Source organism: Hemibagrus wyckioides, linkage group LG08 (genome assembly GCF_019097595.1).
Source record: "Hemibagrus wyckioides isolate EC202008001 linkage group LG08, SWU_Hwy_1.0, whole genome shotgun sequence".
NCBI classification, from domain to species: Eukaryota; Metazoa; Chordata; class Actinopteri; order Siluriformes; family Bagridae; genus Hemibagrus; species Hemibagrus wyckioides.
The window spans coordinates 22,530,535-22,651,875 of record NC_080717.1 but is presented as its reverse complement, the minus strand read 5'-3'; the positions used below and the strand labels follow the sequence as shown (position 1 = coordinate 22,651,875).

General features: G+C 39.5%; 11 protein-coding genes and 1 long non-coding RNA gene across 22 annotated transcripts in view; 3 read left to right on the top strand and 9 right to left on the bottom strand.

Moving 5' to 3' along the window:
- The window catches only part of tnnt2d (troponin T2d, cardiac), a 6,000-nt gene extending 4,510 nt beyond the window's left edge, over positions 1-1,490 (bottom strand). Inside the window, exons 1-3 of the mRNA XM_058396664.1 lie at positions 1,332-1,490; positions 1,194-1,251; positions 990-1,106 (exon numbers count right to left, since the gene is read on the bottom strand). Of these exons, the coding sequence (XP_058252647.1) occupies positions 990-1,106; positions 1,194-1,247 (171 nt within the window). The 5' untranslated portion in view covers positions 1,248-1,251; positions 1,332-1,490. The remainder of the gene's footprint in view (positions 1-989; positions 1,107-1,193; positions 1,252-1,331) is intronic.
- Positions 1,491-3,425: 1,935 nt separating this feature from the next.
- On the bottom strand, positions 3,426-35,369 carry cald1b (caldesmon 1b). 2 transcript variants are annotated; one of them, XR_009205295.1, is made up of 17 exons: positions 35,214-35,369; positions 22,637-22,748; positions 15,227-15,364; positions 14,378-14,834; positions 13,539-14,207; positions 12,166-12,207; positions 11,947-12,014; positions 11,514-11,772; positions 11,289-11,426; positions 10,634-10,677; positions 10,440-10,515; positions 10,200-10,346; positions 9,710-10,117; positions 7,607-7,675; positions 7,450-7,483; positions 6,758-6,791; positions 3,426-5,112 (listed from the first exon to the last, which is right to left on the bottom strand). XR_009205295.1 is itself a non-coding variant. In XM_058396656.1 (16 exons), the coding sequence occupies exons 2-16, from the start codon at positions 22,708-22,710 to the stop codon at positions 5,099-5,101; spliced, it is 2,637 nt and encodes an 878-aa protein (XP_058252639.1). In that variant the 5' UTR covers positions 22,711-22,748; positions 35,214-35,369; the 3' UTR covers positions 3,426-5,098. The 2 variants fall into 2 exon arrangements, 1 of the variants encoding a protein (XP_058252639.1); XM_058396656.1 differs by lacking the exon at positions 7,450-7,483.
- Positions 35,370-40,221: 4,852 nt separating this feature from the next.
- bpgm (2,3-bisphosphoglycerate mutase) lies at positions 40,222-47,840 on the bottom strand. 3 transcript variants are annotated; one of them, XM_058397171.1, is made up of 3 exons: positions 47,694-47,840; positions 44,668-45,290; positions 40,222-42,721 (listed from the first exon to the last, which is right to left on the bottom strand). In XM_058397171.1, exons 2-3 carry the CDS (start codon positions 45,266-45,268, stop codon positions 42,543-42,545), a joined length of 780 nt encoding a protein of 259 aa, XP_058253154.1. In that variant the 5' UTR covers positions 45,269-45,290; positions 47,694-47,840; the 3' UTR covers positions 40,222-42,542. The 3 variants fall into 3 exon arrangements, with proteins under 3 accessions (XP_058253154.1, XP_058253153.1, XP_058253155.1); XM_058397170.1 differs by having other exon boundaries at positions 47,673-47,793; XM_058397172.1 differs by lacking the exon at positions 47,694-47,840 and having other exon boundaries at positions 44,668-46,683.
- An 841-nt stretch (positions 47,841-48,681) lies between these two features.
- On the bottom strand, positions 48,682-52,927 carry LOC131357456 (troponin I, slow skeletal muscle-like). Its single transcript, XM_058396430.1, has 6 exons — positions 52,875-52,927; positions 52,085-52,136; positions 50,229-50,360; positions 50,024-50,113; positions 49,185-49,358; positions 48,682-49,018 (listed from the first exon to the last, which is right to left on the bottom strand). Exons 1-6 carry the CDS (start codon positions 52,925-52,927, stop codon positions 48,929-48,931), a joined length of 591 nt encoding a protein of 196 aa, XP_058252413.1. The 3' UTR covers positions 48,682-48,928.
- Positions 52,397-56,217, bottom strand: LOC131357428 (troponin I, slow skeletal muscle-like). Its single transcript, XM_058396402.1, has 7 exons — positions 56,091-56,217; positions 55,888-56,019; positions 55,693-55,782; positions 55,260-55,433; positions 53,911-54,000; positions 52,875-53,745; positions 52,397-52,566 (listed from the first exon to the last, which is right to left on the bottom strand). The coding sequence occupies exons 2-5, from the start codon at positions 56,011-56,013 to the stop codon at positions 53,914-53,916; spliced, it is 477 nt and encodes a 158-aa protein (XP_058252385.1). The 5' UTR covers positions 56,014-56,019; positions 56,091-56,217; the 3' UTR covers positions 52,397-52,566; positions 52,875-53,745; positions 53,911-53,913.
- Positions 56,218-59,558: 3,341 nt separating this feature from the next.
- On the bottom strand, positions 59,559-64,262 carry LOC131357455 (troponin I, slow skeletal muscle-like). Its single transcript, XM_058396429.1, has 6 exons — positions 64,248-64,262; positions 63,933-63,977; positions 63,681-63,812; positions 61,998-62,087; positions 61,694-61,867; positions 59,559-59,885 (listed from the first exon to the last, which is right to left on the bottom strand). The coding sequence occupies exons 1-6, from the start codon at positions 64,260-64,262 to the stop codon at positions 59,799-59,801; spliced, it is 543 nt and encodes a 180-aa protein (XP_058252412.1). The 3' UTR covers positions 59,559-59,798.
- A 203-nt stretch (positions 64,263-64,465) lies between these two features.
- LOC131357429 (uncharacterized) lies at positions 64,466-65,156 on the bottom strand. Its single transcript, XR_009205266.1, has 3 exons — positions 64,931-65,156; positions 64,563-64,668; positions 64,466-64,486 (listed from the first exon to the last, which is right to left on the bottom strand). It is a non-coding gene; the product is annotated as an uncharacterized LOC131357429 (long non-coding RNA).
- Positions 65,157-65,303: 147 nt separating this feature from the next.
- On the bottom strand, positions 65,304-68,611 carry LOC131357488 (troponin I, fast skeletal muscle-like). The gene is made up of 5 exons (XM_058396469.1): positions 68,570-68,611; positions 67,856-67,987; positions 67,686-67,775; positions 65,994-66,167; positions 65,304-65,899 (listed from the first exon to the last, which is right to left on the bottom strand). The coding sequence occupies exons 2-5, from the start codon at positions 67,958-67,960 to the stop codon at positions 65,813-65,815; spliced, it is 456 nt and encodes a 151-aa protein (XP_058252452.1). The 5' UTR covers positions 67,961-67,987; positions 68,570-68,611; the 3' UTR covers positions 65,304-65,812.
- A 4,698-nt stretch (positions 68,612-73,309) lies between these two features.
- LOC131357487 (interleukin-17 receptor A) lies at positions 73,310-79,227 on the top strand. The gene is made up of 11 exons (XM_058396468.1): positions 73,310-73,450; positions 73,541-73,565; positions 73,961-74,113; positions 74,247-74,371; positions 74,475-74,595; positions 75,151-75,198; positions 75,295-75,455; positions 75,556-75,630; positions 75,727-75,796; positions 75,897-76,019; positions 77,845-79,227. The coding sequence occupies exons 1-11, from the start codon at positions 73,358-73,360 to the stop codon at positions 78,570-78,572; spliced, it is 1,722 nt and encodes a 573-aa protein (XP_058252451.1). The 5' UTR covers positions 73,310-73,357; the 3' UTR covers positions 78,573-79,227.
- Positions 79,228-79,599: 372 nt separating this feature from the next.
- On the top strand, positions 79,600-91,658 carry zgc:136858 (uncharacterized protein LOC678543 homolog). 6 transcript variants are annotated; one of them, XM_058396335.1, is made up of 19 exons: positions 79,602-79,974; positions 80,255-80,332; positions 82,194-82,308; positions 82,483-82,657; positions 82,745-82,856; positions 83,865-83,971; positions 84,228-84,354; positions 84,490-84,610; positions 84,762-84,847; positions 84,955-85,085; positions 85,534-85,593; positions 85,687-85,750; positions 85,873-85,967; positions 88,011-88,217; positions 88,365-88,479; positions 88,603-88,740; positions 89,648-89,814; positions 90,819-90,901; positions 91,448-91,658. In XM_058396335.1, the coding sequence occupies exons 2-19, from the start codon at positions 80,272-80,274 to the stop codon at positions 91,644-91,646; spliced, it is 2,163 nt and encodes a 720-aa protein (XP_058252318.1). In that variant the 5' UTR covers positions 79,602-79,974; positions 80,255-80,271; the 3' UTR covers positions 91,647-91,658. The 6 variants fall into 6 exon arrangements, with proteins under 6 accessions (XP_058252323.1, XP_058252324.1, XP_058252321.1 ...); XM_058396336.1 differs by having other exon boundaries at positions 79,606-79,974; positions 88,089-88,217; XM_058396340.1 differs by lacking the exon at positions 89,648-89,814 and having other exon boundaries at positions 79,600-79,974.
- Positions 91,659-93,263: 1,605 nt separating this feature from the next.
- cnot4a (CCR4-NOT transcription complex, subunit 4a) lies at positions 93,264-109,301 on the top strand. 3 transcript variants are annotated; one of them, XM_058396935.1, is made up of 13 exons: positions 93,264-93,472; positions 95,935-96,167; positions 97,173-97,370; positions 100,126-100,212; positions 100,301-100,402; positions 100,746-100,871; positions 101,038-101,162; positions 101,978-102,187; positions 102,884-102,941; positions 104,416-104,671; positions 106,188-106,598; positions 106,844-107,086; positions 107,908-109,301. In XM_058396935.1, the coding sequence occupies exons 2-13, from the start codon at positions 95,994-95,996 to the stop codon at positions 108,222-108,224; spliced, it is 2,307 nt and encodes a 768-aa protein (XP_058252918.1). In that variant the 5' UTR covers positions 93,264-93,472; positions 95,935-95,993; the 3' UTR covers positions 108,225-109,301. The 3 variants fall into 3 exon arrangements, with proteins under 3 accessions (XP_058252918.1, XP_058252917.1, XP_058252919.1); XM_058396934.1 differs by having other exon boundaries at positions 106,841-107,086; XM_058396936.1 differs by lacking the exons at positions 100,126-100,212; positions 100,301-100,402 and having other exon boundaries at positions 106,841-107,086.
- A 68-nt stretch (positions 109,302-109,369) lies between these two features.
- tmem178ba (transmembrane protein 178Ba) lies at positions 109,370-115,601 on the bottom strand. The gene is made up of 4 exons (XM_058396939.1): positions 111,534-115,601; positions 110,833-110,949; positions 110,145-110,282; positions 109,370-110,027 (listed from the first exon to the last, which is right to left on the bottom strand). The coding sequence occupies exons 1-4, from the start codon at positions 111,886-111,888 to the stop codon at positions 109,768-109,770; spliced, it is 870 nt and encodes a 289-aa protein (XP_058252922.1). The 5' UTR covers positions 111,889-115,601; the 3' UTR covers positions 109,370-109,767.
- Positions 115,602-121,341: the final 5,740 nt, after the last annotated feature.

The window sequence follows — 121,341 nt, the reverse complement described above, 5'->3', positions numbered from 1 at the left end:
GTGTTTAAAAGCAGGAAAAACTTTCAGGGACTCAAACATCAGTCAGATTTTGTTTTTGACTCAAAAAAACAAGACTTTCTTTTTTCTCCTACAGTTTTACAGCGACACACACAATGTCATCCCGGGTTATTGTTGCCTGCTTTTAACCCCCTGGGTAGAGGAAAGTTTCATGCCTTTAATTTAGCTTTTTACGAGGGGTTATGAAACCCTACTCTGAAGCAGGGTTTGTGGCTGGTTTGTGGTGTTAACCCTACACTGAGGTGCCAAACGTGTAGAGTGTAAAACAATGTGGTGTTAAAATGTCACAGCTAGATGCTTAGCAACAAGCGCAATAAGAAACTGAAGCATTTATTGGTTAAGGATTTAGGTCAGGGGTGTCCAATCTTATCCGCAAAGGGCTGGTGTGGGCGCAGGTTTTCATTCCAAATGAGCAGAAGCCACACCTGAGTCTACTGAAAGCCAAGATCGGTTGATTAGCCAGTTGGAATTGGGTGTAGCTTCTGCTTGGTTGGAATGAAAACCCACACCGGCCCTTTCTGGATAAGATTGGACACTTCTGATTTAGGTTGTTGATCAGGGTTTGAGCCCCAGCACTGCTAATGAGCCCATGAGCAAGGCTCTTAACCCACAGTATCATTGGAAGGTTTTGAGTTCAAACCCCAGGCCCACCAAGCCACCACTGGGCCCCTGAGCAAGGCCCTTAATCGCTCAGATGTATACAAAAAATGGGAGAAAAGCTAAGTCACTCTGGATGCTATAAAGATTGTATCACTGGAACCTGATCTGCTTGAGCAGAGAGATTACAGACTAAAGGACTAAAGCACTGCTGCATCAGTCACAGGCAAAAGAGGTACAACCTTCCAGCAGCATTGTGGGTAATGTTATGCTAACTATAGAGCACAACAAATCTTGGATTAATTATAAAGATAACCCCGTGAATTCTTTTAATTTATTTAATGCGTAAAATGTTATAAACTTGAAACACTCACAATCCTGTTAACCAAAGCAATGAGCTCCTCCTCCTCTTTCTTCCTCTGGACAAAGTGAGCCTCGATCAGGGCCTGCAACTCAGCCAGGTCCTTCTCCTGACGTTTACGGTGGATGTCCTAAAACACACACACACACACAGCACCTGGTTACGTTCTTATTAGCCTGGTTTTCCAATGGAGGACGTCCTAAATGCAGAAACTTACATCAAAATCTACTTTTTCCCCCTCAGGAATTTTTGGTGCTTGAATGTTCTGCATAAACCTATAAAATCAGAGGTCACGTGAATGAACGTGTTCAGACGCTGCACCTTGTACTGGATAAAAGTGTAACAACCAACTCACTTGGGTTTGGATTTTGAGTCGTCCACTATAATTGTGCAGAGAAAAAAACATACAAGTTCATGAGAAACATTAGATCAGTAGTCTGAATAGCTGAGGTGCTTCATGCCAGATTGGAGGGTGTGCTGACATGCAGGAGGACTGGACGTCAGGTTTATATAAGAATAATGACACAAAGGCACAATTCTCACATGCAAACAATTTTACTGTTAATGACTAGAGCCAAGTAAATGAAGTGAAGACATACCTTCTTCCCTGTTAAAAAAAACACAAGGGAATGATATACATCTATTAGTTAATATTTGCATACATTCTTTTGATTTTACACAAATAATAATAATAATTTTATTTTATTTTATTTTATTTTATTTTATTTTATTTTATTTTATTTTATTTTATTTTATTTTATTTATTTATTTATTTTTTTATTGAGAAAAACCTTGAAATGCTTGAATACTCTCAAGAATAGTGTCCACACTTAATGAGAGTCAGTTTAAGGCTGTTTTTAAGAAATACCTAAACTCTAAATCACCTTTAATTCAATTTGCGGAGGTACAATTTTGTTCCTAGGGGAACAAAAAATATAATGGTACCTTTAAAGGTACACAATAGGTCAATAAGGTACAATTATGTTCCCAGAATGAGTTATAAAGGTATTACTAGAGGTACCGTTTAGGGTACCAAAGTCAAAGAAGCTTTGACCCCAGCGACAGCGACTTGTACCTTAAAAGGTACAGTATTCTCTTTCTGAGAGTGTATAGCACTTAATAAAATAATCATGTCCCTCCTATAACTCTTTACTATAAGGTCAAAAAGTGTCACCAGGAAATTCCTTCTAGATTTAACATGAAGTCTGTTTCGCTGAAGTTATCAGCTGCTCACTGATGGAGACTTGAGAGCAAAGTTGTTTCAGATCAGCTGCAGTCCTGAAGCCATCTCCATGTTTTCTCTCCACAGTGATCACATGCATCCTTTTGACCTTCAAGTCACTGAGTCTCTAATTAAAAATAAATCATCGCTATTTCTGTTGCTCTTGAGAATTTTCAATGCAGCATATTTATTTTAATCTTTACAAACGTTCAACATGAAAGAAATACAACTAAACTAAAAACCAAATGAAACTAAATATATATATATATATATATTGTCAGATTGCTGTGAATTACTAAGCGATGTCAATACAGATGTTGCTAGATTTTATTCCCAAAATTATATATTTTTATAATTTTAAAAACATGGCAAGATTTAAAAAATTTATTTTTTTAATTCCATTTTATTCCTACACATAGACAATGATATTATAAATGGAAAATAAATGGTAGGTAATTTTTTAAAAATTAAAAATAATTAAAAATATCTCAAGAACCTGGATATGTTTTTAAAAGTGTTAAATGATGAGCTACTCACTGGGTCTCCTCTTCCATAACGTCCTCAGTGTCAGCCATGTCTGTGTGTAATTACCTTAAATACATCACAACAGTAAATATGCTTAGATTCGCTCAGATTCACATAAATAACCGTACAGAAGATTTTTTCTTTTTACAAAAGTGTGTGAGAACAATTCATTACAAAGTCAAGAAAGGTCAAAAAGCACACAAACGTTTAAAAATAAATCTATTGCAGAAATCGAAACCCGAATTGAACAGAAAATCATTTGAACTGTATAAGAGCATATAATAACATGATGCTGAAAGGTAGAGTTAATGATGTGGAGTGGAGTTGGGCTTACCAAGCTTCCAGAGGAGGAGCGGCTCTGCTTTGGAGTGTGTTGTCGAGACAGGCCGTCAAAGTTAACACACTGCACACCATGTGATCACGAGGCCTTTCCACATTGGTGTGAGCTGAAGGCCTTGGTCTATTGTTAGACAGCACAGGACTTCCAAACACGAGTCAAAGAAATTCTAAAACCTCACATTCTGCTTGTCTGACCTTTTTTTTTTCCCCTCCTGCCCCTGCTTTGAAATCCTATCTGTCAGAATGGTTAGGATTCATGTCTCCTCCTCTATTATAGCCCTGAAGTTCAGATCTCAAGTGTACAATAGCTGGAAGGACAAGTGATACGACACAAATCAAATGAAGACAAAAGACAGCATGGGATGAGAATATTATTAATTGAATTTATTCGTTACACTTTGGTACACGATACAGCCAGGACACTCAAGGACACTCGTTTCTATATTAGGAATCGGATTGAATAAGGCAGAGATTGTAATCTGCAGTGTTTGTGAAGCCTGTTTGCTATATTTCGCTACTCAGAGGTGGTTTATATATGTGACGTGAGCTGATAAAGCATGATGACCATGAAGACATTGTAGCATCCTGATAACAAACTATTCTGTGGAAGAAAAAAATAAAAGGAATCGTTCAACCCTTTAAAGTGGCTAGTACGGCAGCATCGTATTAAATACTCCGAATGCTACACTTACACATAAGCTGGTATTATAGCTGTGCTTTGCCATGCAGTGAATTAGGAAAAAAATTGAAACTGGACATCACTCTCTTCACTATGCAGGTACAACAATCATGATGTTCTGTAACAAATGCTCTATTGACTCATGATTCATGATGAGCATGGACGCTTATTTTTTCAGCTGAATTTACTAAAATAAAATAAAACACAGAATAATAAAAGGAGGGCGATTGTTCACATGGAGGCACAAGCAGAAAAGGGCAGAAGACATATTTAATAACGTTCAAATCCAATTACGACTGCAAACAAAATCTGAGAAAAGAAGAAGTGTGGCTGCTTGGGAAAACCCTTCACCTGGTGAGATTTATTACTGTAGATAATTAGACTATTATCCAGTGGCTTTGATTAAAGCATGACTTTTACTGTGTGATGAAATGACCCAAAGGTTTTAGACATCTTTAGGCAAACTGACTCCTTTTACCGCAAACTTTCAAGATTATTGCTTTGCAATATAATTTCAATTCCGCATTAAAAACCTATTTTAGTCAAAACCTCACAGGTTGTATGTTTTTGGGCTCAATTTTCAACAAATGTTTATTGAACATTTATGGAAGGAGTCTCCAGTGGCAGTGCTTTGTAACAGTCAGGTGAGAGAGAGAGAGAGAGAGAGAGAGAGAGAGAGAGAGGAAGAGAGATATGAGAGTTGAGGGTGATGAGGGAATGATTGTTAAGTTGCTTACAGACAATCCACTACACTAAATACTGAATAACTACAAATGGATCAATTTGTTGTTCTTTAAAATAATAAAAGTTGGTGTAATTCATGAGTTTTCCCCAGACTGCCTCACATATCCATGTGACTCTACAAGCCACAGAAAACCCCAAACCCCTCCCATTATTTCGTTATAAAGCTTTCCTGTATAACTTGCCCTTTTCATTATGTCAGTATGGAGCGTCTGCAGGCTCTAAAAGGGTTTCACTTTTCATCAAACTTTTCAAAATAACCATTTAAGACCCTTTTGGAAGAACACTGGGACGGTGAAGACTTTGGAAGCACCTGGTGCTCAGATGTTACACTGATTTCCTTACAATGCAGCTTTCTCAGATTTCTGGCACTGTCGAGTGTAAATACACGTGATTAAGATAAAAACAGAATAAAATCCAGATACAAGACACATTAAATGACCAGGATCTCAGATACAGGCGATTATGCTTTTGTTATGATATGACTTTTTGTAATTATTCCCAAGCGTTATATAATTGGATTTTATACACAACTGGAGGACATTAAAGTATAAAAAGTATGCAGTATGCAGCGATCTTGACTTGTCTTTCGAAAACTCGTTGTTGGCTTCGGTGTTTACTTCCTTGTACCTGCAGAACAGATAAAGAGGAAAATGTTACATACATGCAATGAGAGTACACTCAGATCAAGTAACAAAGGCACCTTGCCATTGGTTCATGACAATGCCTGTCGTCAACCTATGTGAGGTCAGAGGTCTCACAGGTCAAGGCCAGTGTGATGGACAGAGCACAGGATTAGCTCATTACTATTTCGAAATATCTCACCTACACTATCTTGTGATGACGCCTAAAAAATGTGATCGGCGATCACTGTGAGGCAATGGACCAGCGTCATTATTTCTACTCCGTGATGTTAATTCCATTGAGGAGTATACTGTACATCTCATCCGATCACAGCCATGATGCACCTGTCTGTAATGCAGCATTAGGACAGCTGCAGTGGGGAATGTGATGCGTCACCGGCTGCAGCAGTGTTACGCTGCTCGACCTGCCACTGGCCTGCTATGTTCCATATAGGCCAGAAGGCAAGGTCATGTCTGTAAATATAGCTGGAGCTGTGTGGCATTCGGAGCAGGACAGCAAGATTTACATAGACAGGAGTGCGTGCTGTCTGTCAAACATGCTCCAGACGCTTTGTTGCTATCTTGCTCCGGTGGATCTGATGCTCCAAATGTAGCACCAGGGTTCCTGGAGAAAGGTTGTTTCATTTCACTGTGTACTGCGTCAGCTATATATGGTTGAAATGACAAAAAAAATCTGTAAACTTGGTTAGGACTAAATCCTTGAAAAGGGGCTATAGCATGATAACGACTTACAGCATTCTTTTAAGAGTTGAAAATCTGAGTAAACGAGGTAATGAAGACATAAGAGATGGGTATTAATGTGTTACAGCACAAAAGAGCCAGAAATGTTTCACTATGCAGTGCAGGTCATGTGACACCACAGGTCAGAGTCAGAGTCGAGACCGCTTCTAAATGGGCAAGCGTGAGGATTTGAGCGAGTTTGACGAGGGCTGATGGCTAGACCACTGGATCAGAGCATCTCCAAAACTGCAGCTCTTGTGGGGTGTTCCCGGTTTGCAGTGGTCAGTACGGATGCATGTGTGGAGCGAAGGCCGGCCCATGTGATCCGATCCAACAGACGAGCTACTGTTGCTCAAATTGCAAAGAAGTTAATGCTGGATCTGATAGAAAAGGGTCAGAATACACAGTGCATGACGGATCAGGGCTGTTTTGGCAGCAAAAGGGGGACCAGCACAAACGAACGAACAAAACAGCCTTTATTTGTCACATATACATTACAGCACAGTGAAATTCTTTCTTCGCATATCCCATCCTTGGAGGTTGGGGTCAGAGCGCAGGGTCAGCCATGATACGGCGCCCCTGGAGCAGAGAGGGTTAAGGGCCTTGCTCAAGGGCCCAACAGTGGCAACTTGGCGGTGCTGGGGCTTGAACCCCTGATCAACGACCCAGAGCCTTAACCACTTGAGCCACCACTGCCCCCCCAATATTAGGCAGGTGGTCATAATGTTATGCCTGATTGGTGTTTAGATGCTGGGATGGTAGCACCTCATTGACAAAACAAAATACAACATGGAACCTCAATGTCTAAGAGCTAAATGTGAGTAATAGAGTGAACAGGAAGTATAGTGAATAGAACTATATATATATATATATATATATATATATATTCATAACTTTTTAGTTATACTTACCATTTGTAAACGGCGTTGTCTTAAGTCCAAACACCTTGAATTAATAAAATACAAAAAATAAGTGTCACAATATACTGTACAAGTTTGAAGAAATGCTCGTGATGACCACAGCACTGAAGCAACTCTGCTCCATCATTACAGGATGAATGAAAGAAATGAACACACAATACTTCTTTCAACACAACAGCAAGCACTGTGACAGCGCACCACAAAGCACAGAGCAGACATGCTTGTGTGTAATAGTGCATGTGTGTGATTATTAATCTGTATCTGTGTGTATTTCCCTGTAGCCTGATGACCTGGAACTTGGAGCCATTAATGAACGATGTCTATAATGTTGGTTTAATGATGATTTATTCATCTTTGGTGATAATAAAACAGGGAAACGTCTGTGTGGGCTGAAGAAGCAGGAAGCACCGGCACAGCACTGTGTGATGTTGTAACCTAGTCTTAATTAAGATATAATACATTTCCTTAATATTTAATATATATTATATTTTAGTTCATATCATTGCTAACTGCGTAAATTGTGTTGATGCTTGTGTCTATTTAAGCACCAGAAATCTCTAAATATATAAACCTAATGCTCTAACTGTAGAAGTGCTTCCACTTTTATGCTTTCTATAATTAATAAACTCCTATAAAGTGAACTGATGCAGTGTAGATTCCACACTCCTGCTGGAAATACTTACGGTATTAGCCTTTCCTCCAGGCTTTGTGTCAATGCTAAGTGCATCAAAAGGAATCAGTGTTAAAAGAAACGCAGACAGAAACCAAAAATGGGATCTCCATTTTTGTATATGACTGTGGAGCATGCACTCGGGTACACATGTGAACAGCTGGGCTTACCTTAGAGGGGGTGGAGCCCTTGGTTTCCCACAGGCCACGGGTTTTAGACACATCACTGGGCTTTGGTTCCTACCGAGAGAACACGCAGTAAGTTGTTCTATCAGCATCTGATTTCAAGTCTGTCGCTAATACTTTCCGCGAAGGAGCGTATATTAATAATTATAACATGTAAAGCTTTCATAATGATGCATATGCAATTACACAGGATGTGTGAATAAATTACGGTTCTTACTGAATCAGGAAATAATGTTACGTGACTCAAATCTGTGGTAATTCTGAAAAATCGCACGCAGCTCTGAACATCAGTTTGCTTGATTTTGCATATATTTCCGTGATCGCAAATAAACTGAGCAATGGCTATGATCCATTCAAAACCCCATGAACTAAAAGTAGCCAGTATTGTGTACATGAAACTTCGGAGCCCTGTATTATAAACTGCTTTACTGCTTCACAGCACAAGGATTACATATTTAATGGATGGATGGATGGATACATTATTCATCCCAAAGGGAAATTTACAGCTTCCAGCAGTATCCACAAGCACAGGTAATAGATAAAATAAGAAGGAATGTAACAAAAAAATACTAAATACCCAGATTTAAGGGTACAAAAATATAACAAATAACAAAATATAACACAATTTAACAAAATATAGCAAAAAAGATTTAAGGAATACAAGATAAGTTATTTATTTATTTCTGTGTAATATATCCTATGTTGGGGTTTGGTTTATAGTTGTGTGTGCTGGAAAACAAATATTCACAAATATTCAACAGCATACAGAGTTACATTAACTTAACTTAAAAAATACAAAAATGTGCTTTATTAAAACAAATAAAATAAAATTGAATATTTGAGTTGATTCCGATAAATGTAAATAATTTTTTATTAATATTGTTTTTTTAAATACTTTTTATTGAGTCATGATAGTAATGAACCGATGTTATAAGATTAATATATCTCACACTGGGGTGTTAATGTCTATGTGTTATTATTTCCTGATGTGCACATTTTATTTTGTCATACATTTATTTATTTATTTATTTATTTTTGTTCCACATGTGGCAGCAGCTTCTCCTACTCAGGACTGAGAGTTGCAGTGTAATACATGTATATGCCATTAGAGGGTCCTGCTGCATTATGTAGCCCATCGGTTAAAAAGTTCATGTCAGGAGGGCAACATAGGTTTATACGCCATATACTCCTTAAATTGAAAAGCTATATGGGTTAAAAACAACAGCCGATAAGCCTTAGCTGGTTCTCAGTCTATCCCTTCATTGAATTTCATTGCAATTTCAGCTAAACGTAGCATCTAGAGATAAGCTGATTGATATCAGGGTTATTTAAAAGGAATTTTTCCCTGGAGAATATAAGGTTTATATTTTCTTATAGAGTATATTTCATGCAGCTCATTCAGAGCACATATGTCCTGATGGGGATGTACAGTGTGTCCAGACTCTGTGTCATTGTGAGCAGTGCTGTTGTCCTAAAAGACGACAGATACTCCAGTCTATAAGTTCATTCCTCAGCTTCTGATAATTGAGAAGTTGCAGCCTCTTCAGGTCTGATCCCGCATCTGATTAGAGCAGCTTAAAATAAACAGCACCCGAGTGTGACTTATAGCTATGGAGGGAGACACTACTAGAAGAAAGGTTGGATCGCTGCCACAGGACCACGGCGCGGGGAAACACTCCAAGTTTCTGACCCGTGACTGACTTCCACACACACTATCATCTATCTTCATTCATTTTAGTGCACTGCACTTGGGCTTGAACTCTTCTCAGGTATTTAGAGAAGAAAATACTTGCCCATATTAAAGATGGTTAAAAGCTCTTCTGGTTCTCAGAGGACTAGGCTTTCATCATGCCCACCAGGTGGTGATACGGAACCATGATAAATGCTAATGGATCTCCTATTTAGTCTCATACAAATGTTTTTTCTTCATAGCAGGGAACCCACACACACACACATTCACATACACACTCGATTAATTCACCATATCCAATCCATCTCACCTTTTGGGCAGTTGGAGGAAACCAGAGACCCACACAAGAGAAAACTCAACACAGACCAAACAGTAAGTGAGTAAAAAATACTACTCACAGGTTTGCCTCCTGCAGGTTTTCCTAGCGCTGGAGTCTTCATCTCTGGGGCCTTTTTCTCAGTCGGCTTTGTCTCACTGGGTTTCAGGCTCTTCAGATCAGGGGTCTTTGACTCTGTCTTCTTCGTCTCTGCTGGTTTCACGCCCTTTGTTTCCGGTGGCTTGGTCTCGATCGTCTTCGTCTCAGCAGGTTTCACGCTCTTAGTTTCCGGTGGCTTGGTCTCGATCGTCTTGGTCTCAGCAGGTTTCACGCTCTTAGCTTCCGGTGTCTTGGTCTCAGCAGGTTTCACGCCCTTCGTTTCGGGGGTCTTTGTTTCTGCTGGCTTGGGTTCAGGAGTCTTCGTTTCTGGAGTTTTGGTCTTCCAGCTGCTGATGCGACCTGCCACTCCTGTGTTCAATCCAGCTGTTTCCTGTGTAGAAAGGTTAACACTGACAGATCAGCAGATATTAGACTTTATAAGTACAGTATTTTAAGCACGCTGGGTCGAATACCTTGGTGACAGAGGCAGGACCGGCAGGGGCAGGTCCGGGAGCTGCAGGGTTCTGCACGTTACCCTTTTCCCACATGCTCTTGATGCTGCGCATTCCTTCTGCCACAGGAAGGTCCTTAGGAGACTTAGGTGACTTTGCGTCTTTAGTCTGGACAATCGACATGTCAAATACCAAAATTATATGCAAAGGGTCTACGAGGAGTCAGTCATATAAACATGTGTTTAAGGATTTTACTGCTACCTGGACAGCTGAGGTGTACTGCTCCAGCCTGTTACCTATCTTACACACCATTGGTGTGTGGGGCACCTTCACCGGTCTGAAAAGAATTTTCCAGAACAAAATGTCAGACGCTGAATATCAGTGTCTCTAAGGACGCCAGATATTATGTATTCAGCTATTGAAGCAAATTATAAGGTTAAAATCATGTAGCTTACGTTTTTTGGGCTGACTTGCTCAGAAATTCTGCTTTCGCGCCAATCTGTACAAACCAGTGAGAAATACGAGGGGAGTCAAATGAAAATCGGACTTTTTCACGTTCGAACATTTCATCTGGTTTTAAACTGGACCTTGTGCTGTCCTTACTAATGTCCTGAAAGTGCATGTGTAAATATGTTTTATACCTAATACAAATAAATACTAAAAACACTCTTGATCCTAATTGGTCAGTAAGTCAAATCACAGGTTTAAATGAACGAATGAGTTTGTTTTAATTCATCATTGGTTCTGTTATTCATCAAACACAGAGAGCCAACATTCTATATACTCTTTTTAACACTAAAAATGAAAGGAGTCTCTAGTGTCAGATAGAGTGACAGTAACAGTCAGGTTTCCATTATGAGTCTTCAAGATGACAGAGTTCCAGTTTGGCAGAAACAAGTCAGTGTTTTTTACCGAACAAAAGAGAGTCTGGTGAAGGCATGCCTGTTTATTTAGCTGCTAGAATGTCATTGTTGACAACAGAATGCTTCGGGACGCTCTTATAAGAAAAAAATCATCTCCACTTCACGTTAGTTCTCTGCATAAAAGCAAACTATGACAGCACATGACCATGTGTTTTAACTTTTTATTTTTTACTTTGGGAAAGCTCACCATTGCTGAGGCTCCTTTTGGAGACAGACATTTGAATGGTGCCTTGCCGTCTTCACCAGATTCCTCTTTCTGCCGTTTCTTTTCAGCTGCCTCTGCCCTCCTGCGCTCGATCTCCTCCTTCATCTTCTGCCTCTCTTGCTGAAAGAAAATAAGACAACATGAGTGAAAAGTACTATTGATTATTGGCACTGACTTTCGTCTGAAGCAAGTCTCTACAGCAGATACCTCATCCTTGGCCTTCTTTTCTGCCTCCTTCTGTTTTTTCTGCTTCTCCTCTTCCTCCAGAATCTTCCTCCTCTCCTCTCTCTTCTTTTTCAGTTCCTCCAGCTCAGCCTCAGCCGTCTGCTGTTTCTGCTTCATCTTCTCAAACTCCTCGCCGTCCGTCTCGTTCCTCCGGCGCTTCAATTCCACCAGCTTCTTCTCGGCCTCCTGCTTTGCCACAGGGTCTGGCTTCTCAACCTCGGGAGAGCGCAGCCCTGCACGGCTACACACACATGTACACACACACACACACAATTAAAACAGTCAAGCAACATTTTATCATAATCAGGCGTTCCATATTTCAAGAGCTTCTTATATTCTGTAACAAATAAAATGTGACATGATCTGAATTTTTTTTCCCCCTCGGAGCAGATCAACATGAACCAGTTACTCATACCCAAATGGCTTCTCTGGTTTCTTGAACTTAGAGGCTTCCTCCTCATTCTTCTCCCTTACTGATTCATTCTGCTCAAATCAAGTTACAGCAAAACAAACAGAGGGGAAAAAACATTGTTTATGTTTAAGATTCTTCAAACAATAATGCAATTATTACTTCACATAATGATAATTATTTGAAGTAAATGGTTTTCTATGATCCAAAGCAGACACAGCTTACTTTGTCACGTAAAAAGAACGGTTTGGGTTTTTCCTCCACAACCTGCAAGTAGAAAAAGCACAGATTAGTATGCGATTAATATAAAACAATGTGAATCCAGTCGGGAATTGGCAAAACAATTGGCTATGGAACTTTCAGGTACTTTAGTTTACTTTCTTCTCTAATAACAGACCTTCTGAATTATTGCCATTCCTCACTAGGATTAGAAAGCCTGATAAAAGCATGCTTACACCAAGACCGCAATATCCCTGATGCATATTTTCATAGCAGAAGGCACACTGTGTGTGTGTGTATGTGTGCCTTCTTGTGACCCCCAACTCCTGCTTTACAATCACACGGTAAGCAAACACCACAGTTGCACTCTCAGCAAGCCATTCTTAAAGGAGAAATCCACCCTGAACAATTTGCATATAATTAAAGCCATCTTCTATTGTGAAAAGGAATTTTCCGTCCATCCGTCCACCCGTCCATCCATCCATCCATCCATTTTCCTATCCTACACAGTGTCACAAGGAACCAGGAGTCTATCCTAGTGGACTCAGGGCACAAGGTGGGGGACAAACTGGACAGGGTGCTAACCTAACATAGGCACAATCACACACTCACACATCATTCACACACTACAGACAATTTAAAGATGCTAATCAGCCTACCACACATGGGGGACTGGGGGAGGAAACCAGAGATCCCAGAGGAAACCTCAAGCACAGAGGGAACACGCAAAGGGAACATGAAATCAAGCCCCTGACCATAGAGGTGTGAAACAAAAGTGCTAACCGCTAAGCATCCAAATAACAAAAGACTTTATTTTATAAAGATCTTAGCATGATAGTCTATCTTCCCTCTGGTTAACGGTTTAATCCTTTACCCAGAATGACATTTGGTTACCAACTAACAGTGGCTGCCATTAGGTTTTAACCCTTGCTTCATCTCTACAGTATATAAAGCGACAGATGCAGCAACACTTTGGTCCTTTAGCCCTCTTCATCACACACATTTGCTTCCAAAGCCTCAACTTTCATGCTAATACATTCATCAGCTTATAGGTCGCTATCATGCAAAATTGCCTGCTGTCCCCATTGTGTCTAAACATTTCTCTTTAATATGATACTGAACACTGCTTCTGATTGGTTAATAACAAGATCTACACGTTTTTAAGACTAATAGTGGTTACATAACAGCCCCAGAAGAGCTACAGAAACATCTCAATGTAAAAGTATTTCATGTGTTTCAGGGTGGATTTTTCCTTAGAACTTGAAGAAGGTGAGTGAATATGTGAGGCTGTGAACGCTGCATATACAGAAAGCGTGAGCCAGATGTTGTGACAGTGTCTGTGATCTGCAGAGCTTCAACCCTAGCTGGAAGCTCAGTACCTCCTTTGGTTTAACTTTGTCCTCAATTTTTGCTTTGGATTTTTCTTCTGCCTCCTTCTTCCATTTTGGTTTGTCTTCAACCTCCTTCTTCAAACCTGGTTGTTTCTCTTCAATCTTCTTTGGTGGCACTTGTTTCTCCTCTACCTTAACCTTCACAGGAGGCTTCTCCTCAGCTTTTTGCTTTGGAATTTCAACCTTCACCTCTATTTCCCTCTTTGGCCTCTCTTGTATTTGTGGTTTCTCTTCTTCTTGACTTACTTTCTCCACCACCTTCTTCTCCACCTCTTTCTTTTCTTCTGGAGGCTCAAATGTGTCTTTCTGGGGTTCCTCCACTTCTGTCTTCTCCACTGAAGGCTCAAGAGTTTCATTTGTATCCTCGTTCTCCAGAGAAGGTTCATCCTGAACCTGTGACTCTGGAGCAGAAGGTGTTTCTGATGGAGCCTCTAACGGTTTTTCCTCCTCCACAGGCTTTTCTTCCTCCTCCGTCTTAGATATTTCCGGTTCCTCGACTTTTTCTTCTTCTTGTTCAGGCTTGACCTGAATCTCTTCCTTTGATAAGAAACTTTCATCTTCAATCTCTTTCTTTTCTAAATCTGTACTGTCTAACCCTGTGTCTGGTTTCTCCTCAGCCACATTGTTTGTACTGACAGATTGATCTTCATTCTTTTCCTACAAAATATAGCAAATCATTTACACATTTATTCATAACGCTTTCAATGATCTTTCCATCAAAAATCAAAAGTTAGCAAAACCACAACTTAAAACATTTTTACGACGTGTTCAATATTTACATTCCCAGTTCATGCAAATCTTTAAATATATATCTTTGAGGAAATAACCTGTTCTCTGTGGTAGGATCTCCAGGGCCTCTCCTCCTCTTCCTCTTTCTTCTCCACAGTGTCTTTTGGTTCCTCTGATGCTGGTTCTGCCGCAGGTTCCTCCTTTACAGGGACTGTCTCCTGAACCTCCACCTTTGACTCAGCAACATTCTGGTCCAGGATCTTTTCTTCCTTCTCTGTCCAGGAGTTGGTCTCTGAGGACAGAACCTCATTTTTGGTTGTTTCCTCTTCTGCATCCCTGAGACGGCTCCTACGGCTTGGCCTGTCCTCACTGATGGTGGTGGTGATAGTGACAGTGGCTTCCCCATCAGTGATGGTGGGGTCACACTCCTTTTGTCTCTCCAGAGCTTCCCTCATCCTCCTCTGTCTGCGCTCCTCACGCTTGGCCAGCCGCTCCAGAAGAGCCTGGTCATCTTCGCTAGTGGTTATCAGTGCTGACGATCTTGTGTCTGTTACACTGGTAAAGAAAAAATTACAAACATAATAAAACATAGAGTAATCAGAGATATGCTAAATGTTTCATACTGTAATTAACAGTTAACCAACAATCACCAGCTTGACCAGTACAAATGCTAATTCATGCTCTGGCCAATCATGTTGCAGGATAAAATCATAGATACGGGTGAAGTGCTTCAGTTAACATTCTCACCATACAGATTAGGGAAAAATAGACTTTGACTGTGGTATGAGACATCAGGAAGCTAATATGTACCTGCTAAGATTGTCTGAGGCTTTACCAATTAGCACTGGTATATGAGACTGTACCTGTTAGCACTGTATGAGACTACCTATTAGCATTGTTGTATGAAACTGTACCAGTTAGCAGTGTTAAATCTTACCACACTGTACCTGTCAGTGCTGTTAACTTCTCTGGCAGTGTTGCTCATCTCCTCGTTCTCCATGTTGCGTAGCCTTTCCTGTCGGGCTCGCCTCCTTCTCTCTCGAGCTGCCTCTTCATCTTCATCATCAAGATTTAGGAGGCTCGACCTTAAAAGACACATGCATCCATGTTGCTTTAGTTTATTCAGATTATCCAAAGACAAAGGAAAAGGATGAGTTATAAACTTAATGCTTAATAATGGCCTAACAAGTGGCAACACACAAACACACACCATTTAGGTAGAGCTGTGAATGTGACCTAGTGTTGTGAGAATAAATACTTAACAACATTGGATAGGATATTTTATACCTGCTACATAAAATGGACCGTATTAATTAATAGACTGATTTTCTGCTAAAAACATCACTAAGACTGCCTGAAAAGTTTTCCTAAATCAACCTACCTCCTAGTTTCCTTTAAAAGCCAAAGGCAGTGTACCGAAAAGATCAGTGCAGTTTTAAAATAATGGCAAATAATAATAAAATAAAATAAAATAAAATAAAATAAAATAAAATAAAATAAAATAAAATAAAATAAAATAAAATAAAATAAAATAAAATAAAATAAAATAAAACTTTTTAGTGACCCAAAAAATTCTTATAAACCAAATTCAAGCATATTCCTATTTTTATTTTACTTTATTAAGTTCATATTTTACTTTATTATGCTCTTATCAGATCCTCTAGCTCTGCTGGCCTGGTCCCATCATCTCCCAGGGTACAAGAAATGTACAAATCTTCTCTGTTCTGGCACCAAGGTGGTGGAATAGACTTCACATAGATGTCAGAAGTCATGACGTGTGAACATCTACCGCTTCCTGAAACACTTGATATAGTAAATGACAAAAATGCTCTTCTAACTGCAATCCCTCCCTGAAGAGTTTTAGACTGACAGTCTGTGACCCAGTGAACCAGTACCAATATACTCACTGAGAGACTTCAAAAGCACTTCTCTAAGTCGCTCTTGATACGAGCATCTGCCAAACGCTATAAATATAATTGTAGGTCCATGTAAATGTTTAGGGACTCTTAAGCGGACACACATGATTTCCTGTTTCACTGGAGTATACATAAGAGGTGACCGAGGCCACATTCTCTTCAGTTATTAACACTGGGAAGATTATAGAATATTCTGGAAAGTAGCTACAGCATATACGCAGGGATCTGAGTTATTATAATAGAGTATCTACTGAAAACATAATACATCTTACATTTTATGGCACAGCTGTTCAACATCAAGTTAATAAGAATACGAAACTTGTTTTGCTCTCAATGCTTGCATTTATATCATTCCTTGATTGATGCTAAATATGACCATGATGATGATGATTAGTATGAAGTCACATTTTCACATATTCACCATGCAGTACTGGATAAAAACCAGGCCATCCAGACACAAAGCCATGCTTGCAGCTAAACCTGATGAAAAAGAAACAGGCCGAAAGCAATTTGTTGTGGTCAGAATGGAAAGTGTCTTTTGCATGCTAATGGTGATTTACGTAACTGTTCAGCCAAGCAATGAGCCAGATTTTGCCCAAACAGACCTGTTCTGCGCTGTTTCTGTTCCTGACACTCATTGCACCAGTGCAGATCAGAGAACAAACCATTTAATCCAACTTCCACCGTTACAGAGATGGGGTCTGGCCTCAGTTTGCCACAGCATGCCAATGTTTAACAGACAGAGCGTGTTTGAAATGGCCCATTGATAGAGGATGGGGATTATTTCCTCCTTCTCCTCTTGACTTCCCCCTAGCCGATGATTTACAGATGTTGCGGATGGTGGAAAGATCCAAAACAGAGACAACAAGCCTGTATATTCTTTCCGATCCCATCCCGTAGGTCAGGGATTTCCAAACTGGAAAGGTCGTCTAGAGAGACAGTCGGATGGACCTGCACATCTGCATTTTTTCAATCAGTTTTCTCTAGAATGATTTGCAAGGTATCATCCTGTCTGTGCATGATGAATATCTATCAAATATGCAGCGTAACACAAGTCAGATGGGCAGGGAGAAGAAGCAATCGAGTGAACAGACTGAATCCTATTAAAGAACTTGCATATATGTGGAGTTTCTTTGCCCTGAATATTATAAAGAAGCTCTTTACAGCTTTGAGAACTCTACAGCACCCAGGATCTGCTTCGATCTTGACCTGCTGAAGAAAAATGAATGGAATAAATCATTTTATAATATTCCACAAGAAATTTTCTTCTCATTAACTTCCTCAGGATCTCTGGATCTGGCTGGTTGGACAGGAAAGGAAACTTTTACAATTTCATTTTTTATTTATCTACAATTAATTGCATACATTTTTACTCCAAAAAATGCCAATGTTTGCATTACACACTAATGTTTAAAGCTTTATTCAGTCCCTCCTGGATTTAGTGAAGTTTTCTGTGGTTGTTGCAGCCAAAAATGCTTGACTGTGCAGTAGCTTTTATCAAAACTTGAGGAATTGTTTTGCTTTATTTGCAGAAAACTACTTGAATTGATGAAATCGCAAGCACAGGATGCTTCTTATCTCCTACCAGTGAAGACACATGTGCAATTACTTTGTATGATAGTTACACTCATGTTCAGTGCACATAAATCAAACAGGGCTGTTATGAAGCCACACAACATGTCTTGGCCCAAATCTGCGGGAATTTCGAAAAATTGCTTAAAAAAATTTCATCTGAAGATCCTGTTAGACATTAGATGCTTGTAATTTGTCTCATTTTTTTGTTTTATACAAGTGAGCAATTGAGGGTTAAGGGCCTTGCTCAGGGGCCCAACAGAGGCAGCTTGGTGGACCTGGGATTCCAACTCACAACCTTACAATCAGTAATCCAACACCTTAATCACTAAGCTTCCACATCCCCTTTAAATGCAAGCTTCTTTATTAGTCGTCATTAATAGTACATATTAGTACTGTATATAAGTCATTATTCATTATTAGTCTGAACTTAGATGTTAAGGTGTAGGACGAATGATCAGAGGGTTGTGAGGTCGAAGCCCAGGTCCAAGCTGCCACTGCTGGGCCCCTGTCAAGGCTCTTAACCCACAATTGCTCAGTTGTATAAAATGAGATAAAATCTAAGTCGCTCTGGATAAGGGAGTCTGCCAAATGGCAGAAAGGTACAGTGTATTATACACTTGAAAAACTTACACTGAAGTGGACTGGGTTTTTTCAACTATAACTTCCCACTCTTCCCAATAAAGCTTGTTTTTTTTTTTTTTTTTGGGGGGGGGGTCTTCCTTTCTTGCATGAATAAAACGCTTTGACATTTAAATCTGTTCCGTCTCAACAACATCTCTCTCATGTCCGTCTCATTAAGCTTGACTCCTGCGTGCAATCCACACGTATTACACAGTTGATTGTTTTTATTGCCGTTCAGCAACGGACAGAAATTCTCTGTGGCTTTGTCTCAGATGTTTTAACGCTGAGAATGCAATAAAAAACTTTTGTGTTTCTTTCTTTCTCTTCCTCCACTGTTTACAATATGTGCAGAAAGGAAGGGCTTCATCATGTCTCGGTATGAAGCGTTGTTATTACAGAATGCGGAAATGGCAGCAGCAGCAGCAGCATCAGTGGAGTGTAGGAATGATTCAGTGAAAGGCCTGAGTTCCTGTTTAAACACTTGGCTGTTCATGGCGTTCAGATCATCACACTACTTTAGAATAATCGTAGCTTTCTTCCTCCATGGTGCATTACTCGGGCGGAGAAGTGACTTGGATATGCTCCATGAAACATAACTCATAATTTGGTTAACCTGGGCAATGTTCCACAATGTAATTAATATCACGTGTTGTTTTATTTTTTCAAGCTACATGTCAGCTATCCACATATTGCCGACATTATTTATTTGCTTTGAATAACGTAGTTATAATTAACTTGGATGTTTGCTTTCTTGCAAAGGTATTTCTGTAATGAAACGGTTCCTGTAGCGCACTGCTTGATTTACAGACATGAGGGAAGATTGGAACCATGCTTTGACCTCAGAACAAATGAGGTTGAATGACAAACGCTTCAGAATTATTGAGTAGTGCATTTGATCGCTTCCTTTTTCTTACGGTCGCTCCAGTTAGGGGTTGCTACAGTGATTTGCATATTAGATTTGGCCATCAAAGTTCACACCAAGATGCCCTTCCTGACACACTCCCCCTGTTTCTAAGCAGGTTCGGGACAGGGATTTAGACTGACTGGGTTGGTTTTCTGTACTGGGAACACTCAGTGGTGAGAGCATGAGGTCCTAGGCTAGAAAATTAACTAAAAAGCCAAAATAAATTCTCTTAGTAAGGCGATGAACCACCACAGTTAACCCTTTTTACCAATACAATGGTGTTCCACTGTGCCCGCAGAAAGCAAAATGCAAAAAAATTTTTCTCAGTATAAACAAATTAATTATTTTAAGTCTGATATAAAATGAGTCAGGACTCTGTTGGCTTTCAGTGTGAGACGTGTGTTTTTCCTTCTGCTGGGATAAACTTACAAAGAATTTTAGCGGTTGAAGAAAACGCCTTCAGACGTTAGATTCTTCTGAACAAGCACTTAAGGCATCTCCGAGAGCAGAATTGGGTTTGATATCAGCTTTTATTTTGCAGATAGAAACATTTGAGGAGAAAATAAGCTTTTGTGAAACATTCTTAAAGGTCTGAGTGTCTGCTTTAATATGAGACATTAATGAGGCATCGTGATAGTGACATGACAAAGGAATTCAATGCTCAACATGGACACGACAAAACAGGAGCAAATTCCATTATTTGACCTCTTTAAACTCTCCACACTTCACTCCAAAATGTCAGTCAGGTGTCGAAATCGAGTGGTGTGAAGGCCAGAGCATAAAACTTTTCATAATTTTTTAATGAATACTTTTAGTGAGCCTTTGAGCCCATAGGAAGGGGGGGCGGGGGCGGAGTCATCCTATAAAAGACCACTCCCATCAGGAGAGTTTCATTACAGGTTAAAAGGTTCATTATAGGATTAAAGCGATCACACAGAAGAGCTTCGTATTGACTTGCAGTGACTCTTCCGTCTGAAAAGACCAATAGAGACAAAACCGGGCCAGAAAATTCCTCACACAGCATAACAGAGGAAACAGCTGTTTTTCCTTTACTTTGCCACCCAGGCTTATATCTGTTAAATAAATTTTGGCATGGATTGTAGGATCATACAAACAGTATGTCCTTCATTCTGCAGAGGAAGCTACTTTATATCCATGCTGTATGAGGAGGCATTTTTCAAAATGTCCATGATGTTACTGTGCAGTCATCATCATCATCATCATCATCATCATCAAAACAAAGAAGCATGATAGGGTAGACAGTTTCATAATTTATACATGAACAAATAAAAACATATTAATTAAAAGAAATGTAGCAACCAGAACCAGATTCATACTGTGGATGATGCTGATAATCAATATCAGTTCATGGTAGCTTAGTGGTTAAGGCATTGGACTACTGATTGGAAGGTTGTGAGTTTGAACTGCAGGACAAGCATGCTGGACCCCTGAGCAAGGCCCTTACGCCTTAATGGCTCCATTCTGTCAAATATGACATAAATTGCAAGTCACTCTGGATAAGGGCCTCTGCTAAATGCCATGTTTATGATGCAGAAGAGAAATATATTCCAGCTCAGGAAAGTTTTCAAGCTAACATATAGTAGAAAATGTAAGAAACTGGTGATGTAATGGGTTTCCCTAGGCCTTTGCATAATTATAAAAACACATGCACCCTTAGATGCAGACGTTTTTTCACCCTCCAGACACGAAACACGTTGATATGCTGCGTGAGAGTATCTGTCACCCTCAACCGTACACAACTGCCTGCCAGACCTTATAAGGCCAGCTGGATTGTGGGATTTGTAGGAGGATGGAACCGGCCCAGAATGATTAGAGAACCATTTTAGCTAACATTAAGCAAATCGACTCACACAGTAAACAGGCTATAAAAAAAACAAAACATTCAGAATGTTTGCTCTTCAGAGTTTGTCCTAATTAGATTATAACAAACATGCAAGAAATGGTCAAGTAATTTGTCCATCTATAATTTTCCACCGAAATGGAAGAAACACAAATGAGCACTGACAGGCTTGGCTCTGATCTGATTTAATTAATACCAGAGAAAATACACACTCACTGTCTGTCACTCGACGTGCCACAAATACCTCCCCTAAAACCACTGCTGAGGTCAAAATGTCTGACTGGCTCAGAAATTTCCAATGAGTTTAATGTATAATGTTATGTAAAATTTAATACCTGACAAAATCAACATTGTGTAATGCGCCATTCCATTACAGAGCTGCTGCTTTTAATTTTTATTTTTTTGTTGCTTATAGTTAAATATTATAGCTACTACTGGACTGTAAATACTTCAGCAGAGAGACAGAGGAAGATTTACAGATACTACAAGCTTTATAAGGAATAGAGAAGCTAGCTGAGAGACTGCTGTTTAGATTGGGAAACACAGGGCCTTTCCAACTTGGCTTTAAAGTCAAACTGAGAGACAGTGAGAGAGTGAGAGAGAGAGAGAGAGAGAGAAAGAGAGACAGAGAGAGAGATAGGGAGAATGGTATAGAGAGAACAGTAAAAAAGAAATAGAACATAAGGGTGTCGTAAATAATAAAAATATCATATTGCAATACTCAATGTATTAGAACCATATTTTGGTATAAAGAAATTAATTCTATAATCTTATAATGAAAACAAGTTCAGAAAACCTTCCTCATCATATGATCATGTGAAAAGGTTCTATAATCTGATGTCGATTAGAATAAAAAACATTATTTTAAATATTTAACAAGCAAAACAACCTAAAAACATAAATAAATGATTGGTACAAAAGCAGATGTCAAAACTTTGGTACAAAGTTTTAAAATCTGCTCACTTACTTGATATATTGAACTTTAACAGTGGAGTTTTAAATGCGCTGACACCTAATAGTATGAAGATACAGTAACTGATATTAGGTGAGTGAACTATTGATAGTTGTGGTGGATGTGGAACCTGGAGACTATCCCAGGATACTAGGGGCACAAAGCGGGGAAACACCCAGGTACGAAGCCATCACAGGGCAAAATCACACACACTTACACACACTATGGACAAGCAAGAGCTTTCCAATGCATGTCTTTGGACTAGGAGAGGAAATTGGTGTAGCTGGAAGAAACCTAAAGTACACAAACTCTGCTCACACAGGATGGAGGTGGGACTCGAATCCCCAACCCCAGAGGCAAACATACTAACCACTAAACTGCCATGCTCCTGCTTGTGCTTCATCACACCACCCGCTACTTACATCCCCAAAGTGCTTTGTTCCTTACATATGAAAGTATACATGAATGTGAAAGAATGAGCCTGTATGTGTGTGTGTGTGTGTGTGTGTGTGCATGCATGTGCTTTACTTTTCCACTTCTTTTTGCATCTCTTCTCGTTTTTGTCTCCGGAGCTCCCTGCGGCGTTCAAAGTCCTCATCCATGGTGTCCGGTGTGGGAAATCCTCTCGTGTCTCCTGTCACTGGGAGACAGAAAAGACAGCACAGGGGTTATTAAAGTACATGAAAATCTCATCTGAGACTATTAGAATCTTTCGGACTGTCTGCATTATGTCCACGCTGTCCAACACAATCCCATCCCTGGTCACTTTTTCCCTCTTTGACAGCTACCAGAAAAGGCAATTACTGCATTGCTCCTACACATCCAGTCAGCTTTCTCTACACCTTCCTTCTTCCTCAGTGTATTCTACCTTTCTTTGATCGGTTTATTGTATTTGTTAAAGAGCAACGGCAACAACAATAACAGAATCACAATGTAAATGTAATAACTCAATAATATATAGAGAATATTAATATATTTATTGTAATAATAAAGCACTAAAAGGGAATAAAAGTTTCCCCTACTATTACCAACACTATTAATATTACTACTACTACTAATAATAATATAGCAGAAAGAAACAATAAAAACAATATGTTTTTGCCACATAAAACAGAAAGCTGTGTCAGCTTGTTGATTTTGATATACAGTGGAACCTCAGCATACAAATTAATTTCGTTCTGGAAACGATTTTTCCCATAAGAAATAAGGTAAATGCAGATAATCTGTTCCAGCCGCCAGAAAAATATGACCAATATTCCCAATACGAAGCGTATGTAAACTGTATGGCTGCTTACAAAGAACTGACCCAAGCCAAGCATTCTATGTCAAGGGTCCTCACAGGAAGTCGTGCCACCAAGCTTGGGCTAAAAATAAAACAGACCACCCATGCCACCAATCTGTCAACAAAAAAATCCACCTAGCTTTAGAACGCATGCTGAAGGCAACGTTGGTATCATGGGTTGACTCAAAACAGCTTTCACTGACTGAAAATAATTTGTAAAGTCGTTTCGGTTGGGTTCGCTTGGCTTTCCACTGACGCGAAACAAGTTTTGAACGGCTTCCGGACGTACGCACAACTTAGCATGATGCAAAATTTCAATTCTTAAGGTGAATATGTATTTATAAGCTCTATCAATCTGTAATATTAGATTCTTCAGAATGACAGACAGTGCATTATACATACAATCGCCTTTAAAGCCATTAGCAGCACATTAAAACCCTAATTTAAAGAAATGCAAATGAGCGTCATGATGCAAGAACTAGCATAAGACGTTCTTTCCTGAACTCTCCTATACTCTTTCTACACACATAAACATCATCGTCTTATAGCTCCACCTTTATTTTGTTTTTCAGATGAAATATTCCCTGCACTAGGTAACCCTGAAGAAGGAAGGATCTTAGAGAAGAGAGAGAAAAGCTTGCTGATTCAACACAGCAGCTCGTTTCTAAGCAAATTCATGAGCTGAAATGTTGTGAAATCTCATCAGAAACCCGATCGGTACAGTGTGAAGGCCCCTCAGGACTGCTGTCAAATGAGTGAATGCTGTTTCCTGCAAGCTGGGATCAGCTTTAAGGTCGTTTTTTTAGGGTTTCTCTGAGAATAAGTAAGACCTATAGGACAGTATGGCCTTCCAGAAATGGCAGAACGCAAAACACATGGCACGGGAAATGCATTATTTGACTTCTTTCTGGGTCGGCCAAGGAAGGAATAAGAGATCCCATCAAAAACATGCCACTTCCAGACATTCTGGCTAAGAAATTCTAATAAAAATAAATCCCCAAGTGCATGTGATTTTGTGTTTACAGCTTGAGGTTCCTGCGCTTTATTTTTACATCGCAGAACATACTCTCTTGGCTTGAGAGCTCGAGGAAACGTACAGTTCAGCTGCAGGGACACTTCAGCTAAACAGTAGGGTAATTTGCTTACATTCCCCGAAATAATCAATGGTAATTCAACCAAAATTAAGCTAAACCAAAACCAGATATATGCTAATGGAATTGTGTGCTTTGTGGTTTCAATAGGAAAGCTTTCGGCTCTGTGATCTGAACATTAACGTCCTGATGTATAAGGGGGAAAATGTGAACATGTTAAAACACACGGGTGCATCGTCAGCCGCAAAATCAGTTCATTTAAGCTTCGTGTTTGGATTTGACATAGGAACAGGTCTGCACCTGTGAGAGATTTAAACACAAATAGAATGAAGCAGAAGGAGAAGAAGAAGAAGAAGAAGAGGAAGAAGAAGAAGATTTTGTCACATATAAACTATCGTACATTACAAGAATTATTTTCTTTGCATATTGTTAAAGGTAGAACTGTAGAGATGCTGATGATGCAGATCTCAGTAGATAGTCCCCTGATTCACCCTCAAAGATAAACAACTAATTTGCCTTAAGAATTTTTTTCTTGTGTTTGAGTTTCCCCCATTCTCAGGAACACATGATAAGCCATAGTTTTGCAATCTTTGAGTTCTCAGTGCACATAAACAAGACAGTAGAGTACAATTTATAGCTGCTACCATTGTGTCAGGATCTTCTTCTTCTTCTTTCAGCTTTTCCCTTCAGGGGTCTCCACAGCGAATCATCTCTCTCCACCTATCCCTATCTTCTGCATCCTCAACACCCGCTAGCTTCATATCCTCATTTATTACATCCATATACCTCCTCTTTGGCCTTCCTCTTTGCCTCCTGCCTGGCAGCTCCATGTCCAACATTCTCCTACCAATATACTCACTCTCCCTCCTCTGAACATGTCCAAACCATCTTAATCTGTCCTCCCTAACTTTGTCCCCCAAACGTCCAACATGAGCTGTCCCTCTGATGTACTCATTCCTAATCCTGTCCAACCGTGTCACTCCCAAAGAGAACCTCAACATCTTCAGCTCTGCTATCTCCAGCTCTTCCTCAGTGTCTCTAAACCATACAGCATGGCCGGTCTCACCACCGTCTCATACACCTTCCCCTTGATACTTTCTGATATTTTTCTATCACTATCACCTTTGTGTCAGGATCTGGGAGATTGAAAAACATTGCTGAAAACCTAAAATTCATGACAAAAGCCAAATTAGTTTTGAACTCTAGTGTTGGATTTGATGTCCGTAACATAAGGACTGTGTTTTATTCCTCTAAGGCTCTTGCTCTTGAATTCCTCTTCATTACAACTTAAAGAAACCGAATCAGTGATTTAAAATAAGGAAGAATCTCTAAACCTCAGGCTCAGTCTCCACCGCATTCAGGAACACACACTCACTAACTCAGACTCTCACATCCAGGACAGGGTAGGGGTTGTAGTGATGGTTAAAAAAAAAAACATATCGCATTATAATACTTAAAAACATCAAATTGGCATGGGCAGCTGGGAGGCATAACAGAAGTGTGTCATGTTGATATGAGGTCAGAAGTTCTAACCTCTGGCCAAGAGTCCAAGGCTCAGACAGAACAGGTGAACACAACCAGGTAACAAACCAGTGACTAAATAGGGGGAAAGTGTGAAACTATGTATCAGGGTATAGATTCTGGGGTTTTGTTAACAACAGCAAACAGCAACAGCATCAATATTACAAAAGCTTCTACTAATTAATTTAATTTATATATATATATATATATATATATATATTTACCCCCATTATTTAATTTACCATTATCTATTTGCATATGGTGAAAAAGAACACTGAATAAAACAGTACTAAAGTATTTGATAGAAATATACTGTTATTAACATATTCTCCTCCTAATTCCATCTAAAACACCTAACTGCAGCTGACTGGAGAATCCTCTAGAACATTCTAACAGCTTTCATCCTTCACCTTCATCCTCCACCATGAAAGGAACTGCATGTGCGTGAGAGCGGTTCAGTCTGAGGTGGCGTGTAGGACGCTGGAGCTACAAGCTAATTTGACTGACACATCGTTCGGTTTCCCACACAGGAAGCTTGAGTCTGTTTGACTTCCAGAAAACAGTTCTGACTCGGCGACTCTGCTCTGAAGAGTGTCCATGTGTGCACAAGTCAAGCTATTCTGCCTTCCTGACCTGATGAACCATCCTTTAAAAAGCTGTTATTTCTGCACAGAATGTTTGTCCACAGGGGAAGAGAGAGGGATGTGATCTTTTAATCAATGTGTGTAGGATACATAGCTCACAGGCAGAAGTAATGAAATTTAGTTGTTACCTTAAAACAGTAGAATATACAGAAATTCACAGTGGAACTCTCACAGAGTTTAATTGGGGTGGTTAAAGCTCTGGGTTGTTGATCATAAAATTGGAGTTCAAGCCCCGGCATTGTTGATTGGAAGATCGCCCCCCCCCACCCACCCAAGGTTACTGCATCATGGCTGACCCTGCATTTTGACCCTAATCCTCCAAGGATGGGATATGTGAGGAAAGATGCTGTAATGTTCAGTATATGTGAAAATAAAGGCTACTTATAAAGGCTATAATTATGAGGCGATGAAAGATTAAGGTCCTCCCTAATTTCAAATGGCTTGCTTGATAATAAAGTACATGCAAAAATGATTTTGCAACACATTTACTCACTGAATCTTTGGAGGATTTGGTCATTGGAAAAATAATCATACAGGATATAGATTGATTTGATAGCTCCAGTGTAATTTAGCAGCCTAAAAGAGTAGTGTACATCTATACAAGAGGAGGATGAAGAAGAAGAAGAAGAAGAAGAAGAAGAAGAAGAAGAAACAGAAGAAGAAGAAGAAGAAGAAGAGAAAGAAGAAGAAGAAACAGAAGAAGAAGAAGAAGAAGAAGAGAAAGAAGAATAGAAGAAAAAGAAGATGAAGAAACAGAAGTAGAAGAAGAGAAGGAAAAAGAGAAAGAAGAGAAAGCCTGTTTTCATTTCACTCAAAATCACTGATGTATTAAAACTCCTCAAGCCTTAGTATTTAAAAATAAATAAATAAATAAGAAAGCAGATTGGATTAATTGTGACTTAATTCTTGCAACACGGCCACTTAAAGTTTGCAATCCATAAGACTGCATATGCAAATTATTTAAGTTTTATGTCCAAAACCATTTTTATATCATAGTCATATAATCCTTCTTAATTTCTCAACAACAAAAAAACCCAAAGAGCTGTTCTGGGTTTGTTCTAGATTTCCTAGGCTCTCTGACAAGGTATGATCAAACTCATAAATCATTTCCACATGACACGAGCTGAAGACATATTCTAATTTACACATCTGCCGCTGATTACAGATGCTGGGCATGCTGCCCTCGCCATACTCCTCTCTCCTGTGGTCTTGAAATTCCAGAAAAGTTTGAGTCAAAATTCCATTCCTTCAATGTCCTGCCCCAGTGTAAATGAACCTCCTCCTGCTTAAACAAAGTCCTGGGGGGGGCGGGACTATGGCTAGGTTTATATCAAATCATTTCAGAAATCCTAACAGCACAGGAAGTCATCTCCTTTCCAAGAGTCAGAAATGTCATACTGAGGTCAGGGAGTGTATCCTGATGAACGGTTTAAACCACCATCCGGAGCTGCCCTTATCTGCTGTCTATAAAGTTTTCATTATTATATAAAAATTGTTCTTAAAAATTGTTTATAAAAAATTCTTGCACAGAGAAGAATACACTCTGTGGTTAAATCCACAGCTTATCTAAACGCAAAGCCGTGTGCTGACAGATTGATTGTTCATGATTAAATGTATTCAGTGAAAAACCCACTGGTTTCTTTCCTGAGCGAAGATTCTTCGCATTACCATAAACTGTTAAACAGCAACTTGGAGCAAATCTGAGTCTGCTGCGGCGAGGAGACTGAGCAGGTTGACGGTTAAATATATTTCCGATTAGGTAACTGTAGGATCTCATAAGAGCGGAAATTAAAAGTGCTGCATGCTTAGATGACCTCTGAAAAACCTGATCAATTAAGCACTGATCCACACAAAAACTGATACTGTGGGCAGGCTATCCAGTGTTAAATGATGGGGTCTAATATTCATTGATAAACAGATTTATTCTGGTCAGGATCCGGAACTTATCCCGATCCATCAATGACTGAAATTTATCTGAAATTAGCATCAGCTCCTTTTAGCACCTGTTACATCGTCTTTGACCTCTGAAGTATACAAAGGACCTTGGAACAATAAGCGTAGTAGCATACGAAATCACTCTTCCTCCGCTCCTGGGGTTCCCCATGAGAGACACGTAGAAGGTCTAAAATATGACAGTGCTCATGCTCCATGACATGCAGCAAAGTGGAGTAAGTCAGGAGGGGGTTTAGTTCGGTCTGTTGCTCTCCAGTGTGTACAAGCCTAACCAAACATGGTAAAAGACACTGATGTGCTGTGACGCACTGATATTAAAGTGCATCTTCTCTCTAAATAGGTACGGGATCCTACAGAACCAACACGTAATCAGAGTGATCTACGGGACGTGTCATAACTTAAGTAGTTGATCATAACTAACAGCAGTTAATCAGATATGCGATAAAGCTGTGAATGCTTGACATTTGATATGGTATTGCATATCTTGTAAGATAGACTTCCTCCTCCATATAAGGCCACAACACCCAGGAGCTGTCTTGCTGTGTGTTTGCATCAGAGTTTGGTTTACACTAGTCAATAATAGCCAGGCGGTGATTCAGACACAGTCGGTTTCCCTTAAGAGTGCAAGCGAGCTGCTGAGGTCATTTTGATATCAAGTACTGGACAATACATTTACTAAATATGTGAAAATAAAGAAGAGGTAGAATAGACAGCATTGCACGCGATCCATTTTTAAAAGCCTAATTCTTTGCAGAAGGGTCTGTCCCCTAACTTCTCAGGTTCTATACAGAGGCTTCACGATTTAACGTGCACCTGGATCATTGACTAGATGACCTTCATGTCTTGCATGAACAAGTTTGCTCGCTTACAAACAAATAAAGCCATGCTTACTGTAAATGCATAAAGGTTTCATGCACAGTTCTGTTCACTGCTCTTGCTTTTTAACGATCATTAAATGTATGTTTATTTGCCGAAGACATTTATCCATGGTTAGCTGGAGTATAACACAACGTATCTGGATCTATTTAGCCTACCAAGTATTGGTATCAATATCTGCATTTAGATTTAGATCTAACTAAATAAAATAAAATAAAATGAAATATAGCCCTGGGGAAAAACCTAGAGGTAGAAACACTAGCAGTGTGGGTTGAACAAAGTAGCGAGCCTTCTATTCATATCTATATATGTATCTATTCATTCAGTATTTAGATGCTTGTCTAATGGCCAGTTGATGTGGTGATAAAATCTCAATAGTGATGGTGGCTTTAAACAACAGATGACCTACGAGTCTTCTTCTGGAGGACACCAGCAGTGTAGCTACGGTAAAACACATAGCGAGCTAGCCGTAATTTCTGAACAGCCTAGCTGTTGTGCGTTCAAGTAACTAAATCTCTCATGTACCCTGTGATAGATCCAGGATGTACTGTATTCCCACCTCACGGCTAATGTTCCCAGGATAGACTCTGGCTCTAAAGAGCTAAATAAAGACTCTGGATATCTTTCACTGGTTAACTCTGGTTATTAAACCTATTTTATTTTATCCCACAGGAATCCTAAGTTGTTGAATTCCTAAACTGTTCCTAAAATTCCACCTCGTTACAGGTGAAGTGGATTGATGTGCAGCTCAGTGTTAAGCTCAACAGTGGCTCTCTGTCTCCCAAAGCCTACAGCACAAGGACATAAAATATACCAGCCTGTAATATTTCATCTGAAACGGCACACGCTGAAGTGACATGATGAATATTTCCAAGGCTTGCTTCAATTTATACACCACTGCCTACGGCTTTTCATGTGTTTCTAAGCAGGCAGAAATCAAAAACAATTTAAAATCACATACTGGCTTTTTATATCATTTGTCACATTTTCGTTTGCAGCACGCTTCACACACACACTCGCAAATGATAGCGCTTTCCAGGGTTCTAGTAACATTTTAGAAAACAACTGTAGCTAAGCTAGAAACATTGTTATATGTCAAGTAGAGCTAAGTGGCAACATGCTAACATCATTATGACTAATACAAGTACATGGCTAAGTGGTGCTGAAGGTTTAAACTCCACCTCTGCCCTATGTGTGGAGTTTGCATGTCCTCTATAAATAAATAGCCTTTATTTGTCACATATACATTACAGCACAGTGAAATTCTTTTCTTCGCATATCCCATCCTTGGAGGTTGGGGTCAGAGCACAGGGTCAGCCATGATACAGCACCCCTGGAGCAGAGAGGGTTAAGGGCCTTGCTCAAGGGCCCAGTGGCAACTTGGTGGTGCTGGGGCTTGAACCCCCAAACTTCTGGTCAACAAACCAGAGCCTTAACCATTTTAGCCACCACCACCCATGCGCTATATGCTCTGGTTACTCTGATTTTCTCCCCTAATCCAAAGACATGCACTGTAGACTGATTCTCATCACTAAATCATCTGTAGTGTGTGAGTGTGTGTATGATTGTGCCCTGTGATTGGCTGGTACCCTGTCTAGGGTGTCCCCCACCTTGTGCCCCATTTCCCAGGTTCCCACATGACCCTGTACAAGATAAGCACTAGAGACAATGTATGAATGGACATATATGGACTTGAACTGTTAAGACTAATTTCTGTCCTCTTATCTAAGTTTTCAGGATGCCAGTGTGAGCATGCTTAAGTTACTACATGAAAATTTCGTCCTTCAGAATATTCAACACTCTCCAGAAACTTGTATGCTCCCTTACATTGCTTTCAAAAGCAAGCAAACCATCCTAAATGTTTTTGCCTGGATCTATTTACATCTCAATCGGTGTGTTTCTGTGGAACAACTTTATCATACGTTTGTGCTTTTAATCTCTACGCCATCAATACGTCCATAAACAATTCTGGTATAGCTGAGAAGCTTTGTAGATCAAGGCTTCATATCAAATCATCCACATTTTCTCCAGGAGTCCTACATTAAACTACACAGTGTCCCTGATGTATATTTTATAGGCTTTGTTAGCTTCATGAAACATCTCTTTTATTTTTGAAGGACATCATGTTTTCTAATCAGGAAGACCAGGAAAGTCTGGCACTGCACGGTGTGGATCTCATGTAGGATCATTTACGCAGAGAGTTTACAGATTTTCCCTGAATGCACCAGGATGCTTTTGCAAGAGAGTCTAATTGCGATGAAACACATTCCCTGTCTCCTGGGAGATGAGGCATCGATCAGGGCCAGACACATGCTCGTGCACTGTGCTGCAGAAGGCCTCCAGTCTTGTGGCTTATACCATCTAAGGAAAAGGACCTGACTTGGCATGACAGTACTCCAGCTCCAAAGGTTTTCCACTGTAAGACGCCTGCTTAGTGTATGATAAACAGCATGCGAGAATGGAACAGTTTCAAGGACTAAACCTCAAAGAAGATTTTTTTTTTTATTGCTCAAAGAACATCTGCAGTCCTCTCAGTGCATACTTGATGGACCTACCCAAAGAGAAGATGGTTTCAACTTGTTTTGAGCTCATGATTGAGGAAAGCTAAAAGTGCCAGCTCTTTATCTTCTCTAATTAGGCTGCACTATGCAGAAGTCCTGTACTTTAAACATCTCCAATCCAAATGATTATGAAAGATTAACTTGGTCTGGATGTAGAAAGGATGCCTTTGGGTTGCAGTCTGTTCAAAGGATTAATGTCATTTCTACAATTAAAGATTTGTTACAGTTCGGGCAGATCACTGGATCTTACTGTACAGTTATAACCTGCTGTATGTTCGGTGTCCTGAGAAACACTTTCATGTGGTCAGATTTTGATATTTTACTCTATATGTATTTTTCTGAGATCTGCAGACTTTCCTGAGCTGTAATTTGTTTCTCTTTTTGAATGAATCTCAAGCAGTAGTAAAGTTCATTGCCCCAAAAAGGAAAAGAAAAGAATAAAAAGTTCCTAATTCCATGTAGGAAAACAACAATTCTGCCAAATGTTAAACAGTGGGAAATAAGTTCTCACTTTGATTATCAGCAGCATCAAGAGGAAGACCTTTATTATCGCCACACGTACATTACAGCACAGTGGGATTCTTTTCTTCGGCTGAGGAAGTTGGGGAGAGAGTGCAGCTATGATACAGCGCAGAGAGGGTTAAGGTCCTTGTATGGTTGCTCAACAGTAGCAGCTTGGACCTTTTAATCAACATCCCAGACTCTTAACCACTTCCCCACAGTCTCTGGGAGTTTTGAGCACTCAAAGCAGTCTCAGGCTGATATAATGTGTACATGTGTACATACTCCATGTGAGTTCAGATTCCCCTAAAAGGACCAATCATGCTGTGAACACCTTAGGAGGTCCTTTTGTGGTTTGATTGATTTGTGCGATGTGAACGTGAAGACACATCAGTTCGCTTTACGCCAGAAATACCTCGAGGCTTGGCATACATAGCTGCCATCATAACTTCCGCCACTGGTAAAAAAAACTTTTCACATGTCTGTACTGGGTTGGGGTGCATTAAAATTTCTTATCACATGAGAGTTATTTTGTTCTTGCAAAGAAAATGAAGGATTGGAAGGATAATAAAGGACAGAGTTTACAACAGAACGTCACTGCGAGGTCATATAAAAGTATAGGATAAATATAGTATAAGTTACAGCGGAAGTACATTTGCACCCCGGACAAAATGCCCCGAATAACAGCAGCGTAAGTGCTGAAGAAGTTCTGGAGTGAACAAAAACAAGGACTTTGAGGCACCATCAGTTCTAAAGAGGACCAACTTTGAAACCGGTCCCCCTTTTATTTCTAATTTCATTGTGAACACCAAAAGCACTGAGATCACTTGCAGCTGCTTCCCCTTCTGGTTCACTTTAACCAAACTGAGCTTGGGTCATTTGAAGTATACTGTATGTGAAACTACCCTCTGTCTCACCACTCGAGGTAAACATTTTATTGAAACGTAAGCCTCATTGCCATCTATTCCCTCGACTGACTTCAACATCACTGGGGACGTCATCGCCGATTCATCCATTCGGTTATGATCTGTTAACAATTTCTTGTTTTTTTTGTGTCCACTGTACAGAGTGTAAGTGCTCTTCTCTGTTTTGATGATGGTGGAGCCGCACAGACACAATGAGAATCTTATTAGAAATTGAATTGATTAGGCTTATATCCGTTTAGCAATAACATGTAGGTGTTAAAAACTTGATGAAGCACATTAGACATATTAAAGCAATTAATTAATTTGACATTTGTTGCCTCTTATATTTTACCTTTGCTTACCCAGCGATCCAGTGCAAACCATTTCCATCTTATTTTACTGAAATAAACAGTGTATTATGTAGAGATGTCTTTGAGTAGAGATGTCCAATTTTGGGTCCAGTAGAGTAACACTCATACAGCAGCTTTACAGAAAAACTTTCAGCCAAAGAATGAAAGCAACATATGACCCTCATCCCTACTGGCTATTTTTTCCCTTCATTTTCAAGTTTTCAATCATTTCCACCATCTTTGACAAAACAACATAACTCCATCAATATCAGTAAACCAGGGTAAATGCAGCAGGTTTAAACCTGGGCTACAGCTATACAGGAGAGCCTCTAGTTAGTGACCTAACTGTTTAATAATCTATATTGCTGCAGGCAGCTTCTAAAATATATGAATACAAATAATAACCATCACTGACCTGACGACTGTCTGGTAATAAGCTAGACTATTATTTCTTTCTGCACTGAGATGTAACAACTAACAGCGAAGTTATGTTAATATAACTAGCTAATTAACACTGTTTTACTACATAGGTAACTAGCTAGCTGCTCAGAAAGCTAAATCATGGTGTTTTCTGCAGCTGAACTTTATTTACTCGAACTGCCGGGTTAAATATACTGCACAAGTCCATTTATGTTCCAAGGTACATTGGTTCTTAAAGTCTCAGCTCAGTGGGTTTTAATGCTCTGGTCTGAAAGAGACATCCAGTATATATAAGAGCACACAGGTTTGGTGTCTGATGCCACACACTGCAACCAGCACTTCCTAACTTTTTTTCTCTTTGTGTTATAACTGCAGGGGACAACCCTAAAGCATCCTACATCCCACCCATCCTCAAGTGTATCTTACACACACTACATCTGAAATCTGCTGCTGGAATTGTACGTGTAATTGAAATACTGAAATATTAGAGAAGTATTCTCATAAACTGTACCAAATTTGGGGAAAATAAAGAAAACACAGAATATAAGTTAATAAACTGGTTGCAATTAATCAGCAGAGCAAGCAAAACATTATAAATCATACAAATGTTTCTTGTTTGCAAAAGAACTTCATAGGAACGGATCTAGCAAGAACTGAGGTTCCCCTAAGAGATATTACGCCAGAAATTTGTACAGCTAATGTATATCATTTATCTAGAGAATAAAGAAGTCTTCGTTCTCATACTGTATCCTTGTATCATTAGCATTAATAGCAGTGTTTTTTTGAGTTATAATGTGTTATGCATATTAAAAAGAAAAAAATATACAAACTATACAAAGAATCCCCAGTGTGTCATCCAGAATTTTATATTATTTCTGATTAAGTTCTGCACTGCAGGTGTTGTTTTAAAAAAGTTTAGTGCAGAGCTGTGTATTATTATTCAGCTAGTTGAGCAGTGGGCATGTTTAGTGTGCAGATAAACCTAGGTGAGAGACTCTTACCTGAGAAAGTGTAGTCTGATGAACGCAGAGCCGCGCGCTAATGAGGAACGCGATCATCCGCGCGTTTCCCCCCAAATCACGCTAAATAAAGCGCACTGGTGAAGCCCCACCTTCCCAAAATCTGCCCTGCATACCGTTATTCGTCACCATTAGCAACCTCTCCTCCTCTTTCTCCTCCTCCTGAGACTCCTCTTCTCCACTTTCGTCTTCATTCTTACCTTGGATAAAGCAAAGCCTGTGCGCAAAACCGGGCAAGCCTGTGCGCACTGCCCAGCAACTAGTGTACAAGCAACCTGCAAGAGCAGCTTAAAAAGAAATACATATATATTCAGTTAGAAAACAAAAGGTTCATTTTGGTTTATATATGTTAATTTGTGGAATAAGATGATTACGAGGGAAATCCCTGTTTAAGTACATTTCAACAGGTTATGCTGCGCGTAAACGAAATATGGAGGAAAAATTAACGTAACGATGAAACCCGCAGGACTGCAATCCTGAAAATGTGGAAATATGTTTATAATGTGTGTGTGTGTGTGTGTGTGTGTGTCGGGGGGTAGCATGTCACCCATCAAAACACACGCACTACATGAAAAATGTCGGGGGAGGGATTCAGGAAAAAATCGTAAGAAAATTAAAACACTTACAGTACATGAGACACATGCACATGTGAGATGCCTAAAAACCACATGTGCAAATTTCCTCTAAATGTTCATGAATCTTGTGAAGTTCTCGTGGCTTTTCTCTGAAGGATACAGAAGACCACCCGAGTGCAAATTGTTCCCAGCTTAAAACTCGAAAAAGTGCTTCTTACTGAGACAAAAAAAACGTAGCAAATGAAAATATCTTGAATATAGACAAATATATCTAGCATTTCTTATGTTCAAGATGTCCATAAAACAAATACAAGGTTATTAAACCTGTTTCTAGATGTGTTTACTAATTTCAGGCTTTTAATGTCTTCATCTATTGTCAGAGAAAAATGCTTAAAATGATTAAAAGATTATCTGTAGCTTGAAATTAGTCAAAGAAATGTCTAGAAATACGTTTAATAATCTTATATTTTGAGTTTATTGTAACCTTAAAACAGGGAAATACTTGATATACACTGATCAGGCATAACATTATGACCACCTGCCTAATATTGTGCTGGTCCCCCTTTTGCTGTCAAAACAGCCCTGACCCGTCCTGCACTGTGTATTCTGTGACACCTTTCTCTCAGAACCAGCATTAACTTCTTCAGCAATTTCAGCTCGTCTGTTGGATCGGCTGACGCGGGCCAGCCTTCTCTCCCCACGAGCATCAATGAGCCTTGGCCGCCCATGACCCTGTCTCCGGTTCACCAGTGTTCCTTCCTTGGACCACTTTTGATAGATACTGACCACTGCAGACCGGGAACACCCCGCAAGAGCTGCAGTTTTGGAGATGCTCTGATCCAGTCGTCTAGCCATCACAATTTGGCGCGTCATCAAACTTGCTCAAATCCTTACACTTGTCCATTTTTCCTGCTTCTAACACATCAACTTTGAGGACAAAATGTTCACTTGCTGCCTAATATATCCCACCCACTAACAGGTGCCATGATGAGGAGATCATCAGTCTTATTCACTTCACCTCTGAGTGTTCATAATGTTATAGCTGATAGGCGTATCTGACTGTATTCAAGATTTTTCACTTGATAAGATTTGTTTCAGTGTAAAAAATAGGTTATTTATTTTTTATAGATAGATAGATAGATAGATAGATAGATAGATAGATAGATAGATAGATAGATAGATAGATAGAAAATTTGATTTTTTCCCTCTCACTTACACACTTTGGTGATTTGCTCAATCCTAATCAGGGTCACAGAGGAACCGGAGTCTGTTCCTGTTTTATTCCAGTGGGAATTAGGCAGGAATACACCTGTGAAGGCAGGTGTATTATGTGTGTGTTATGGTGTGTGCAGCAGGTAGAGTTGCTGCCTCACAGCTCACAGGTCCCTGCTTCCGTCCTCAGCTTGCTCTCTATATAGAATTTTGCATGAATATCTGCAAGGTTCTCTAGTGTTCTGGTTTTCTGGTTTCCTCTCACCCATCAAAAACATGTGAATAGGTGGATTCTAGGTGCTAAATTGGCCTTCATTCAGGGTGTATTCCTGCCTGTATTCCTGGGATACGCTCTGGGTCCACCACAACCAAGATAAAGCACTTACTGAAGATGAATGAGAGTAGTACATACAAAAAAAATCTCATTTCAAGCTAAATCAGTTTATCATGTGAGCAAAAATAATCTCCAGCATGTAAGCACAAACCTTGTCCATTATATCACCACACAAGGTTAATTCCACTTTTAACTGAACCATATAGCATGTGGATTATTTATTAATTTAATTTATTAAGTCACTTATGGATGAGTTTATTTTACATTTTGGCCGGCGTACTCTGCTCTCATCATGTTTCATTCAGAGGATCTTTAATGATTTGTAGGTTTCTGTCAGAGCAGCAGTGAGTTTATACCGTCTGTAAGACCGGAGCCTCGATTTATCAGACAGCTTTAATGTTGCCTCTGGGACATATTTGGTAAGCGAGCGAGGCCGCTGGCTCCTGCTGAGGGCTGCAGAACATGTTTAAGGTTAGAAAATGTTCATGTAAACACCAATGTTTTATGGTAAATACTTTGTGTATGAATTCTCTCTATTTTCAAACATGTTTTTGGCATAACAGTGTGTAAGAGCCCTTGAAACTGGTATTGGGGGGTGTGTGTGTGTGTGTGTGTGTGTGTGTGTGTGTGTGTGTGTAAATTAATAGTCACTGTCGTAATACCAATGGCATGTCCAGGTTTTCACACATGGGACTCTGGGTGAAAAATGAATGACATTAGTGTATTGGCTTTAGAGCTGCTCTACAGTTCCTCGTACATGGAAAGATTGGCTAAAAAAATATCTACAGGGTTACAATGATTTAATTCAGGATGGCAGCTGCCATCTGTGGTACAGCCCTGGACTGTAAAAAAATGCTGTACATTTTTCAGTAGTTCATTGACATGTTTGGGTGGCAGTAAAGCAATGTATTTTATTTACAGTAATTTTTTTTACTGTAGTCCAGGGTTGTGAACATCTCATGGGGGCCTAGAAATAGTGCATGATTGATTGATTTATTTATTTAAATATTTAATAATATAATAAATATTTAAAAATTCTACACCCTTCTGTTTATTTCCAATATTATACCAAATATGCCCAGATTTTCAGTTGGACCTGTATGTATTAGACACAGACAGCTAATGATATCAGAATAAACAGAGTGAAATTAAGCCACTTGGCCACCATACTGAGACTTCATCTCCACACCGTAAAACAGGAGTGTCCAACGTTATCTGGAAGTACCTGGTGTTGTTGCAGGTTTTCATTCCAAGCGAGCGGGAGCCGCCCGATTCCACCTGTTTATTCAGTCGATCTTGGCCTTGGCTCAACTCTCAGGTGTGGTTCCTGCTCAGTTGGAATGAAAACCTACATCCACACCAGACCTTTGGTGATACACCTGGATACCTCTGCTGTAAAATAACACCTGTCTATGGATATAACGCTATTGGATATACAGACAAAACGAAAATACTGTATCTTTTTGTATTGTGCTGCTATACAATGCATCCTAGAGGGAAAAATATTAGGGAAGATATCAGCTAAACTTGTTTGAATGACAAAACACAATTCCCGAAAATGATTAATGGAGCTGTACATTTAAAATAGAAACTAACCTGGGAAGGGGCGGGGTTAGAAATTGTAGTGCAGACAGCCACCACAGATATTTTGGCTTCACTGTTGACTCCCTGGTATGACATCCACCCATATTTAGTCACTGGTCAGGTTTCATGTCACTGATTATTTCCCTCTTATCGTGTTTTATTCTGTGAGGCTGTGAATGCATTGTTTATGGCCGCTTTAAGAATCTGCTTTATCTAGCTCATTTTGTAGTTCTCTAGTTAACTGGATTATCCCTCTGTTCTCACTATTTATAAGTATTTTAATCTAGCCTAATAAAGGCAATATTTTAATAGAAGTTCCAAATATATGGTACATGGTGATATCGGACCCATTTCTGTTCTCGGAGATGCTGCAAGTGATGTTTTAGAAATCTGAAGGCGTATCTTCAGCCACTGAAATTCTGTGTAAGTTTATCCTACACATCTCACACTGAAAGCCCGAGTCCTGACTCATTTTATATCAGACCTACTGACTGAAAATGTCTGATAAGTTCATGTCCATGCCAGCAACGAACTGGTAAAAAGGGTTAAACAAAGTGGCTTGATTTAAGTTAAGGTATTATTATTATAGTTACTATTATATACGATCATTTCCATAGAATCATTTTGGCAGAGAAAGTCGCTGTTGTAACTGCTCAGAATTTATTTTAGTCCTTATTAGTTACATTTCATTGTTCTCTGCAGGAAACAAAAAAAAAAGCCTGTTACATATATTTTAAAGGAAAATCCATTTAACTATAGAGGAGTATAAATGCATGTCCATGGACGAGAGGTACAGGCTACTACGCTTCTCTCTCAACGATCCACAGGACCATTTCTGAGCACAGACCTGGCAACCCTTCCACTTGATTCATGACATGAAATCACACAAAAGACCCATTTTTAATTAGCGTAATAATTCTACACACCATCAAGGCTGGATGTGATAAATGTGTAGCTATGGAGAGGAATACAGAACAGTAAAGCTGTGCAGGATTTACACGTCATCTCATAGAACATGGTTCAAGCACATGCGAGAATAAACTCACCTGACATGACGAATCACGGCCATTACGGTACAGGCCAAGTAAAACAAGTACATGATATACGGCTCGCTGGTGTACCTATAATGTCATTTTCCATGTGCTGTAAATGCTTTCTGTGAAAACAGATCAAATTTACATTTCAGTGCATTTCAACTCGCGTATTTTTTCACGACGCCTTAAAGCAAAGCAGCACCTCCTTCTGGTAATGATTCGTGATATGAGGTATGATACACTTCGACACATGAAAGGACAACTAGCTTTATTTACCTTGGGTTTTCCATTTACACTTAATAATAATGACATAATATTATACTATAATTCTGCTTATACTTCATTTAACAGAAAAACTGAGCTTTTATACATCGGCGTTACAGATGTAGTAAACATAAGTAGTCATGACATTTGACAAAAAGAAAAGAAAAACATGCCCTCGGACTATAATTCACACAGATCTGTGACAAGGAGGTTACAGAGACATAAAACAAAGCACACGATATACAGAGAGCACAGAGAAAGCTTCCAATAAAGCCTGTAATGATCTGTTCATTTTTAAACAAACATGAGGTTAAACACTATGCCGTGTGTGTGTGTGTGTGTGTGTACTATGTTTTCAGGAGTCATAGATATACCTCATTCATTTCAAGTTAGAAGAAGCTAAAATATACTTTAACTCTCCTTCTAAAAAACAAAGAAAGGAAGATAAGAGGTCAAGCGTCTAGCTAAAATAAGGTGCGAGAATTCTCAATAACTTAGTAAGAGTGGTTTCTGCTTTCCCAGTGCACAGTGAACCTCTCCATAACGCAACACGAACGAACACAAGGGTCATTGTTTAAATCTGAAATCTTCTGTTTCTAATTAAAACATAGGAGGAGGCTACGTTTCTATCCAAACACTTACGGAGCCTCGGCTGGAGGTGATGGATTGCTGAGTGAGCCGGAGTTGAGGGATTGTTGATGAATTAACACCATCCCAGAATTTTCTGTTCATTAACTCATCGGCTGTTGTCAGACTTGTTGCCAGGACTAGGTAGAAAAACTTCCCCCTCAGACAAGCACCATATAACAGTAGTACAACATATACAGTGAGACTTGAAGCTATGATTAGCAACTCAATAGTAGACTGATGGCAAGAAGCCCAGAGAGGACAGAAAGACGTGTTTCATTTGTAAAACGAAGCAGAACATGTACAGGATTTAACGTGCTACTGAATCAAGGTCGTAAAACTGTAATAGCAGGACATGGCCGAAAGTATGCGGACACCTGACCATTACACCTTCCTCGAACATGTCATTTGCATGCTGTAGCATTCGATTTTCCTCACTGAAACTAACACACAAGACAATGCCCCTGTGTACAAAGCTGATGTGACTAATGCTCTGCCAGCTGAATAAACACAAATCCCCACAGACACACTCCGAAATCTAGTGGAAAGCCTTCTCAACAGAGTGGAGCTTACCGAGGGAACAACTTGATATTAATGCCCATGCTTTTGGAATGAGATGTTCAACAGGGCACATGTGTGTGATGGTCAGGTGGGTTCACATACTTTTGGATATATAGTGTATGTCTCCAAAACATCCTCAAGCAATAAATAATAATAAGAAGAAGAAGAAGAATTATGTCTTTAGACAAAAGAGCAAATTCAGAAGATAAGTAAGTTTTCCGACATGGGGAAGTCTTCTGGATGGAGTGCTTTGCTGTTTATTGTTAACAGGTCTTATGAATTCAAGGAGAGATTCCAGTGTGTGTGTGTGTGTGTGTGTAAGAGAGAGAGGAGAGTTTATCAATGTTATAAACAATAAAATAAAATGTTACTGTAACTGGATAAAAAGTACCATGAGTCTTCATTTAATAAATAGAAAAATTGTTGGTGTTCTCTAGCATAAGAGTAATAAAACACCTTAGAACATGGATCGGGTTTGAATGATTGTTTTGCTATTACAGCTGTGTTTCATTCCTTGTACATTTTTTCCTGGCAAAAAATCTGGCAACAGCTCTAATGAAAAGAAAATCAGACATCAGGGCCCATCAGCGTACAACGTGCTTTAGTACGCTCTGGCTAGTAGTAATGTTGAGGTACATTTTGCATTGAGGTGCACAAACTATTAAAATCATTTCTACAGCATCGAATCTACTAACGGTTCCGAGTAAGACAACACAACCAATTCTTAAAAGCAAACGTTGTAAACATGGGTGGATCCTGGACTCTCCTTTAATTAAGACAAAAGTACAGCTAGTCTTTCAATTCAGACCAGTTAGACCAGTAATCTCTAAAGAAAACACATCTGCAACCATGGTTAAGAGCAGGCTCATTACTGGAGTTATACAGTACAGAAATCCACCGCAATTCACTTTTTTCTCTTAATCTTTTACCAAAAAGAATAAAATGTGCCTATTCATCTTGTCCAAGTAACAGCTGCTGGTTTTTATCCAAAACCAAAACCTAAAACCAGTAACTATCCCGACACAGGTGTACATTAGGGTGTAACTATTCTCCTGTTCAGTGCATCAGTATAAATAAAACTAGCTATAAATTCACTTCTCTTGAACGCATCGCAACTTTTTCATTTATTTTCCTCAACGACTTTTCCCTGATCCTCCACCTTTTGGATGGCTGCCTGAATTTTGGCCTGATCTCCCAGCAGCTCTCGAGGCTTCACTGGCCGCAGATTTTCATCCAGCTCCAGCAGAACCGGTACTCCAGTGGGTAGAGTGACTTTCACAATGTCGGTATCAGATATACCTGTTGTGAAATAATGACAATAAAATGCAGTCAGAGAGAGAGGCGGTTTAACCTGGCTACATGTTCAAGTGTATAATTAGAGCAGAGACGTTTCTTTTTTCTTTTTTTTTTATCTTTTATCGAATCATTTCCAAACCTATATTGTGAACGGATCTATTTTGGGTGGTATTTACTTGTGATTATATGTATTCTTGAATCTGATTGGTCAAAAGGTGTTGTTTCATGGTCTATAAAACAACACCTGCAGTGGGACAATGTAGGTCATCATGTATATATATATATATACATATATATATATATATATATATATATATATATATATATATTATGTATAATAACAAAAGTAATAATAAATAATAATAATGTAAGTCATCTATCTATCTATCTATCTATCTATCTATATATACACTATATTGCCAAAAGTATTCGCTCACCTGCCTTGACTCGCATATGAAATTAAGTGACATCCCATATCTAATCCATAGGGTTCAATATGACGTCGGTCCACCCTTTGCAGCTATAACAGCTTCAACTCTTCTGGGAAGGCTGTCCACAAGGTTTAGGAGTGTGTTTATGGGAATTTTTGACCATTCTTCCAGAAGCACATTTGTGAGGTCACACACTGATGTTGGACGAGAAGGCCTGGCTCTCAGTCTCCGCTCTAATTCATCCCAAAGGTGTTCTATTGGGTTGAGGTCAGGACTCTGTGCAGGCCAGTCAAGTTCATCCACACCAGACTCTGTCATCCATGTCTTTATGGACCTTGCTTTGTGCACTGGTGCACAGTCATGTTGGAAGAGGAAGGGGCCAGCTCCAAACTGTTCCCACAAAGTTGGGAGCATGGAATTGTCCAAAATGTCTTGGTATGCTGAAGCATTCAGAGTTCCTTTCACTGGAACTAAGGGGTCAAGCCCAGCTCCTGAAAAACAACCCCACACCATAATCCCCCCTCCACCAAACTTTACACTTGGCACAATGCAGTCAGACAAGTACTGTTCTCCTGGCAACCGCCAAACCCAGACTCGTCCATCAGATTGCCAGATGGAGAAGCGCGATTCGTCACTCCAGAGAACGCGTCTCCACTGCTCTAGAGTCCAGTGACGGCGTGCTTTACACCACTGCATCCGACGCTTTGCATTGCACTTGGTGATGTATGGCTTGGATGCAGCTGCTCGGCCATGGAAACCCATTCCATGAAGCTCTCTGCGCACTGTTCTTGAGCTAATCTGAAGGCCACATGAAGTTTGGAGGTCTGTAGCGATTGACTCTGCAGAAAGTTGGCGACCTCTTCGCACTATGCGCCTCAGCATCCGCTGACCCCGCTCCGTCAGTTTACGTGGCCTACCACTTCGTGGCTGAGTTGCTGTCGTTCCCAAACACTTCCACGTTCTTATAATACAGCTGACAGTTGACTGTGGAATATTTAGGAGCGAGGAAATTTCACGACTGGATTTGTTGCACAGGTGGCATCCTATCACAGTTCCACGCTGGAATTCACTGAGCTCCTGAGAGCGACCCATTCTTTCACAAATGTTTGGAAAAACAGTCTGCATGCCTAGGTGCTTGATTTTATACACCTGTGGCCATGGAAGTGATTGGAACACCTGATTCTGATTATTTGGATGGGTGAGCGAATACTTTTGGCAATATAGTGTATATATATATGCTCATTGTAACCCATTATTGTTTCTATATAATAACTGACATGGTGAAGGTATAGACAAATTCATTTAGCATTTATGGAAGGAATCTCCAGTGAGTCCACGGGAAAGTTTAGAGAATTTACACTTTGTAGTTTTTGGTACCAAGCTGCCTGATGGTCTTTAATCATTTAAGATATTCCAGGCTACTCTAACACAAGTGGTTATGGTTATTAAGAAAATCTTTTTACTAAATCAGTTATGACCCAGTTAGGACCCACACTTATAACACAAGTGATCACTTACCTTCTAGATGCTTGAGCAAGGCTCTACAGCTGTTTCCATGAGCTGAAATGAGGACAGTTTGGCCGCTCTTAATTTCAGGGATGATGACATCATTCCAGTAAGGCAGGAGTCTGTCCAGCACCTCCTTCAGGCTCTCTGTTTTGGGCAGCTCCTCTTTGGGCACATCACACGTGCTGTACCGCCGGTCGCTGTAGATCTCTGTAAAGTAGGGATGGGACTCGTCGATGGGCGGTGGAGTGATGTCATAACTCCGCCTCCACAGCTTTACCTGCTCTTCACCGTGGTTCAGTGCCATCTCGGCCCGGTTCAGGCCGATCAGAGCGCCGTAGTGGCGTTCGTTCAGGCGCCATGACTTAGTGACAGGCACCCACTCCTGGCCCATGGCCTCTAGCACGAGCCACGCTGTCTGAATGGAGCGGCTGAGGATCGAGGTGAAAACGTGGCCGAACTCGTAGCCATTCTGCTTCAGCATCTGACCGCACTCCTGAGCCTCCAGGACTCCGTTCTCGCTCAGCTTCTGGTCAACCCAGCTGCAGAAGCGGTTCTCTTTGTTCCACGCTCCTTCGCCATGCCGCAGCAGGAAGAGTTTGTGCTTCGACATCGAGGAACTGTGCGGCTTGAGCCTGAAAAGTTAAACAGTTAAACAGGCAAGCAAGAAAGCAATTTGGCTTCCACATCAGATTATTTGCTGCTATCGAATCTTTTATGGAGGATTATGTTGGATTTTCATAGAACCAAGAGCAACAGCTGCTTCTAAAATAAACACAATGAAATGTTATGAATCAGTGAGACTGGGGCTTATTTCTTTCTAGCCCAGAATGTAGATTCATACAGCCTATCAGAGACATTTATATCTGGTGAAACTCTTCCTTGATGTAATCATCATTGCTGCATCCTAATTTGCCTACTGTCCTTCCTAAATAGTATCAGAGATTAGACTTCCAAATCATATTATATTAAAATGAGCTTCCCAAAGGTGATGGAGGAGGAGATTTGTGACAGTTTATGGGCACATACTTTTAGTGCATAGTATAAGTTAGTGAACTGGGCTTCAGTATACGGTTTTCACACATAAGCAGCAGAGAATGAAAATGCATGCGATCTACGGTCACAGGTGGAATGTATGTCTTGTAGGTAGATTACAATGCAAATTAGACTAAAGGACAGAAACAACTGGAAATTAAGTGCTGTTTGGTTTGAATTAAAGCCTTAAAACCTTTCATCCATTTATTGTCTGGCATTCAGAAGAAACACAGAGATTTTCAAAGATTGAAAAATTCAGTCACGAATGCAGCTGCCTTGAATATATCTGTCAAGATTTGTGTGTGTGTGTGTGTGTGTGCGTGTGCGTGCCTGCCTTACATCTTTCCAAGACCTTCTCACTAAAGGTTCACTGTCAAGCTAGTGATAAATTTTTCTCTCCCATTTAATATCACCAGCAGCTGTCACTCTACTTGACACCCAAGAGCCTCCTAAGTGAGATAATTGGTAGGATTAAACAGGACCAAGAGTCAGGTACAATCACTGTCAGTCGTACTGCTCAGGTTCTTAACAAACCTAAAAAACAAATACTGTCACATATAAAAGTCTGTGCACTGAAGAGTGCACAAAGTGGTTTACGGGGCATGCGGTAGCTCATTGGTTAAGGTATTGGACTACTGATCAGATGGCTGTGAGTTTGAACCCCAGGCTGCTGGGTACTTGAGCAAGAAGCATTATCTCCAACTGCTCAGTTGTATAAAATGAGATAAAATGTAAGCTGCTATGGATAAAGGCATGTACCAAATGCCATAAACGTAAATAAAGTGCTCAGTTCACGTCCTTCATATTCACCTCCAACAAAAAAACAGTCAAAAGTTAATCATCTGAATGTGATCATGTTAGAGAGAAACAAACAGTAAATGCCTATAGAGATAAACAGATAGATACTTCATGCATCCCAGTAGGAAATTTACAACTTCCAGCAGTATCCACAAGCATAGGTTAAAAAGGTAATAAATAAAAAAAATAATAAAACAAAGATATAACAAAAAAATGCTAAATACTAGAATTTAAGGGTACAAGATGTAACAAAAACAAACAAACAAAAAACACAAATAAGATATAATGAAATAAAATATAACAACAAATACTAAATACTAGATATATAATACTAAATAATAGATATATAAGCGTCAGCGTTGGATTTCAGTTTTCAGTTTCCCATTATTATTTTTTAAATGATTACAGTGGTGATAAATAATGTAAACATTAACTGCAATTAGGGAAAGGGTTTTCAATATTATACAAATATTATATGCAACTTGTTTGTGCTCTGCAGATAAAATGTTTATTATGATTAATAATAATAATAATAATTTTTATTATTATTAATATTATTATGGCTGTTGTTGTTGTTGATGTTTTTATTTATTTATTTACATAAATGGTTCCTCCTAATATACACAGAAATGCAGCTTTATTGGATTTCAGTCTCAGCTCTGGTGATTGAGCCTCTACATACTTTCAGTGAGGTCTGATCTAAATATTAAACCTGATCCACACACAATCTGTACATTTCATAAGGAAAAGAAAACTAAATATCACAAATCACCAAATACATGCTACTGTAACTGTAACTACTGTAGTTGAGGGTCAGGAAAATGCCAAATACTGGACAAGGAAAAGGTCATGGGTCACTCATTAAATGTCAAGGACCAGCTATAGCTGTCCACAGCAACCTGACCCATTCCTACAGCTTTGCAATATCACTTTAAAATGAAACATACAGTTCAGTACAAAGAGAAAGAAGATAAAATGCGGAAATATGACTGGTAATGTAACTGTTTGCCAAACAACTGCGCATGTTACAGTAATGCAGTTATTGCACCACAAACCTCACCTATAACGTCTAGAACCCGAAGTGCTAGCAACACACAAGATACATCGCTTATAATGCCACGCAAATAAACATTTAGACCTTTAAATCGACCATTTAATAAAAGGTTTGCCATTGCAGAAATTACCGTAAAATCGTCCTTACTCACCCCCGGACACTGTCGGCGTTTACAGCGACTAGCACCCTTATATGGTTTATAATGGAACCTCTGGCAACTCAAGCGGATTTCATCCCAAATGTGCCGACATGACGCACATAGTACACTACATAGGGTGCAGACACCAATTATTAACAGCGAGTGCACTAATAAAGAAAGTGGAAGGCAATTTAAGACCCAGCCTTCCTTTCTATTCCAGCCAATGATAAGGCTGCTTTCACCACAACGAGGGTTAATACACTACGGTGGCCGGTGGGTGGAAAGAAAAAAGCTCAACCAAAACAAAACAAAACACAACATCCGCAGTAGTGATAAATAATAAACAATCTTACCATTTTAAGAGCGATATTCTTGCTCTTAATATTCTGAATCAATATTGTGATACCAAAAACAACGATATGTTTAAATCCTTTAAGTTTAAACCTGCTATCTACTCACTTCAATCCTATTAGTCTTCTTGTATGTGTGATGGAGTTTTGTACTTATTGTGGACCAGTTTGTATTGATATTTGAATATATATTTTTACTAAATGACTATATGGTTGGTAGCATGTTCGCCTCACACCTCCAGCGTCCAGGGTTCGAGTCTCGCTCCCGCTTGCTGTATGTGTGGAGTTTGTCCCCGTGCTTGCTGGGTTTCCTCCGGGTGCTCCGGTTTCCTCCCACAGTCCAAAGACATGCTTCTAGGCTGATTGGAGTCTAAATTGCCCATAGTGTGTGATTGGGTGAGTGAATGAGTGTGTGTGTGCCCTGTGATGGGTTGTCCAGGGTGTATCCTGCCTTGATGCCCGATGACGCCTGAGATAGACACAGGCTCCCCGTGACCCCGATGATAGATCAGATAAGCGGTACAGAAATGACTATATGGTTCATCTGGTCAGTTTTCAAATGTCAGGCTCATATTATATGGGCTTCATGTTAGATTGAATGGTAGGAACTCGTATGCAAGTTATTCACATGTTCCAGAGCATCCTCAAAGTGACCTTTAAGAAACCAGCACTTTATTAGGCTTACATCACATATAAACCGCATATTGTTATAATACAATCATTATTATACAATACATATATAATAATCATAAATTATTATAAACAAATGTGTTCTTTATGTGTTCCCACAGAAGCCATTTTAATCACAGTGGATTACAGGTTGAAATTCATGCAAAAGTATATTTATTTCCAGAACTTGGAAAGTCCAGTTATTTGGATTTTTATCATTCCACTATACTACGATGCAGTTCCAGCAAACATCTTCTTTCTGCCTTCCATCCCGGACATGGCATCCACGTTCTTCCTCCAGTCAGTAACCTCTTCTCTCTGTAAAAAGGTAAAGATTTGAACCCAGTTTAAAATACAGGACCTCTGAATTTAGTACTGTAACAGATTTAGACAGATATTTCCTGAAGGCTCTGAGTTTAGGCCTACTGCATAGTCCAACACTGTAATGTAGACAAAATACTTTCTAAGAACTAAGAACTTTTACCTTCTCCTCTTCTTTCTTGACTGTCTTAAGGTTGGCCTTGAAATCAATGGACTCTTTGTGTTTGGATCCGAGCAGAGCTCCGAGCATGGCATCTGCAGACACTCTCACTCTCTTCAGGTTGGGTCTCTTCATTTTGCCCTTCAGCTCGAAGATTTTGTGGTTCAGTTCTGCAATCTAGAGCAAACGGGAAGTGAGTGTGTGTTACATTTAAAGTTTCCATCTAACCTTTAAGAAAATAAGCTTTAAGAAATGTCATCATGTTATGTCAAAGTTGTTCAAATGGAATTAGTTAAAAAAAAAAAACTTTCCATGTAACCTAATAGCTATTTTCTATGAGTCCATTTCTTTATAATCCAGTTACAGATGTGGTTTTCTTAAACATTATTATATATCAGTGGTTTGATGATTCTCTGCAGAAAGCCTTTGCAGCAACATTAGAAATTTGAGTCCATTAGATTTATTAAATCTCAGTCCATCACAATAAGCTCACCACCAGAGACTACAGAAACAGAATCACCAGTCTATCTATCTATCTATCTATCTATCTATCTATCTATCTATCTATCTATCTATCTATCTATCTATCTATCTATCTGCCTGCCTGCCTGCCTGCCTGCCTGCCTGCCTGCCTGTCTGTCTGTCTGTCTGTCTGTCTGTCTGTCTGTCTGTCTATCTATCTATCTATCTATCTATCTATCTATCTATCTATCTATCTATCTATCTAACCCTATCTTTTATTTGTCATTTGAATCTAGGGTATCTAGATATACTATCATAATATATCCAATCATCTTCTGTGTATAAGAATTAAACCTGTGTAAAGTTAAACCAGTGATCACCTCTTTTTCGTTTTTAGTAACTTTAGCCTCAATGTCATAGCGCTCCTCATCAACAACATCGATTTTGCGATGCAGTTCCTTACACAGGTTCTGTGAAATAAACCCAGAAGGTTAAAATAACACAAAACAGCAACAGAAAACATATTGAGAAGCCATGTCTATGTGATTTAATTGATTTATATGTACTGGTTATATGACTGATGACCTGTAAGTCTTGCAGTGATAAGCCACTCAGCGAGAGAGGAGGCACTCGTTCACCGAGGATTCTCTCTCGCTCGATTTTTTTCTCATTCTTCTCCTCATCCAGCAAAGTGCTGGCTTTCTTCAGAATTTTGGTCTGTAATAATGAGTAAAAGAAAATGAGCGTTGGTAATGTCGTGTACAGTTAAAGGTGGATTTAGTTTTTTTCTTATATATGTATATATATATTCATTTTATCTCTCTATATGATTGCTAATACATGAGGGATTTGGTGATGATGATATAGAACAAATATGATGATTGGAATTAATGTGAGCTTTGTACACAAGTACTAGAGATTGTGTGCTTGAGGTCAGAGCTGAGCTGGCAAACAAGGTTGACAGGATTTTGCTGAAACCAATCCAATCCTGAATTCAATTTATGACCGTACCAAACCCTGTAGCTTCTGTTCTGTTGTCAAATAAAATCGTAACATATACACCTTCGAATCATTAAAATCTTGAAGCTTTTGTAAACGTCGAGATTCTACAATTGATGTCATAGGACAATAAGAATCACTGGGAATAAATAAAGTAACGTAAAATCACTCACACAGCAAACAAATACATCATAAATAGTCTATTTTGGAGTTATAGGCTATGTATTTACCCAAGTTACCATAACTTGTTTCCTCTAATACACAATTTCCACCTGTTACATAACTACATTGTGATCCTAACCACAGCCCACAAACAGGCAACAGACTCTACATGTGCTGTTTGCGTACGTTTTTTTTTATTTTAATAATGAAGCCTATGCATGCAAAACATCCAACCACACCCGTTAGCAACCCTTCCTGTTTTCCTGAGCTTGTGCTCTGTACATCACACTACTTCATGGACATTAGCACCTGTCTCTTGTGCCCAGTTTGTCTCACGTGTGGCTTGTTTTGTAAATCCCTGCTTCATTACTCAAGTATACTCAACCCTGTTGTCATGTTTTAACGTCATTGCAATGCATTTCCCAACACTGTGACCCTGTTTAGTTCCTTGTTTTTCTAGTTTTCCAGGTCTACCTCTAGTTTACGTAGGTTCTGACTCGTCTACGGGAAACCATCAGGAAAATAATAAAACACACAGAGAGAGGTGGTGCAGCCAGAACTGGATCATGCACCTGTTCTGTTTACACTGTGCTGTCAATGAAGAAGGGTTTTTTTTTTAAACCAGAAACAATGTGGTTATAGCTTCACATCCAGATCTCCTTCTTTGTGACTTCGTTTTCGTGTGACAAAAACAAAATGTGACTGAAGAGAGGAAAGATCGGCAGCGCGCGCGCGCAGGTGCAGGCGTATTATGGCGCAATTTTCTTTCCTTCCTTTAATGAAGATGCAAAAATCGTTGTGAAGCAGTAAAATCGCCGATTAATCGTCTGTCCAGGGCGAACAAAGTCTCAGACCCTCTACAAGTCAAATTAGACCCTAAACAAGTCAAATTTGTCTTCACCAGGGAGTTGGTCAGCTTTTTTATTTTTATTTTATTTTATTTTTTCCACTATTAAAACAGACTGACGCATTATTAACATAGACATTAACATTTGCCATGAGGATTGAAAATCAACAAATTCCAGAGGAAAAAAACACTCACTAGTCTATAAACATATACTAGTGGCAAAACCTGCAAGGACTTCTTGTGCGCGCGCAGTTATGGATTGTCGGGAGTCCACTACTGCCTTCACTACTAATATACTAATATTAATAACAGCCATAAAACCCAAGAACAGTTTTCAAACTATATCCTTATATTTGTGTCACATCAGAAATATTTGTATATCAGTATATACATATATATTTGTGTCATATCAGTAATATTACAGAATACCAACCTTTAAGTATAAACGCCGTGAGGCTGAAATTTTTGGCTTTTGTTTCTTCTGAAATAAAAAAAAAATATAGGGTCAGTAATGCAAATAGAAATGCTAAAGGAAATATAAAAAAAAGGATGCTAAATAAACTTTTTTTTTCTGTCATAGTCTTAGATGTCACTTTTGTTGGTAAAAAGCAATTGCATGCATTTATTTATTTATTTATTTATTTATTTATTTATTTATTTATTGCATTTCATACTCACCACTCTGAGACATGAGGAGCCAAGAAATAAGCATAAAAGATGAAGATAGATAGATAGATAGATAGATAGATAGATAGATAGATAGATAGATAGATAGATAGATAGATAGATAGATAGATAGATAGATAGATAGTTAAAAACATAAAAATTGTAGTAAATACACAAAACACAGCAATTATATGGAAATACTCACCCAGCCTCAGACATGATGTCTACCTCTTGTTTTGTTTGTATTCGCTATAAACATATAAAGCAGTTGATTTTAAAGCAATTTTTATTCATTCATTCATTCATTCATTCATTCATTTTACACTCTGTGTCTCTTCAATCACATTACATCAATTTACACCATTTTAAGTCAAATTACATTGGTATAATTGTACCCCACAACAATGTATGAGTTGTATGTATGTAAGTATAATAATCATATTTATTCAGTTTGGATTCATTAATAGAATATAGAATAGAATATTTATTAATCAGAAGGCAAACAGTGCCATCAGACTGCAGACTCTGTGGGCATGAAGATAAATTCATAAACTTACCTTCCAGAGGACAGACGGATGACTTCAGAGTGGCGAACAAAGAAAGGAGGCATATTTATAGAGTCTGAAGCCCTTATGAGTGGGCCACTAAAATAGCCTTGGTACCTACTGTTCTAGCTCCGAAATTCTGTAGTGCCAGGTCTGTGAATGTCCTGCCTCATGAATAATGACCTGGACAGAAGTTCACTGGAGGAAGGGTGAGCAAAATAGCAATGAACTGATCAGAATAAACAAAGATGTTCACACACAAGTATAGGTGGATGAGCAAAACCAAAGTTTGTAGATATTAAAGAGTAAATAAAACGTATAGAAACACATGTAAAAGCAGGGGATTTTAATTGCAAGTTTAGTTACACACTTTTATTTAGTCCTGAACATTAACATTCGATGTTATGAGAAGTGTTACAGTTTCTTACATTAAAAGCTGACGTTATTCAGTTACTACTAATTTAGCTTCTTAACAGACCAGTGATTGACCTCAGACTCTAACATGCTGCAGGATTTACTCAGTGGGTTTAGGCCACCATCGTTAGGTTGAAACCGGAACTGCAGTGTCTAGTTTACTCTGATACAGTGTAAGATATCAGATGCTACAGAACAGCAGCACACACACATAAATTTCTACTTTTAAGAGGTCTCTATATAAAATTCCAATTATACAGCTTATACATACGTGCTTATACAAATAATTATACGGACATGCTATTCAGCCCAAGCATGCCTTAGAAAATAAGGCAAGGAAAAATGAATCATAATAAATTTCACATCACAGTAGAAGTCAGTACTTAAGCTCTTCAAACTTTTCAGCAATTTTTTCCATCGCTGACCATCAGTAGCTGTCACTAAATAGCGAGTTTATCACTGAGTTGACCTGAAAGGTGTAGAAAACAAAAAACAATTCAGCAAAAAAAGTGCACAGATTGAAACTTTATAATAGAGCAAATAAACGTGCCATAATTAGGATTTCATGATTTTTATGTTTTATGAGCTCTAAAGACATCAGAGCCTCTTACATCAGATCTTAAACGGTATTTACCTTTTAGTGTCCAGCATCGAACAGCTTCTTCCTGCCCTCCATACCAGACATGGCCTCCACGTTCTTACGCCAGTCAGTCACCTCCTCTTTCTGATATGGAAAACGCAGTACAGTGAGAAAAAGAACCCAGAAGTGTCTCAGCTTTTTGTTATTTAGTGTGGGGTTTCTGTGGTTGCATCCTCTCTATGTCCTCACAATTTTTGTGAGTAATTTTATTTCTTTTACGATTATCCCTTTGAGTCCTCTATTCTGACTGGTCAGAAGGTGTTGAATGACAGCAACTCTAACAGTAGCGCCAGCTGTTACACAATTCTCGGCTTTGTATAAATGCAATTAACGATGAACTTATGCAGGGATTCATACAGTGGATGCTTTACCTAATATGAAGCTATTAATAAACAAACTAAGAAACAGCTTTCTTATTTAGCAAATAAAACTAAAACTGTTGATATGGATAAACTTACTATAAGCAGACATTTGCATAGAATACGTAACGTTTATGCCGTTAACAGGATGTTTTCCAACACAGGACAACCTTCAGGACTTTCCTGTGCTTTACAGTTTCACAGTAACATGACAGTGTTTTTGAATTGTTTTGGAGAAAAAGAGAGGCTTCTGGGTGGTCAACTATCCTTTAATTCTGTAATTACAGAAACTAATTTGATTTGTGGACAAAATGGAATGTAACTATAAAAGGATAAAAGTGCAACACTCTTTTTTAAATACATTTGTAATAATATCACTCCACTGTTGATTATATTCCTATAACATCACACCCTGTCGTGTTTTATTTTTTACTTCAGGACACATCAGAAATTCACATCAGGAAACATCTGTCATTGTGTGCACTGTTGTTTGCTGTGGTCACTGCATCTTAACCACATATTTCCACTGCAATAGCTAGACACTATCACTGCATTAGAATGTCTTTCATTTAACTCCTATCATTTAAGGTCATGGGATCACCATGAGTCTACTTTAAAGTTCATCTTCCAAATCATTTATTTACTCAATTTCATATATAATTTACAGAACATAATATTAGAATGTGTTACTACAGTCCTTTGAAGGCTGCCCCACCTCGTGGACTGGAGTGGTCAGTGCAGGTACAGACTTTCTCACATCTGTGAAATGTAGTATTAAGGCAACATGGGGCTGAAACACAAGACCCTGGGAACATGAGGCAGAATTGGCACTGCTTCCACCATGCTTTATCCCTGCTTTATCCCTGCTTTATCCCTGCTTTATCCCCGCATTAGCAAGTCATGAGTACTGCATTAGTCCCAGTCCAATGCTGATACTGTTTTGGCAGATTGAGCCTGTAGCTCTTAGCGATAGACATGACTTACCTTCTCCTCCTCCTTCTTTACTGTCTTCAGATTGGCTTTGAAGTCGATGGACTCTTTGTGTTTGGAACCCAAGAGGACGCTGAGCATAGCCTCGGCCGAGATCTTCACTCTCTTCAGCGTAGGCCTCTTCATCTTGCCCTTCAGCTCGATGATTTTCCGGGTCATTTCTTCTCTCTGTCCCAGAAAACACCCTAATTGTGAACTGCTATTCTTATTTTAAAAGACATCAGCATTATTAAAGCAAACTGACGGTTGGAGGTATCAGAAGGTGTGCTTCCTGTCATCTCTGTCAATACAGGAACCAGCCTGCTGTCCTGCATTGTGTTCTTAAGTGGATAAGGAATAATATCTCATTTCGCCTTTCCCAAAACAAAGAACTGTGTTCAGTCGAGTGCTAGGAATAAAACGGTCCACCATCATTAATTCCTCGTACCTCTTTGTCATTTTTGGCCACCTTAACTCCAATGTCGTAGCGCTCCTCATCAATTACGTCAATCTTGTGATGCAGATCCTTGCAAAGATCCTGAAACAAAATGGAAAATAAAAACACACACACGTTTTTGGGGAAAAAAAAGGGAACAAAAACGAGATGATCAATTGTGGAGCTTTACAATGACTGTAAGTTTACCTGCAGTTCCTTCGGAGAGAGACCTGAGAGCTTTAAAGGTGGAATCCTCTCACTCAGTGCGACCTCCCTCTCTTTCTTCTTTTCTTCCTTCTCCGCCGTGAGCATCTCCTGGGCTATGTTTAGCATCTTGATCTATAAGATCAACAGACTCAGTAAAAACCACCAAGTATAAACTGACTGTGTGTGTAATTGTTTATTCTCACCTTCAACCCAAGACGTCGTCCTGAGGAAATCTTGGACTTTCTCTGAAGGATTCATAAAACACAAAGTCAATGTGATATTAACTGGAGAAAATGTTACTATTACTTCACACCTCATTCACCAGTTTAGTGAAGACTGGTGCTTTATTTCTCAGGTAGGCGAAGTACAACATCACTGAACCTTCTTTTTTATTACTTGTTGAACCAACCACCCTATTACTGACCCGCCCATTCAACTGCTTGGTATTCAAGTCATAACAAACACTAAAAATACACTATTGTAATGAGCTCCTTTGAGTTTTTCAGCTGATCACATTAAGCTAGTTAGCAGTGATAGCTGCACAGGAGCTACATAGCAGGCATTACATACATTCTTCTGTTCGTGTATAATGGGCTCTTGACTATATTTTTGATCTTCTTTAGCTGTTTAAGGCTCCTGTGTTACAAGGTCATGTAGCCAACATTTTTTTAAAAATTCTTGTTCATGCTGACTTCTTAGAGAAGTCTTTATTCTGGCTTTACTACGTTTCTTGTCATTAGTGTATGTTTTATTTCTCTGTTTTACTGGTTTACTAAGTACTCGGTTACAAAGTACAAGGATTTATTTTATGTTAAGTCGAAGGAACCTCCTTTAGGGGACACAGTTTTGGGGTTATTTTTAATAGTACAACTTTTTTAAAAACAGACTATTTCACCTTTAAACACATGCATGATATTTTATATGTTTCATATACATATAATACATATATACATTTTCTAAGCTTCGCATTATAAAGTTCTGTCATGTGTTCAGTCTTAATCCAGCTAGAAGCTCATAATACTGACATGTGCTGTCTCTTGAATATTTGGAAACTTACCGGTCTGTGTGAGGAGAGGAACAAAAGAAAGAAGGCGAGAGATTACTCACGAGTAAAAAAAAAAGCAATTTTGATAGAATTGAGCTATAAGTTCATATCTGTTTCATTTGTAGCATCACTTACGCATCAGCCATTTCCCCCTTGCCAGTCCTGTTTCTGAAGAAAGCAAGAAAAATTCATTTAATTGACATTTAAAAAGACAGGATGCTAAAACATCACAATATTTCATTTTCATTCATCCAGTGACACAAAAAAATGTATTCAAGCTGCAATCAACTCCAAGCCAAGACTGGATTAAGAGTCTAATGCTGTTGTGAAGCCCTGTGGCTCATCCTGTCCTTCAGGATGAACGTAAACTGATGATGTAGTTCTTCCTAATCTTTTCTCACATAGCCTTTTTTGCATAGTAAAGAAAGATGATGATATTCCACATCACATAAACACAACATTTCACGTGCATAGAAGAGAAAAAAAAAACAGTATGATGACGCAACAACTCTTTCCAGATGTGAAATTATACAAACCCTAGAATGAATAACCGTGGATGATAGACTGTGTTTTTTATCTTTAAACCGTTGTGATATTTTGTCATTTGTCTTTAGTTGAAGACAGTCTGCTCTTGCACATAGCACTCTAGAGTTTCGACATAGTTGAAAATCACCGTGGATCGCGACCAATTTCAGTGGCATCTGAATAAGCGAAGCGTGGCTCGAGCCCATCTCACATGTCCAGCAGTGCAGCAATGAACAAGGTTTCAACAACCTCACTGCAGTGCTCTTGAGAATTATTCAAAGCATGAGCAATTTGGCATCAGGCATATAAGATAGAAATGTATCCCCTGATAACCCCTGGAACGAGACTTACCTCTTTGTTGAAGAAGAAGAAGAAGAAGAAGAAGAAAAGCCAAGCGTGTGTGCAAACTGGCTGAAGGTGGATAGAGGAAAATCGTTCAGATTTATAGTTTCTAACGCCCATGTGAGTGCCTCACTAAAATAGACCTCTGCCTGGGACATTCTACTGGTCATTCTGCATAGCTTCCAAACACGATTCTCTAAGTTAAGTGGTGTAATAAAACTTTTATTGGACTTGGGACATGCAGGGGCAGCATTGGGGTAGTGGAGATGTGGAGTTGTGGAGATGTGATACACTGAGACAAACTCAATTCCACTCATTTTATGCATAAGGTTGAGAAGATTGTTTATTTGACACACAGCATAGATATAGATATCAGTGTTGAGAGTGACAGGAAGCTGGTTTGGAGAGAAAAATCAATCCTAAGTGCTACCCAGGGTCTTGCTGGACATTTCTGAACGTTTATAACACAGTAATTTGTTGTAAACAGAATAAGTATGCATAACAAAATACAAAAAGAACCAAAGTTTGGATTTTAAGTGGTTAATCCGAATGAGATTACATGAAATAATTCTCCTAACTAGGCTAATTATGCAGAATCGCACGAACTTCCAAGCACCGCAGACAAGCAGATCATCTGGGATCAGAATAAATCACTGGGTTTATTTAGACGTTTGGAAGCAGGTGGAAACTTTGTCTTATTGTAAGGTGAGCTCTCTGTGTGGACCGTGTCCATGACAGAGGTGTCAAGAATTATCGCCAGCCTTTTGACGCTGATTTATTTTTAGTCCTAATGTCTACTGATAACATTTGGACAAATGCAACAAGTCCCTTTACTTAAAATGGCTTTGTGCTGTGATCTCGTTAAACTATCGAACTGACAACGGATCCTAGAAGAGGTTTTGTCTTTATGTCACTGGTGCAAATATAAATGAATAAAATGTTCATATGCAGTGCTGTCCTGAATCTGACCAAGTGGCTTTAATGAGCTTTGGGGTTGTTTCAAATAATTTTGTCATAAGGTTTTAGACCCAGAAATACACACAGTATGTTTGATCAGTCAGAAACCAGACTAAATTTCTGGTTCACATAAGTCACATTATTTACACAAATACTTTTTTGTATTGATTTCATATAAACATTGTGTGTGTAATTAAGTGACACAAACCTGTTAAGATCAGTCTAGAACGTCTCATCATTCATGTAGGTTCATGAAAGTAGTATATAAATATTTCAAAATATTTCCCCGCCACGAACTGTCCTTGATGTATTAAATGTAGAGTGAAATTCTGCCCTGAAATATAATAAATATGTTTATAAGGAAATATCTTCAATTTCAAATGGGTTTGGTGATTTTGGTTTGGTTTGGATTGAATTAAATTGTTAGTTAATGCTGCGTTTCGGTTATTGCTGTAAAGTTAGCGGACGTATGCTGGGCTGTTGTCACAGGAAGATATTGCTACAGATAACAGGGTTTGATAGGATGAAATTTTCAGGTAGCTGCCAAAAACAAAAGACAACAAGCTTAATATCTCACTCGGTGTTTTTTTTCCAGAGAATTTCAGTGTCATATGAATTAGATGCAGAATGCAGTGCAACTATACAATGCGGTTAAAGCAGAGATTTAACTCGGCTAGTCAGTGATCTACGAACTGCTAAACGCAATGGCATTGACGACATATTAGCATGAAGGTTAAAACCTGTTTATAGACAGAGATTACAGACTGACAACCGGGATAAAGTGCTGCTTTATTGCTCTGTTTAGGTAGTAATGATTTCTGTGTGCAGCATCATAAACCTGCAGTCAAACAGCATCATGGGCGGGAAATCATGAACCAAAGCGAAAAAACAGACGAACATGAAGTCATATAATACGTCGTAGATTTATCATCAAGCAAGTCACGTGAACATCCGTGTGAATAAATGATCACAGAAATGATTACAGTCAGTGTTGATTTGCACTTTGTTTTTATTGAGATGTTGAAACATAGCAGTGCCGGTTTCATTGTCCAGCATCAAAGAGCTTCTTTCTGCCCTCCATACCAGACATGGCCTCCACGTTTTTACGCCAGTCAGTCACCTCCTCCTTCTGAAAAAGAGAAAAAGGTGAGGAATGAAAAGAATACTCAAAACCAGATGGAAATGAATCATTGCACCTACAATTTACAACACAAAGATGGTAAAAGGACACAGCAATAGTAATTTTACTCTACTTTCATTTGACTTTTACTGATTTGTTAGTAAAAATCTCTGACTTTCTAGCAAGTAGAGGCAAACCTGGAGATTTATTTATTTATTTATTTATTTATTTAGCTTTTTTGGACAATTTCATATGACATTTACTTTTCTTTTTGCATTTTATTTATTAATTTATTTGTTTGTTTTTTTTGTTTAGCTCCCTTTTTCTTAATTCCATTTGACATTTATGTTTTATATAAGTGAATTAATTCCTCTCAGAAAATTTGCCTATAGATTCACAGTCACAAATCACAAGTATACACTATATTGCCAAAAGTATTCGCTCACCCATCCAAATAATCAGAATCAGGTGTTCCAATCACTTCCATGGCCACAGGTGTATAAAATCAAGCACCTAGGCATGCAGACTGTTTTTACAAACATTTGTGAAAGAATGGGTCGCTCTCAGGAGCTCAGTGAATTCCAGCGTGGAACTGTGATAGGATGCCACCTGTGCAACAAATCCAGTCGTGAAATTTCCTCGCTCCTAAATATTCCACAGTCAACTGTCAGCTGTATTATAAGAACATGGAAGTGTTTGGGAACAACAGCAACACAGCCACGAAGTGGTAGGCCACGTAAACTGACGGAGCGGGGTCAGCGGATGCTGAGGCGCATAGTGCAAAGAGGTCGCCAACTTTCTGCAGAGTCAATCGCTACAGACCTCCAAACTTCATGTGGCCTTCAGATTAGCTCAAGAACAGTGTGCAGAGAGCTTCATGGAATGGGTTTCCATGGCCGAGCAGCTGCATCCAAGCCATACATCACCAAGTGCAATGCAAAGCGTCGGATGCAGTGGTGTAAAGCACGCCGCCACTGGACTCTAGAGCAGTGAAGACGCGTTCTCTGGAGTGACGAATCACGCTTCTCCATCTGGCAATCTGATGGACGAGTCTGGGTTTGGCGGTTGCCAGGAGAACGGTACTTGTCTGACTGCATTGTGCCAAGTGTAAAGTTTGGTGGAGGGGGGATTATGGTGTGGGGTTGTTTTTCAGGAGCTGGGCTTGGCCCCTTAGTTCCAGTGAAAGGAACTCTGAATGCTTCAGCATACCAAGACATTTTGGACAATTCCATGCTCCCAACTTTGTGGGAACAGTTTGGAGCTGGCCCCTTCCTCTTCCAACATGACTGTGCACCAGTGCACAAAGCAAGGTCCATAAAGACATGGATGACAGAGTCTGGTGTGGATGAACTTGACTGGCCTGCACAGAGTCCTGACCTCAACCCGATAGAACACCTTTGGGATGAATTAGAACGGAGACTGAGAGCCAGGCCTTCTCGTCCAACATCAGTGTGTGACCTCACAAATGTGCTTCTGGAAGAATGGTCAAAAATTCCCATAAACACACTCCTAAACCTTGTGGACAGCCTTCCCAGAAGAGTTGAAGCTATTATAGCTGCAAAGGGTGGACCGACATCATATTGAACCCTATGGATTAGGAATGGGATGTCACTTAAGTTCATATGCGAGTCAAGGCAGGTGAGCGAATACTTCTGGCGATATAGTGTATGCCGTTGTACACCATTTTGATGAGACAGTCAGTAAAAATAAGCTTCCACATTTTAAGAGATTATGTGTGTTATGCAGAATCTCTTACTGTAAGTGTAGTTATTATTATATCATTATATCATCCTTTCCCTCTCTGCTATATCTCTTACCTTCTCTTCCTCTTTCTTGACTGTTTTGAGGTTGGCCTTAAAGTCCACAGACTCCCTGACTTTGGATCCCAGAAGAGCACCGAGCATGGCATCAGCTGAAATCTTCACTCTCTTCAGGGCAGGTCTCTTCATCTTCCCTTTGAGTTCAGAGATTTTGTGGGCCAGTTCTGCGATCTGTAAGTTAACAATTTTATCTTTTCAGTTAGAAAATGTAAGCATGATGATTCAATCAACATTGTGCTACTAAAGAGCACGTGATTCAACTGTTTATCATCAAATTTGTATAATCTGATAGATTTTTAACCTCTTTGTCATTTTTGCCCACTTTGACTTCAACGTCGTATCTCTCTTCATCTATCCTGTCAATCTTTTGGTGGAGTTCTCTACATAGTGCCTAAGGATGAATCACACAGAAATACATGATGGTGTCATTATGCTTATATATACACTACCAGTCAAAAGTTTGGACACACCTTTTAATTCAATGTTTTTTGTTTAGGGATTTATTTTCTACATTCTAGAACAATACTGGAGATTTCAAAACTATGAAATAACACACATGGACTTAAGTAATCCATATGTAATGACAACAAAAAACAGTCAGTTGTTATTTTAAGACACGAAGGTCAGGTGTTCTGGAATAGTTCTGCTGCAAGAACAGTATTGTCAAGTGCATTTACAAAACCCATCAAGCACCATGATGAAACTGGCTCACATGAAGACCATCCCAGTAAAGCAAGACCAAAACTGACCTCTGCTGCAGAGGAGAAGTTCATTTAGAGTTGCCAGCCTCAGAAATCACCAATTAACAGCACCTCAGATTAGAGCCGTTATGAAGGCTTTACAGAGCATCAGTAGCAGACATATCTCAATATCAACTGTTCAAAGGACATTATTGTGTATTTTGGCCGCCTTCAGCATTGTTTTACAATGTAGAAAGAAATAAACATCAGGAAAGACCATGGAATTAGAAGATGTGTCCAAACTTTTGACTGGTAGTGTATATTAGACTATATTTAAGAAAAACAATCAACAGTGAGATGGTGTGATTTTAACCTCCAAGCTAATTATCTTCTACTAACTGCACATATTACACAGTGAAATTCTTATATATGCATGTCCCAGCTTTGGAATTTGGGGTCAGAGCACTGGGTCAGCTATAATGAAGCACCCCTTGGAGCAGAGAGGGTTAAGGGCCTTGCTAAGGGATCCAGCAGTGACAGCTTACCAGTGCTGGGGCTTAAACACTGACCTTCTAATCAACAACCTAAAGCCTTAACCACTTGAGCCACCACTGCCCATACTGTACATATTACAGTAACACCACAGTCCTAAATAATCTTAATATTAATAATCAGCATGTCATACTTTTTGACCACATAGTTACATATAATGGGAAGTGGTAGCTTAGTGGGTAAGGCTTTGGCCTACTGCTCTGAAGTTTGTGAGTTTGAATCCCAGGACCAGCTACCGCTGGGCCCCTGAGTAAGGCCCTCATCCCTCAGTTGTATAAAATGAGATGAAAATGTATGCCTCTCTGTATAAGGGCTTCTGCTAAATGATGTAAATGTAATGTTTAGGAAGATCTGTGATAAAAGTAAGTATCAGTTCCCTCTCCAGCTCATCTTTTACTTTGTTATAGTCAATAAGATTAAAATACACAGCTTGTCATGTTGCCCAGCAACCAGAAAGTCCTCTTTCCTGAAGACTTTCCCCATGATGGAAAACCTACAGACTATTACAAAGCCCTGGCACTGGTGACTCTTTCCATCTTGTGATTTGCCTGGCAGCCGGAACTAACATTAAGGAAAATGAAAATTCCGCAAACAGGATGTCTCAAATCATTTTCCAACATCAGCAAGAGTTTCTGGCACATACAAACAGGTTTACTTACCTAAAATACAAACGAACATATATATATTTTTTTCTTTTTAAATATTAGCGCAAGTACAGAAAAGATGTCATGTTAGCGATCCTCAGACCCAACCTGTAGCTCCTGCAAGGACAAGCCAGAGACTTGCAGAGGAGGAACTCTCTCACTCAGGACTCTTTCTCTCTCCCTCTGTTTCTCTTCCTTCTCAGTTGCCAGCAGTGAACTTGCTTTCTTCAGTATTTTAGTCTGAAAAGAGAACTCTACTATCATTGCAAATTTTACTGCGACAGTATTTTCTATGCCAGTTATTTCAAAGATGCTCTAGTAGGAAATGCATTTCTGGAAGAAAGGAACGTAAAGACAAACCTTCAGGAACAACCTTCGGGATGCCGTGATCTTGGGTTTCTGTTTCTAAAAATATGGGGATACAATAGCAGTGTTCAGCTGGCACAGATTTGTACTAGTAAAATATATTAACCGCTTAAACACTCGGCGTATTATTGAATTAGAATTTAGTAACTACTACAAACAATTCAGTAGCAGACGTGAATTTGATGTAAGGAATGCAAATATGGTTCTGGGAGTTTAATGAGCTTGAACAGTTCACTTTTCTTTGCTCTATGTTTTGTGCTAATTAAAGATTATCAGTTACTAGTATAAGTAATAGAATAAGTAATGCACACACAAATGCAGCATTCTCCACTGCTTTCGTATTCAACTGAACTCTCTAAGCAAGCACTTTAGTAGAAAACCACCACTACTGTAAAGATGCAGCAGTTTTTCAGACTCACCGGCCTTGAGTTGTAGATTATTGGTGGGAAAAATGAAAGAAACTGATCAAATGTTGAAAGAAAAAAATAATAATCAATGAAACATGTAAAGAAATAGAAAGATACTTACGCCTCAGACATCACGACGTCCTGTTAAAAAATATATATAAATATAAATTCTGTGTAACGAAGCAGGAATCATTTCTAATGGAATTTGTTTTCATACCACAGAAGATTGTTAAGGCTGTGTGTCCCAGTCATTTGTTATCTTTTATAAGTAGAAATGCACTTCTGTGACTGCCATGCAAGAGATATATATCCGTCTTCCGTCTCTGAAACGTGTTTATGTTTAAGTAAAGAATATCGGCATTAATATCTAGTCAGTCATTATTATTCAGAAAGGGGTTAAGATTAACAGCGCAGGAAAAATAAGAGACACAACAACAACAAGAACTTGAAGTTTACTTTTGGCAATGCTTTCATATGAGACCTCTACATGATGAGATTCCACTCATCAAATAATTTCATCCTAAGAGTTCATTTCATACACCAATCTTTAATCTAGTTTGTTATTAAAGCAGTTAGGAAACTTACCTGATCTGTGCAGGAAAAGCCCAAGAGTGTGAGGAGTGTGTGCAACAATGAGACAATGTCGGTTCAGGTTTTATGGCTTCAGTGGCCTCTTGTGAGTGGCGTACTAAAATAGACTAGACCCCTTGAAGCTCTCTTTACTTAGCCTGCCCACTACCTGGGTCAACTACTTTCTCATTGTTTGACCCTACAAGGGGTGAAGGCTGCCAGAATGAATATGTGATCCAACAGTGTAAATCACACCCTGTGCTTTAAACTTTCTGAGCAGATTTTGATTTTGATAGCGTCTCAGCCTAACAATATGTAGCATGCCAAACCCTTAGGTATATTTTAGTAGCTGCACTGCAACACTGGATGGAAGAAAACACACACACACTTATTTCATTAATACATTGCATCATATTTAATTGTGGAATGCCGTTACATTGTGAGTGACTAGGATGGTTTGCAATATCCGCCATCTTACAACGTAACATGGTGTATACCACCAGAGGTCAGGTTCAGTCCATCCATCTCTAGTCAGATCAATGCACACAGTGTATTTCTATGCAAGACAGAAAGAAGTGTATGTTGACAATAGCCAGGCTGACATAAGGGCCAGTGAGTTTTGAGACTCTTTGGAACACACACAGTTTATCTACAGTCATAAATCCACGGAAAGTCACCGATCACAAATACTTTTACACTCAAAATGATTATGCACAGTTTTGCTCTTCCCTTTTTTCCCATTTCCACAAAGATGTCGTCTCGTCTTGGGGCACCTTGTTATTGAGTATGCCGTCTATTTGTTATGAGTCTGTAGTTATTGTTGCTTGATTATGACACAATAATACACAAAATCCATGAAACACATGTTTCCAGCTGACTCTTCTGCATCTAAACATTTTATTGTCCAGCATCAAACAGCTTCTTTCTGCCTTCCATACCAGACATGGCCTCCACGTTCTTACGCCAGTCAGTCACCTCCTCCTTCTGTGGGGGAAAAGAAGAGAAATGAATGCTCAGGATACAGACTTGTTAATAACTCAGATCTTCTGGTGTAGCGTTATCTTAAAGCTTACTGTACCTTCTCATCCTCTTTCTTGACAGTCTTCAGGTTGGCTTTAAAGTCTGCCTTTGATGACATTTTGGATTCAGTCAGAGCCCCCAGCATAGCGTCGGCAGATTTCTTCACCCTCTTCAGTTTGGTTCTGTTCATGGTGCCCTTTATCTCTCCGATCTTCTGCGTCAGGGTTTGGATCTGCAGCAAAACAGCATTTGTGTTAAGTAGCATTTATTTCTCACATATACAGTGAAATTCTTGCTTCGCATATCCCATCCTTGGAGGGTTGGGGTTCAGGGTTGAAGTGCCCCTGGGGAAGGGAGGTTAGGGCCTTGCTCAAGGGCCTAACAGTGGCAGCTTGACAGTACTGGGGTTTGAACCCTGATAAACAACCCAGAATCTTTACCACTTGAGCTACCACCACCCCACCATAATTACTGAAGATCTAAACCTTTTAAACACAATTCCCACCACATATTTCATTATTTCAGAAACACTATAAATTATTTATTTATCGAAGTGACTATAATAGGAACAGTTTGTAGTTACATGAGTAAGGATTGTGTGTTTAGACCCACTGATGTGGTTAGGGCTGTGGGGGAGTGTGGTAGCTTAGTGGTTAAGGCATTGGATTACTGATCAGAAGGTTGTGAGTTTAAAGCACAAGAAAAAAAAGTGGTTTTTTCACTATAAATCCAACAATAGTAGGATTTTCAAGTCAGTGTTTGCAAGAATGTCAGTGATGTTCATTAGATTCATTCATTATACTTGCAAAGTCGCTTCATGCAAGCTGAAGAAAGGCTTCAGGCTGTAGCTTTCATCATGCACACACAACCATGAAGGTAGGAACATTTCTAATTTATATAGAACTCATAACAATCCCTGAATGAATATTGGAATTGTAAACAATAAAATGTATTTTAAAACAATAGTTTATAACAGAATTTTTTTTTTGTAATTTTTGCAATAAAATGCTTGATTTTGCAGCATTGATTTTGAAAGTGCAGCTTTTTTCAACTTGTTTTTGTACTTTTTTTTGGCAGTAAACTGCTTGAAAACTGCAAGCAAAGCATTCTTCTTTAAACTCCCACCAGTGAACACACTTATGCAATTATTTTCTGATATCTGTACTCAGGTTTGAACCAAAGAGATTCGTCTGAGTGCATGTTTAGATGACATCACATGACACACCATGTCCCAAATCTGCAAAATGTTTGTGCAGATTTTTTAAAAATTGTAAGCTTGTCCAAATATCCTGTGGTCTGTGATCCCAAAACGATGAAATCCTGGAGGGACTGAACAGAATTGTGTTATAGCGCTGAATACAATGAAATAGCCCAATGTGCTATAAATATGTGCTTCTATATTCATTAGTCTTCCAAACTCAGTAAAATCTAAATCAAGATCAGATGTAAGTTAGGAAGTGTTTTTCACTCAGTGTTTTTGCTTGATATGACTTTCACTCTTAGGCTTCATTAATCTACAGTCTGGGCTGGGAAGAAATCAGCCCCTATCTTGCTTCTTCATAACTCTCTGTATATATTAACTTACAATCATTTGGTGGTGCTGTTGAGTTGAATCCACAAAAATCCCAAATAATCCACTTTAATACATAGTCTGATGTTAATTCCAAATCCTTTATATCTTTGAAAGACAAAGGGGTTTAGTCCTGTTAGCAAGTTGTTGTTTTTTATCAGTGCTGACACAATACAGTACCTCTTTATCATTTTTGGCCACTTTAACTTCAAGGTCATATCGTGCTTCATCAACGGTGTCTATCTTGCGATGGAGTTCTTTGCAGAGCTCCTGTCATGAAACATTTGAGAAATTATTATCAGGATTTTACAAATCTCCATCTCATACACTCCTGGCAGCTATGTCTATACCTGCAGCTCCTGTACAGACATTCCAGAGAGTTTGAGTGGAGGGACTCTCTCGTTCAGGGCACTCTCCCTCTCACGCTTGTTCTGCTCTTTCTCAGCTACAAGCATAGACGCTGCCTTCTTTAGCAGCTTGCCCTGTTGTGGAAGGATGTAAACAGTGAGACAGTGGAACTGAACAAGCAGAGCTACAGAGCACTAGACTAGGCATGCATTCTTGGCATGAATTCTCGATTCTGATTGGTCAGGATATATATCTCTTGGTTAATCTTCTATAACAGCAGCACTGACAGCAGTAAATATTAAAATATTATAATATTATAATGTTGAATGGTGGATGCTATATGTATGGTCTGCAGTGTCAGTGCTATGTAAAATGCATTAAACTTTCCAACTTTCCAAAAAATTCTAACATTACATGCTACTTTTTTTTTTTTTTTTAATTATTATTAACTTCAAGATAATAAAACAACATTAAAAGTAACTATAAATGGATAAAAAGCATCATGCAGCATTCAATGATGTTAAAAAGTTAAAATAGTTTTCACAACAAGAATAAAAGTTGATATAAAAGGAATAAAACACTTTATGATGTATTGTTATTGAAAAATAAATTACTTTGAGACGGGATCACACCACCCCTTTATGGATTATATTCCTTTAACAGCATGCACACCCCATTATGTTTTAATCCTGGTGTAATATAAGAATGGGACTTGCTTTTAGCTGTAGCCGGCGTGTGGCCGTGATCTTGTTCTTTTTCTGAAAGTGAAAAAACAAAGTATATAATGAAACATTTATTAACCTCTTAACCTCCCAGCTGTGTTACTATCCTACCATGAACTACTGAGGAACTGCAGTTCTACTAATACAGTACCTGTACTCTGCAATGACAGTAAAGTTGTATCTATCTATCTATCTATCTATCTATCTATCTATCTATCTATCTATCTATCTATCTATCTATCTATCTATCTATCTATCTATCATATGAAGCTATGACAGAAATTAAATGTTCGACTGGATCCACATTTTAATGAGTCATGGGAGTTAAAGGGGTTAAAAGCTATTGTATTGTATTGTGAAACAACAGTGAAGCAGGAGACTTCATGGTTCAACTTACCGGTCTGTGTTGTTATGTAGAGGAGTGGGAAAAAACAAAGCAAATATTAATGAATTGAATAAACCTCTCCTTGATTAATAATCATTATATTGTACTTTTATATAATCAACAAAAGGTCGTCACATTACCCTTCCGACATAGTTCTCTTTGTGCCCTATAAGAAAAGGAAAGCACAGTGTTACTGATGCTAAATAAATGAAAAGGAAAAAATAAATAATTCAGTCTTGATATAGTTGGAAAGTATGTCCAACTTGGTCAGTAATCATTTGGAAACAATGACCAAGATGACGTAAAGCAAGTCTGCCAAAGTGTATAAAGACACGAGGGCAGCTTTATCTAAATTCCAACAGACTGAATATAGATCTGTAATTTAGCACATGATGTTCTCTGTCCTGTTCTGTGTATTTGTTCATGTTATATCATAGCTGCTTAATTGAAGGCCAGGAGGAGCTATAAGTGCCTGTCTGGCTATATTTGAACATTGCTACCGTTCTTCTCTCTCTCCCAGATACACCAGCAGCTGCAGCCTTGAAGCTTCCGGATGGCTACCATAAAACCTTGGCTAATGGGAGTGAAATCTTCATAGAGGGAACCACACTATTTTGTCCTTGACACCCAAGAAGGTTGGCATGGAAGGCTATGGACTCTTCCCAATTTCTATTCTATTCTATTCATTTAAACCTAACAATCCAACACGAGTCTTGCTTAGAGTTAGTGAGGTCAGGCATTTATATAAGACAGTGGTTCCATGCCAACACCTTTCATTCAGTAAGTGACAGGTGATTATTCCAGCACATAAAATCAGAGCTAATAAAGGAGCAGATACAATGGGCTTTGAGGTGACTCCTCAAGGTCTCATGTTGACACTCGTCCACAGCAGCAGTGGGCCTGAGGTCAAGCATTCAGTGCAGGGGGTATTTTGTTTCAGTTCAATTCAATTCTATTTGTATAGTATTTATATGATATTGCATAGTATTTGTATGACATTTTAATTGGTATGATATTAAGTGTAAACGCGCGAGCTATAGAAATGACATTATTTCATATTTCAAATGACTTATTGCGTTAAATAAACTAGATTTATAATTTAGTGACAAGTTTTGCGCATCGCTGTCCTCTTAAAAGCAGTGTTATTTACCGTTAGGTGGTAGGCGCGTAAATTTCACGCAGAATTTGGATTCATTATATCTCCTTTTTTTTTTGTTTGTTTGTTTGTTTGTTTTGTTTTTTTTTGTTTGTTTTTTTTTTTTTATTTTGACCATTCATTTTAACCATTCGTAATAATGCAGAACCATTTGGCAAGTTGTTGAAAGAACTATTCATTGTTTTATAACGCCTTTGTTAAGCATATCTGGCAACCCTAATAAAGCACAAACACACAATTTCCTTACATTTAGCAAATAAATCGCACACACTAAACAGTACCACAGTCGCAATCAAGCACACAACTTTTTAATTGCTTTAATATTTGCTTGCAGTATTACTCAATAACTTTTTAAGATTAAAAAATAAAAAAAATAACAACGGGGGATCTATAATTGAATAGCATCTCAGTCGTATTAACCGCACTTTATTACTACATTTATCTTTTGCCCCTGAATGTGGCAAATATTCTCTAATTTCCATATCACAGCGGTTCTTAAACCTTATTTTGCGCCTCACACAAAGCACATTTATTATCTAGTCTAAAGCGCATCGGTCAACTCTGACGTGTGCGCGCATTTTGCGCCTCCTCGCTGCGTAAATCTGACGCAGTTAAGATCTATAATTACTCTCCTGGGTAAAAGATTGCTGACCAGCACCTAAGAAACTAGCTGTAGAATTACAGAAAATATTTCAGATATTCAAAATTATCCTCAGCAGACTGTTCAGGTCTCATGTGCTCGTTTACAATCCTTGTACAACTCCTGCTATGATACAGTTCCTGTATTTCTGAGAGTGTATGTAAGTTTTCTTATCACTGGAGTGGTTCAATGTTTTCTAATCTAACCTTTGTTATGTATCTTTTATCTGTGAAGTAGCATGCATGGTTACATTCATTTATTTTTATAATAAAACCTAAAGCTTTCAGTCGTCCTTGAGGTCCAATTAAGTATACTGTATACATACGTAGATACATACTGGTACCACCCCAGCAACAATAGGAACAATCCAGCTTAATACTTTCATTTCTAAGAATGTGAGGTTTCAAGACAAATTATATAATCCACCCAAAGTCCTCGAGTACAGTCAGTTAGTCACAATCAACAGGCAGCTAATATTATTTGACATGCCATATCTACCTCCTTAACCAAGTCATGATCCAAACCTACCTTGATGTGGACGAGAGAGTGAGAGAGTGAGCTGTACGGTGAGGCCAGAGAAGAAAATGCATTTTATGATTTTTGGATGATAGATTTATGGTACGAATGCTCTCTTGTGAATGGCTCACCAAAATAGAACACTTGAATTATTTCTGTTATGCGATTGTGTCCCTTTCACGTGTGCATTAGCATGTGTCCTTCATCTCTGACTCCTCCATTTAGTGTGGCATTCATATAGGGCTCTAAAACTCATTCCACACTCATTCCACACACACACACACACACAAGGACATCTTCGGTATTTTCAGAATCCATATAAATCCGAGATGTACATAAAAATCGTCATAAATGTTTATGCGTAAATGCACTGTTTAACATTCTGTAAACATTCAAGCTGATAAGATAACATAACTATATATCGTTATTAAAACACAAATCCATGTCAATACTTTGTAGTTCTTATCAGCAAAGTTTTTATAGTGAATGACCTCCATGTATATACAGCACTGAGGAATTCAGAGGTGACCGTTTATGACCAGCCTCTTAAGACCAGTTGGTTGTGTTCAGTTGGTATGTGCCCTGCATAGCTGTAGAAATGGGGTGAGGGCAAGATATAACTCAAAGGCCCTTACCTGCTCTACTTGTGGACTGTAACATGGATTGAGAGCATATTTATTTATTGTTCTCTATACAGGTTTTCACTGGTGACCTGTCCAGGGTGTACCCCTGCCTTTTGTGCTGGGATAGGCTCCAGCAGATCCCTGTGACCCTAATTAGGAATAAAGCGGGTATAGATAATGGATGGATAGATACAAGTTTTCAAAGCAGACTAAACAATTACCATACAATCACCCATCTCTTAATGACCACTGATGATGATGATGATGATGATGATGATGATGATGGATCTACATGAAATCTAAAGGACATTTAGCCAAGTGTAACTTGATAGGCTCTGTCGATTGGCAGTCTGGTCTAGAAAGAAATCAGCCCTAGACTTTACTTCATACCATTTGCACTAACAACCTTTGCTGGTGTTGTTGTTCTTGGTTCCACAAAGTCAAACAAACAAACAAATAAATAAACAATAAAAATAAATAAATAAATAAATAATAAAGTTTGACACAATGTAATGCTTCAGTCAGCCAGCATCATAACTTCCTGAGAAACGGAAGTAGGCTCAGGATTCAGGTTTCTGCTAGCTTCTGAGCCACTGCCTGCTTTTCCTGAGCTAGTGTGACGGTATGGACATGAGAAATAGGTTTTTTAATCCCCTGATCCTTCTCTTGACTTCAGATAAAACAACTACTAAATTTATGATCAATATTAGTGTAGTTAGTGAACCTGAGATTATGGTGAAAAGCAAAAAGTAACTGCAGCTATATATTTATGTATATATGTGTCAGCGCTGCAGTCGTTATCTGTAGCTGGCTGACAGACAGGAAGTGGAATGTATAATAATCTTATGGTTAGCATTAGCGTGAGTGCATTCTATAGCATTATAGAATACTGCGGAGTTTACTCTTTAATGTTGTCTGAATATGTATTGTGCTCAATGATTTTATAGCATTTTATAATAAATAAGGTAAGATATGAGCATGATGTTATGGGATATGAAACAAGCCATGATGACTCTGTAGGAGAATGAAACAAATCTGTGCTTTCACAATGAATAATATATACATTAAAAATATACATAATGTACATTAAAGCTGTTAGAAATCTTGCCAAATCTATTGCTGATATTTACTGGCTACTGCCCTCTAGTGAGTATTTCTATAAATATTCGAAACCAAGGCATAAAATGTGATTGAAATAAGTGCCTATATTATGTGAATTTATGGTGTAGAATTTATGAATAGTGAGAGACAATGAAATGCAATGCCAATGCAATGAAAATAGAAAGTAATGGAAATATTTGACCAGGAGCATATCACTTGAAATGTTAAAGGTTTCACTGCTGCAATTATCTGATCTTCACGTTTCCTGTTTACCCCGTGAAAAAGCAGTTCACTCTTCAACCATCATCTTCAGGACGGTTCATTCTGTCTGTGCTGGATTAAAGTCTTACATTTTCAGAAGATGATTTTTGTCTTTTTGTTGCTCTCCCATGTGATTGTACAGATTTCTTCACTTGGGTTGATAGAGCAGCCTCCACTGCAGTGCTCTCAGGAAGTGAGAAGGCAGTTCTCTTCATGATATTTATGTTATAAAGTTGAATCTGATTCCTCTGATTGACTAACTGCACTCCTGTCTCTTTGTTAGGGCTTATCCTGCAGTGTCCAAGTAAGTAAGTATCACATTTCATTGTATTACTGTTTTATTTATTAAAGCCTTTTGGGAAGAGAAAGCTTTTATTCATTGGTGCTAATTTACCAGGGAAGACACAAATGTATAGATAATGATCATCTAGAATGAGGATTTGAGAAGTGTTTGGTAGTTTCGTGTTATTGGAAAAATATTTAATTTATTTGAGATCATCATAATCATGTAGCACACAAATATATTTGTCCAACACTGTCTAATATCAACTATAAGACAAAGCTCAGCTCACAGTCAAAGCTTTGATTCAGTCCAAACATCTATCTGAACCAAACTGTTAGGTTTTACTACAGCTACGACAGCTACTTAAGTTCACACCAGTTACCTGATATATCACTATCAATCTTTCTGTGCTGAACTCAGGCAGGCCAAACTGTTCAGGACGGGACTTGGTGAAGCCGAGATCCGAGGCTCCAAATCCGCACCCCGATGTAGAACACCAGGTGAAAATCAAAGCAGATGAGAGGAATCAAACCTTTCCTGTGTTGATTCTTACCCTGACACAGCCTTCTGATGGTAAGATCTAGGAGTTAAAAGTAATAGCCACATCAGGAACTTCATATGACGTTCATAAGCGCTGTATAAACTGTTGATACAGATTGATTTCAGTATTTATTCAGCGGCTATTTTCTTCTTTTTCTTCCTGCAGCAAACATATTCAGTCTGCAGGGGATGAAGGTCCATGTGCATGAATTCACCACAAATAACAGTCTGTGTGTTAGATATAGCTTCAATAACAACTTTTCCTGGGTCCAGCGGCCAGACTTTGAGCCGGTAAGATCATATCTGAAGAGTAGTCATGCATGATCAGCAAATTAATCACCTGAGTAAAGAGTTTTATAATTTCTTCTAAATGATTGTTGTATTCCTTTTGTAGTGGTCTTTTGTACTGGATCAAATTGTCGTTGATCCAGGATTGACATATCAGGTTTCTGTGTCTAATTTACCGAAGCCAGATGTGGGGGGACATGCAAAACTGCACAGTATAACAGTTCCAGGTATGTAAAAGATTATCATCTCTAACTGTTTCTTTTTTATTTGTAGATTTTATTATAGATCTTAAATACACATTAATCATTTAAAATATCGAGTTTATACATCCATCATCCATTATTAAGAAAACATGTACTCCTGCAGGCTCATACAGTTATCCATGTTCTGAGATGCTTTTCTGTACACCACACTTGTAAAGAGTGGATATTTGAGTTATCACTGACTTCCTGTTAGCTCAGACATCTCATTCTGGCCATTCTCCATTCTCACCATTGTGTGTAAACTTTACAGGTTGTTGTGTGTGTGTGTGTGTGTGTGTGTGTGTGAAAAAAACCCCAGCAGTTTCTTTAATACTCAAACCAGCCTTTCTGGCCTGAACAACCATGTTATAGTCAAAATTTTGTTTTTTCTGGTGTTTGATTTGAACATTGACTGAAGTTATTTTGTGCTTTATTGTGCTGCTGCTACATGATTGGATTTTAGGATAAATTCATGAATTTCCTAATAAAGTGGACAGTGAGTGTATGTCAGATGGTTAATGATATTTGACTTTTGTAAAGGTTGTGAACTTCGTAAATTCCGAAGCCTCCGTGTATGCTTGGAGAACGGTGAGCTGTGTTTATTCAGTCTCAGAAACTGCCCTATTTCTATGGCTATGTTAGTTTTTTTTTAATATGCAAATGGGAAATGTGGTGTTATAACAGGCAGCCTCTGGGATCCCAACATGACCTGGTCAGTGAGAGATGACGGGAGAAACGGGGTCACGATTGGAGTGATATTTAATACAGCACAGTTCTCAGACATGTATGAAGTATACATTCATTCTGCTGGTTTCCACAACGAGCTTTCACACGCAGTCTCAAAGGTACTGTGTTTTTACTGCCTGCTTTTGTAGACTTCATTTGTATCATTTCTTATTCTTCATTTAATATAACATGGCCCTTTTATGGTCTTTGGTTTTGAAGGACAATCGTACTTCAATCAGCGTCAGCTTCTCTCTGAACCCTTGGCAGATAAAACGCTGTGAGATCTTCTTAGGGGTGAGTTCTAAAATAATTCATAATAGACAAATTTCACGTTTCACGTGTTTCCAGTGCTTATAACAAAAAAATTGAAATATATATATTTTATAACAGATTAAACCATTCTTTATACGATGCATGCAGACGTGTTCACATCACCAACAAAAGGTTAACGTTTGCTCCTGTAAGTATTTCAATTCACTGTAAATTAATTTCCTATTCATGCGGATGCAAGACTGCGACTGTTTCAGTAATCAACAATGTTATATTCCTGTTTATTTCAGATTATACCATTCCTTCACCCAAGAAGCTGCGCATGGTTTGGACACTTTTAGGCCAAGCAGCACTGTTATTCTGTGCTGTCATTGCTGTTTTGCTGTACAACAGAATTACAGCCATTCATAAAGGTATACATAAAATAAAATGAAATACAGTACAATACAATACAATACAATACAATACAATACAATACAATACAATACAGTAAAATAAAATAAAATAAAATAAAATAAAATAAAATAAAATAAAATAAAATAAACACTGTAGGGGTGTCCTAATATAAGACCGTCAACAAATCAACATTATTTTCCAATAACAGCATGTCCTGAAGAGTTTTTTTTGTGCTTATACCACAACAATTTGCACAAATTACATGTTTGCATATAATAAAAGTATCAATACTTTTATAATAAAAGTTCCATTGAAAGGACAGAAATTTGACATACATCACAGAAGTTATAAACAGTCATTCTTTCCACAGTCTGTCACACCACAGAGAAACCATAAAGCACAAATTTTTTCACCTTGAACACTTCCTGTGGTGGAAAACGCGCTACAATTTAGAAACCACAGACACCCGGGACTCCTTCCAAATACGTTATATCAACATCTCCTTACAGAAACTTTCACCGTGTCAAATATTCCTTATCTAATAACATGGTTTTAATTTATTTCTTAGTAGATGTGGAGCATCTGCTATATCATTGAGATAAAAAACCATCACTTATTAGAACAAGTACGTTAATATAAGCCTATGATTTGGAGCTGTTAGGGCTGCTGTTAAAGAAAATAATCAACTTCTGTCCAATCAGATTTGAGAATTCATTAATGATGAGATATACAGAGATATACATGTATGTAGTATAACTTAAACTGTAGTATGACTAAAATGTTTCTTTTTCCCACTGATGTGTTTTAGGTGATGGATAGATTGATAGATTTTTAGGATGATCAATGTGGTAATAATAATAATAATAATAATAATAATAATAATAATAATAATAATAATAATAATAATAATAATTTATCTGACTCCAAATTACCACATTGACCCGACTAAATCAGTCTAATGAGCAGTCTTAGTAGACTAACTAAGAAAAAGCCACATACTTCAGACTAGATGATGGCAGAGATAAGGGTTTATTGTAGTCAGTGATGAGTACAAATGACAAGGTGCTCACATGGAACATCTCATCAACCCCACAAACTTCAGTTTCAAAGCTCAGTGTCTGTATCCATGTTTCTTATCACACATTATGACAGCAGCCTAACTCCTCAAAGTCAGAACGCTCCAGCTATTTTTCTATGGTGGAAAGTTTGGGACTTTCCAGAACATTATTATATTCTAATTTTACATTTGTTTCCCATTCAGCTTTAATATAAAATATATAAAATGGGTGTCTTATCCCTGCCATTAGCTTATAGCTAATTTATGCATTTTGAATGATATGTTTTAGCTTTGACCTGGGGTGAACTCTGATTTTCCCCAAACCTTTATCAGTGTCCTTTAACAAAGCTCCGATTCTCCCAGACTTCAGCTGCAGCTGTTCCACAGATCTAACACTGCTCTGAGCAGACTACTTGACTTTAACTTCAAGTTTAGAGGAGTTACAATGGACGCTGCTGTGCAGACTCTATCTGTTTTTGATAAGACTTGCAATACTTAGAATGTTACTGTTAATTCATCAGCTACACAAAGACTATTCATGCTTAACAGTAAACAATGTGTCCTTCTTGTGAACCTTACGTCATTAAATACGCCAATAACAGAAATGGTGTTCAAAACTACTCATGAAGTCACCCCATCCTTTTACAATTACACAAATTCATATAGGCCTAAAAAAATATCCCACATCGACTAGTTCAGATTTTTTTTTTTTATTTGTGGCAAATGAATTTACATTTCAAATGAAATATTTCCTTAAGTTCTTCCTGATCTTCCATCTATGACAGATCCATCGTCCTCTTCTCCTAACACCATGGACAAGAGTGACCTGGAAACCGTTTCAGTGCAAGAGCGCAGTAAAGTCCTGATCATCTACTCTCAGGACCACCCCATGTATACAGAGATCGTCCTGAAGCTGTGTGCTTTCCTCAGGGCCAAATGTGCGACTGAAGTCACACTCGACCTGCTGGACTCCACATGCCTCAGCACTGTAGGTAGCATCCAGTGGCTGGACATGCAGAGGAAGAGACTAACCAGGACTACTGATAAAATACTCATCCTTTGTTCTCCGGGGGTGTGTGCCAAATGGGATGCCATGTGTGCAGGGCACAGGGTGATGACCCGGGAGGACGCCCGTTCACCCATGGGGGATATGCTGACCCCCGCTCTCAGCCTCATCATACCGGAATTTGTGTGTGCTCCATCTTTTGGCAAGTATGCTGTAGCGTATTTCGATGACATGTTCAGTGAGAAGGATGTGCCTACTCTGTTTCATGTGACTGTAAAATACCAGCTGATGAAGCAGTTTGAAGAGCTTTTCTTCAGACTCCTGAACGAGGAGAAGTACGAACCTGGAAGGATTAAACACGTTGACGGCCTTGGAAGAGACGACTACTACAATTGTCCATCTGGCAAAGCCTTAAGAGATGCCATTAGGGCATTTCAGGCATACCAACTAACAAACCCAAACTGGTTTGAAATGGAGCTTGTGGATGTAGATGAAGAAGTTGAGTAGAATGACCTTGAGCAGGAACACGGTACTGAAAACAGCTGAAATCTAAGCTCATGTATTCACTAACAATATCAAAAGTTAAATGCCAGGGGCAAAGCAGCTTTTCATATCTGAAACTGTATAGTCAACTTGAATAGTCAGATCTATCACACATAAAATGAAGAGAAAAGAAAAACAGATAAAACAACAGTGCTGGGACAGCCTTTTGTATTAACAGGATATGAATCACTAAAGGTTATAGACAGTTAGACGGTTACTTTACTGATCCTCACAGGGATCTTTGGGGAAATTATGCAAATAGTGGATTATAATCAGTGATGGAACAAATGATCCGTTTCAGATTCAGATTTTTTACACAATGTACAAAATAAACTTACTTTGACTTGATGAATTTAATAAATAAATGTTTAATATTAATAATATTATATTGTTAATATTTTCCATGATGGATGAACATTTTAGTGGCTAATAATAATCGTACTAGGATAAAACATCATATTGGTGTCATGAAAATATACATTCAAATGTAAAGATTGTTAAATATAAATACAATTGGAAATAGTACTTTTTGTGATGATTATTGGAAATGTTTTCAGTGTTAAGTAATCGTAAAATCGTAAAAAAGTCGGAAAATATTGGAATATTTAGGCATATATATTTTTGCCTGCATGAAATAAATAAATAAATAATAAATAAATAATAATAGTTATTATTATTATTATTATTATTATTATTATTATTATTATTATTATTGTTATAGTGGATATATCGAAATTGTTACATATAGACTTCCTTGTATTTTTGTTAAGATATTTTCATTATGTTTATATTTTATCATATTTTTATAGTTACGTTTGCAATGTAATTTTATTGTAAAAATGAGTTTCCTTTTTGTAAGTCAAGTAATTTTTGCTGTATTTTTTAAGTGCTTCTATTTAAAATAAATAAATAAGTAAATAAATAAATAACTCCGCACCTTTAATAAAGTTCAAACAAGCAACCGAACAAATTAATGAATTAATTGTTATTTATTCATCCATTCAAAACATTGGGCAACAAACAAACGACAAAAGAAATGTTAGGACATTGCACCACGTGATATCTGATTCATTTGAGTCAGTTGAGTTGATTCGGTTCAGTGTCGTCGTCTAAGTAGTTAAAGGTCATTATTATTCTGCACTATTTAGCCAACCAAAATGGACGCAGTTAAACTGCGCGTGGCCTTTGGTCAAAAACAAACAGTCTGCACCACTGGTCGAAGTTCACTCCCTCCCCTTTAGCGTGTCTGCTAATCTATATGTTAAATCAGTGCTAAATCTGTGCATTTGCGGTGTTTTTAGCGCGAGAGACTTTGACAGCCCTGCTATAACACGAGCCGTCGGACCCGAGCCTCCTGCTTTCGCAAGTAAGTGACCTGAGGATTTTGTCAGTAGACTGGCACGTGCTCAACCGGCATAGAGTAAAAGTCATCCAAGTCATGCATCTTGATGCATTCTGCAGTTTGATCCAAAGTACACGAGCTCCTTTAAATCCATTCCTATGCTTCTGTTTCACTAGACTTCTTCACTTTTCATGCTATTTACCTCTCCTAAGCACCTGTAGCTTATGTGCTATATGTTACTTATAATGATTGCTGTTTGTATGGTAGCTGATTGCCTTTGCATTCTTTTTTTTCCATCACTGAGATTTCTTTGGTATAAAAATGCTTGGGAAGCTGTCATCCACCCTGCAGCGCTATATATCAGCAACTTCCTGCAGATCTGGTAAAGCTTTTACTGCCTGTTTCAATAACCTATATGCCAGATGTTCCAAAAACATACAGAGAGGTGACAAATTAAAGGAGAAAAAACGCTGGCTCTGAAGTGTTGTTAATATCCTTCACCTTTCAGAGGGAAGTGTCAAATCATTCCCATGTTCTTGATCTCGAAGACAGATCACATATACACTATATTGCCAAAAGTATTCGCTCACCTGCCTTGACTCGCATATGAACTTAAGTGACATCCCATTCCTAATCCATAGGGTTCAATATGACGTCGGTCCACCCTTTGCAGCTATAACAGCTTCAACTCTTCTGGGAAGGCCGTCCACAAGGTTTAGGAGTGTGTTTATGGGAATTTTTGACCATTCTTCCAGAAGCGCATTTGTGAGGTCACACACTGATGTTGGACGAGAAGGTCTGGCTCTCAGTCTCCACTCTAATTCATCCCAAAGGTGTTCTATCGGGTTGAGGTCAGGACTCTGTGCAGGCCAGTCAAGTTCATCCACACCAGACTCTGTCATCCATGTCTTTATGGACCTTGCTTTGTGCACTGGTGCACAGTCATGTTGGAAGAGGAAGGGGCCAGCTCCAAACTGTTCCCACAAAGTTGGGAGCATGGAATTGTCCAAAATGTCTTGGTATGCTGAAGCATTCAGAGTTCCTTTCACTGGAACTAAGGGGTCAAGCCCAGCTCCTGAAAAACAACCCCACACCATAATCCCCCCTCCACCAAACTTTACACTTGGCACAATGCAGTCAGACAAGTACTGTTCTCCTGGCAACCGCCAAACCCAGACTCGTCCATCAGATTGCCAGATGGAGAAGCGCGATTCGTCACTCCAGAGAATGCGTCTCCACTGCTCTAGAGTCCAGTGGCGGCGTACTTTACACCACTGCATCCGACGCTTTGCGTTGCACTTGGTGATGTATGGCTTGGATGCAGCTGCTCGGCCATGGAAACCCATTCCATGAAGCTCTCTGCGCACTGTTCTTGAGCTAATCTGAAGGCCACATGAAGTTTGGAGGTCTGTAGCGATTGACTCTGCAGAAAGTCGGCGACCTCTTCGCACTATGCGCCTCCGCTCCGTCAGTTTACGTGGCCTACCACTTCGTGGCTGAGTTGCTGTCGTTCCCAAACACTTCCACGTTCTTATAATACAGCTGACAGTTGACTGTGGAATATTTAGGAGCGAGGAAATTTCACGACTGGATTTGTTGCACAGGTGGCATCCTATCACAGTTCCACGCTGGAATTCACTGAGCTCCTGAGAGCGACCCATTCTTTCACAAATGTTTGTAAAAGCAGTCTGCATGCCTAGGTGCTTGATTTTATACACCTGTGGCCATGGAAGTGATTGGAACACCTGATTCTGATTATTTGGATGAGTGAGCGAATACTTTTGGCAATATAGTGTATATATGTCACCTACGATGAAACATTTCTACCTGATGGGAGCTGTCTGCCCTGGGACGGCTACGCTCCCATCTATAGGACACGAGGGCTCACTGAATCGTTTGAGGAGGATGAAAAGTAATGTAAATGTAAATCATCTGCTAGTTATTTGGGAGATTTCCAAGCAACGTATGAGATAATGCTCTTCATCACCATTATCAAAACATAACGTTATAACGAGCGCTCCATTACCCATCCTGAGACTTGTAGCATTTATTGTTCATTGGTTTTGGACCTACACCTTACTGAGATACTTTATGTAGTTTTTACTTTTAATTTGTCACTCATCTGTATGTCCAAATATATACATATATACTCATGATCACCAATCATCATCACCAATAATTCACTGTAGCAAAAGCAACCTGATAAAAGCAGTGATGTGTAATTGATTGTGTATTTTCTCCAGATGTGCTGTTCAAAATTCACCCCACCGTGTGTGAGGCTCTGTCTGATCACCGGCCGGTCGTGGCTCTGGAGAGCACCATCATCACACATGGAATGCCATACCCTCAAAACCTGAGGTAGACAATGTCCATTTGATCAGTGGACACACCAACAGCTGGTTGTATTTCTATTTAAGTTTTCTGTTTGAAAGCAATGGTCTGTATGCATAAGCATCTTGATGACAGTCAAAGATAATAGTGCAAATATCATATGTGTTACACCTATGAATTGAATCAACGCTTCATTTCTAGTACAGCCAAAGAGGTGGAGGACATTGTGAGAGCTGAGGGTGTGACTCCTGCCACGGTGGCTGTTCTGGAGGGAAAGGTGCATGTTGGCTTGTCTTCAGATGAGCTGGACTCCCTGGCCTGCAGTAAAACGACCCTGAAGGTGTCCAGGAGAGACTTGCCTTATGTCATCAGCAAGGTAGAAACAATCGTAGTGCTTCTTTAACCGTTATAAAAAAGACCTTCAGTAGGAATGTGAATGAGATGTGAGTGATTGAATCGGTAGGGTTTGTCTGGAGGAACTACTGTCTCGGGTACGATGATCGCAGCTCACAAGGCGGGAATTCCTGTTTTTGTGACTGGGGGTATCGGTGGAGTACACAGAGATGGAGAAAATAGTAAGTCACACCAAGTATTACTAAAATATAATAGGTCAGTTCTGTCAGTTCCCACCTACCAGCCGGCTCTCCCCTATCATCTGACAGCTACCAAGTAGGAAGTTTTCAGGCATGTGCTTTCTTTCTAGACACCAGCCAAATGCATGTTGTTGACCTGCTGCTTGTGGTGCATCAGAGGACAGCGTAAAACATTCTGAAAAAAGCCTAGGGCAGGGGTGTCCAATCTTATCCGCAAAGGGCCGGTGTGGGTGCAGGTTTTCATTCCAACTGAGCAGAAGCCACACCTGAGTCTACTGAAAGCCAAGATCAGTTGATTAGCCAGCTGGAATCAGGTGTAGCTTCTGCTTGGTTGGAATGAAAACCTGCACCCACACCGGCCCTTTCTGGATAAGACTGGACATCCCTGGGCTAGGGTCACTGTGATTGACAGGCAAGAGGATATAGAGAACATTGCCACTTTTGCTCCCTTGGCATCCTGCTCCTTTTGCCCTTCACAGTAGTGTTGCATATATGAATGACTTTTATATTTTGTGATGCATTAACAATTGGATTCCATGTGGACACATCTAATGGCTTTCCATTGGACTGCTGTATGGGGATTTGTGCACATGTGCATTGTTGCCTTGAAACAGGTTTGAGGCGCTTAGTTTATGTGAAGGGAAATCGTAATATTACAGCATACAAAGACATAATAGACGATCACGAGCCTCCAAAAGTTTGGGCAAGGCTCACATATGGGGTTATTTTTCAGGCGTCCACATACATTTCGCCATATACCGTATATACTGTGTACCTTTCACTTGTCAGCTTCACTCTGTGAGTGTAAATTTTCCACACACTTAAAATATTTAAAGAGAACATTATATATTTAATGAGAAACGGTATATATTGAAAACATTTAGAATGTAAGGTTTAAGCTGTATGAATAATTAGAACTGAATCATTATGGTGTATGAGACCATGGATTGCAGTCATTTTTAATGAGTAATAAGTGAATATTCCTAACAGCCCTGGATATCAGCGCAGATCTGACTGAACTGGGCCGCACTCCGATTGCTGTGGTGTCTGCTGGAGTGAAGTCCATCCTGGACATTGGTCGAACCCTGGAGTTCTTGGTCAGTGATCAAGGAGTGTAATGAAAATGACCATTGTTAAAAGGAAGCAGATTATTAATAAGTTATTAAATCAGAGACAAGATCTGATATATACAGTGCATTCAGATAAGTATTCACACGTTTTCATTTAATTCACCTTTTGTTTTGTTGTAGCATAAAATGGTGCGTTCCTTTTTTATGTCAGTCTACCTGCCATACACTGAATACCTTCTGAATGCTCTGTATACTTTATTTATTATATATGTTATAATCCTAGGAAACTCAAGGGGTCTGTGTAGCCACTTATGGAGAGTCAAAGAGTTTCCCAGCTTTCTTTTCCCATAAAAGTGGATACATATCGCCTTACAATGTCCACAATGCTGAAGAAGCTGCTGAGCTTATAGGTAAGTTTTAAGTAATTATCATGTGGCATTTTTTGTAGAGAATAAAGTAAGTCAGCAAAAGCTGAGGAAAAGGACATATTTGTGGTAGCAGATTGTTTTTCCTACGTGGATGTGATAGTGTTTCTCGTTGCACAGCGAGTACACTCTCTCTGGGCCTTCAGAGTGGAGTACTGCTTGCTGTGCCTCTTCCAGATGAACATGCTGCTGCTGGACAGCAGATAGAAGATGCCATACAAGCTGCTGTGACTGAAGCCAGGTAACGAAGACGGCATATGTTTTTCCGTCCCTAGTTCTTAAACCAAGGATTCCTGTAATAAGGGTAATTGGCATTCTATCAAAGCTAGGGTTTAAAATGCGATCAGAGGCATTAAGATGGATGCTGTTTGTTTTGTTATGTATGTCCACAGACTGAAAGGAATCAGCGGGAGAGATGTGACCCCCTTCATCCTACACAGAGTCAATGAGCTCACTGAGGGACAGTCTCTCCGAGCCAGTATCCATCCATCCAGCCGTCTTGATCTCTCACAGAGAATAATCGTTATAATTTATTTCACTCGTGTTTCAGTTTTCACTCCATTCCTTATCACGTATTTCTCCTAGACATAGCTCTAATTCATAATAATGCCAGGGTGGGCAGTCAGATAGCACGTGCCCTCGCTGAGCGCACACAGCAACCCCGAGGAGGCTGCAGGAACCAGAAGGATGAGAACCAGGCCTCTAAACCTAAAACGGTACGTAATATTCAAAGCACCATCTTACACATGCACAAACACACTCACGCCATTGTCGTCGGTCCAAATGATGACAGAGCTCAAAAATATAGTTTATATTTGTTTACATATTCATTACATAGATTCTGAACAAAATAAACACGCACAAAATTGCACTGCGCATGTGCACAAGGTCATTTTGATTTTAATTGACACAATACTTCTACTCAAGCATTTTGGTTATCGGGTCAGGGTTTTTCATTTTTTCCTTTTCGATCCGATCTATTCAGTCGGAGCTATAATTAGGTTTGGATCCAAATTTGGGTAATTTGGCTGCATGTAAACATACCAAGTGTTGTTTTCTTAGATGCTGATTAATCTTAAATCTGAGCTAAAAATTATTGGTAACAGTGCAGCTGTTTTTGCATGTTTGATTTCAGCGTCTGATTTCATTTCTAATCTTCTACAGATTGTTGTCGGAGGTGTAAATGTTGACTTCATTGCTAAAGGAGCAAGCAAGAAGTTATTGGTATGGGTGACCACATTCATGCATCACATAAAAGTTTTTTTTAAAGTCATTTAGTTTGAAACTTTTTGCTCAGCAAACTGTTTCATGTCTAAGTTTGGACAGACAAACCCAGGAAGTGTCTGCCAGTCCTTTGGTGGAGTGGGAAGGAATATTGCAGGTAAACACCATGTTCTTTCGTCTGATTTCTCAGGAATAAAGCTAACTATATTTTGATGTATGAATTTCTGAAGATCTAGAGCCCGTAACTTGTTTTCTTTCTGTTTACACTTGTCCCTAAAGACTGTTTGAGTAGACTGGGTCAAACAGTTCTGTTCATCTCAGCCATTGGAGCAGATTCTCATAGTGATGCTGTGCTCAACTACTGTAAACATATGGTAAGCACTGTGTAACACTGATAAATTCAGCTTGGAGTCATCACACTCTTACCTCATATCAAAACTCTTTAACAGAGGCACAAAGTGACTATTTTTCACATAAACATTGCTCTCATACAGCCATCTTTCCCTTTCATCTTCACACCTCATACACATATACACCATATGGATCTACTGAGCTGTCGAGTTTGAGAGCTTGTATTGTGTACACTCAATGGCCAAACGTTTGTGGAAACCTGACGGTCTCACCCATATGTGGTTTTTCCTCAATCTGTTGGAACAGTTGGAACCTCGCAGCTGTATAGGATATCTTTGTGTGCTGTAACTTTACAATTTCACTTCAGTGGAACTAAGAGGATCGAAAGTGTTCCAACATGACACTGCCCCTTTGCATATGGCAAGCTCCTATGAAGACATGGGTTACCAAAATTGGAGTGTCGGAAAAGCTCTGTCTAAAAGCTTTGCCCTCTAAAATAATCAGCAGCAAAAAATGTTTGTAGCACCCTGAACAGGTGGAAGGTCATATTACAAATATTAGATATTAGAACAAATAAGTAAATAAGAAAACCACTCTGTATATAATGTCTTTATTACCCATGATCTAGATAGCATTATAATATTTTATATACTACACAAGAATGGTGTTATATAGAACATTGAAAGTGCTGTCTGGATGTTTGAATCATGGCCACTCAGGCTTATAGAGGCAGTTTAGTTTCTGGGCTTTGGATTACGCAGGTGGCTGATTCAGATTTGTGTGTGGACTTTTCTCACATCGCCTCCTCCCAATGAAGTCCTGCCTAAATGAATCCAGCTGGCGAACAATGGCAGTAATTTCTCATCTAAAAACCCAACACTTCCACCTGACCAAATGGCTACTGTGTGTAACATTAAATATGGAATCCAACTATTCCAAATGATTTTGTGTGTAAATCCTGGACATTTCATAATATACACTACCGCTCAAAAGTTTGGGATAACTTAAAGATTTTATTGTTTTCCAAGGAAACACACACGAAAATTAGTCTGAATAGAAAATATAGCAAAAGAACAGGACATGCTGAGTTAGAAATAATGATTTTGATGGAAATGATGAATGTTTTCTTCAAACTTTTCCTTCATCAAAAAAAAACCAAACACCTTTTGCAGCAATTACATTCTAGCGTTAAATTTTTCAAGATAATCTGATGAGATTTCACCCCATGCTTCCTGGAGCATCTCCCACAAGATGGATTGGCTTGATGGAGTCTTCCTCCGTAGCTGAAATCAAGCTGTAGCTGAAATCAAGCTATATATATATATATTCAAAGTTGTTCTGGATAAGGGTGTGAAATGTGCAGAATTTACACATCTCAGTTATTAATTTAACATCTCAACCACTGAGCTACCACTTTCCTTGAACACCATTGTTTCCATGCATAGAGTGTGATTTATCAAGTTACTCTTGTGCATAAGGACATATATGTATATTTAGAACTGTTCCTTAATGTGTATGCAGAAACCCCTATGGAAAATAAAGTGGCAGTAATGGCATCACTCGTGGCTATGTGAATATGTCAGCATAACTGACAGTAATTGCTGAATAAGCTGCTCTCAGCATTGATTTAATATAAAGTCATATATGACATTTTACAATGAATGCTTGATCGTCAGTTAGTCTTACTGTCCCAATCATCTCTACCAGCAAATCAATATACTTTAAAATAATGCAGCAATAACATCCCTGTGTAAGCTCAAGCCCTTTCTACTCCCGGGTTTTTAGCCACTGGTGCATTTCACCAAGAAACTAGAGACAGGTCTGGCATTTCCCAACTAGCCATGACCCCTGATATTGACACATGCATTCATGGCACTCCTGTAGCACTACATTACATTTTTCAAATACAAAAGAGTAAAAGAGAAAGAATAACAATACCATTGCATGTTTTCTAAGTGGTGTATACATGTTTGCCATACATGGTGATGTCTTTGTGTAGACGTGTGTGGCCATGCACAAGCAGAGCAATTTGTAGGCTTTATCAGCATCCTGGTGTGTATTCTCAGTTCTGTGTCAACTTGAGTGTACGCTCAGAATTAGACCTTGACAAACGAGACCCCGGATCTTTGCTGTGCGTTCAACAGGACACTCATGCAGTTGCGAGATTGCAGGGTCAGCGAACGGCCACCTACTGCGCTATCATCACAGAGAGTGGAGAGCTGAGTCTAGGACTTGGGGATATGGACATTCACCAGGAAATCAAAGAGCAATATGTGAGTGCCACTGAGTATGTTGGTTGAGTGTGTAAGCATGACCTTTCTTTGACTGACCGACATCAGAAGTAGTCAGTTAACATCAGTGGATAGATAGTGTGGCCTAGAATCAGAGAAAATGATGGCTGATTTGTAAATGCTGCACAGGTTTCGCAGTACGAGGACCAGCTCTCCTCTGCGTCTCTTGTGGTTCTTGATGGCAACATTCCAGTTTCTACTGTTGACTACATATGTAGCCTTGCTAAGAAACATTCAGTTCCAGGTACATCCAGAGCTCTAAAAACAGATTTGGCTTGTTTAAAACTTGTTTTAAACCTGATTCAATCAGGATACTTCAAGCCACAACTTTGTGTCATCTCTGTGTGTGTGTGTGTGTGATTTTCAGTATGGTATGAGCCCACGGATGCTGAAAAAGCCTGTAAGCCCTTTGTTTCCGAGAGCTGGAAAGCACTCTCTTACACATCTCCCAACCTGGCAGAGCTGCGCACCATGAACCAGACTCTCCGTCTACCTACTCCACAGGGTACAACCTGCTACCAACCACAAATCACTGATAACTGATGGTGAGGTGTCTGCTGCTTGCACCTTATCACACTGCTCTTGACTCACGCTCAGGATCAGAGACAGAAACACACAAAAAGCAAGCCATGACTCATTTCCTGTATTAGGTGGAAAGATGAGAATCAAACGCACTCTGTGAGTTCTGCTGATTTCGGAGGTCTGTGCTGTATCCATACGCAATCATGTTGAGTTTGCCAAGTTGAATTCTACCAAAGTGCTGAAGAATTCTCAGATCTGATTGGTCGGAAGATGCTTATATTTCTCTATAACAGCATGAGTCAGACAGCAGTGCTGGCTGTGTTTCAGACTACAGATTTAAAGATTTATATTTATAATTTCGATGAGCTCCATCGAATACTTTCTCATTTCTGGAGAAGAACTCATTCACAGGGATTTGTTTGATGGACACTTCACATAATCTTCACAAAAGATTAAAAAATGTATTAAAATATTTGTTAAAAAGTAAAATGTACCAATATTAATATGGGAAAGTTTCTGTAATTCAACATTTATTTAATGTTAATGGAAGACAACATGCTCGATAAATTCTCCACTTCAGGAAAGTATTCATGAGAAAGGCCTTTCTGGGTAGTCTAGGTAGCTGGAACTAACATGTCTCATATATGTCTGATGACATTAAATGTAACTGTAAATACATATATATTATATAAGGATTAAACCACTGCAGCATATGCTGTTATATTAGGAAAATAATTCACTCTGTTTTGCATCAGACTTGTCACACCTCCCCATCGTCGATTATTTCCCTATAACTGCATATCCCAAATGTTTTACCTAAATCATTACTTAAATCACGAAAGCAAGACTATGTCCATGTGGCGTGTTAAAACAGTGTATAACATCTTCAGTGTTGCCAAGCTCTCTGGAGGACGTGTTGGGGTGTGCAGCAGCTCTTTCTCGCCCCCTGCTGGAGCACCTGCATTGTGTGGTAGTGACGCTGGGAGCACTGGGAGTGTTGGTCTGTGGAGAGCATGAAGCTGGTACAGTCAGTCTGCGACCCCGAAAGCACAAACGGGTACGCAGGAGTGTTTATAGAACTTATTGTTTGCTTATAGGTTTTCATAATAACTCATTATGATATACTCTATACATTATGAGTATACTTCATTTAATTGATCGGTTTATTAGTTACTACCACTGTGTCAGAGCAATACAGGGTTATTGGCTATTTTTGCAGGGAACTACCATATTGATGTGCATGTGGGTGTATCCTAGTGTGTGATTCTTGACATATAGAACAACACTCAAGTCTTAGCCAACCCCTAATTTTAACTATATTATATTAAAATGTTTAACGTAAAAATAGATTTCCAAACATTACTTTTCAAACAGGAAAATCCCATAATGGTACAGAAAAATGTTTTGCATGTCTGAAAAGAAACGAACACGTTATGTAATAGACCACTTTTCTGACAAAAAAGCTATAATGAAGGCTGTCAGGTTTTAGCTTCAGAAACAGAAGTGAGTGTGACAGCCAGAGTCTCCAGAGGAACTGTGACAGATTCTCCAAGGTGCTCAGTAAAACCTTCCATCTTATTCCCTTACAAAACTGTACAAAATGTGCCTCAGACTACTGATTCGGTTAAAAAAAGTCATGGGTTGTCATAGCAAATAGTGTCTTTGATTAGTCTATTTGTTTAGTATAGTCGTTTTTTTCATGTGGAAAACATTTACTTCCATTATTATTTTTTTTTATTTCTAACACTCAGACATCACGTTCAAATGAATCTATGATCTGTCCATCTCTTACTCCAGCTATAGGGTAGGTTTACCTGATAAAATGGCTGTTGAGTGTTGATACAAGGTATATGTTCCTAACAAACTCTCCCGAGTAAGCCCTGTCTAGAAAAGAAGCTGTACTATGTAGCTTGTATCTAATTCAGCTTCTTCCATGCACTAGGATACACACACACACACACACACACACACACACACACACACACACTGACTCACTGTGTTGCTGCTGGACATGATGTGTTTGCTGTGAGGTTTGGCACTGAAGAGAATGTTCTTGTGCAGAAAGGAAGGCTGTGTGCTGTGTACTACCCCGCACTGACGGTACGTTCTGACGAGACATTAAACGTGTCTGGAGCAGGAGACAGGTACATGACCCTAAAACAACAACCTTTCGGGACATGGCTCAATGTTTTTGAACTTCATGGTCTCTCTGTATCTCCTATCTCTGTGCCTCTCTCTCTCTCTGTTACTCTCTCACTCTCTCTATGTCTTTCCTCTTTCTCTCTCCCTCTCTTTTTGTCTGTCTGTCTGTCTCTCTCTCTCACTCTCTGTGCCTCTCTCACTGTTTTTTAATTCTCCGTCTCCCCACCCCTCTCCCCTCCTCTCTCTCTCTCTTTCTCTCTCTCTCTCTCCCCCCCCTCTGTTCCTTCCCCTCTCTCTCTCTCTCTCTCTGCCCCCCCTCTGTTCCTTCCTCCCTCTCTCTCTCTGTTTCCCCACCCCTCATCTCTCTCTCTCTCTTTGTGCCTCACTCTCCTTCTCTCTCTCTCTCTCTCTCTCTGCCCCCCCTCTGTTCTTTCCTCCCTCTCTCTCTCTCTCTCTGTTTCCCCACCCCTCATCTCTCTCTCTCTCTTTGTGCCTCACTCTCCTTCTCTCTCTCTCTCTCTCTCTCTCTCTCTCTCTCACTCTCTCAGTCTTGCAGGTGCAATGATGGCAGGGATCCTGCAGGGGAAAGACACAGACACCTGTGTACGAATGGGCCTTCTTGCTGCGCGTCTGTCTTTATTCTCTCCTCACCCCATCGCTCCATCTCTGACTGCAGATGCCATCCTCCCAAACAGGGTGCACCCACAGCCCTGGCCCAAACCAAACTGCATGTGGATGGAGTCATAATAAAGTGGATTTTTTAAAAAAAAAAAAAAGAATATACCCAAATAGATCCAATTTGAACCAGCAACTCATCATTCTGGTTGATTTGAGTCTTAATTCATGATGCTATCTTGATAACTGAACCAGATGGACTTGCTGGGCTTTTTGATGTTTATTCCCTTTTTTATTTTATTTTTTTTAACATAGCTTAACATATGTATGCTTATTACAGTTCTCTGTGCAATTTATGGAGCAGTTTTGAGGCATTCAACTAGATGCCACACCAACTAGACACTCGTATATCTATAACTATTACATAGGTATATATGAAATGCATACACCACTGTATTTAACCTCATTGTTATCAAGCTCATCTGTAGTTTATGGAAGATTAAGACAGACAAGAATTTAGTCACATTTCCCTGAACAGAATTTTAAAAATGTTTACTTGAAACTCACTTATAATGGAAGTCTGATCAATAAATTCTTAACTGATGTGATTCTATAACTTTAATAAGAGACTTCTGCTCTGTTACATTAACTGTGTTCGGGTGAGGCACACACGACAATAGGTGTTCTCTTGCTTATTAAAAAAAGAAAAATCATAATTATAGGAAATTATCCAACACCGAGCTTACGTGCTATGACCTGATGTGAAGCAGAATTAAACCTTTTCCTAACCGCATGTCCTGAAGATTTATTCCCCATATAGTATATCAATTTTTGCAATTTTTCTTTACTTTTTTAGATCTAAGTTAAGTTGTCTTTATTTTTGTCACATATACATTATTGCACAGTGAAATTCTTTCTTCGCATTTCCCATTCTTGGAGGGCTGAGGTCAGAGCACAGGGTCAGCCATGATGCAGATGGGTTTTTAGAAGAGCACAGGGTCAGTCATGATGCAAGGTTAGTTTTTAACCTTTGCTCAGGGGCCCAATGGTGACAGCTTGGCAGTGCTGTGGCTTGAACCCCGATCTTCCAGTCAACGACCCAGAGCCTTAACCACTTGAGCTACCACCACTCCCAAAGTCATGGGTCAGCCATGATACAGCATCCTGGAGCAGTGAGGGTGAGGGTGCTGGGGCTTGAACCCCAATCTTTCGATAAACAACCCTGGGCCTTAATCACTTGAGCTGTAGCCAAGTGAAATAAGATGTTAGTTCCTCAAAATGCTGATGCTGACTGTAGTGAAGGTTCAGGTTTCTTCTGTATGGTTGCCTTCTTATAGAAAACACCCACACAGCAATTTTTCTAATAACACTTTCTATAATCCATTTACGGTTTAACATAAATAGATGATGTGGAGCGTTGACTATACGAGTATCTGTGTATGACGTGTTAATATGGAAAGAACACAGTATTAGCAAAAACACACTGATATAATCATGTGATTTGAATTAGGTCAGAGATAATCTTATCAGGAACTTATGATGAATTAGATCCAAGAATCCAAAAGCACTGTGTAATTGTTACTAAGAACTACTTTTAAAACAAAAAAATAAATGGTGCTCGGTTCATAAGTTCACCGCAGCCCTTGAATGTAAGTGTAGTTTTTGTACAGTATGGCGCCAGCTGTAATGAACTACATCTCCCACAATGCACTTCGGCTCTGTGTGCGCAAACACTGTGCGCAGTGAGCGGATACTGTATTCCCTCCTCCTCATTTTAATGTAAGATGGTAGTAAGACGCTGCTGCCTAAGGAAATAGTTAGACTAGACTAAATATTATAACCAACATTTAAAACCAAACAGAGCCGGACAGGATAGAAGAGAAACTCCAGCTGCTTTGAGAAAACAGTTTCCGCCTCGATATTTGTATAAATATCTTCGGAGAGGAATCCCGGCTAAAGTGAGTATCCAAAAACTACCTACCGCTTGGCGTGAATGTTCTCACCACAGTTGAGCTGAAAATATTGTGTTTTTAATAGACTTGTAGTCATTTTTCTATACGAGACTCCTCGTGGTAGTACCTGGAAGTCTAAGTGGGAGTGAAGGGGGAAAAGTCAAAGGTTGACACCGGGCGTCCCTTTGGTCAGAGCCGGAGTGAGCAGTGGGAGAGGCGCAGGCTTCGGGCCGGTGTAGGCCGCAGTCTCAAACACACTCAGCCGCTCAGAAACAGACGAATGTGTAGGGAAAACTCTGATTTCCAGATTGTCACATCTGTTCATGTGCCCGAGGGGACACTTAAATCTGTCCTGGTTGTGTCTGTATTGAAAGTGCTGGTGTGTTTTGGATGCCTCTCGTCACTTCGAGCTCTGTCCCAGCTGTGGACGCACCTGACCGGTGTCACTCTGCAGTCTGTTACCGCCGAAACATGACTTACAGAGATGACCGATATTTACACATCACTAGCTACCTTATAGTTTTAAAAGCATGCATAAATCAGAGTAGGTATAGTTATTAGACTTAGAAGTGTTTTGGCCTGATGTTGATTTGCCTTTTAAAATAATTGGTCAGTGGAAATTTGCTTAGTTTGACTCGTTTAAGGGCATGCTGTTGTAGGTAAAAAATCAACAACCCACTGGTCTGATGTTTCACAGACACAAACCAGTGATAAAGTGCATTATTTTCCATATAAAACAGCAATATTTTACAACAATAATATTCATTAAATAGTACCATATCATTTGTTTTAACCATTAGATTTCATGTTGTATAGAACAGGTTTGTGTTATCACTTACGTTATAAGAGCTACAAGCAGCGGTTCACTCACCAGCTTCTCTTTTTCATTTCAAGTCATTTTGGGAGACGATTTTCTGTCTACCATGTTTCCATAAACCACAAAGTCCCGTGTTCAAAGTCTTTCCAAATGTTCGTAAACGTCGATACTGAAACTCCTTCCCTAAATGTCCTCATCCTCATCCATGTCGGCATCCTCACAGAGAAGCTGCTGTTATCGGAGATGAATCTGGCTACACGTTAAAAAATTCCCACCAGGATTTAATGCATGTCAGCTTTTCTGTTTTTGATCCAGAGCTGAAATTTCGACCTGCCAAACATCACTCATCTGATACGGACATCATTGCGATAACCGACCGATTTTCGGTGAGCTACTCGGGCAGTGTGATGCAAGATATTACAGGGGTGTTAGAGCTGGACTTTATGACAAATTGTGTCCTATGCTCAGTGTTAGATCTGTGGGGGTTGATACTCAGTGCTCTCTGCGTCACCTCTATGATTGGTCTGTGATTTTCTTTTTGAGCTCAGTCATTTTGTATCTGACTGTCTCTTTAAGACTGTTTTCAAAATCTCGTCTTTATGTCACTATGTGCTGACTAGATGTTAGCTGGTAGCTCCTTCCACTGAGTTTCCACCAATTCCCAAAATACGCTTTAATCATCATCTTGCTGTAAAATTTCAGTATTTAAACCAACAGGGTGTGCGGTTACAGAGACCTAATGATCGACAGAGTGGTATGATGCAGCTTGATGGGAAAGGTTTATCTTTACCTTTTTTTATCCGTTTATAGTTACATTTAACGTTGCGGCGTTCCGGTTATCCCTTATGTTATCGCAGCTATAAATAGTCATTCTCTCACTGTGCCTGCTTTTTTCTCTATCCTCAGTTTAACACACAAAAAAAAGCTGCTTACAGAGAAACAGCAGAAGCGCAATGACCTCTGTCCTGCAGAGTTTCCTGTCACAGAAAACACACTGACTATAAAGATTTAATGGACTACTTCTGTTTTCCGTGTGATTAAGAATAGAGTATTTGTTAAAAAAAAAAAAATGAAGCGCTTTAGGATTATATTCAGCCATGAGAATTCTTTCTTCTGCCTGTTCGGGAGGCTCATGAACACCGAGCAGACGTTGTCATGACGCACGCCTCCATCACTCCTCTGATGTTTCTCATAACTTGCTCATAGATAATCGAACGGGTTAGTAAGAGGATTTCAGAATTAAATCAGTATGGAGTATAAGGTAATACTAAGAGCTCTGATGTCTGTACTGTATTTAAAAAAAAAAATCACTACAAGCACATTTGTTTTATATTGGCATAAATATTACTGTTTTAATGATTATGTGTGACATTAATGATGAGATTCTGAAAAGGGAAATCAGATTAGGTGGATAAATGGCTCCATTTCCCTGTTTGGGAAAGTACATCGAGTCTTGTGTAACTTCCACTATGATCTTGTTACTGTACGCTGTCAATTTATATCACGGCTGGTGGTCGCTAGTAACGATTTAAAGACATTCCGATTAAAAACAGTCTGGGTTTTTCTGCTTCAGTGGGTCCTCACAAATCTCATCTTCTTGTCATTCCCATGCCTCAACTCTCTCCTCTCTGCGTCTCCCGTCTCCTTCCAGCTTCGCTGTGTCTCACTGTAGTGAGCTGCCGTGATCGCCCATCGTACCAGTGCAATAAGATGTCCCGTAGCCCCGAGCTGAAGGAAGACCCCATGGAGTGCCCTCTGTGTATGGAGCCTCTGGAGATCGACGATGTCAACTTCTTCCCGTGTACCTGCGGCTACCAGATCTGCCGTTTCTGCTGGCATCGCATCCGGACAGATGAGAACGGCCTCTGCCCAGCCTGTAGAAAGGTACGCCGCTAGTGCTGGTGGATGATGTTTAGGGACTTGCTTCCTCTGGCTTACTTCCTGTTTAAATGCTTTATTCTATAGTGTTGTTCAGTAAATTAGAAGATGTAAATGCCAGCAAACCCACAGATTCTGACACAGCGGGGTGATAAATCTCTCTCTCTCTCTCTCTCTCTCTCTCTCTCTCTCTCTGCTCTGCTCTGAATGTCTTTCTCTACTTCCTGTATTCGTCCTAGTCAGAGTTCCAACTGAACATAGCATTTGATGCGGCAGATGATAATCGTTTCTCTCATGTAACCATAGCGACAACAATGTTAAGGCTTATGGTAAAGTCTGACCACCACAAAGGCGGCCATTTTGGCTGCACTCCCGGGAAGTTATTTCCAGTCATACAAGAGCAGGCTTCTGTTTACTCCAGTGGGGAAAGGCTCATAACCCTGTAACAGATCAGATTGATAACTTTTCCAAAACATAATATTGTGTAACATAAACACTTTTTGACTACAGCACATGCACTTTTCTCCATAATAAGTTTGACAACGCCAACCTTATTTATGCTTGTTTCCATGGTAACAGTGATCATCAGCCCTGAAAGAGTGGGCCAAATCCCAAATGGCTTCCTGTGCTGAACATACATGCCCTTTATGGGATAATTATATTTGTAAGCAATATGATTACTTATACAAATTGTGCTGCACAATCTGGCTAATAGGAAGCCATTTATTATTTGATCCTGTGACTTTGCAGTTCACAAATGGTGGTCTCAGTCAGGGTCTAAGCTTAAGTGAAAGTTTTATTAGTAATGTATAAGTATATATACTGTGTATATAGGTGGAGGCCCAAAGCTCAATGAGCAAGCCCTGTACCTACCATCTCCATTAATACTGTGGTCAAATGCTGAGTGGAGGATGAAATTGTCCAGTTCACACTACTGATTAGAACGTTATTTACGAGGTGATTTGCAGAGTTCACAGCAGTGTCTCGTTCATCGTCCTTTGTGTGCTGTAGCCATACCCGGAGGATCCGGCTGTGTACAAGCCCCTCTCACAGGAGGAGATCCAGAGGATAAAGAACGAGAAGAAGCAGAAGCAGAACGAGAAGAAGCAGAAGGTGACGGAGAACCGGAAGCACCTGGCCAGCGTGCGCGTGGTGCAGCGGAACCTCGTGTTCGTGGTGGGTCTCTCGCAGAGGCTTGCGGACCCTGAGGTAAGAGCAACGGCAGCGGCTATTGTTAGTAATGCATCTCAGGCATTGTCTAATGTCATCCTGTGCTTATTTCAGATTTGTAACGAGAGAGAGGTGGCTTTAATTACGGATGTTTAAGACACAGTGTTGTTACTGACCATGTGCTGTTAATCCTGCTGTAGTATGTTTTTACCTGTGCTCACCTTTGGGATACACCTTGGAATATTGTGACACTTTAATGGCTGGAAAAGAACATGAGCGTTAACCTTTAACACTGTCATTAATCTTCCAGGCTGTGTTATTTCATGAGCTCTTTTCTCATCCAGTGAGTCTGCTGCCTACATGATCAGATCATAAACATCTAATGGCAGGTGCAGACACTGGTATCAGCGATGTCTGTGCTACACATGAAACAGTTCATTGCATACTTCATGCTAACAGGATCATCATTTAAATTCAATAGTAATGTAATATAATGCACAAAATAATTGCATTTATTATGGTAATTAGCAGCAGTAGTGACATGACCCTGCTTCATCATTGCACACTGACAGCATACAGTGAGGGAAAAAATTATGCTGATTTTGTACGTTTGCCCACTGACAAAGAAATGATCAGTCTATAATTTTAATGGTAGGTGTATTTGAACAGTGAGAGGCAGAATAACAACAAAAAAAAATCCAGAAAAACACATTTCAGAAAAGTTCTACATTGATTTGCATTTTAATGAGTGAAATAAGTATTTAATCCCCTATCAATCAGAAAGATTTCTGGCTCCCAGGTGTCTTTTATACAGGTAAGGAGCTGAGATTACAGTAGGACTCTCGGGGACTGCTCTTAATCTCAGCTGGTTACCTGTATGAGAGACACCTGTCCACAGAAGGAAGCAATCAATCAGATTCCAAACTCTCCATCATGGCCAAGACCAAAGAGCTGTCCATGGATGTCAGGGACAAGATTGTAGACCTACACAAGGCTGGAATGAGCTACAAGACCATCGCCAAGCAGCTTGGTGAGAAGGTGACAACAGTTGGTGCGATTATTCCCAAATGGAAGAAACACAAAAGGACTGTCGATCTTCCTCGGTCTGGGGCTCCATGCAAGATCTCACCTCATGGAGTTTCAATGATCATGAGAACGGCGAGGAATCAGCCCAGAATTACACTGGAGGATTTTGTCAATGATCTCAAGGCAGCTGGGACCACAGTCACCAAGAAAACAATTGGTAACACACTACGCCGTGAAATCCAGTAACGCCCGCAAGGTCCCCCTGCTAAAGAAAGCACATGTACAGGATCATCTGAAGTTTGCCAGTGAACATCTGAATGATTCAGAGGAGAACTGGGTGAAAGTGTTGTGGTCAAATGAGACCAAAATCCAGCTCTTTGGCATCAACTCAACTCGCCGTGTTTGGAGGAGGAGGAATGCTGCCTATGACCCCCAAGTACACCATCCCCAGGTGACAGGACAACTGCACCGCATCAAAGGGACGATGGACGGGGCCATGTACCTTTTAAATCTTGAGTGAGAACCTCCTTCCCTCAGCCAGGGCATTGAAAATGGGTCATGGATGGATATTCCAGCCTGACAATGACCCAAAACACACGGCCAAGGCAACAAAGGAGTGGTTCAAGAAGAAGCACATTAAGGTCCTGTAGTGGCCTAGCCAGTCTCCAGACCGTAATCCCATAGAAAATCTGTGGAGGGAGCTGAAGGGTCAGCCGCAAATCCTTAATGTCTTGGAGAGGATCTGCAAAGAGGAGTGGGCCCAAATTCCTTGAGATGTGAGATGTGTGCAAACCTGGTGGCCAACTACAAGAAATGTCTGACGTCTGTGATTGTCAACAAGGGTCTGCCACCAAGTACTAAGTCATGTTTTGCAATAAAATGCAAATCAATGTAGAACTTTTTTGAAATGTGTTTTTCTGGATTTTTTTTGTTGTTATTCTGTCTCTCACTGTTCAGATAAACCTACCATTAAAATTACAGACTGGTCATTTCTTTGTCAGTGGGCAAACGTACAAAATCAGCAGGGGATCAAATAATTTTTTCCCTCACTGTATAACATCTGTCGTAATTATGTAAGGAATAACATTAGAATGAAATGTCTATTATTCTGTACCCATGAAAAAAATAGTAGAAATCAGAATTAGCCTTCTGACTAAAGTCTACTCTGTGGGATACAATATGTGCCATTGTGCCATCACTAACAGACTGGGTGAATCACCTTGATTTTCCAGCCTCTTTGCTTTCATGGTCCTGTAGTGTGATAAAAAAAGGGACGTTCGTTACTAATTTTAAAACCCACAGCAAAGTAAAAATAGCTGGATGCTTAGAGATGCGGAACTGACCAAAAAACGCACCATGACTGTCATATGAATAAGGCTATAGTGATGTGATGGGTTGTGTTTAAGTGTGCTTATGTTGAATCTGGAATGTTTCGATTGTCATATCATCTTAGATATTCAATATACGGGATTTGAAAACCAGTAAAGGTCATTGTTTTGTTGTTAATGCTTGTAACAGGATGTTATTTATTGTGTCAATGTGAATCTCTTAACCCCCGAGTCCAGAACTTGCTTCAAAAGGAACCTGGTCAGTGCAGAAATGATTCAGTATAGTTTCTCATTTTCCAGTTCATGAACTAGAACTAAAAGTACAGCACTTCTTGATTATATATAACACGTCACTGATTGCTGCTTTATTGTCTTGGTGTGTCGTGCGTATTCTGTTCTGATAATGTGAACTTGGTAGTTAGTATATGTCCATTTTGCAGGTCCTTAAGAGGCCGGAGTATTTTGGAAAGTTCGGCAAAATACATAAAGTGGTCATAAATAACAGTACGTCGTATGCGGGCTCACAGGTGAGAGTAAACCCATCCAGAGTAATGGTTTAACATGTACACTAAAATGTCTTTCACTAAATAAACAATATACTCATTTACTCTGCAGGGTCCTAGTGCCAGTGCCTATGTTACATACATCCGCTCAGAAGATGCCCTAAGAGCAATACAGTGTGTTAATAATGTGGTAGTCGACGGTAGAACACTGAAGGTGAGCATGATACTCAGATGAAGTGAAAGCATGAGCATGATACTCAGATGATGAATCTCAGACTCAGATGAAAGGTGTGTTTTAGTTTGGATAAGACCAGACATGAGTTACACATATCCCAAAGATGCAATTAGCATACAGTTGCTTAATGATCAGATTTAACAATACACAACTTGATGGATGAAGCCTTATTGTGTTTTTGCCGTATTGACTACAATAACAATGTCTTGCTGAATATGTTGAATAGATGGTTACTTTACACTTTACTGGGTCAAAGTGTGAAGTGGCGCTAGATTTATTGGTGCTAATTGTTTTTTATTGAGTCAGTGTTTTTGTCTTATAGGCTTCTTTAGGCACAACAAAGTATTGCAGCTATTTCCTCAAAAGTATGCAGTGCCCTAAGCCAGACTGCATGTATCTGCATGAACTGGGAGATGAGGCAGCTAGTTTTACTAAAGAAGAGATGCAGGTGAGTGCAGAATCATGATTTTTTTTATTATTATTATTATTATTATCATCATCAATGTGTTGGATGAAGAGAGACTAAAGCAATTTTTGTGGCCACGACTGAAGCAGATGATCATCATGTAAAATTTTCCTTAATACTTTGACAATGTGTCGTTTTGTTTATGCAGGCTGGGAAACACCAGGAATATGAACAAAAACTACTCCAAGATCTTTACAAAGCAAATCCCAACTTTCTACAAACTTCAACATGTGGAGGAGAAAAGTCTAAAAACAAAGCAAATGCTACACAAAGGTGGGCTTTTCATACTGTAGTGAAGTTAGATTTTTAAGATCCGTTCATTACAGAAATACCTCACAGATCCGCGTCTGACGATTCGCGGCTTCACTGATCCACGAAACTTTCATTGGAACCTAACTAATTTGCATCTGCGAATTTTTCAAAAAGTGTTTACAGCTAATTTCTTGGCCATTTATACATTTTCATGCAAAAGTATTAAGAAAAATTTTGTTTATTAATTTAGTAATATAAATCTAAAAGTAAAATCAACAAAATCTCAATATAAATAAAATATAAATGTTATTTTAATGATATCGAACGTCGCCGATATCACGTACATACAGTACAGCCATTACGACATGCTATTGGCTGGAAGGGTTGGAAGTAGCCAATCACAGAGCATTAACAGTTTTACCTAGCTGCTGATTGGCTGGTAGCTACGATGCTTTGTATGCATGATGTCACGGTTCATCTCCCTGCACCTTCTACTCAGTTCAACACGCGTGTATATTCCGTGAATTTTTTCCCTTGGTTTTTATACAGGCGATACTGTACTCTATTTTTACGTCAAACATTTATTTCTTTATTTAAGGGTAATGTATTAAGCTAACTTTTTGTGTTTTGGGAGCATCATTGGGGTCATATTTGGGGTTTAAACTCTAAAGCATTTACAGTACAGTATTAGCATTTTTAGTGACTCCACCGCACATCCGCGAAACCTCATCATTCGCCATGGGTCCTGGAACGTAACCTCGCGGATGTGTGAGGTATTACTGTATTGTTTAAAATCACCCTGTAAACAAACTGTGCTTTTTTCCCCCCCTCCACAGACAGAACAGTGGTGGTAAAGAGGGCTGGCCTTTATTACAGGGTTACGGTAAACTAGTGAACGGTTTACCTACAGAACATCGGAAGTCCCCGCCCCTTTTAGACTGTTTGACAGACTCGGATCACATGACCCCAGAAGATCCAGACCCTGAGTTAGGAACAGATCAAAACACAGGACTCTCACACTTTTCCTCAGTCTTAGAACCTACCAGGTACACACCACCTCACACACTCACACATACTACAGATGTTTTTTCATCCAGGTGTTTCAGTTTATATGTATTCTGCAAAGAATGCCACAGGATCACATGATCAGAAGAGCTGAATACCACATCATATGATGTTCAAAATACTACTTTTCCCACAGACTTAACAATAATGTACAGTAGTGTGCAATTTTAATCATGGCCAGAGAAAATGTTTTACAGTGTACCACAGTACTGCTGAATTCTCAAATCTGATTGGTCACTAGGTGTTGATTCATTTCCCACAGCAGCAGCTTTTCTGGGTGTAAGGCAAAGTGTGTTCATGTGTTCATTATCCAAGAAAAAACATTTTAATATGGTTAAGCTTTCTATAACTAGACACTTTTTCATATATGTGGAAGGAGTACACAGTGTCATTGCTTTGTAACAGAAACGGAAAGATAGCTTTTTAAGAACTTCCATCCTGGTCTGTCTGTCAAACCCTGTCTGTTTTATTAAAGATTTGACCCTGAGGCTGGATTCTGGACACTCATGGTTTACTATCCTTGATGTAGAAAGAGAAATGCATACTTGTGGCGTCATTTCATTGAAAAATCTCTTTTTTTTGAACTGTCTTGCTTGAACTTGGCTGCTGTATGGCATATCAGTATTTTTGTTCATGTGAAATCATTTGTTCTGATAAACACCTTGATTTTCTTTCAGTCCTGTTGATAAACCAACAGAACCTGTAAGTATAGGGAACGGAGAGAATATAGCACAGGTAAGAACTACACTTTACGCTTTATATGTTACACTTTTATATACACTACTCACAAAATGTTAAGGATATTCGGCTTTCGGGTGAAATTTCAGGATGCACCTAAAATGCACTATAACCTTTACAGGTGAACTTAATTTGATCTTCTCTACACTTTTGAATGCACATGTCCAACTGTTCAGTGTTTCAGTACTTTTTGCATAACTTGCTGTTCTCTAACAAGGTGCTTAACGGCAAAATTCACAACTGGTGTTTGATCCATGAATCGACCAATACATTTTCTGGTTCAATTAGATTTGGTATTTAAACAGTCCTCTTCATCATGCTGTTCACATTTTGACATCATGAGACCAAGACCACACCTAACAATTGATCAACAGTACCTCACCATTGTGAGGTACTGTTGTACTGTGTACTGTATCAAATAGGATGTTCTCAGAGGGAAGTGGCCACTGAGCTTAGAGTGTCAGAGTGTCATCAGCAGGTTGCGACAGAGATACAGAGAGACTGGAAGAATTACAGAAAGGCATAGAAGTGGACGTCCTTTGGCCACATCCCACGTTGAAGACCGCTCCATTGTGAACAGTGCCCTGCGGAACCGGATGATGAATGCCACTCAACTCCAGGCACATTTAAGGGAGGTGAGAGGCACCCAAGAAACCGTTTACATCAGCGTGGTCTGCGTGCTAGATGACCTGCAAGGGTACCTGACCACACCACCAGGCACAGGCGTCAGGCCAGGGAGCATTTACGCTGGACGAGGGACCAGTGGGCCTCAGTGCTGTTCTCTGATGACAGTCGATTCACGTTGAGCAGAAATGATGGCCACCAACGATGTTTGAGATGTCAAGGAGAGCGCTATGCATCAGCCACTGTTGTGGTGGTGTTACAGTCTGGGCAGGTGTGTCTACTCGATACAGAACTGCCCTACATCTTGTGAATGGTAAAGTGACAAGCCAATACTACCTGAATAACATCAATTATCCAGTCATTGTGCCCCTGTGTGAACAACACAGGCATAAAATCCCATAGAAAACCTATGGGATCAGCCGAGTCGCCGTGTAGAGGCTCGTAACCCTGCACCCCAGAACCTCAATGACCTGAGGGCCGCCCTTCAAGAAGAGCGGAATGCCGTGCCTCAGCAGACAAAAAGTCGACTCGTGAACAGCATGAGACATTGTTGTCAAGCTGTGATTGATGGTCAAGGTCACATGACAAATTATTGAGACATTGACATTTTTTGTTGTGGTATACCCACCACTGTTGTTGGCTTTTGTTTCAATAAATTGTTTGAGATGAGGAAATCACCATTGCATGCTTCTACTTAAATGCCCTACTTTCATGATATAATATCACTGTAGCGTGAACTTTTTACATTTTCCATAAATTTCACCCAAATGCCAAATATCCTTAACTTTTTGTGAGTAGTGTATGTTTAATTGTATTATGTAATATAATATGTTTTGTGCTTTCTCAGGTCCCGAGCAGTGACTCGCCTTCCCCTCCCCCTGGGTTTTCTAAGCCAAGCCTGGCAGTGCCCATCAGTGTGGCAGAACTCACAGCTCGTTCACCATTTGAGGGAGCGCCTGCTGAGTCTCAGTCGCTCTTCTCAGACAACAGTAACTTTAGACATCCGAACCCCATCCCCAGCAGCCTGCCATCTTTCCCTACCTCCCCACAGAGTGGCTCTGACTGGCCCATGACCCCTGAACCTCAGAGCCTCTTTACCTCAGGTATATTTATTGAATTATTACTAAGTGTATCTTAGATGATCTACGTGAACTGCCATCGCACTTCGAGTAGTCTTTTCCTGTTCATGGTCTTATTCATTAGGTCCATCATAATGAGCCCTTATACCAAGAAGTACGTCTCACAAAAAAACGTTATTCACCAGTTTAGTACAGTATTTACAAAAAGAACATGTTGTAACTAAGCAGTGTGCTTGGATATTTTCTTTTGTCTCCTAACTATCTGTGTGTTTTATCTTCTAACTACCTATCTAACTACATCCACTGTATTAGGTACACCTAATTATGTTTAATTATGCAGTTATCTAATCAGCCAGTCATTTGGCAGCAGCACAATGCATATGTTTCACACAGACACTTGTCAAAAGCTTTGGTTATTCTTCACAAAAAATGAGCTCTGTGACTTTAACCATGATACATGTGGTCACATGATTGGCTACTTAGATAACTGCATAAATGAGTAGGTATCCCTAATAAAGTGGAGTGTATGGCTTTAATGCAAATATGCACAAGTATCTTTAAGTGTAAGATAAAGAGTCTTTGCTCTTGTCGATTGTACTAGTTATCCATAATCACTTCCAGTTCACATACGCTTGCTCATTATCTCTGACCTTATAATTTTAATATCAGGTTCCGTCAGTGACTCTGTCGAACCCTGACAAGCTCCCCCGTCTGCTTGAGACCAGCCTGTTCATTATTTTCTTTTTTAATGGTGCATAATCTCTCAGCATACATGCTGTAAATGCTAACAGTGTTTGATTAATTTACATTGTAAAAATACCATTAAGTTACATGGACAGTGCATAAGATCCGTCTTGTAGAAGAAGTTCCCATGCACGGTCTGTTTGGAGAGAAATGCAGTGCCAGCTCATTATTATTTAGGCCAATGGTTCTGATAGCCAGGGGGTCTGTGATTTTTAAAAAATGTCAATGTACTGGAAAACAAATCCCACATTATAATAAGTTTTTGAATGGATTTAATCCAAAATGTAATCATTCAAAATGAACTAGCCTTAAAAAATAAACTTGAATCTAATGAAAATGGTAATAATAATGTGTCTGATAAGTTGAACATTTAGGAAGAACCAGCTCTGTGGCTCCAGTAAATAGCCTAAATATTATTACACTATTCAGGCTGTGTCCTAATTTAGGCTATACAAAACAATGCTCCATTCCTGATGTGACCTTCATTTTCAGACATTTTGTTAGCACCTGTCTCACTAGGACAACTGCCAACATCTACAATTTCATATTATTATGTAATAGGAAACTTGTATGCAAGATTAGGACAGAAACTGGATCACTGTCAGAATTCTGAAAGAACTCTCCAATTTTTGTTGAACGTTAGCTGATGAGCAAATAAGCTTCACATTTTATTTTACAGATTTAATTTTTTTTTTAATAATTGCCCAGATGGGAACATACCCTGTAGGTCATACTAGAGGAGCAAAGCGATTGTGTGCTCCAGTTTGAATGTTAACACCATGTTTGTCTTTTTCAGACACCATCCCCGTGTCCTCATCCACAGACTGGCAAGCAGCCTTTGGCTTCGGCTCTTCGGCCAAGCAGCAGCAGCAGGAGGACGATCTAGGTTTTGACCCGTTCGATGTGACGAGGAAAGCATTAGCTGACCTCATTGAGAAGGAGCTGTCGGTGCAGGAAGCCTCGCCACGTTCCCCCTCACTCCTCCCTAATGGCCAGCCACGCCTTCCCCCCCTGCAGCACCGTGGCCTCTACAACTCCTTCAGCCTGCCCGCACATGCCCACGCCTCCCCTGCACGCCAGCCCTGGATGGGCCTTCCTACCCGCAACAACCTCGCACACTTAAACCACCTCACACACAGCCACTTCCTAGACCCAAGCTGCCCACCACAACACCACAGCACAGGCCTCGGGGGAATAACTATATCAGGTGCATGCACACACACACACAACAGCTTAAACACTATTTAAACTCCTAAATATGTAACTGCATTGTAGTTCAGATGATAAATAGTCGCACCTGGGCTAATCGTAGCTGTCCAGATGTCCAGCTGTAACCTGGTGATCCAAATACCATGCTTTTGAACTCACTCCCTGTTCTTTGTGTGCTTAGGACATTCACTTAAGATGCACTGCGGTCTTCACATTAAGTCGAATGTTTTTCTCCTTCAGCAGAAAACAGCGGTTCAGTGGAAAGCATAAATGTGAAAGAGTGGCAGGACGGCCTGAGAGCACTCCTTCCGAATATCAACATCAACTTCGGAGGCATCCCGAATTCCACATCATCATCTTCCTCTTCTTCCTCCTCATCCACCTCCAGTATGAACCACATGGGGATCCCAGCAGGTCCAGTGGGACTCTCACACAGCCTGAGTTGGGATGGCACAACAAGCTGGATGGACCCAGCCATCATCACTGGTACTTTAAATTACACATTATTACATATGTACATAACTTTATTAATTGGAAAATGTAAATTGCATATACAAAGTTTTTTAAATCATGGCACAGCTAAAGATCTTTGTAGTCTGAATATATAACAGCTGGGCTAGGCACATTTCCAGTTGGGACTTTCCACTGGTGAGGTGCCAGTGCTGATTCAGAACAGGTGCCTATTGCGTAGGGAATTTTTTCTTTTCTTTGTTCTTTTGGGTTATTTTTCCAACTGCAAAAGAGCCAGTTCTTGAGTAAACTGTGACGTCAGGGGTTTATGAGCGCAGTCAGTTCATCTCTTTAACATCAGCTCAAGCTAAAAATATTAGTGGAAAAAGTAATCAGAACTCAGCAGGCCAAGGAAGAAACAGACATTATTTATTGGCAATTCTTTTAAATCCTCTATTGCTAGGATTTTTATATCATGCCTTAACTCACTGGTTTTGATACATTTTTAAAATACAGCCTGACATAATAAATAACCATATTTTCTCTCTGTTCATACTCGGCACAGTTTATTGGTATCAGTACAAAGAAATGCAGATTTTTCCATCATCTTCCACCAAAATGCTTCTAGTCATTTGATATATGATCATCATCATGGACATAAGTACAGACAAGATATTAAAAAGTAATGACCCTCTACAATTTTCAAGCAGAAACGCCCTCTGAATAATAGGTCATGGAAGCTAATTGTCTAAAAAAAAAAAAAATATTTGCTCATCCAACAACATCCAAATACAAGACATTTCACTGGAATACCAACACTGTTTTCACTCTTGATTTCTTGTGCTTTGCTGCTGCAGGTATCCCAGCATCCGCCGGCAACAGTTTGGACTGTGTGCAGGATGAGAACCCTCCTCACTGGCTCAAGTCTCTACAAGCTCTGACTGAGGTAGATGGGCCGAGCGGTTCAGTGGTGTCTCAGCCTCGTCACTCGGGCATGCTGGACTCCGCAGTTCGGCTTCCTCTGCACAGAGGCAGCTGGGCACCGTACCTCCCTCCTCCATCACTCGCTCCCAGCCACTTCCACTCTCCTCCCCCAGGCTTCCAGACAGCCTTCAGACCGCCAGCGCAGACGACAACAGACCTCCTACAGAGTGCCGCCATGGAGCGCCACTAGGGACAGAACTTCATCTCTTTCTCCATCCCTGTTAACTTAACTGTAATGATGCGCAAATATCCTGATCATTAATAACATAAGCTCTTATTTGTCGGACCCCCTGTCCCTCTCCATTATCCCGCTCCTCTTTCCTGTATTTTGAGGCACACATTAACGGTTTGGTGGGGTGGGGGCAGACCATCGTTCATAGGCAAGCAATCAAGGAGGGTTTGAAAAACATTTGATGCGCACACTATTATTAATAATGGTTAAAAACTCATACCGTACTCATCCATTCTAGGCTCCAATTTTGATCTAATACTGTGAATGTGTTACTTAACGACAGGGATCTTAATGACTAGGTAATCAGTGAGGTCATTTGGACAGTCATTTCAGAGGAAATACTTGTCAATGTCAGTGAGGCTCACAGAAATCAGAGGCAATGAAAACGGAGCCTGTCACCCTTGAGTAAACACGGTGTAAATGCACATGAGGGTCTTAATGCTACAAAGCATCGATAGAGCCCCCTGATGCCCCCTAGCCAGCATGCGGGGAGTCACTGCTGTACCTCTGTATCAGAGGATGGAGCGCTGCCCTGCTGATGGCTGAGGGTTTGGGGCCTATCTCACTACCACATGACCTACAGTGGGTACAGGATGCCACCATGTGGCACTTCGTCACTCCACACTAAGTGAGAAGCATTAAGACTTCGGTGCAAAGTTGCTGAACATGACTATCTGAAACATGTAGTTGTGATAAAGCTAAGGAAGGGTGGCAAAAATAGCAGGTAGAAATGATAATGTGAGCTTTAGTGATGACTGATGTTTTAGTAACACCTCCTGGCCAATTCAGGCCCTCCTAATCATTTCTCTTTTTGTTTTGGTCTCTACTGTGTGGCCCGTACTAAACAGTATTTATCAGACACACTCCTTCATTCTTTCAGGAAAAAATTCAGTATAGTACAACCTCTTTGTTTTTAAACATGCTGCTGAGATAACACATTTAATACAAATGGAAGAGCTAAAAGAAAATAAAAGAATTGACTTTTCTTCAGATCTGGAACAACAAAAATCCTAAATAAAAATTGAATACTCGGTGCCTCTGTTTTAATCTGTTTTTTTTCCCCCTTTTTATTTTTGTAGTCATCATCAAGTAAAGAAATGATGTACAACACCTATAATAAGAGTTTTTATTATCTAATGGGCGCATCACAACAGCACGTAATGTTATTACACATTATTTTCATCAGATATATTTATATATTTAACCTTGACGTCTTTGTGAACGTGTCTTGTGAAATGTTAAGTCTTTTCTCAAATCAAGAAAATGCACAATGCACACCGAAACAGAACGAGAACTGCTCCATCGACGATATTCTGATCACGTCAAGACAACCACTTTTATACGTCTGTACAACTGCTTCTACAGCAGAGGTCCACACACACACACACACACTGTCCATCACACGCTTACATCGTGGAGTTTTCACTCCCTTTAAAAAGTTCACAATGTCACATAGTTAAGGCATGTGTTCTTTCATGCCTCCTGCCCGTTCCATAGTAGTTTAGCACACTGTGCCATTCTCCATGCGGGATTTAGAGTAGGGAGTACGGCTAGGTGGTGGCGGAGGTTGAATAGATGGTGCCAGCGTGCAGAAGAAACCAGCAATAAGTGTAAGTCCCAAACCACACCAGGCGCTGAACATGGACCAGCCGTAACCGTGGCTTATGTCATCTGGGAGGCTGAATAAGTAACGTGGGTAGCGGGAAAGTTCAAAATTGATTCCAGCCACGCAAGTACACAGGGCGATGATGCAAAACGTACCTATGATATAAAGAGAAAAAAAAACATTTAATGCTAAAGCAAAAAAAATCTTGAAATGGGAAATAACATCAGGGCAGCTTATCAGATGTGCAGTGGTTTTGGTACTACAAGTCTTACCTCCCATGAGGAAAAGCAAGCCAGCAACATAGTGCATGAGGCCCTGATCCCAGCAGCAGCCTAGCAGTCCTATTGTCCAGCCAAACAGGATGATGGATAGAGCCATGCCCATGAAGGCCGCTGTCATCCGGCGCAGATCTGAGGAACAAGTTGTGCATCAAATGTCCATCAAGATTTACAATTATTTGTGTCAGTGTGACAAAGTGGCTTGGGGTATAATCTTAAAGACATTTCAGACCTTATTAATCATTTTGTGGAATGATGCTCCTAATCTAATTATCTTAATTTATTAGTGGTAGGCCATAAAGTGGACAGTAGGCTAGCTAACACAATGATAAAGCATGTGGAGGCAACGGTTTAGAAGTTTAGCCCTTGCTAGTGGGGTGAAAGGTGGAGTTGAATGCAAGGGACTACAGCTGGACAATGTCTGAATATATTTATTGTACACAAAACACTATATGAATGTAAAGAGTGTTTTGCTCTGCAATTTCCTGCTGCAGTAGGCCTATAAATAATGCAACTACAATCTAATGTGCCCAGTATTTGAACAGTTAGACTAAGTCCATAGATAAAGCTTGACTAAGGATGTCCGTGGAATTTGTTTTTACAATTTAAGGGGTCACAATAATTGGATAAAATACAGTACAATATCAGATTGTTCTCTTAATATAGATCACATCTCACTTACGCAAGGCATGCCAGTCATCCTGCTGAATGGTCTTGGTGATATTGTAAGAGATATCCTTTCGCACCAGAGTCGAGGAAGTGTAGAAGTACTTGATGTAGGAGCACCTCTCAATAGTCCCTAAATGTATTTTAAAGGAAAGTTCAAATTTAGGCCAAGTATGATCAGGTGGCACAAGTTGCAAGAAAAAAAAATGGTGTTGATAATGAGCATTAGCATGAGTCAGCTACACAGCCTGAACTGCCTCTGATCATATGGTCCATATCTAACTAACCTATATATGTGGCATTCAGGAAAAGGCCTAACACTGACATGTATAAAATCAAGATTTAACGCATTGAGACATATAACTACACATTTATCTATGCCTTTTGTAAGCAGTCATCCTTATAAGGTTATTGTCCACTTTATAAATAGTAGCAGGGAGATATGCAGCAAGTGAGGTGTGAGGACAAATGTGTCTGCTTGTCAGGATCTGGAAGGTTCACAGTGTCACATCTCAGCATGTTTCAGATTGAGGACTATCTCAGTTATATCTGTGAAATGATGTGGCCTACGCGGTTTATGGAGAAATAATTAAAAAAAAAAAAATCATTAGTATCATCATGGTAATGGCATCAGCTGATTTATTAAACATGCCATTAACACATCAGTAGAGCCTGCTGGAAGAAATGCTTATGAAAATGGCTGATGAAGGTGCTCACCTTTCTTAATGAGCTCCTCGATGTTCCGGTCGAAGCCGAGCCGGTAGCATTTACTCCACAGACCCACGGTGGTGGAGTTGTAGCGGCGCTTGCACTCATCCGCCGCGCTCGCGCCGAACAGCTCCCTCCGCTCGCGCATCATCAGCGGCCGCGGCTCGCGCAGCGGGAGGCTGTGGCTCGGGATGTAGATGAAGCCCGGGTCGGTGCGACGGTTCGAGAAAGCCCGACAGCGCTCTTTGTACCTCCTGGCGTCCGTTTCGTACCAGTGATCGGAGGAGACAGCGACCGTGAGGAAGCACAAAGCGAGCAGAGAAAGCGCGAGACCGGCGTACAGCAGCCATTTACCCATCGCCATCTCAGCAGCGTATCCGCTCAGGCCGCATCAGCAGCAGCTCCATCCGATCAAAACAACCACCGCATACTCCGACAATAAAATAATGTTCACATGCAAATACGCGCTTTCGAGTAATTATTAAAGGGCTGCTCAATTTTAATCCACCGTTAAACGGTAGGCTTGGCTGCACGAGGCTCCGGCGAATCACATCCAACCTTTTCGCTTTTACTTGAACCGCATCCACTGACATATGGCAATCGGGCAAAACGGAAATTTTATTGTGGTGAGCGAAAAAAATAAAAAATAAACAAGCCATTTCCTCAGTACACAAATAGTGTTTCATAAAGACATAGGCTACTATATCTGTAAATAGTTATATTACATAAGGACGCGTCATATTTAAATACATTTTTTTTAAATCATTTTATTTAACTTTACCTTGTTTATACTCTAAATGCATAATTACGCAAATGCATTAGATACATCCACATTTTCATTGTATGTCATGTGCTGTGAACAAATCTGTCTTGGGTCTGCAAGTGAAACTTCCCAAAAAGTCCACTGCTGATCGATTACATAGCCCTTAAAGTTCATTAAGAATGCATTACATATATGACTAAATTACCCGAAGGTATTCTAGCCATTGGAAAGAATGTAATATTTTGTCAGCTATACAGCAGTGTGCTCAAATAGCTTAGACATGTTCAGTGGAAAAACACTTCACACAACTTTTAATACAAGTTAATTATTTGGTTTAATTCCACTGAAGAGATGGCAAACACTGGACAGAACAACAGACCTAATAACATTTAGTGCTAAAGCTGAAGTGTTATACAACAAACGGAAAAAGCCATCTGTTTTGTCCATTTTGGCAAGATAAATTAGGTCATGAAGAGCAAAGAAATTGATTTTTTTTTAAATAAAACAAAACATGTTAAATCATTGACAGGAGCAACCAACAAAGAAAGGAACTACAAGTTTAGCATTAAAGATTTTATTAAAAAATAAAACTGAACATATTACAGAGTGACATTCTTTAATGAATCATTTCCCAAAAGGACAGCAATGCAATTTGTTCAAATGGAGCCTTTTACCAAAAGGAGACTGGGCTAGGTAAAACTACCCAGAAACAATCAATTTAATGAAGACCAGGCTAATTAATCCTGTGTATTTAGAGTCCAGCATATACTTACACCAGCACCTGACAAACTTGGTTAAAATGTACTTTAGAAGAATCCAAACATTTCACTCAATTCTGTATTAAGCCTTAAAATCTGGCTATACAAGCTAAATGACATGTGTAAAGACACAGCCCTGGTCCTGAGTTTAATTAACACAGGAAGTCAATCATTTGAAAACCTGGAAACTCCAAGGTCTCAAGCTTGCTAGTTTGTCATTGTGACGCATATCAGTTTCATAAACCACACACAGGGTGTTGTAAAACTGTTCATGAATAAATAAAGCATTAAAAAAAAATAAAAACACTAACTGTTCCAAGTTTCTCTGAAGTGCCCTCAGTGTGAAAAATGTTTATTGCCTCAGTCAGACAGGATATTTTTTATTTTTTGCTGACTATGAACCTTTATCCAGATGCAATTCGATGAGGAGTCATTCATGCAAATATTTTTAAAGAAATTTCCAGCATCAGCAATCACTAGGGTTTATATAGATAGAGAAAATAATGTCTTTTTAAATGAACTACTCAGCAGTGGAAAGAAGCAGCGTGTAGTGAACACTGGAGACTTTATAACATTATATTTCGGTTTTAAAAATGTAAAAAGTAACCTTTGGAGAATTGTGCATCAGGTTCCTAACATGCCCCAGGAACACTGCTGACTTTGGGAACCAACTGCTGAAGTTAGTGAAAGCGTGCATGCTGGAGAACTCGTTGCACCTTTTCTTCTAAACTCCGTGTCGGTGCTCCAGGGCTACTGTCTGTGAATAAAGAAGGCTTCGAAAGCATGTGTTTGAGCAGGGGCTACTTCTGCATGACCACTGGAAGGATGTGCAAAGAGTAGCCATGCTCAGTTTGATCTGCTCAGTGTGTGCTGATCCTCCGGACTCGAGCGCACTGCGGCAGAGGGGAGACCTCTTAGCGGCAGCCTGGCTGTCCACAACACGGCACGCTCGAGCCCGGAGACACCGAGCTTCAGAGAGCACACTCCAAGCTTTTTTTTTTTTGTAATCTTTTATCACAACCGGGGCGCCACGGAAAACTTCCTGTTACTTACTGAAAGCTGGAGACAAAAACAGTAATCTCACCGGACAGGAAGTATGAACTCGCCTAGGGTTAGGAATCGTGCTCTCTGAACCTTACACCGGTGCTGCATTCCTTATATAGCTCGGTCACGTCATATCCGCTTACCCCTGGCTTGTTTCTGATTGGTTCATTTCAAAAATTCAAATGGTATAGAATAATTATTGGATGCAGTCATACAGTCAGTACTAAAATAGTTTGGGATGGGGCGGACTTAACCAATAAGCGAGGTAAGCAGCCGCTTAGGGCCCCGGGGAATTAGGGGGTCCCGACCAATACAAATCATATAGTACGTATTACGTTTCTATCATATACTGTATGGTCTGTCTATAACCATTAAGATTTTAACGTTATTATTACATCTTTTCAAATGCGCCCCCCCCCCATGATTCATGAATAGTGGAACGTCCCTATCGTACTGCACATGCGCATACCTGGAATCGCTTAGGGCCCCCAAATCACCAAGTCCGCGCTTGTTTGGGATACATTTAATAAATATTTCTCCAAAATAAACAGTGATGGCTGTTGTTCCCGACATGAATCGACTCTCGTGTCATGGTTATATATTGCTAATGAATATTTTCAACACAAAGCATAAAAGCTCAAGCACTTGAATTAGAACTCGTTATAAAGTCCATTGACTCGTGTGGTCTGTTTCCAGGCTCTGCTATGCTCCCCGGATCGGGTTTTAAGTTAATGATAGCATGAGGAAATGTTTTGATGGAGATTATTATAAAGCACTTTTCTAAGTAGCTCTACGTAAGGGGCGTCTGCTGAGTGCAGTCCATGTAAACAAAGGTGTGGAATCGACTCTTTTACATTTTACGTCTTGTACATTAGTAAGTTTCACAATAAACTCAAACAGCTGATGCTCGAAAATTAAGGGATGGTAACAATAATTATATGACCGTGAGCATATTTATTCTTATCCATGTTGATGTTGCACTCGTGGTGGAGTTCCACTCGTGTCCACGAGATGGCAGCAGTGCACTTACCCTCAGCCACAGCCTCAGTCCACAGCACCCACCCAGGATGAAGTCTAGCTAATACTGTAAATATGAGTAGAACCATAAAAGCAAAACAACAGATTATTTATTTATTCATTCATTTGTGTTAAATGAATCAGTCTCGCTAAATAAACATTTTTGGATCAAAACTGCATGGTTTTAGATTTTTCCGCTGTAAACTACGTGTCACTGGAAACACCACTGTGGAAAAAGTGGAGAATAATTACACAATTTCTAATAGTTAATTGGTGGCAGAATGTGTTTTCATTATTTATTTTTTTTGGCTTCTGTGTGGCCCCACCAGTGTGATGTAGATGATATACACTGCTGGTGTTGTGTGTAATACGGCATGTGGTGAGCTCATCCCTGCAATGTTCTCCATCTGCCCTTACATCACTGCAGAGTCAACTGACTGCAACTCAAGATCATTCTTAAATAAAAAAGATATATGAATATATATATATATATATATATATATATATATATATATATATATTTTTTTTTTTTTTAATAATACTGACCAATCTAGGTAATATTTTGTGCATAAGTGAATTACAAGAAAACACGTTCATATTGAGATATATTTTGTGATGAGTGTACCAGGTGGTAATTTGAGGACTGATGTAATTTTGTGATTCCTGCAAGAAATTAGTGGTTGTGTGTCACGCTGACATCACAGGATGACATTACTAGTGCAGTTACAATGAGACTTGACATGAAAAAAAAAAAGTAAACAATCCCAGGCATAATGGGTAATAGTCAGGTTTTGCCCACTCCTTAAAACAAAAAAAGCAAAATCTTGTTTTCTTACCGTTTTCAGTGACAATATGACACACCAAGGAGAATCACTGTATTGAGAAATCCAATGTAGAAGTCGTGGAGCCAGTAAATGCTGGACGGAGCTGTACAGAGACCCGGCTTAGCTGATTAATGATCTTAAAGTGGTGTTAGCATGGAGGTTGAAGGCTGTAGAACTTCATCTGTTTGAGTGATGTGCAGATAAGAAGGTGTGAGAGGTAGACTTTATTTTTCTGGCCCAGAAAAGAGCTTGAGAGAACAGTCAGCGGAGGGGTCTTAAACTGCTGCTTTAAGTAAACAACACAACAGCATTAAAATCACACTGGTGACTGATAACTGTAGCACTAATGTCACACACTTACCCAGAATATAAAATAAAAATGACCTACGATGACATGATAACTGTCATCAGATTCCTTGATTATTTCTTTTGCATGACATATATGTTATGATACTGATATGATATAATATGAGTCTTTGCTGAAAAGCCCCTCCCCAGTGACTCCTCCACGAATGCTGATTTGACACTAATGGAGGAAGGTGAGCATGTGTGTAATGCAGGAAGGCAGCATATTCCGGGCCAGTGGCAGTGAGTCAGCAGCTGGGGTGAGAGAGTGAAAGAGCAAGAGAGAGAGAGAGAGAGAGAGAGGGTAAAAGAGTAAAAGAGCTATGGGGGTGGCATTGCTCACAGCTAGGCTAAACAGTACCTATATTATTACACAAGAAAGTTTTTAGGGGGTATGCAGTATATTTTCTGCACACACACACACACACACACACACTATGCCGCACCTGTGCATCCCAGTGCATCCTGCAGCAGATTCTGCAGCAGTGCTATGCTGAGGACATTAGTGCAGGCTGCTGTAGGACATTCACTGTCCACAATCTGTTTCTCATCTGAAAAAAGCTTTTAGAATGGGACGTATTTCTACAAGTAAATCTAAAAAAGAAAAAAATAAATAAGAAGTGCAGCTGCATAACATATTTAAATATATATTTCTTTATATGAACATCCTTAATGCAGTGCTGCATAAATGTGTATTAATATAGCCTAACAAAGTAGAGAGCTGCTCCTCAGTCTGATTCTCAGTTCGAAACCAGTCTTGAGTCTTTCAAAGCTATCAAACCTTTTAGCAAGCATGTGCTTTTCTACCGATCAGTGCTAGCAATATACTCAGCTGTTTGCATTGTTTCGTGTGCTTATCTCAGTGATAGCATAATGTAACGCTACAGTTCATGCTGAATGAGTAATAAGTGCACTCGTCTCTGCTGTAGGCATCTCTATCTCTCCCACACTCACTCGCACAGGCACCCTAAACTGCTGAATTCTGTGTTTCGTGAAAGACTGCAGGAGCCTGAGGGGAGGCAGAGCCTTCTGACCTTGACCGCTCTTAGCAGAAAGGAAGGGAGAAAGATGGTTTGCAGATATATCAACCGATAGAATATACCGTGACTCGACAGAGACGACAATCTCCGCACGAATCCGCTCGTTTAATTTAGTCATTTTCCAAATGTGGGAGAGTATTTAAATGATTTCTCTGCTGCAGTCTGGTGCTGGTGCAGTGCATGCATTAAATTACATTTACCATTTACTTGTCACTGCTGGCTCATCTTACAATCAATCAATATCAGATAAGAGCACTTAGAAGCGTGACTTTCACAACAGCACCAACGATTCCCTGTTGATGCCACCGGGTATCATGTGATCCAGATGGGCGGAGTCACGCCGGACAGGCGAGAGGGTGACGACTCGAATTTTTTCAAATGCCAAATGAAGACGGACACTACATTGCAAATGCTTAGTGAAGGCAGCACAGTGTGTGCAAGATATCATGTTTCTAGATAATTTAACCAGACAGTAATTAGATTTCTCGTTGTGTTCATGTGCAGCCAGAGATTAGAGAACTGCTGAGTTGTAGAAAATCAAATGATTATCTATGAAGAGAAAGGTAAAGATCTGTATCTTAATAGCGTTTTATTTAAGAGAAGTCGTAACTGTAGGAAATATGAACTACACTTTAGAAAAATCTTCTTGATTACCATAATTGGAGTTTAGGGATTCTGATCCCACATCAATACAAGCATAAATGTCGGATGATTCTAGTTTTAAGTTAACATTTCCACAACATTCTTTCCATTGACCGTGGTTGTTTTCTCATCGCTCAAACACTGAGTAAACAGGAAGACTTTAGTCTCGTAAGGTAAACAGAAAAGTTTCCCAGTGTACCTATGAGCTGTTCTGTGTCTCAGCTCACAAGCATGATTGTCCATCCATGATTGATGAGCCATATATTTTAACCTAAGTAACATCGATCATTTTAGTGTGAACTGCACGGTATGGCGCTGTGGTGTGTAATGAGTGAAAGTGTGTGTTCCTCCTCAGTGCCGCAGGCTGATGCGGCAGTGCGGAGAGGAGACAGAGTCTGTAAGGTGAGATCATATCCCCGCAATCAGCAAGGTCAAGCCCAGCTCAGGTACCCATGATGGGAGGAGTGCAGAGAACAGACAGATGGAAATGATTGAAGCAGTAAACTGCAGATGGACGCAATGTCACACTGAGTGGTTCTGGCTGAAGACACACAGGTTCCATATTCCAGTGTAATGAACGTTCATATCAGCGTACACATCACATGTGCATGCTTACAAGACAAAGCCACAGCTTCGACACACTTGTGTGTTTGGACTTTGTGCGCACCTGTGCAATTTAACACTGATAAACTCTCGGGAGGATTTCTCCTTCACCGCAACAATTCAAGTTTCACGAATGGACCGTGTCTGTTCGGTGACATTAGCTATCCATGCACAAGCACTGACATTTACTGGCCTTCATCTGACAACGGGCTCTGTGCATTTACTCAAGATGGATGAAATGATGGCTACGGTCTTAATTATTAACCATGGCTGACAACAGCATTATGAAGATAATGTAAAGAGGAAGAAGGCCATAAAGTGGACCAAAAGAGAAGATGAGAATAAATAGATGATGTAGATGATGGGAGGGATGCATTAATATGTGAATTTGAATGTGCAATATAAACGTCTGTTGGTACTGCATTATGGGATATATAATGCATTATGTAAACAATTAACATAATGATATCTTTGCATGGTGTTGTTCTGTATGTGTTTCATTCCACTGCATTGTAATTTGTTTCATATAAGAGTTTATATCCTTCTGGGTTTTTTTGGATTAGGTTTAGCATTTTTTGGATTAGGTTTAAACATCTGCAAAATGGCATTTTCATTAACAGTTATGCATTTTTTGCTTTAAATATATCAGAATACTTTTTGCACATTTAATCAGCTTTCAAGATCATCTAGTCTTTGTGGCGCAGGCTGAACAAGGTGATGACTCTACTTCCCTGTTAAACACGTTGGCCAATACAAAAAGCTCCTTTCCTTGCACTAGCAGTCCTGAGTGAGGTCTATTTAAAGTTCACAGTACACAGTAAAGTTGCCCTTAGTAATCAAAAGTAGTAACAGCTTTTGGGAATTCACTTCAACTGCTTTTCTTTTCATGAACCAAAGCTGGTGTTCGACAATTACAGGCACTTATGAACAGATAGAGTAAGCAGTGCAACTTTCCCCACACAGCCTCCAGAGTCTTGATTTGTAAAGTAGGATAATTTACAAACACAGATAATTACAAATGTATTGTATGAGCTATAGGCTGTATCTAGTACAGACATAATATAAGAATATAAACCTGGAAGTCATTTCATTTCATTCTCTGTACCGCTTATCCGATCTATACTCGGGTCACGGGGAGCCTGTGCCTATCTCAGGAGTCATCAGGCATCAAGGCAGGATACACCCTGGACGGAGTCAATATAATATATGTTATAAATATAATACATTTTGAATAAGAACAGGATAAGACTGATGTCCTTCAATATCATAAAGTGTACTAAATGGACTAGCAGAGGCAACAAACACCTTTTGTTTTGATGGCATGCCTCTGAAAAGTACACCAGCTTTAGCTAACTTGTGCCAGAATCATTGACTATGCTTTTGGAAAATTCAGTCATTAGATTTGTTTGAGATTTGTATTTGTATTGTATTTAAAATTTTCCTATGATTGCCTGCCATCCCATCCAAGTTGGATACTTACCTCATCCATAGTGTGACCAGGATAGGCTATGGATCCATTGCAGGCCTGACCAGGATAAAGTTTACATATAATGAACGAATGAATGAATGAATGAATGAATCCATCCATCCAACAATTACAGTAACATCAATTAAAATTATTGGTTGTTCTGACCAACAGAACAAAGATTTCCAGGAGTGTCCATCAAAGATTCTCAGGAGTGTCCAGTCACTTCAATATAGACAGTGGACAGAACAAACGACTTACATGGGCTTTTGAATTTGCATTTCCCCTACTGGGCTGCATCACTTCAAGACGGACCACAATGCAGGAGTCCTTGCTCAGGCAAACCATGTGTGTGTGTGTGTGTGTGTGTGTGTGTGTGTGTTTGAAAAGTAAACAGGAGCTGTACATTTTTGGTGTGCCAGCAGTCTGCCAAAATTATTGATTACAATTTTAAATGGTCAAACAGAAACCCCTCTCTCACAGCCCAGTAAACTTAAATATTCAACTGGTTTAAAAGCATCAACTCTGTCTGTTTGTGTCTGTTCGTCAGTTTACTGTGACCGGGTCTGTAATGTAGAACTAGCAGAATAAAAAGGTGCATTTACAGCTAGTCCTCACGGTCTGTCTGGCAGTACCCCAGGGCTATATGTCACTCTGAAAGTGCCAGAGACTGAGCAAGTGAGCAGAAAGATCACGATAGATCACACATCTGGGTATGTCAACCCAAGACAGAGCTGAGATAAGATACATTCCCATGTCTGTTTACTCTCTCTCTCTCTCTCTCTCTCTCTCTCTGTCTTTTCCTGAGGAAGATGCACTCGGCCTGATTCCAGCTCAACCCACACCCAAGGCTGCAGTAGAGAGGAGAAAAGAGAGCTGCAGAGCTGCGAACGAGAAGAAGAGTGCAGTGGATTTTTACAGAGAGGAAACATTTAGCACTGCTGCACCAGTCATACTCTCCTTCATCAACAGACCCAAAATCATTATCTGTCAATGACTGAATGATAGAATGAATAAATGAGACTCCAGGGTATATTAATTTTCATTGTTAAATTTTCAACTCCCTAATTTAATTGACTAACTTGAATTAAAACCTTTTGGCTAGGTGACTACTGAGATTTTAAGAGATCTAATAAATAAATGTGAATATTACAATTTTGAAAGGATATGAACAACAGCTGAGGTGGTTTTATGTATTACACATATTTTATATCACCTGCAAAAAAAGGGGGGAAAAAACAAATTTCATAGCTCATTTTAATTTGCCACAACTATTACTATTTTCCTCTGTCTTCTTTTACTTTTCCTGAGGGTAT

Excerpts from the sequence above, each read along its gene's own strand:
- cald1b (XM_058396656.1), bottom strand. The coding sequence starts at position 22,710 with ATGGATGAGGACTTTGAACGCCGCAGGGAGCTCCGGAGACAAAAACGA. Across the intron at positions 14,208-14,377 it reads GATCCTACCACAGAGAACAG|GAAAAGAATGAAGATCAATC; the intron begins GTTATTTCCTCA and ends TATATTTTGTAG. Across the intron at positions 10,118-10,199 it reads GTCCTGCCTCTGTCACCAAG|GAAACAGCTGGATTGAACAC; the intron begins GTATTCGACCCA and ends CTTTCTACACAG.
- bpgm (XM_058397171.1), bottom strand. The coding sequence starts at position 45,268 with ATGTCGAAGCACAAACTCTTCCTGCTGCGGCATGGCGAAGGAGCGTGG. Across the intron at positions 42,722-44,667 it reads CTTGCTCAAGCATCTAGAAG|GTATATCTGATACCGACATT; the intron begins GTAAGTGATCAC and ends ATTTCACAACAG.
- LOC131357456 (XM_058396430.1), bottom strand. The coding sequence starts at position 52,927 with ATGCCTCCTTTCTTTGTTCGCCACTCTGAAGTCATCCGTCTGTCCTCT. Across the intron at positions 50,114-50,228 it reads TATCACTGCAAGACTTACAG|AACCTGTGTAAGGAACTGCA; the intron begins GTCATCAGTCAT and ends TTTATTTCACAG. Across the intron at positions 49,359-50,023 it reads TTACTAAAAACGAAAAAGAG|ATTGCAGAACTGAACCACAA; the intron begins GTGATCACTGGT and ends CGTTTGCTCTAG.
- LOC131357428 (XM_058396402.1), bottom strand. The coding sequence starts at position 56,013 with ATGCTAAACATAGCCCAGGAGATGCTCACGGCGGAGAAGGAAGAAAAG. Across the intron at positions 55,783-55,887 it reads TCTCTCCGAAGGAACTGCAG|GATCTTTGCAAGGATCTGCA; the intron begins GTAAACTTACAG and ends ATTTTGTTTCAG. Across the intron at positions 54,001-55,259 it reads TAAAGAAGGAGGAGGAGAAG|AAAGAGGAGGTGACTGACTG; the intron begins GTAAGTCATGTC and ends TTTCCATATCAG.
- LOC131357455 (XM_058396429.1), bottom strand. Across the intron at positions 62,088-63,680 it reads TGTCCTTGCAGGAGCTACAG|GCACTATGTAGAGAACTCCA; the intron begins GTTGGGTCTGAG and ends ATTCATCCTTAG. Across the intron at positions 61,868-61,997 it reads TGGGCAAAAATGACAAAGAG|ATCGCAGAACTGGCCCACAA; the intron begins GTTAAAAATCTA and ends GTTAACTTACAG.
- LOC131357488 (XM_058396469.1), bottom strand. The coding sequence starts at position 67,960 with ATGCTTGTAGCTGAGAAAGAGCAGAACAAGCGTGAGAGGGAGAGTGCC. Across the intron at positions 67,776-67,855 it reads TGTCTGTACAGGAGCTGCAG|GAGCTCTGCAAAGAACTCCA; the intron begins GTATAGACATAG and ends GTTTCATGACAG. Across the intron at positions 65,900-65,993 it reads TCAAGAAAGAGGATGAGAAG|AAGGAGGAGGTGACTGACTG; the intron begins GTACAGTAAGCT and ends TTTCCCCCACAG.
- LOC131357487 (XM_058396468.1), top strand. The coding sequence starts at position 73,358 with ATGATTTTTGTCTTTTTGTTGCTCTCCCATGTGATTGTACAGATTTCT. Across the intron at positions 74,372-74,474 it reads AGCGGCCAGACTTTGAGCCG|TGGTCTTTTGTACTGGATCA; the intron begins GTAAGATCATAT and ends TTCCTTTTGTAG. Across the intron at positions 75,199-75,294 it reads CCGTGTATGCTTGGAGAACG|GCAGCCTCTGGGATCCCAAC; the intron begins GTGAGCTGTGTT and ends GTGTTATAACAG.
- zgc:136858 (XM_058396335.1), top strand. The coding sequence starts at position 80,272 with ATGCTTGGGAAGCTGTCATCCACCCTGCAGCGCTATATATCAGCAACT. Across the intron at positions 84,848-84,954 it reads GGGACAGTCTCTCCGAGCCA|ACATAGCTCTAATTCATAAT; the intron begins GTATCCATCCAT and ends TATTTCTCCTAG. Across the intron at positions 85,751-85,872 it reads AGTGGGAAGGAATATTGCAG|ACTGTTTGAGTAGACTGGGT; the intron begins GTAAACACCATG and ends TTGTCCCTAAAG.
- cnot4a (XM_058396934.1), top strand. The coding sequence starts at position 95,994 with ATGTCCCGTAGCCCCGAGCTGAAGGAAGACCCCATGGAGTGCCCTCTG. Across the intron at positions 97,371-100,125 it reads AGAGGCTTGCGGACCCTGAG|GTCCTTAAGAGGCCGGAGTA; the intron begins GTAAGAGCAACG and ends TCCATTTTGCAG. Across the intron at positions 102,942-104,415 it reads ACGGAGAGAATATAGCACAG|GTCCCGAGCAGTGACTCGCC; the intron begins GTAAGAACTACA and ends GTGCTTTCTCAG.
- tmem178ba (XM_058396939.1), bottom strand. The coding sequence starts at position 111,888 with ATGGCGATGGGTAAATGGCTGCTGTACGCCGGTCTCGCGCTTTCTCTG. Across the intron at positions 110,283-110,832 it reads GGATGACTGGCATGCCTTGC|ATCTGCGCCGGATGACAGCG; the intron begins GTAAGTGAGATG and ends CTTGTTCCTCAG. Across the intron at positions 110,028-110,144 it reads CTTGCTTTTCCTCATGGGAG|GTACGTTTTGCATCATCGCC; the intron begins GTAAGACTTGTA and ends TTTATATCATAG.